This window comes from Eleutherodactylus coqui, chromosome 2, assembly GCF_035609145.1.
Source record: "Eleutherodactylus coqui strain aEleCoq1 chromosome 2, aEleCoq1.hap1, whole genome shotgun sequence".
Classification (NCBI taxonomy): Eukaryota; Metazoa; Chordata; class Amphibia; order Anura; family Eleutherodactylidae; genus Eleutherodactylus; species Eleutherodactylus coqui.
The window spans coordinates 208,890,805-209,022,612 of NC_089838.1; the positions used below are offsets into that span (position 1 = coordinate 208,890,805).

Sequence of the window (131,808 nt, forward strand, 5' to 3'; positions counted from 1 at the left end):
TTTTATTAGGTCTGTTTCTTATAAATAGGTTGTAGCCTTCAAGCCTTGTGTATCATCCCACCAAGTTTCTGTGATGCCTATGACATCATATTTCTCTTCCTGTGTTAGGAGCTCCCATTCTCTTTGTTTGTTTCCCATGCTCTGGTCATTTGTGTAGAAACATTTTAGTTTGTGATCGGTGTCTCTTACTCCTCTACTTTCCTTCTGAATTTTTTGTCTTTGATCTTTATTTCCACTTCTAATAGCGAGGTTCTCAAATGTATTTATTACCTATATTTTTGTCTGCCCTTTCACTTCCCTTCCCACTGTTATGTCCATGCAGGTCTCATTCACTTTGTCTGCACGATTGTAATATTTTGATTGCTAAAGGAAAGAATATACACTCACAATCAGACACGGTTCATACCAAACATAAACCAAATGTCCTATCACCTAAGGATGTGAGGGGTTAAACCAAACATAAACCAAACGTGCAGACAAGGGAAAACAGGAAGATCAAATCCTACACCATACCAGATGGCCAAATACGTACCAATGTACTAACAAAACAAGGTAGATGAAAGTATGAGGTATTGGTTAAAATTTTGGCCACAAGAGCTTTGTGAAGTATATGACCTACCCGCATCACACTTTTTACCATATGCACAAATAAAGGGTTTTCTAAGAGCTAGACTTGGGGATGTCTCAAAAGAGGTAAAACCAAATTCAATTGACATGCTCCTGCAAGGGTCATCACAAAGACATTCTATATCTGATCTATACTATCGATTCAGGGAGGGGGGGGGGGGCCGAAACAGATAGTACACCTCTGTTTAAAAAGTGGGAACGGGAACTACAAGACCCAGAACTATCTCAAAAACTGGTAGATGGCTGGATCTCTATAAGAAAGGCTATAACCAATGAGAAATGGAGGGAAACTTATTTTAAAATCATACATGGAGCGATTTATGGTTTCAACATACCCCCACACCCCTGGAGCCCAGCTAGACTGCAAGCGTGCCCTAGATGCTCACAACCAAAAACAGATTTTCTGCATGGAATCTGGCATTGCCCCCAAATCCAAACACTCTGGACAGAAATTAAATCATTGGTATATGAACTTGCAGGAATTACTCTACCATTGAGCCCAGAAGCTTATGTATTTCACTCTCTCCCTAGCCATATAAAAAACGCTAATTTGATACACACTATTCTCATAATAGGCAAGAGGAGCATGTTAGCAAAATGGTTGCAGGCCAGTCCCCCGGGAATGTCAGATATCATACAGCAACTAAAACATTTTCTAAAAATGGAGAGACTGGAGACGGAAAAACGGGCGGAATCCCAAGTATCAAAATTTTTTAAGAAATGGCGAGTTTTCATAGAAAGATTCATGGACCCGGATGAGATCTTAGAATGCATGCGCCCATTTAGTAACACATCCTGGTATCACACTCAAGCAGGAGCGGATAGATTAGGAAGATTAAAAATAACATAAAGTAATGTTAGTAAATCATATAGGAGATGAGAAGACAATATTCTCAGGCAATAAACAGAAATTTTTGTATATTGATAAGCCATAGCATATAGTAAATTAATAAAAAGGAAAAACAAAGAAACACAAAGCTGTACTCTTAAAATCCACTGTTAAATGTTTGTTGATTTATTTTATTTGTTCTATGTAGACAATTAAAGCTAATGTGCTATATATATCATTATTAACCACTGCGATGCAATTACTCAACATGTACATGTGTCAAAGATGTTAATGTGATTTAACTATGCAATTCTTTTTTCTCTTGTATCATAATGTGAGTTGCTATGTTTTGTTTTTGATTATGAAAAATTGTAATAAAAAAGAGTTTTGAAAAAAAAATTTTTTGGCCACAATACATACGTTTACAAGCAGGGGCGTAACTAGAGGCTCATGGGCCCAGGTGCAAAAGTTCAGCTTGGGTCCCCATCCCCATGCCCTTAGGCTAGTTTTACATGGGCGATTGCAAAATCGCGGCAATATTTCAATTTTTCTTATGGAGATGTCTGAGCGTCAGCGACGCTGTTTTTCACAAAAACATCGCTACCACTTGCAGTTTTCTTACAAGAAAGACAATAGAACTTTCTAATGTTAGAAAAAGTATTGCACGAAAATCACAAGTACGTATGATGTGATAAAACGAAGGCTCCATAGGGAAACATGGGCGAAAAAAGAGCAGAATGCAGAAAGATAGGGCATGCATCGATTTTTTCATTTTTCCATGCAACATCACGAGTGAAAACATCACAAATGTGAAGGAAACCATTGAAAAGCATGAGCTTCATAATTCTGTGAAACTGTTCTTAGTCTGTGTACTGGAAAACAGCTCTTGTTTGCATCGGACAATCCGTACAAAATTTCGCATCAAAACTACAAAAGAAAATTGGAAGGGTGAAGTCTGCTGCGGATTTTTTCCGAAGTGGTTTTGATGCGGAGCTTGGTGCGAATTGTATTCTGAGCACAATCTGCACCATTTTACGAACTTGGGAACATACCCTTAGGCCACTCTCACAAACAACGCTTTTTTGAAGCGTTTATAGCGGTGTTTCAAACACTACGGTAAACGCTGTAGAATGCCTCCATTGATTTCAATGGGGCTTTGCAGACTAGTGTTCGGATGAAGCGTTTATAATACCGCCATTTTCGAGAGCTGTCTGCTCTGTTTTCATGTGTTTAAGCACTTTTTAACACACCACATTGCCCATTATAATGATGGGGTGCATTAAACACACCGTGTAGAACTGTGCAAGGTGCTTTACAAAACAGTTCAAAATCACGGTAGAACGCTCCATTTGAAACACAGCAGTTTACTGATGGTATGTGTGACAGTGGCTTTAGGCCACTCTCACACAGGCACTTGGCAAAATGCTGTTATTTCAATTGCTGTGTTTTGCCGCGATTTGACTTTATGCCATCATTGATGAGGTGCGCTAAAACCGACAACATAGAGCAAACAGCGCTCGAAATCGAGTGCATGTCTGCGAGGCTCCATTGAAAACAATGTGTTCAAAGCGCCGCGGTAATCAGCGCCTATGTGAGAGTGGGCTTATGGCTCTCTCCCATCACACAGAATACCCTAGCATCGTCCACCCCCTTCATGGCGGTCTCTCTCCCCTTCTGACACAGGATGCCCCTACCGGATCCCCCTCCCCCACTGAGACAGACACATGTCAGTACTTACACTTTCTGTCAGGTTGCTGCCACTCCACATCCATTCTCCTGCACTGGCTGAGGATGTGACTGCAGGAGCCAGGGAACGAGCCACGATGTAAAGCCATTGGTCTGCCTGCTGACTGACTTCCTCTAGGTCCTCTGCGCACTGCGGGGAGCTTCTCCTGCACGCTAGCGCTTCCACCCGGACCTCCGCTCAGACTCCTTCTCTCTGGTGATCATGGAGGAGAACAAGACAGGGGAGGAGAGTAAGCGGCGGTCCGGGAGGAAGCGCTAGCGTACAGGAGAGGCTGCCTGCGGTGCACAGAGCTCCTAGTGAAAGCAGCTCTGCAGTCAGTCACCGTGTGGGCCCTCCTGGCTTAGGGGCCTGGTCGCAATTGCGACCCCAGCAACCCCTATATGTATGCCAATGCTTACAAGCATACACTAACAAGATAGCAAAACCACAGAATAGGGACAGCCCCACACTGGAACCTAGGGAACACTTATCTTGCCCTAGATGGGAATAGGCATGAACACTAGACAAGGACAGAGCAAATCAGATGAGGACATAAGAAACAGCAGGTGTTGCACACCTACAGATGCATGGTAATTGCAACATACTACAAACCAGGAGTCTGCACTCCTACAAGCACTGAACAAGACATTGGTCACACCAAGTGTCTGTGCACCTACAGATACAGGGGAATCCCACCCATATCCTCATGCATACATACATACACCGAAACAGGGCATAGTTTAAATGTCCAAACCCACACACATAAGACGCAGAGCATCAGACATCACCAATCTGATGGAGAAGGGACAAGAGGTCAGACATAACCCATCTGATGGAGAAGGGACAAGGTGTCAGACATCACCCATCTGACAGCATTAAAGGGGTTGTCCCGCGATAGCAAGTGGGGTTATACACTTCTGTATGGCCATATTAATGCACTTTGTAATATACATCGTGCATTAAATATGAGCCATACAGAAGTTATTCACTTACCTGCTCCGTTGCTGGCGTCCCCGTTGCCATGGTGCCGTCTAACTTCAGCGTCTAATCGCCCGATTAGACGCACTTGCGCAGATGGGTCTTTTCCCTTCGGCTCGGCTCGGTAGCAGCGGCGTTCTGGCTCCGCCCCCTTGTGCGCGTCAACGCGTAGCTCCGCCCCCGTCACATGTGCCGATTCCAGCCTCCTGATTGGCTGGAATCGGCACATGTGACGGGGGTGGAGCTACGCGATGACGCGTACAAGGGGGCGGAGCCAGAACGCCGCTGCTACCAAGCCGAAGGGAAAAGACCCATCTGTGCAAGCGCGTCTAATCGGCAGGCTGGAGAGATCCACGCACCGCCAGCCAAATCAACCAAACCTGCAGCACTGTGCTCCTGGAAGTACATAGAACTACAGGTTCCAGGAGCACAATATGACACAAGCTAAACCTACCAACCGTTGTGCTCACAGCGACTCTTCATGTTTCCCAGAATGCAGTGGAATTATGCAAATTATCTTCCAGGAGCTCCAAACCATGGTCTGGCGATGTCCTCCAAGCAGCTAGACCTGGCTATAAAAAATGGTGGACAAACCCTTTAAAATAATTTCAAGATCCAAGTTTCAGTAAAGTAGTGTTTACTTGGTAAAGCCTTTTTATTTGCAGCGTCATATTTCGCACCTGTCACCTGTTTCATAAGCAATTGTCATGAAAAAGATATGCACCAGTCAGCATATTCCCCAACTGTCCCATATGCAGCTGAACAGCCCCAGTTTTTAATGAATGTACAGCTGTCCTGGGTAGTCTGCTGAAAAGTCCTGGGATCTGATCCTCCCTTGTCAACAAGCAAAAAGTGCTTCCTTCAGCACTCCAACCGTATAGGTATAAAACTTGACTTTCATTGGAAATGCATTGAAAGTATGTCATAAAGAGCAGAAGATAAAAATATAAGCAGGAACGCTTTTACATGTTTCAAGCCCCTCTCACCGAGCTCTTACTCATAACATGGTTTCCAGGTTGTTGCTCCACAATTTAAAAGCAGCAACCACCCCTACACATGTGTTCAATAATTAACTCTCTACAAACATAGTTAAACAGACATTAAATCTGTTCTATAATTAAGACCTTTGGGATAACGGCTGTCAAAGAGCATAATCCAAAAAGCCTCTCTATTGCGGCCTGTGAGTCCTGCGAGGGTGCACTGATTATCTATGTATAACACACAGTGCTCAGTGTGTTCATGCCATACTTTTTGCTGTTGTACAGATATAATCTCTTCGTCTTGTGTCTTGCGAGCTGCAGCTGTACAGACTTGATACTTCTCTGCTCGCCTGCAACTCCTCATCCTCCCGTTGCAGTCATCCAGTTAACCAGCAGCATCTCTCCATGCTGCACTGACTGACCCATTCCTGGGTTGGGGAGAAGAGCTTCAGCTTGAGTATTCAAGGTAGAGTAGTTCTACACAGAACTAGGTAAAAATGGTCCAACTTGTGTCCTTTCAAGGTCCATAAATAAAGCTATCAAATGAAAGGTCTTTGTCTTGCTGCAGGCCCAGCCCATTACTACAACTTCCAGCATGCCCTAGGCCTGCAATTGTCATGGCATGCTAAGAGTTGTAATTCTATCAAAATCTGGGGTCCATACCACAGGGACCAATAACCCATTGGTACCTTTGCTGTGATCCTTTATCTGTTGAGATTTTGATAGAACTGCAACTCCTATCATGAACTGTCAGTTGCAGATCTTCAGGGCATTCTGGGAGTTGTAATTTTACCAAACTCTTGTGAGACTATTAAAATTACCCTCCAGCCATGCTCTTCTGCAGGCGTAGAGAGGGGTGGCTGCATATTGGGTGTTTGCTATGGACACGAAACAATGCCTGCTGAATATCATGTTTAAATTTAGGGATGTTCACCGTATAGCATGTCTAATGTGTTAATTTTATTCTATGGACCTGCATGATTACAGAGTTTTTATACTGCCACATTCCAAGAGTCAAAGCTTATTTATTTTTCCATCAATCTGAAGTAAATATGTTATTGATTATTTTTGTTGATTAGACTAAAGATCAGCAGCTAGAATCTACTCATGCTGGAGCAAGCTAGCTGTGATTTGGAGTGGTTGGGCAAGAACTTGCCATATTAGCATATTAAAAAATTGCCACGGCACACGTAGCACGACCGTCTCTCCATTCCCGTGAAGTCTGGAGGTATGAAAGTGACCAGCCTATTGTGTTTTTCTGTCCTGCAGCTGTGGGGTATGTATGAAGGGAGATTGTGGGGTGAAAAAACCTTTTGCCATATGTAGTGGCCCAGGATGTATATTCCTGGCCCCTCCATAAATGTCATGCATTTCGTGTCTTTTGTAGATGCACTGTGCAAAGTTGTCTACTAATCTTGTTATGTGTATTGCACAGCTGCAGCAAATGGGAGGTTAATGTTTGCATGAGACTGGGAGATGCCTGCAAATGTATCAATTTATGTCCTGTCATGTGGTATGTGAGAGATTATGAGTGTCTGAGAGCTGGAAGAGAGTTGAGTTCTTATTCTGGGTTCCTGAGTGAGAGTGCCAGCCACATGGGGGTACCTTCCACCTTCATGTGGTGAAGAATGGAAAAAAAAGAGAGGTTTCCTGAGTACCGCAATGCCAGGAGCCAACAGTGAGTGAGGACATGTAAAAGAGAGATTGAGAGTGAGCAAGAAAAGATGGCCAAGATCACCATGTAGAGGTACTGTTCTGTGAGAGTGTCTGTGAAGTGAGCTTACCCCCATCCTCCTCTAGAGAGTTCCCCTTCCAGGAGTGGTTCCTAGCAGATAACTGCGACTGCAGGACCGGTTTTATCCTGAGTTTCCTCCCTGACCTCTAATCTTCTGTTTACCTGCACCAGTGTATTCTTGAGTGTATCCTGATAAAGTTCCCAAGTGAAGTTTTGCCAGGCCCTGGCCGTTCCCTGAGGTATATTACACAGTCTGCGGCTCCTTTATTTACCACCGAGGGTCATTCCGGTGGGTAATGGAACGGTGGTGTCACCCGTGACAATGTTATCTCCTGTTCTTATTTTTATTAACCATCCCTCTCCTAGGGGTGTCCAGGAAAGGGTTAGCGCTGCTTTGGCCAAGGCTACGTGTGTCCCTCCTATGACAAGTGACCACTCTACCCTCGCAGCTCCTCAACATATGCCCTGTGTCCGGAATCACCCTACGGGACGCTGCACTTATTTATAATAAAATAATCTAAATAATAAAACAAAAATACAGATTTCATATTGCTATGTCTGTAAAGGCATGATCCATCAAATTAATGCATTATTTACCCCGCACGATAAACGTCATCAGACAAAAAAAGAACACCAGAAATGCGCTTTTTGGTCACCCTGTCTCCAAGAAAAATCTGCAATAAAAAGCCATCAAAAAAGTCATAAGTATTCCAAAATGGTACCAACGCAAAGTATGGGACGTCCTGCAAAAAATGAGCCTTCGCACAACTATGTCCACGGAAAATTAAAAAAGCAATTGCGCGCAGGAAATGGTGGCAGAAAATAATTTAAAACAATTAAATATCTTTGAAAAAATACTAGTACAGCAAAAACTATATAAGTTTAGTATCATAGTAATCGTACTGACCCATAGAATTAAGTTATCATGTCATTTCTGTTGCAGAAAAACAAATCCCACCAAAAAATGGCGGAATTTCGTGTTTTTTTTTTTTCATTTTACTCATCTTACAATTTTTCAGTACATTGTATGGTACATTAAATAATACCATTGAAAAATACAAGGGTGGCACTCTCTTTGTAAGACAGCAGATATCTTTCTCTAACCCTGGAGAACCCCTTAAACATCAGAGCAGATTTTTTACTCTACACACCATTAAATGGATGCCAGGGAAGTTTAATGTAATTGCTGATTAGTCAGTTATGCCCCTTTCAATACTAGCCAAAAGTGTGCCAAGACCAATTTGTAGGCTCTGCAAAGGAAATAACCTGGCGGCATCTCATAGTTATGGGGAAAACTAGCTGGCTGACACTGGGACATTGGTGGAACTGTGACTGGCAATGTTATGGTCACAATATGGCTGGTTGGTACTGTTACAACTGTTAAAGGGGTTGTCCCGCGCCGAAACGGGTTTTTTTTTTTTTCAACCCCCCCCCCGTTCGGCGCGAGACAACCCCGATGCAGGGAGGTAAAGAAAGCTCACCGGAGCGCTTACCTTAATCCCCGCGCTCCGGTGACTTCTCTACTCACCGCTGAAGATGGCCTCTTCCTCCGTGGACCGCAGCTCTTCTGTGCGGTCCACTGCCGATTCCAGCCTCCTGATTGGCTGGAATCGGCACGTGACGGGGCGGAGCTACACGGAGCTACACGGAGCCCCATAGAAGACTGCAGAAGACCCGGACTGCGCAAGCGCGGCTAATTTGGCCATCGGAGGCCAAAAATTAGTCGGCTCCATGGAGACGAGGACGCTAGCAACGGAGCAGGTAAGTATAAAACTTTTTATAACTTCTGTATGGCTCATAATTAATGCACAATGTACATTACAAAGTGCATTATTATGGCCATACAGAAGTGTATAGACCCACTTGCTGCCTCGGGACATCTCCTTTAAGGTATAGTCCTTTTCAAATTTACCCCGATTAGGATCACATACTACGGTTGTTGAGGGTACAAATCTGGAGTTGCATATTCGTATTTGCTTGGGGCCACCTTCTTCTGTATGTCCTTCACTGTTATACTGAAGTTTTTTGGCAAATACTGCCCTTCCGCACGCTGTCACTGTATCCCATAACTTTAAAGACTTCCAGACAGAAATATTAGCCTTGAAACAAGCAGGAACTGAAACAACGATAATGCAAATCTCATGAAACAGATAAGGTTCTGTGGAAGGAGGACAATGAGCAGTGAGTGGGAAGCTACTGCTTGGCTCATGATTTTTGATGTGAGAGTGTAAAAGGTTGATATCACCAAAGCTAATGTATAATTTTGTTCTTCAAAAAGAAATCTGTCTATAGAAGTTTCCTATTAATCTTCACAGAAAGTTAAAGGGAGGGGTATTCCCAAAAATCACTTCTATCACCTATCATCTCATCTCAGGTACAGTATAGTGCAATAAATATTTTTAATATATTGTATTTTTACTGGCAGCCTATTAAACCATGCCATAGGCAAGAGTCTCTGAAGCTTCATGTTCCTTGCTAGACAGTTAACCATGGAAGTGTCAGAGTACCAATGATTTTTGCTATTTTGCTAAAGATTGAGAGAACCAGGAGAACTGTGAGTGTTCAAGAATGGTATGAAAGGGGTGAGAGGCCATGGAGGCAGGAAAGGCCTCACTGTGATTAACCCTTTCATGACCAAGGGTCATTGATGCGCCTTTGTCCAGGTCGCATTCTGCAACTCTGGTGGTCCCGCTTTCAAAAAACCATAACCTTTTCAATTTTTTTGGTGACATGTCTACATGAAGACTTGTTTTTTGCAGTTGTATTTTTCAGTGGCACCATTTAACATACCGTATGACGTTTTGGAAAACTTGAAAAAATTTCTCAGTGTGGCAAAATGGGAAAAAATGCAATTACACCATTTGGAGGGGGAAACGGCGGTCAAGGCGCAGTAAAAATGTAAAATAACTTTATTCTGTGGGTCAGTAAGATTACAGTGATATGACATTTATATAGGATTTTTAAAAATTGCTTTCTGCTGCCATCTTTTGACCCCCATAGCTTTTTTATTTATCCATCGATGGGGTTGTGTGAGGGTTCTTCTTTTTACAAGGCAAACTAGATTTTATTGGTACTATTTTGTGGTACATATGACTTTTTGATGGCTTTTAATTCAATTTTTTTCTTGGAGATGGGGTGACGAAAGAAGCGCAATTGTGGTATCTCAGACTTTTTTCTGACAGTGTTCACCACACAGTATACATTTTTAAAAATAATTTCAATGGAACAGCTGGTAAAAGGTTTTTTTTTAACGTTAATTTTTTTTGTAATAATTAAAAAGTCTTTATTTTCCTTTTTTAAATCCCCATAAGGAAATTGAACTTGTGGTTGTTTGATCACTCATACTATGGTATTGCATTATACTGTATAAAGCCATATGGCTGTTGGGAAGTGGTTAAAGGGGTTGTTCCAAGATTGCAAGTTCTCCCCTCTCTGCAGGATAGAGGATAACTTGTTGATGGGAGGGGGGTTCTCTCCTGTTTCTCCAACTCCTACCCCTGTCTTCCTCGGTATGGAGTTACTGCAGCCCTTGCAGTGAGGAGGAGACTGAATGGAGCACTGGTGGCACAAGCGCACCAGCCCTCCTTTCACTTTCAAAGCGGCAGCGGAGATACCCATGCTGAATCAGCTCTGGTAATTTCGTCAGCCCTATTGAAATGAACGAAGCGCTGATACTTTTAATCACACATTTGTGTGATTTGTAACAATATTACCGTGTGTGCTGTAGATTTACCAATGAGCAGAACAGCAGAGGACTTATTTTATCTCTGTAACCATTTTGTCTGCCTAATGTTTTTATTTGAGAATGTTTACTGCATTTTTGCATTTCTTTGCTAATTCTATATTGTAGTGTTAATTGTAACTTAAAGGAGATGTCCCGCGCCGAAACGGGTTTTTTTTTTTTTAACCCCCCCCCCCGTTCGGCGCGAGACAACCCCGATGCAGGGGTTAAAAAAACCACCCGCACAGCGCTTACCTGAATCCCGGCGGTCCAGCGTCTTCATACTCACCTGCTGAAGATGGCCGCCGGGATCCTCCGTCTTCGTGGACCGCAGCTCTTCTGTGCGGTCCACTGCCGATTCCAGCCTCCTGATTGGCTGGAATCGGCACGTGACGGGGCGGAGCTACACGGAGCCGCTCTCTGGCACGAGCGGCTCCATAGAAGACTGCTGAAGACCCGGACTGCGCAAGCGCGGCTAATTTGGCCATCGGAGGCCAAAAATTAGTCGGCACCATGGAGACGAGGACGCTAGCAACGGAGCAGGTAAGTAAAAAACTTTTTATAACTTCTGTATGGCTCATAATTAATGCACAATGTACATTACAAAGTGCATTATTATGGCCATACAGAAGTGTATAGACCCACTTGCTGCCTCGGGACATCTCCTTTAACTGCCTATGACCACTAGGTGGCATAAATATTGAGTACACTGGATCTTTTCGGAACATAAACTCCTCCTTAGCAATGCTAGTTTTGGCCCGGTGACCATAATAATATTCCCTTTCCTTCCTTACTTTCAACAGACATATCATTTTTTATTTCTTAATTTTTGTACATTATAGTTTTTTCTTTTATGTTGGTATTGTACAGGCTTCAATAACAGATATAACTATTCATCATAAGTTAGGAAATGACTAAAGAAATGGTCTTTGTTACACTCATTCCACAGTCATCATTTTTTTCCTTTACAGTGTCTTCCAGAAACAAGGTATATAATTATGGTGCACTAAAGTGTATAGAACTTTTGACCAAACATTCCAGTAACTGCTGCTGTATCCATTTACAACCTCGCCTTAGGGTATATTCACTGAGTTGGGGGTGTGCTGTGGTTTTTGCCACAGGGCCAAGAACCATATTGTGTGAATAAACCCTAAGGTCTATTATATTGGCCAATTATCATGATTATACACCTATTTATCAAGTGATTGTAATAATTGTTTAGTATGAAGGAAAGAAGAGATCAACAATGGGGGTAGGGTATCACTAGTGGTCAGTCTGGTCACTAGTGGTTTAAAGACCCCTTTGTTATTTGATTGTTGATTGATGGCCGCACAGTACTCACAAAATCATACAGCCATTATCCTTTTAAAGGGGTTTTGCAGGAGGAAAACTCTTGGTGACCTATCTTTAGTATAGGCCACAATAGCCGATCAGATGATCACATACTGCCACAAATGGCTGAAACAGTCAAAGCACCATTCGAAGTGTAGTGGTTCAGTTTCGTATTGTAGGTTCAGTGCCAATCTAGGACACTGCACTACAGATAGCGCTTTGACACATTTCTGCTATCCATAGCAGCATGTAATCTGCTATTAGTGACTTATGCTGAGGATAGATCACCAATAGTTTTGCTACTTGGAAACCCCTTTAACAATTAATTAACAATGACATTTTAAACAGTAAATTTTAAAATTGCAGAAACGTGCACGTCTGCATGGTTTTCGGACACTATGTGAACCCTACCCTGAAACCATTATTTATAATTGATCAATGATCTTCATTAATGTTGCCACAAGTAAGCACCATTGTAGTAGCCTGGGTGGAAGCGTGAGCACATGGGTGGATGAATGAGAACATAGGTAGGTGCTTAGCAGAGTGAGTTAGCAAAAGGGTGGGTGCCAAGTTCTATTACCAAGTCCTGAATGTCTCAGTGAGTTAAAAAAGTTCCTTGTCCTTAGCAAATGAGGCAGGTTCTCCACCGTGTTTAAACGATAAAGCATCTGTCCCTGGTTAATGAGTTAGTGCTTGGGTGGGAATTTGGGCAGGTGAGTAACCCCAAAGGTCTAGGAGATGTGTCGGTGGTAGTGGTGGTAAAGGTGGGAGAGGATGTGCCAAGTTGGTACTTCAAGGGGCTGCTACTGAGGCAACAACTCCACGTTCTACAGGTGGTGAGGCAAGCCCACTGCCATTCGTTAGAATTGGTTCTGCCCATGCGCTACATCTGTAGAAAGAACAGATCTTAGAGTGGAAGACAAAGCATGCCTCAAGTACCACCACCTCTTCTTCCTCCCAGTCGCAGGTACACAGCAGTCAGTCTTGCACCAGTCAGCCATGAGCAATCCCCCATGCCAAATCACCCGTTCCCCTCCTGAAGCAGGCCACATGGATCACTCTGAGAAGCTGTTTGATCATTCAGTGTCATGCGGATGTGGAAATGGAGGTGCTGCTCCCGGTGCTCGCTGTAACAAAGAGTGCACTCAGCAGCAGAAGGATGATGAAGAGGAAAGGGAGGTAATAATAATAATAATCTTTATTTGTATAGCGCCAACTTATTCCGCAGCGCTTTCAGGCATGGATAAATGCAAAACAATACAACAATTACAACAATTGCAACAATTACAATGTGAGATACATTGGGTTAGACACAAATGGGTTGAGGGTGGTACAGGAGGTGCAGGGGGTGGGGAAACAGGCAGTAGGAAATTTTATGTACAGATCATTTATCAGAAGGCAAACAGGGTGGAGCACCATAGGGAGGGGCGAGGGACTATGTCAGGAGATTTGGTATGCTTCCCTGAAGAGGTGCGTTTTTAAGGCACGTCTGAAATTTCGTGCATCGGGAATTGTCCGGATGCCTTGGGGTAGAGCATTCCAGAGGATGGGTGCTGCTCTAGTGAAGTCCTGTAGGCGGGCATGAGAGGTTCGTATTACAGGGGTGTTTAGTCTGAGGGTGTTAGTCGATCGAAGTGAGCGCGCTGGGTGGTATACTGACAATAGGGAGGCGATGTATGGTGGCGCAGCGCCATGTAGAGCTTTGTGAGTGAGGTATAGCAGTTTAAATTTAGTTCTGCAGTGGATGGGCAGCCAATGCAGCGACTGGCATAATGCAGAGGCGTCTGAATAACGACTGGGTAGAAAAATGAGTCTAGCTGCTGCATTTAGTATGGATTGGAGTGGAGCGAGTCTAGTGCGGGGGAGGCCAATGAGTAGCAAGTTGCAGTAGTCAAGCCGGGAGTGGATGAGCGCAACCACGAGCGTCTTTAGCGTGTCCGTGGTTCGGAACGGACGTATTTTAGCAATATTTCTGAGGTGCATGTGGCATGTTTGGGCCAGAGATTGGATATGGGGGGCAAAGGAGAGGTCAGAGTCCAGTGTGACCCCAAGGCATCGGGCATACTGTCTGGTAGAAAAGGATAAAGTATTTGATCTATCATAGAGAGGCAGAGAGAGTCATAGCAGCTTGCAGAGGGAGCATGAAGAGGCGGACGTTGCAAGGCAGCTAGTGGAGTGTTTCAGAAAAACAAAGGGGCCATACCACCACGTTCAACTACTACTAGTCGCAGCAGCAACATAAGGCCTACAGCTAAGTCTGCTCATAGGACTTGTGCAGCCTGTGCATTCCTTGAAACTACATGTGATGACAGAAAAGTGGTCATCTGTAAGATCTGCGGTAAGCATTTCAAACACAGCAAGTAACTAAACAACCTCAATACAACATGTATGAACAGAGACATGAACTCCCATGACTCTCTGTCTTAGAGAGCCCACCTGGGCCAGAGAGCAAGGAGTTAGTCTTATCCTACTCCCTCTTCCAATGCTTCCTCCATCTCCCTCCCTGTTCATGCAGTAGCCTCTGAGCACAGAGAGGCAGTTTTGTGTAGGGGCAGCAACACCTACTTCAGGCCTCTCCTCCGCAATTGATGATCAGGCTGCAGTCTTCAGAGCCAGGAGTGGGAAATGGAGAGCAAAAGTTGAGTTGCCACCATCACTTTAACTGACATTGACATCTACCCTATATTCCTGCATATCCTAGGTCAGCAGCCAGCCCGCCATCCACCAGCTATGGGAACGTAAAATAAAAATACCAACCCCAACAATCCACAAGCACAGAGCCTGAACACAAGCATTGCCTAGCTGCTTGCAATGGAAATGCTGTCCTTCAGGCTAGTGGACATAGACACCTTCAGCAACATGATGCTCTGTGTTAACCCACAGTACCAAATGTCCAGCCTCCATGTCTTTGCCCAAAAAGCTGTCCCTGCCCTGTACTGCCATCTGAGTGATAATGTGTCCCTAGTGTTGAAGAATGTTGTGAGTGGCAGAGTGCACCTGACCATGGACACATGGTCCAGCAAGCATGGCCAGGGGCATTACAGATCCTTAACAACACACTGGGTTAATGTCCTGCAGGTGGGACATGAAGACAAAACTGGTATCCCCAAGAGTTGTGAGACATTCATTCTTGTCTGTTCCCTCCTCTTTCCTCTCTTCTTCCACCTCTTCATACTACCTTTCAACACCCTCCACATTGGCACAGATATCAATATCTGACAAAATCTGACATCCATACAGAGGTGTACATGGTAAATACCAGAATGCTGTCCTAAAACTCATATGTATAGGGGAGTGCATCCACACGGTCGAAGAGCTGTTGATGGATCTGCAGGCCCAGGTTGACATGTGGCTAAGCCAGCAGCAGAGAGCAATCATGGAGTATCAGATAGTGTATGCCATTAGCAGATGCCGTATGGAGGTCAGGCACTTGACGCCTGTGGAATGGCTGCAGATCAAAGATATATGTGCCGTTTTAGCCTGCTTTGAGGAAGTGACCAAAAGTGGTCAGTCGTAAGGATGCTCTGATCAGTACAACCATCTCTGTTCTCTGCCTGCTGGAACAAACTCTACAGGGCCTCAGAGACAATCACATGTTGTTGCTACAGGAGGAGGAGGAAGAGATACTAATCTCCCAACTGTCTGGCTAGTTCGCCATTACTCAACACCGCAGGGTGGCTTTGGGTAATAAAGTGGGTGGTGTCTTCTCTGACATGTTTCTTCACCCATGGAAGAAGTATAGAGGAGGAAGATAAGGGGAATAATGTAGGTCCATAGGCAGGACAGGGGGCTATGCAATGTTCCTTATATCCATCACTAACCCCAGCCATTCTATGTGAATGGCAGGACCAGGACACTCTTAGGCCTGACCCTGAGAAATGTGGACCATCACTCCAATGGACTTTGAGGCATACGAGTGCTTTTGTGCTGCAGTGCTTGCAGAAGGAGCGCAGCATAGCCTACATCAAAACATCAGATCATTACTGGGTGGCCACTCCCTGATCTCTGCTACAAGGTCAAAATGACGAATCTCATTCCAGCAATGGAGAGAAACTACAAAATGCAACACTATCAGGACAGATTTAAGCAGCTTGAGCACAGCATTTCTCCATAGCCACAAGGTAGGGAAAGTCTAACACAGGTGTGGCATAGTTTTTTCAGCACATTGAAGCCTGCAGCAAAAGCACAGGATAGGACTGACAGCCACAGGCAACTCTTATCTATGATGTCAGCTGCCACATAGATGTACTCAGACATGACGTTGGCCCCTTTCACTTCTGGGTGTCTAACCTGGAGGAGAGGCCAGACCTTGCACAACATGCTTTAGAGGTGCTTGCTTGGCCTGCGACCAGTGTGCTGTCAGAAAGGATGTTCAGTGCCGCTGAGGATATGATAACTGACAGATGCATCTGCCTATTCACAAACAATGCGGATCGCATGACATTTATAAAAATGGCCCATTTTACTCCCATTGACTTTAATCGGAGTCGGAATCGATCATTCCAATTCCCAATGATTTTCATGAAATCACCTTGATACTAACCTGAACCAATTATTCCACTAATTGTTCATCACTAGAGATGAGTGAACGTGCTCGTTTAGGACAATTACTCGATAGAGCATTGCTTTTTTCGAGTAACTGCCTAATCGTGCGAAAACATTCGGGGGGCACCGGGGGTGAGCGGGGGGTTGTGGTGGGGAGTGGAGGGGAAAGAGAGAAAGAGCTCCCCCCTGTTCCCCCCTGCTACCCCACGCTCCAACCTGGCACCCCTGAATCTTTTCGCCCGGGTAGGCAGTTACTCGAAAAAAGCGATGCTCGATCGAGCAATTTTCCTAAACGGGCACATTTGCTCATCTCTACTGATCACTACTCCCAGACAACATTTTGCCCAGGGGCCTAAAGCCCAAAATATCCACATTATTGAACAGGTCAATACAGTGCAATATTCTACTGTGTATACTGAAGGTATTTACTAGGCACAGGCAGATAAAGATTATTGAGTGATCAGAATAGGAGTGCTAGAAATACTTAAATCAGAATTGTTTCCTACTTCAACAGAAATTTGATCCTCACCTAAGTGAAATAATAAAATATTTAATACCAATCGAGAAGCTTATAAACAAAAAATTGTCCTTGTACACAAAGAGGAACGCATATAGATGTAGGAAGCTAAACGTTCAAGGTAAAACAGCTGAGGATCTCTTGAGATTAACATTCCCTTGAATGTATTTTGGTATTGTTGAATTTGTCTTGTAACAATTGTTTGTTGTGACTCTTGGGAGATAGTATGGCGCCATAGCCTTAAAGGAGTTGTATCTATCAGTATGAGTGCTTGGAAAAAACTCACTTAACCTACAAGTAATGATAGATATTTAAATGGTCACAGCAATTTATAGCAATCGGCAACTCACACTGCAACTCCATTGCAAAAAGTACAATTATTTACTGAAAATTATATTATTGTGCTGAAAAAGCCATCTAAAGTAATAGTTCCATGTAAAAGCACGTTAACAAAGATGTGCTGCTACTAATGGTTATTTATTGTCTTGCAGCTACTGAAATCACAGTTACATTGCTCAGTACTTCTGTATAATGTCCTTCATGATCCTGCAATTTCACTGTGTATGCTTCAGAGAGATAGGGAGCATAATCTGTTAGAATCTGCTGTTTTCTCCATGTATATATACTGTATAGATGTACTGAAGTCTATGTGGAGTGCTTAATATACCGATGCATTCATATGTGATCTGTGTGTCACTTGTAATGCATTCATATGTCATCAGAATGCCTGTCAGTATAATGAATCTGCAATATGGATGCAATACTGTTGACTTGCTGATTGCTATAATATATGTATATTGCGATCCTTGTTGCGAATCCATATCATGGGTGTTTAAAACTACATGTGTGAAGGTGACTTTTAGAATAATTACTCTGAGGCAGCAGTGATGTGTGAGACGTGTATCAGGTGGCACTTTGTGCTGTATGGCAGATTGGAATTTATTAATGCACTTACATCAGAATTCTGCTGGCAAAAAGTTACAATTTTAGCGCAAGTGCCATTTTGCACCCAAAATTGCAACTTTTTGCATTTTCACACCTGCCTCGACAGTGGGTGGGGCTTGGCGGCCGTGGCGTGATCTCTGCAGCCTATCGCATTTCATATAATTTATGCCAGAAAGCTCATGTAAATTTCTGCTCAAATCTAAACCAGCTCATAACTGGTGCAAGGGCGACCTAAGATGTGATATACATGTCTCAATATATTGGGTATATATTTCAACAGCAGAACTGCTTACTAAGACCAGCATTTAAAAGAACAGTTTTAATTAATCAGCCCCTCAGTGTCCTGTATGTTTTGGTCGCTGGTAGATTTAATAGTTTTCTGAGTTCTACAACATTAGTGGCAGTGGGAGGGATGAGTCATATATTTAAAAAAAGAAACCAATACTCACCTCCTCACTGTCATACTGCTCACTCGCTACTGCTACTATCGAACTCTAGTCTTTTTTGACTCTGGCTGTAGCAGTCATGTGGTTGTTTACCCATAGGACCACTGCAAGCAATAGGAGGCCTGACAGAAACATCATCAGTGAAGTCCCATGAATCTGTCAGTGACTTCTGCATTAGAAGTCCACGTGACAGGATTATTGGATGTCACCAAGCCAGAAGACCCAGTGACATCATTTGTCAGATGCCTTGGCACAAGAGTGCCGAAACAGCACTTAGGTGCCATGGTGAATATCTTGTTTTTTATGTAGTTTGGCCACAGAATGCTTGAAACCATATACAAATATTAAGTCGGGGGAATGCATGGCTTTGACATGGTGGTGTAAGCCAGCAAAAGGAAGGAGTTCCGGGCCTACAGTACCAAAAACCAGACAGGCCACCCAGTGATCCTTTTATTTATACAAGATCCCATCATGGTGAAAGCACACAGAAAGAAGGGGAATGGACCGAAGGGACAGCAGTCCCTTCTTCATGGCCCTCTGCCATCATGGTGCCAGAAGACCACAAGGTGCCACCTAAAATGACACAGCAAGCCTCCCTGCTACTCCCACGGCGGAGGTAGAGAAGCTGCTCCTCATATACAGGATGGACAAGCGGGGCTTACTGACGACAATGCAAGCTCCCTTGCGGAGCCGGCTGAAGATATGACTCCGCATCCGGGGCTCTCTCCAAGTCAGGTGCTGATTCATTCTCTCACTCCAGTGGATCAGCACTGTCCCCCAGCGGTCTTCTCCTCCTCAGCTGCTTGCTTTCCGGAGGTGCAGCAGAGTGGAGCAGGAGGTAGAGAGGCACATACACGGTGGCCACCTCGCAGATAAAGCATCTTGAAAGGCAGTCTTTCCCATATAGAGGGCCTTCTGATATGGTGCACATTGCCCTCATGCTCCCCTCTGCAGGAGGACGCCACCTAGCTGCAGTTCAGCCTCCAAAAAGGCACTACAGGTCCCAGAAGAACCTCCTTCAAGAAAAATGCTATATCACCCCAGGTGGGAGACTCACGCCTCTGGGCAAACAAGGGAACTTGGAACCAAGGCCAATGTAGCTACCTCCTCAAGTGATTCCTCGCTGAATGGGCTCACAGGAAATAATGGTACTACCTTAACCGCCACAAACCCCTCATTGTACCCAGCTGCCCCATTTCTCTCTCAAGAAACAGCTTCCTCCTTCCAACTAGACCTACAACAATCATCTGTCTCACCTCACTATACTCCTTCAGGCTTAATCCATACCTTACAAGAGCAATGGAAGATGGTCAGTGCTTCGCCTACTAAAACGGACTTATCTAAGAAAAACACCCCACAGCTATTCAAGGTATTAATCAGTTGGTCCAATCCCTAACAGCATGGGTCCTGACCTTGGAGCAAACATCTAGAACAACCTCCTTGGACCTACAACATTTAGTCCATTCCATTAACTGCCACAGCTCCCAGATGAGATACTTTGCATCGCACCTTGACGACGTCAAAAACAGTGGTCCCTGCAACAGTTTAAAGCTAATAGGCCTCTCTGAAGATATCCCATCAGATGCCCTCCATGACCATGTGGTCTCTATCTTTATCAAACTCTTGAATAGACCAGCTGACAGTCATCAAACTGGATAGAGTCCACCGTCTGGTGGGATCACAGGGAGAAAACCTGACCTATCCTAGGGATGTGATCTGTAGAATTCATCTTTACAGACAAAAAGAAGATATACTATGCTGCGCTTGGGAACAATGTTGGCTCACATACAAAGATTCAGAGATCACCTTCCTTCCAGATGTCTCCAAACTTACCCTACAGAAGTGTAGGGTCGTCAGAGTCTCTATTGGAGGCCACATGAGCAGCTAACATTACATACAGATGGGGCCATCAATTTCACATTATCCTCAGGAGGAATGGCTGCACCTTTACAGTCAGATTGCCCACCAACCTAGAGGGAGCATTCCTGTTTCTGGAGGTTTAAGCCGTTCCTGTCCCAAATTGGACTCTACCACCAGCTTTCAACCAGTCCACAGAGGAAGAACTTGCTTTTAGACCCAGCTCGGCTAGGTGAATGTCCTGAAGATCCACCCAAATTCAGTCTTAAACTGGACATCGGGAGACCCCTCCATCTCAAGGAGTGCGGTCTACTCATCTTGACGGAAAAGGGAGCAAGAATGTGCTTTTGCCCTCCTTCCTGCCTTCACACTTACATTTATCTTCTTAACTACCTCTCCTTTTACACTTTACCTTTCCAATTGTGGGTCCTGGGGCTACTTACCTTTAAGTATCTGATTGATCTTCTACTTATTTGTGTCCCGCCGTTCCACTTACCCACATAGGGTTTTGAAATGTGCCCCCTGCCCCTCGTTAGATGGGGTTGCATTTCTTGTTGCAGGTGTTGCAAAGATTAGATACCTTGGCTTTTGCCTAGTGCCCAGGGCAGTTCATTCTCGAACCTGTACTGTCCAGCAGGTTTCTGTAATCTCCTCCCTCTACCACATGGGGATGGGGCATAACATGATGACATGGATTTCTAGACTATACTCTTTCACCTCTGCTTCAGTAAAAGCAAATAGTCAGTTCTCCTCCCCCTTTTTTAATTTCTAACGGTACAAGACAGGGCTGCCCTCTTTCCCCTTTGTTTTTAATCCTGCACCTGGAGCCCCTCCTTGGTCATATTTGTTCCAAACACCAACATCAGGATTGTCCAGATGGGGGATTCCATGCACAAGGTGGCCACATATACGAATGACCTGTTGTTCTTTTAATTGTCCCTGCGTATCTCCTCTCTTTCTCCTCCCCCTATACCTTCATGTGCCCGATAACTCCTCTTCTTCCACATCTATTCCTGTCTCTCCTCCCTCCCTCTCTCTCGCCCTTTCTTTGCCCTCTGGTTCATGCCGACCAACAGTCAACTTTTAGTATAAAGGAATTCCAGGCCAACCATCCCTGTTGGCGCATGGGTTCTTAACCCATTCAACCCCCTACAACGATCGATCTCTATTGTATCCTTGTCTACTGTTAACGATAGGGACAAGAAACATGAAAATATGTAAACCTGTACAACACGATTGTATTTGACAATGTTATATTTTAATTATATTGAAAAACAAATAATTTTTTTTTAAATTCTTTAAGTCAGATAAAACCTTTAACAAGCTGTTATGCACAGCAATGCTACTCTGTGACCTTTGGTCACATGACCCCCAAGGCAGCCACAGTTACTGTGTATGTAGGCCTAGCCTTACACCTGGAATCAAGGATTTATAATTACAAGTTATTTCTATTTCGTGTATGGACAAATGTTCTTCACTCCACTTTCATACGGAAGTCTTCTGGTCAGTATATTTTTTCAGATTTTGTAAGCCAAAACCAGGAAAAAGAACCTACAGAAAGTATAATGGAAAGCTTTGTACCTCTTCTGTGTTTGTCACACACTTCTGGTTTTAGTTCTAAAACACTGGTGTAAAATGAAGGTCAGCATTCTGCCATGTGAGCGTGACTTTAATGTAGAACACAGCGAACAATTAAAAATGATAGGGATAGAAATAAGTTCATTTTTCCCCGCTTCCTTTCTTGCTAATATCCGTATCACATAGGCTTCCATTGTTAGTGGTATTTATTCTGTGTACTGAACAGGAACCTTTGGTCTTGGTTATAGATGTGTTGAAACGTGCTGCTCACACCTGCGATCTAACAGTCTTGCATGCTTCATGTATGCTATGTGATACACATACTTATATGGAGCTACTGCAGCTGCTATGACGTGCATAAAGATGGGACAATGGACAATGTAGAAAAGTCTGCACTTACAATGTGAATAAGAGGATTGTTAATAAAGCTGAATTTAATTCTTGTTCTATTCCATCTGGCTCATCAGACATTCTTCCACTTCCTTCAACAATTCATTGAAAAGGACAAAATGCACAAAACACACTGAAAAAGGGCCATACTTACCAATAAAAGGGTACAAGGGCAAGTACATAGATCAGTTCCCAGCAGCATGCAGAGAAAAATGCCATATGGGGGAGATAGCAGGTGCAAAATACTGATGAACCACCACTCACACATCCATGACGTACTGGATGGGTGATCACTTACTATTATATTTGCACACGAACAAAGCTTATATAGGGTGCCACTGCCACAAGTACGTGTAGTGCATCGCACAAAGTGCTGACACCCTGGGGCTCACCCAGCAACTAATGGTGCTGTAAGCCTGCATGGTGCACTACATGTACTTGTGGCAATGACACCCTGTATAAGCCTGGTTGTTTATCAATATTTTGCACCTGCTATCTCCCCCATATGGCATTACCCTCCTGCATGCTGCTGGGAACTGGTCTGTGTACCTGCTCTTGTACACTAATATCAGTACGTATAGTCATTTTTCAGTGGCTTTAATGTAGAATATGTCTTACGTTTCGAAATCAGGGTGCTACGCTTAATTCGAACATGAAAACTATTAATGATAGATACATGAATGATATTGCATCAATATAGCATTTAACAAAGCATGTTTCAGATACTTGTTGACCTTGCGGTAACATCATCAGCTGATGAAATCATAGCACAAAATGAGCGCACCGATGCACATTAATTTTGTCTAGCTCCAGCTTCCGTTGTGCGAGCATGATGTTTGAGGTGTCATTTTTTTCTTTTTGTGCGTTATAAAATAGGTGTGATGTCCCCTTCATATGTGGACTCGTGAGCTACAAATGGGACTTGTGAGCAGACATAACACAATGACTGGCAAACACCCACTTATCTAGCATACCTGCACGCATAAACAGATGGAATTGCTATGGTACAAGGTATTGGTTCATATTTTGGCCAATGTACTTAAGCCCACGAGCCTGCGACAAGGATCCTCGTTGTCTTGTGGTCCCTACTCTAATAAGACAATTACCTCATGAGTCCAGGCTGCAAGCGGGGCAATCATCCCAAAAGGGATGGCCCCACGCTGGAACCTAAAGACCAGGCTAGCCGTAGATGGAAAACAGATAATTAAATGTGTGAACAGCACCTTGTGTGTCGCAGTTCAATTGTGTATCTCTATAACACATAGAAAGATATATATGCACTCACCTGGTGTGTGGTGGGATCACCCAGGTTTATGGGGAACCCACCAGCACTTAGAGTCCAGGTTCGCATATCAAATAGAATCCCCTTCCATGATCCAGAGGTTCTGGAGAGACGTCTTGGAGAGAAAAATGCTGACCGTTGCCAGGGAGCTTTGTATAATCCAATAGGTATAAATGTAAAAAATCCACGGGTCGGAGGGAAATTAAATTTATCCCAAAATATCTGATGGTTATTAAACTATACTTTATTTGAAATGACTGCAACGTGTTCAGCGCCTTTTTCAAGCATAAAGTATCATTACATTAGGCAAGTATATATAACAACGTGAACACACTTACTGCAGGTTGTCCGCCCTGGACGCCAGGCTGATTTGCTGTGACGTCTTCTAGAGGAGGAGTTTACCCTTTGAATGGTAACGTATCTCACACGGACACGTGGAACGCAACGTGCATTTCATATTTTACTATTACTATAAAGGTGGGGTCATTGCAATTCGTTGATAAAAACAGCAATTAATTGAAAAGATTTTTAAATTCCCGCATTAATTTTCATTGCACACCTGTGGAAGTGTTCTCTTCGAAACCCATAGGACTACAGGTCCCAGGAGCACAACCCAACAATAGGTTCTAAATAAAACTTCAATATTTAATACTTATCTACATGTATTCGAATACATCTATTTGTGTTTTCCAAATTTCAAAGTGTGGAAATTTGCAAAAGTTAAAAAATGTCCAAATATATGCATAATAACACACCAGAAAAATTATAGAAAATGTCAACAGGAAGAAAGATCAAGAGATAGGGAATCCAAGAAGATCTGGATGTCCGATGCTGAGCGCCAATGGGCTCGGTGGGAGAGCCTCAAAGTTGTGACATCGTGCTGCAAGGTGAACAAGTACCCAATATGAATGCGGCAAATACTTTCACTACTCAGTTCAACACAAATAGCATTTGTGATGACATAAACGTTTCATTACCGAGTGATAGAAATCAAGCCATGGAGGTCGATAATGAGCTACAACCATCAACAATAAGTGCACTGAATGTGATAAATGTGCAGAGCGATACATATGCGAGAATTTGGGACAATGCTAATAGATATTTTTGTTCTGTATTCATAAACAATGGATATTCGTGTAATCTTTGTGATACACTTTAGTTTAAGACGGACTTGAAGCAGACATGGAACACTAGCGTGATATCATTGCTCCATCACGAGTTTCCTCAGTCCAATGTGAATGATTTCATGCTGTGTAGTCATTGGAGAACAACTTAATCAAGAAACAAAATACCACCATTATCAAAATCTAATGGCTTTCAATATCCCCTGAAGCCAGATTTGCCACCACTTGATGTGATTACAGAGCAGCTTAGATCACCGTGACTACCATTCATGCAACGGCAGCGTTTGCGTTATGAAGAATAAGCAATTGTGGGACAAGTTATAAAAGTCGATGTGCAGACCATAATAACATCATTACTGTACAATTTGAGTGATGAGCAATATTCAATCTAAACATAAAGATAAATTTAATTCATAAATCAACATACTTCTATGGCACGGTGACGAAAAGTTTGAGCAAATGTTGGCTTCAATTCAATACAAAACCAACCGTTGTATAGATTATATAATATACAGATTGATTGGAGAAAAGTTGATGGGCGCTATGCAGATGATCACGCAGTGCCATCTACTTCACGAGCAGTTCAGCCATTACCACAGTGACAAGACATAGAGGATTATAATCCTGATTCAGAAGTTCTCACCACAAGGCAACACACTACTATGGGATGAAAAGTAGTATCTCAACATCACCCTTGGTCAAAAATGAACTTCAATGAATTTAATAGATGATATGCATGCTGAGGAATTATCCTTCCCACCAATCTACTACTGTGTGCTGCAAGCGTTTAAACCAAGTGTCAATATCACTCAATATATGAAGGCTACTAGTGTGGCTTTCAGGCACTAGGTTGGAGTCTTTGGTGGTAGCCAGCAAGGGCAGGCAATGTGGTCAGGCAAGCCAGGGGTCGGTACACGGTGAGACAATCTTCTTTTAAGGGAGCGGGTATAGAAGGAGCAGGTTTACAGGCTGAGGGCTCAGAGCACAATAAACATGCAAGAAATGAGGGAACAGGGCCAAGTTTATATAGAGCGCTAATTGGGAAAGGAACAAGACATGGAGTGGACTTACGCAGAAAAACAAGGGATGAGGAACAAGGTATCAGGACTCTGGGAAGCTGTTCTGCATGCTAAATAGCTCAATCAGCAGGGGGATCACCTGGAGCACAAGAGGTTATAGGTTCAAGTCCTGATAACTAGTGAGATTAGAAGAAAGGGTCGTCATGGATATATGGTGATGAAGATTATGCGTTTCCAAAGGTATCCATCATGCATTTAAATGTGTTCCAACCACTGAAAATATCACACGCAAATAAATAGAAGACCATCAAGAGGAATTCTGCGTTTCACAGATCATGGCTCAATGGTGTATAGGTATAGGCAGTGTTAAGAAAATTGTAGATCAATGTATCAGTTAATTATTCTATATTGCATTGTAGACTAGGAATATATAGCAGTGAAGGGGTTAAACGAAACTCTTCTATAGGCCTGCATGTCTTCTGAGGAAGAAAGATTAGGAGATAAGACAGTCTATTAAATCACTCATGTATGTTTATAGTATAACATACACAGGGAGAAGTGACTAGACTGTATGGTGCCTTCCCAGGCCTTCCTTCTCCCTGAATTTATGACGGTCTTATTGTATGTAATAGATACACTTAAGGAGGTGTAACTTATGTTAATCACTTATATTTTAAGCCTATCATATATCCTTATTCACCTTGGAGGTATAAACTTTTGCTGTGATGTCATTTATAATATATAATCTTTGACCACCTTAAAATTAAAGCAGAAATCATCTGATATAGCTCAGGCTGATTGATGTGTTTCTCCTGGGCCCAGACTTCTGCACGGGATCTGGGACCGTCTTCTCTTTGATAAACACATAAATTCTCCTTACATTTTTGGTCCTTCGAGCCGGAATCACTCACTGCAGAGGGAGAGGAAAGCCTGGCTGTGAAAAGGTGGGTCTGAAGTACTCTCCGATCATTAAAAGACCTCCGTCTTGCTTAGACGTAATTAGAGGCCAGTCGGGCATCCTATCTGAAACAGTGACGTTTTTCCGAACTAGCCGGAGAATTTGGAAGCCTCCCAGATAACGTGTAGTAAGTATAGCAATGGTTAAACTTCTCTTCTCTCTTCTTCTTCTTCTGTATACTTTAGTGTTAGTAGAATTTACAATGTGTATTGTAAATGAGAGGCAATCATAGACGAAGGGACAATAGCAGTAGTCTATGTGAAATGTGTAAGGTAAATGAGAAGTATAGACGAATGGGTTGCCAAAGGGGCAATAGCAGTAGTCTATGTGAGACCATAGCCATTGTGAGAAGGCTACAGGAAAGAATTAACTCCGTGCGACACGTAAAAAGTGGTTAGATGACGTCATGGGACACAGGGGTGTCCAGGAACTTTACTTCTTATCTTTCTATTACTTTCTCTTTGATATTGTGTTATAGAGTAACTAAGAATATGAAGAGGGCGGCCGCCTACTAATATAATGTACTATTTGTATTGCTGTCTTATATTGCATGAAGCGAATGTGTGAGTGATTGAGATGAGTGGAATAAATAAATAAATTAAAAGTCCTAGTTGTAAAGAATTATGTGATAAAATACGGACAAAATCAGCTAAAAGATCAGCAGAAATACGGATTATCCGCTGCTGAAGTCTGGTTAAAAGAAGCCCCAAACTGTCACGCCCATATAAAAAAGAGACGCCCGACAGTTTGATGAACTTCTGGCTGCAGTTGACCGGATCCAGTGAGATGGGCTGTACATCTCCGTTAAAAAAAAAAAAAAAGCTATCTTACCTAAATCGTTCTTCAGATGTGCAGCAGTTTTGAGCCATGGCCTGTGTCATGTCTCAACAGGGGGGATGGTGGCACTCATATGGACAGTGTTCACAGCCTAGGGGTTTACAAACTACTCTAAAAAAAAAATTTTTTGTCTTGTATTATTTGTGCTAAACAATGCCGAAGGGAGTATAAGACCAGGAGGGGGCGCCGTCCTACACATGGGGGATGCTGGGAGAGCTCTGAGTGTAACTTCTATAGAAGGGGTGACGAGCGCCATACTGGTAGATCTGCTCCCTGACCTACTGACTGCAATCCCTGCTAGCCGTCATAAACCGCTCCTGCAGTCACACAGTTTCTGCCGTCACACGGCTAAATGTCTGACCATTGTCTGTGTATAGCATCCCTCACTCTTCACTTCGCCATACCGTGCACATCTCCACCCCGCCATACTGTGCACATCTCCACCCCGCCATACTGTGCACATCTCCAGGCCCTTTACCTTCTGTATCACCCCATTACTTGTAGTATGTAAGCTCGTTGGAGCCGGACCCTCACCCCTATTGTTCGCATTGCCTGATTACTATGTAACCGTGGTTCTGTAATGTTTGTCCTTCTGTCTTTCTGTATCCCCCCTGTCTATGTAAGCGCTGTGGGATATGTTGGCGCTATACACAAAGATTATTATAGTTGTGTGTCAGATGAGGGACTTGTTGGCATTGCACACAAAGGGGTAAGGCGTGGCTAGTGCTTGCCTGGCTTGATAGTACTCCTAGTCAGGCCACGTCCCTGGTGGCCATCTTAGTGCTAGTCATGGCCTGCGGCCATTTTAGTACCTGCTGTAATACCTTCGGCCGCCGCCCAGACGCCATCTTGGCTCCTTACATCCCATAGCTGTACCTTCTACCTGGCATCCCAATGCTTGCACTTGTAGTACACAACACCAGTGATTAGTGCCTTCTCTGAACTGCATAGGAATAGTCAGAACCCTCCATCATTGTCCTCTGTGTGTTGATGATATGTTGTCTACCTGAGGTGTGTGCTATAAGATGGGGTCAGCTCACAAATGGTTAAATCGTCTGTTACATGGGAATGCTTGTTTCACCCCCACCTTTTAGCTTTAGAGTTCAGTGAGAAAAAGGGAGGGGGGGGGAGTGTGACTGACTCTAGCCATGCTCTGCTTGCTTGAAATGAATAGACCTGTAATGAAGATGATCAGGAATGAAGTTTAGTATAAACCTGTGTGAACAGGGAACGTCCATTCTTGCTGTTATTTGTGTACATGTCAGTTCTGTGATTGGTTTGCAGTGATTTTGATTGTTAAATGGTGTTTTCAATGTGATAATGTCATGTAAGATATAATAATAATGAAGTTGTTGATAATGTGAGAGCTGAGTGTCCCTATTAATGGAAGGATAGCACAAGGATGCTGCAGTTAGCTGTAGGAGGCAGACACAGCTAAAGCTCTGTTTATCTTACTCCATCACCTCTCCTTGATAAGAGAAATTCCTGAGGGGGGGGGGGGTTAACGTTGGAGGATCAAGCGACTGCAGATGATTGGAGTAGTAGTACTTGTGTGAATCTTAATGTTATGCAGTAAATATTGTGTATAGATAATGTTAATAATTATATGAGGTAGAAAGACTTGACCCCACGATAGATAAAAGTTAATGACAAGTCCTCACGCTGTGATGAACGTAAAATGTGTGATTAAGCTTCTTAACTGTACCTACCCCCCACAGATAAGTGATCCATGTTATACATTGAGTTTGCTGTTTCCACCTGTGAGCAGGGACCAAATGCCTGCTGTTGCCTCTGATCCTGGGGTTATACTTGCTTCGCGCTACCTGGTAATGGGACCAAGGCAGACTACGGGAGACTGCCTGAGGGATGCTGTGCGGAGAGGAGAACCGTAAGGGCACGCTGTCTCTGGGATATGGCCTGAGCTACAGAGAGCACGCACAGATGTGTGATGGTTGTGTGGTGACCGGGCCTAGAACAGGTGCCAGGTACAGCCCCTAACGGGATTGTGCTTGGTACAACTGATAATGCCTATATACCTCATGACCTCCGAGGGTAACAGCAAGGGCCGTGTCCGGAGAACTAGGGACACCTCTCCCAAAGGTTCCTCGGACCCATCGGGGTCCCAAGGGGGGTACCGGACGAGTATGGGACGAGAAATCGGATGGCTGCAGGGGGTTTGAGTCTCTTCTTGCATGGTGGGTAACAGTGAATAAAAATGTAGACTGGATTATATATATATTATAACCAACAGAGATTTGTTAATTATACAAGAGATGCAATCAAGGGCCTAGCGGAACAACTAGGACACACCTTACACTTATTGCATGGCAAAATAGAATGGCTCTTGATATGTTACTAGCAGAAAAAGGAGGAGTTTGTAAAATGATTGGAGGATATTGTTGTACTTTCATTCCTAATAACACAGCACCTGATGGTAGTGTTACTCGAGCACTGGAAGGGTTAAATGCATAATAAAATGAACTAGCTGATAACTCTGGCATAGACGATCCATTCACAGACTGGTTGGAAAACTTGTTCGGACACTGGTCACAAGTCATATACTCCACATTAGTCTCTATGTCAGTATTTGCCTCCATTCTAGTACTTTGCGGTTGTTGTTGTATTCCATGTATTCGAGGACTGTTACAAAACCTTATTAACACTTCCATCACCAAAACTATGTTTCAAAATATACAAGATGACGAAGAACAAGATGGCTTACTGGGTCAGGTGACCACCTCTGTATGACAAGTGATGGTTAAAAGTTCTACGAAGAAAGCGCCATTTTACTTTGATGATTTTGAAGTGTGACATTTTGATTCCAGTGTGTTCTGATTGTACCGGAGGATCGCTCTAATAACTGATGGACACTTCGATAAGTAAGATTTTATATCATGATGGACAATCATTTATATATGAAGAAAGGAGCATCAATCTCATAATAAATCAAGGCCAAGCTTCTCTTGGGGGGCGGGCCTAATTTTGGGTACAATTAGTGGAATGACTTCACATATATATATATGCATCAATGAAATATTTTTTTATGAAATAATTATATACTTAGTATTGGTGTGAACCCAGGCGTCCTGGTAATAAAGCTTCGGGCCGTAGCCAGGGGGTCTGTGGTAGGTAGAGTCATTATATATGTGTATTTACTGTGTTGACATATTGATCTAAAGTGGGGAATGTTAAGAAAATTGTAGATCAATGTATCAGTTAATTATTCTATATTGCATTGTAGACTAGGAATATATAGCAGTGAAGGGGTTAAACGAAACTCTTCTATAGGCCTGCATGTCTTCTGAGGAAGAAAGATTAGGAGATAAGACAGTCTATTAAATCACTCATGTATGTTTATAGTATAACATACACAGGGAGAAGTGACTAGACTGTATGGTGCCTTCCCAGGCCTTCCTTCTCCCTGAATTTATGACGGTCTTATTGTATGTAATAGATACACTTAAGGAGGTGTAACTTATGTTAATCACTTATATTTTAAGCCTATCATATATCCTTATTCACCTTGGAGGTATAAACTTTTGCTGTGATGTCATTTATAATATATAATCTTTGACCACCTTAAAATTAAAGCAGAAATCATCTGATATAGCTCAGGCTGATTGATGTGTTTCTCCTGGGCCCAGACTTCTGCACGGGATCTGGGACCGTCTTCTCTTTGATAAACACATAAATTCTCCTTACAGGCAGAACAATCGCTTTACCTCCATCAACTCGGCAAGCCCACTATGTTCTTAACAATGAGTGCTAATGAAATAAAATGGCCAGAGCTGCTTCAATCATTATACAGATGTTAGCGATGTGAACATCATGAATGCTATGGATAAATTAAATAGACGTATGTGTTGACATTTAGTTTTCCGCATATACTTTCGCAAGCTAGTTGATACCATTATGTGTATGTTAAAGAGTACATGCAGATACAATCCATTTGGCAAGTATTAGGTAGTGGATTACTTTCCAGAGGTCACCCACATTCCCACATCTTGCCATGGCTTGGTAATGATCCTAAAGATAGAGTCACAGAGAATATGATTTATGGCACGTTGCAATTGATTTATGCGCCGTGAGTAGAAACGATCTAGACAATGATAATAAAATTAATAATCAGATCCATTGTCACCTTCACTTGCACCAAACAAGGCAAGGAGAGCTGTCACTTCAACATCCCATAATGGCCATTGAACGAAACCAAAATTCTTCTTCAATCGCTAAAGATGATGATTGTAAACAATTATACAAGAAGAAAACCGTTCAATTAAGAAAGATGTAGGAGGAGCACAACCTTGCTACCATCAACCTGTGTGAAAATGGTTTAATTACGATAATTATTTGAACATCATCAGAGCATCACTGCGCTGATCGAGTGTGATCTTCAAGCGAGACATGACACAAATTTACACAAATACGTTCCACTCATGGTTAGCACTGATATTCAACTCCAATATGGACCTACAATTCGTCTTAGAGGAATACTCATGTGCACAATCTTTAGTTGAGCATGTTAATAAATCCAATCATGGCAACAGTCATCTTCATCGAGAGATCTAAACTTGCACAATGAGAATCCAAACACTGATTACATTGACTTGATGAAGAAATTAAGTTTAAAACTACTCAACACCATTGAGTTGAGTGCACAATAGGCTGTGTGGTATCTACTTCGTCAGCCGATGAGCCACAGTAGTAGACTAGTAGTTTAAATTCCAACCATTTGTCCAGAAGAGAGACACAAAGCTAATAAAAGACGTGCAATGATGGATAAAGAAGGCTTAGAGGAAAATTCTACAGACATTTGGACTAAATCTATAATTCAAAAATATGAGGAGAGACCAGCACAATTAGATAACCTATGTTGTTTATCTGATTTCAATGGATGGTATAGACTGGTAGTAAATAGATTTAACAACAGAGATGAAGATGGTGATGCTGCTTAATATTAACAGAATGATAATGAAAATGATGGAGCCGATTACATATTAAGTTCAAACACCAATAGATATAAACACAGAAATGTGGCCAGACTGATTACAATGTTTCCCTGAAAATAAGACCCTGTCTTGTATTAATTTTTGCCCCAAAAGAGATGCTAGTTCCTATTTCGGGGAATGCTTATTTATACTTATCTACCAGGCTCGGTTATCTCCGGAGCTTCAGCGTGCTTGCTGCAGTCCTCTGCCACCCACAGAAGATCGCTTCCTGGTTACAGGATTCATAAATCCCACCTTCGGGTAGCAATGGCTGTGATTGCTTTTTCTTTTTTAATGTAAGGCAGCTAGGGCTTATATTTTGAGCCTCTCCAAAAATCCTGAAAAATCAGGGTAGGTCTTATTTTTGGGGTAAGTCTTATTTTGGGGGAAATAGGGTAGATACCGTCATTATAGCATCAATGACACTATAAATTGCAAGCATGAAATGGTTACATTGTTCTATCCATTTTGCAATGAAGTTGTAGATATGTTAGATGTACACAAGTTCATCCAAGTGTATGATGCAACCAAGGAGATAATTATGGCCAAGAGAATAGAATACAAAAGCAAGATAAATATAGATGCATTGACGGCAAAACTTAGACAACTGTGTGAGAACGACGATGACATTACAAACAACTTGCAAGGACAACAGAAAAGGGTCGGTGGATTGACTTGTGAGGTGCTACAATAATATCATCATCAATTTGTTTCTGTGAAGTGTGCTATAATCAATGAGATAAATGTGATTGGTTCAGACTTGTACAAAATGAACCATCATCTGCAGGAGATCACTTGTGTGTACGATTGGTTGTTCACATGTGAGCGCTAGACCGATCTATAAAGGTAGTGGAGAAGAGATCAGTGGCAATGCATTATGACAATCTCTGCACTACTACAAATTGCCACGAGTGATGCGCCAGAGTGATGATACCTGCTCAACTACACTGACCAAGATCAGCAATCGTGAAATATTGCTTCCTCAAGAGAAAGAATTGATTGAAAGTCGACTTAGAAGTGAATAATGGTGCATGGAGAATTTGCCCAATGTAGTTAGATTGTTTCATCGCAGCAACAGTGTTGATGCTCGCAACAAGATTGCTATCTTGAGTTGCTGAAGATAACATTACTGGCCACAGAAGTGAATTGGTTACAGCAGGAACTAAACTACACAAGATGAGCACTGTCGAAGTGGGAGGCTTTCCATACGCTACACACTTTACTATCAACTCACTGTACATGTTGACAGTGAACATCGGTGTGGAAGATAGACTCATCAGTATAGTCAGACACATAGAATACACAGACAACACCAACTTTGATCTTGATGATGAACTACAACAAGAAATGCCCCATGTGTAACATGTGAACAATGATGGTGAAGTAGATTATGGTTATTCATCTGATGAGTTCAGACAGAATAAAAATGTAGTGTCCCAGAACAACATCCTGGACCCCTCCATAATTGTCATATATGTATTGTCTTATGTGGATGCACTGTGCAAAACTGTCATGTCAATTTTCTGTATGTATGTTGCACAGCTGCAGAGTCTGAAGGGTTAACTCCCATAAAATTATTGCCTGTCAGCTCTGCTGCTGAATGTACCTTTCCTACTGTGTCATGTGGTACAAGTGAGGTTATACAAGTGAATGTCTGAGAGTGGGAAAATGGCTGTTATCTTCTTCAATCTGTGTTAGGGTGCAGGCAGACGAGCGTAGGCGTATTTACGTTCGCACGAGCGCAACGTATAATCGCCCGAGCGATCGTTTTTCACCGATCACGACCAGAGCTAGAAAGCGTATTTTCGTTTGTTCCTACTTTGCAAACGGTCTTTTCGGCGATCGAATATGCGTTGGCGCGTATTTCGGTCGCATATCTTCCGTTTTTTTTCTAATTGCCGTTTTTACGCGCCGTAAAATCGCCCATCTGAACGAATACATTCGAAACCATTGCCTCAGATGGTCACGTATATACGTTTGGTCGCAAAAACGCGCCGTTTATGCGCTCGTCTGCCCGCACCCTAAGAGTAGGGTTCCATCTTACCTGCTATAGGGTGCTAACACAGCCACATGGAAGCACCTTTAGCGAAGGAAGAGGAACGACTACCCGTAGCATCTGGAGAATGGATGTGATAGGAGTGAGTCCCTACCAGAGAGAGAGAGAGTGCATTTCCCTAGTCCACTAATACAGGTACCCGTTCACACTACAGGCATCATTTTTCCTGTGTGGCTGTTCGCAATAAGGATCACTACACAGAGGTATGTAATTATGACACCCACGTGGATGATGTGCAGGGTACATCTAGGCTAAGCCTTTCCTTCAATAATTGTCTGCCAGAGTGTATGTGGAGAGACCCCTACCTTCCAGGACCGGTGACATATAGATAACATGGACTATAGGGCCGTATTGTTCCTGTGTTTCCTCCCAACCTCTGAGCTTCTGCCTGTAACTTTATGCAAGTGAATGATACCTGCAATTGCCTGTTATTTCAACTTTATTTCAAGTATAGTTTTACTGGGCGTCAACAGTTCCTGAGGACCCGAGGGACGATACACAAGTCTCTGTGTTTACTACTCCACCGTATAGAATAATGGTGTGTGGGAACAGTGGCGTCATGTCATGATACAGGATCTTTTAACCCAATTCAAAACTATAACTAAGCGGCACCGTCCCTTTCCCCTCTCCCTGCCGGTTGCAAAACGAGTGAACAATATCTACAATAACAACATCAATAGCAACAATACATCTGTTGCTTATGGTTGTAGTTACCAAATGAAGAAATGGGGAAGATGACACAAATCAAATGTAAGACATTTGTGATTTCAAAGATAACATACATAGTGCTTTGAAATAGACACTAATCAGTAGACGTGCAGCAAACATCAATCTCGGCGGCACGATCAAATGTAAACATGCACAGTTCCCATTGGTGCCAGCCACTGCGATCCTGGTGAATAAATCACAAGGTGCTACATTTGATTGTTTCATCTAGGATTATAGAGATCAGGGACGAGTACCCCAGATTGGAATCGCACAGGCTGCCAATGGTCACGAAGCGTTTACAAAATTTCATCTCGAGAAACAAGAATAATGCTAACATCAACAGTGATGATGATTCAATTGAGCAAAAAAACATTTCAAATGTTTTAGCTACCAATCTCAATGCTCAGAGTTTAGTTGCACGTGCACAAGGCACTGAAGCATATTCTGTACCCATTCAATCTGATTACTTGGCAATGAGAGAGACTTGGATGAATCCAGATGAACTTGTACATATCGAAGGATCCGAATTGATGACACAAATGAAGGAGTCTGGTTGCGTTAAATCCGATTCACTCACCAAATGTGGTGTTATAATATATAGACGAGCAGGCGGTGTTGCGTTCTTTAGAAATATAGACTGTTCAACGAATGCGAACCTGTAGTGATAGACTGGTCAAACTATGGACGATTGATTGACACTGATATCGGTGATATTGCTATGGTTAAAGTGTTGTACAATAGTGTAGTGAGATTTTTACTATGCAGTGCTTACATTCATCCTAATGAGTGGATACCTGATATGGAAGTAGTGTTGTTCAGGGCGATGATAAAATATTCACCAACAACTAGACTGATCAGTGACAACATGGGGGTGGATGCTGATGTGCCAATTATAATATTTGGTGACTTTAATGTAGACGCTAGATTAAATTTACACGCCCTTAGCTTTATGAAGCAATACTTTAATTTAGATTATGAACCCATCGAATCCCCTACTATATTGGGTGACACTACTTTAGATTTGATCTTTGTGCAACATATTGATTCTACTCTCTTGGCATTTGCGTCATACTTCTCTTATTATTGACCAGTGGTTTATAAATTGAGAATGCCTTGTAATTAATTCATTTAAGGTTTTGTGAAAAATAATGTCGGTACATACTTTGTCATTTAATTCCTAAATATAGCAGAACAAAATGTTAGAATAGTAGATAAGTACTTGTCATTTAAGATATAATGGTACTTATGAAATGTTGCAACAGTGTTCATTGGAATGAACATTTGATGTTTGAAATTTAAATTCTTTAAACTGTGTTGTACAAAACCATTTCCTATTCGCCATTAATGTATTCAAGGCTTGAATACTAGAGACCGTGTCCCGACACAGCCCTGTCCGGCATTTTTTTTCCCCCCATGGAAAAGAATGGGAGGTAGCACCCAAAAAATAGAACATGCTGTGAACAGCATTGCTACGGGAAAAAAAAAATCGCACATGTAAGTATAAACATTACAAATAGTGGGTTCTATTTCTGTGCGAGTTTTGTGCGCCTTGCAATGCACAAAACTCGCACAATAAAATCGGCCTGAGAGAAATATATTAAGCCCTTACAATTACACCGATGTCTGGATAGTGGATAGTGGTGTCACATCGGCCTTTCAATGGTGTACACATCAGAAAGGATATCACAGGTATATGAATAAATGCAAAATAGGAATTCTACATCTCAACAGCGTAGTCCCTTCTATAGGTATTGATATATCTGGATACAAAGTATCCATACTGTAAAGCAGGACTAATATTAAACCCAGTACTGCTATAGTAAAGTCACATATGGCATAAACATTGATAAAGTGGAAATAAAATATGTAGTGCTGCAAAACGAAAGAGAAATATTTTTTTAGGATTGTCAAGGAAATATTAGTGCTAGGCTTGCAAGTATCAAACCCAAGTCCCAATGCTCCAAAGCAGTGATTCACACAACAATGCCATTGTTACCCACAGCATTATCCCACACAAGTGCAAACAACTGCTTCTATTTTGCAAGCTAGATACAATTCCTGACAAAATACATCTTGCATTCTGATGCTTCCTGAAGATATAGAAAGAAAATAAAATAATTATATGATTCCACAGGGAGCGGCTGAGTCATATAAGAAGCAGGTTCCTACTTTACTACAGGTCTTGCCATCTTAAGGCCTCATGTCCACCGGCCCACACAGTTTTCCCATGCAAAATCCTGCAGCGGGTCCCTCCTTTCCCCCAGTCATGAGGCCAAAAAATACATTATACTCACCTGTCCAGACGCTGCAGGGCTCTCCTCTGTGGCAGCCGGATCTTCTTTCTTCTGCCCAGCGGATGTGCTCGGGACGCCGGCAGCGTGCCAGGCACATGTGTCGTGCCTTCTTTTTTTTTTTTTTTTAAACTCCTGCTTTCCTGGGGTCCCGCGGCATGGACGCAGTGTCAGCTGCGACTGTGTCACGAGGCGGATTGCTTCCATTCACTTCAATAGAAGCCATGGAAGCCATCCGTGCCAGAAAACTGCACAAAATGGAGCATGCTGTGGGTGTTTTCCTGCGCGTGTGATCCACGCACCGGGGAAAAATGGCATCCGCATGTATTTAGCTACCTGCGGGTGCCCAATGATTCCCAATGGGTGCGGATCACGTGTGCAGGAGACCCACAAGGTTTTTAAAATTCTATTTTCCCTGTGCACATTGGGCCTAAAGCTCCAGTCCATCTGACAGATGGGGGATGTCACAGCCTATCAAATTACATAGAGTAATCTCAGAGGCCAACGACCATTTGAGATTAAAGCAGAGCTGATCAGAAGTTGGCGAATCTGTGGATAAATTACTCAAAAGGAGGCCACCACTTAATTGTATTATACATTCCCCAGATTATGTTAAATTGTTATGTAAAATAGGAAGGTAGATGTTAACCCTTTCCAATCCAATTTCCCTGCCACCCTCACACTCCCTGACTCTTATTTATTTTGGGTGAGAAAGCGCTTTGTGGATTCCTTGGAATTACTCAACCACAACACATAAAAATGACCTGCCATGAAGATTTTGTAAGCACTTTTTAAAAATATATATATTACAGTATGCAGGAGAGAGGTCGAATGTCAGACATGGGAGCTATGCAGGAAAATCTTGATGCTGGACAAGGTCTGACACTGGATTGGAAAGGGTTAAATGGGACCTGTCAACTATTATAAGCACCATAAACTAAGTTTTGAGGAGTCCGGGGAGTGGTGCCTCATACCCTCTAGGTCACCTGTTTCTGCACTTTTCCCTGACACAGTCAGTGCACGCAGAGCCTTCTGAAAAGAGTTACAATGGTGTATGCACTGAGTATGAGACACGGCTCGCTAGATGCCCCGTCATCTAAAGGGAATCTGTCAGCAACTATAAGCACCATAACTTAGTTTATGGTGCTTACAGTTTCTGACAGATTCCCTTTAAATACAAGACATGCTTATTACAAATGATTTTCCCAATTTGAAGCTCTCAAAACTTACATTTAATGACACTCAGATTCATAAATATTATATCAATGGAAACAGAAACTCAAAAATTTTCACTCATCCGGTTGTCAGTAGTGTAGTTCCCTTGTGAAGTCCAGGACAGCCCACCGGGCTTTATCATTTGGGGTCTCATTAATAGGTTTTAAGCCTGCATGGTGTACTAGACGAACCAGTGGGACTAGGCATCCTTTGTATGCCTAAAGGCCCATTTACACGAAGCGATGATCGCTCAAAAATCGCTCAAAAGCGATCTTTTGCGCGATAATTGTTGCGTCTAAACACGGGGCCATCATGCACTTTTTTTGCACACTGCTAGTTCATCGTAAATTCAAGTCTGCTTAAAAAACGTTGTGCGGTCTTATCAGGACCGCACGCTGAGTTCTCTGTGGTTAGTGCTAATAACATTGTTTCAGCTATTTAACCCATCGGAAAACAAAGGAGCTGAATGCAGATAAGAGCCCTCTGGCTATTAACTGCATTCAGCTAAATGCTTTATTTGCATGGTAATAAGCTATTAAGTAGCTGAGGAGCTACTTAATAGTTTATGCAAAATGATCGCTCAAAGCTGTCACTCAAACTGTCGTTTCAGCGATTTTTGAGCGTTCATCGGCCCGTGTAAATGGGCCTTTAGCTATGTGTAAGTATAATACTTAACCTTCCCGTTAGCCCCCCCCTCCTCAATGGTAGGTATGTGTGTGGCTGCTTATCAGTAAACCTGTGCAAGTTTCTCTATATGGAGAAAATTTGGTGATTTCGAGCAGCATTTTCTGATTGATGTGTGTGAACAGCCTAAGTACTAAAGACGCTTGCTATTAAGTGGTTGAATAATTCTGAAACTGGAGTAGTCGTTAAAAGTAGAATTTTGTGTTGAATTTGTAGAAACAACTTATTATATTAGTTGTGTTGAGCTATTTAAAGTATACCTGTTTGTTTTTCTTCTGCAAATAATGTAAAGTTTGTAAATTTGGCAATTTTAAACCTAATTTGCAATAAGGGTTGAATAATTTTGATTGCAACTGTGTATATTTTAATTTCCATAGATGTGAATTGAAAAATCTAGTTGACTACACTTTTCAATGACATTAAAGGCGTTTTCTGAGATTAAAAATAAAATTGAATAGTCAGGGAAAGGGCGAAAATAAAAAATAAACCACATTCTCTGGTTAGAAGCCCTCCCCCCCCCCCAACTTTGGTCTTGGAAGAAACTGCAGCAATCACATGTGATTCATTATATATGTGATCACTCAGCCAATCACTGCCTTCAGCAGTTATATAGCATTCATGAAAGTATCACCGCTGAAGCTTGTGATTGTCTGAGCAGCCTAAAGATTCAGGTCAAGAAGGTCCTCGGTGACCTCATCTGTGATGACCTAGCATTGGGTGTGTTATTCCTTATAACTTGATGACTTCATGGGTTTATACAGTAATAGTATGACATATACCAATTAAACTGGTTGGACTTTTGCTCTTTGTTTCTGTTTATATTGGTGCCACTTTGTGTTTTCATTTCCAGCTCTATCTTGTTGTAAAGCTGTGTGAAACACACATGAGTCCCTATGAATAAAGGATGTTATTGTAATTGCATTATCAGCTTTGTCATGTTTTTATTACATGTGTTTATTTGGATAGGAATTTTGCGTATCTGTAGTTTAAAAAATCTGTCTTCTTTCCTGGTTCACATAGGATTGATATGAGAATCGGTTCATCTTCAGAAGGTAGAGGCTATAATTTGGTCAAAACTGTAATTAGAAATTAACGCTCTTAAATCTGCTGACTATTCAGCAAACATTGTGGTTTCAGAGACCGAATATAGCATACAGAAGATGCAGCAATCTAGAGTTCAGTGTCTGTCTTCTCTACTATAACCCTGTCAATTCCACACCAACATTAAGATGACTCGTCAATTGCAAAAATAGCAACGGTCGGGAAGCAGCCTCCCCATTCTCTGCTTTCTGCAACATTTTTTGATACAGAGATAGTGCAGGGACTGAAGTGTTCATGTTATCACTCCATAGGCTAATGGAGTAAATGTCCTTGTGGGCAGGAGCGATGGTAGATGACATTCTGCAACAGAACAAAATTGCCTTTGTTCCAAGTTTATAAGAGCAAATTATCATAGCTACATATAATGCACTTTTATTGCAACATGTTGCTTTATTCCTAAACACAAGGATTAAGAATACATATTTAATTTTATTGATATCCAAATTTGCACCACTGTTTTTCAAAAACAAGCCTTGTTTTGGGTATACAACCCTTTGTCAGGCATAAATGGTCCAAGAAGTTAATTTGTAACCTGATTTAGATACAAAAGAAAGTCAACAGAAAGCCGTCTTCACATGCGGTGCACATGGTGCGATGCGAGGTCTCCCCATTGAAAACAATAGGAGACACTGGCTACTTCCCCAAAGTGTTGCAAGGTGGTTTTGATATAAAAACGCCTTGCATCTGCCGGGAAATCACATGTTGGCAAGTGCGATATTAGGCCGTGATTCACGGCTCAATACCGCACTCAGCTGTGTGAAGTTAGCCTTATAGATTGGGACCCTAAACCCTGAACAGGATTAAAAGAAAGCAAAAGATTATTGGACAAATTGATGTGGGTTTTTTTCCGTATCTTGCATGTTTAGAGTACTGCTAAGTGGTGTAAATAGTAATTACTGGTGCCATAGCAATAAAAGCTGTCAGCAGGAGAGCAATTGTAACCAAGCCAGTCACAATGGATACTGTATATAGTTTTTCTAAATGTAGAGCATATTTATTGTGGTAAACTCTGTTGTCCAGTGTACAGGAAAAAAGATTAGCTGTGTAAGTTAATACCACTTAAAGAGTAACTGCACTTTAAACTTTTTTTTACAAAAATGTACAGAATAGGCGATTACAAGCATTTATGTAATGGCTTTTATCAGATTATTTTGTACATTTCTGGTAGAAAACCCCTCTTCTGCACTGCAGTTAGGTGAAGGTGGGATGAGAAATCCATCTTCACAAAATGAATAGCAGAAGAGGGTGCTCCAGCTGTGTCTGCACTGTTCTCTCCAGTGAAGCTGCTGGCACAGCTGTTTCCATGTAATACTTTATTATTAAAGCCTGCTTTATATATTTATATTGAGTCCTACAAAATATTACTTGCTCCTGCGCCATGATCTGTCTCCAGCACTATGTTGATTAAACTCTTGGCTCCACTGCTCTTCCCCCAGCAGCGCGCTGTCTATAGAGAAGCCATTCTGTGCTGCAGGTGGCTTGTTCCCTTCACAGTGTCACGTTGTGCTCCTGGGACGTGTAGTACTATGGGTTGCCAAGAGCTTCTGCAGGTGTGGTTGATTTAGCTGCTGATGATGTGGATTTCTCCAGACAGCAATTGCCATGTGTCTGTGTATACGTACCTGGCCCTCTTGTTAGAGGGTGCTGGTCATTACCCATTCCCCATCCTTCCCTTTTAAGACCTCTGGTGTTTGGAGTCATGCATGCTGTAAGACTGGTTTGAGTCATTCTCCCACTCACTCCCTGAAGATGGTTTGGACACCCAATTTCCCTGTTCGCAAAACCCCTGCTACCCTACCCTTATTTCAGCTGTTCTAGACATCGGATATCTTTAAACTGTCAGATGGGTGATGTCTGACACCTTGTCCCTTTTCTGTCGGATGGCTGTGGAGGTTTAAACTATGTCTGTTTCAGTGTATATGTGCATGCATGAGGTTCTGGGTGGGATTATTCCCCTGTGTCTGCAGGTGTGCCGACACCTGGTGTGAACAGTGTCTTGTTCCGTGTCTGTTAGTTTGTGTGCTGACACCTGGTGTGAACAGTGACTTGTTCCGTGTCTGTTAGTTTGTGTGCTGACACCTGGTGTGAACAGTGACTTGTTCAGTGTTGCTCTGTTGGTGTGCAGATGTCTGGTGTGTATTACGCTGAAAACACACTGCCATATGCGCAACTACGCACAGCAGTATGGAGCCTAGCTGTGCCTAAACAAGGGAGATTTTCTCTCCCTCCCCGGAAGTTTAAACTCTGCGTCAGAGAGCAGGAGTTTGAAAAAAGAGGCAAGAAGATAGCGGCTGCCCAATCTTCCTCGCATGATGTACTCACTACGTACGGAGAAGATAGGGTAGGTCCTATATTTTCTCGGCCATAGTATTCACGGTTGAGAAATCCCAGCAGTGAAAACAAAACCACTGAACTCCTATTGAGATCAGTAATTTTGTTTTGTCCCATTATACGGCCCTGATTATTATAACAATATAAGGGGAGAAAAACTCGCTCATGCATGTAAGTATTTTGTGAGCCAAAACTAGGTAAAGATCCAAAATATGGAAGAAATGCAAATCTTTCCATTATACTTTCTCTCTGTATGTTCCATTCTGGAATTTGGCTCACAAAATACTGATGAAAAATACGCCCGTGTGAAGGAGCTCTCATGTTGTATGTTGGAATTCCCTGTCTCTGTAGGTGTTCTGATGTCTGGTGTGTATTGTGCCCTATGTTGGTGTTCCCCTGCATCTGTAGGTGTGCAGACGCCTACTGTATGCTAAGTTGTCATCTGGTGTTCCTGCCTATTCCTATCTAGGTCAAGACAGGTGGTTCCTAGGATCCAGCGTGTGGCCGTCCTTATTGGGATGCTTGTAGGCTTGTGAGCTAAGGTACTTTGGCCAAAATACTAATATATTAGTACTATATAATAAATTTATATTCCCATCTGTCTTGTTGTGCTAGTAAATTGGTAAGTATTTGGACGCATGATGTTGGTGGACAGTCTGATGTCCCTACACATTCGGTTTATGTTTGGTATGAATTGGTCCAATCGTGTGTCCATATCTTTCGCTCCAACTTTAACTACATTGTATTCATGTAGGCTAGGGGATTAAGTCCTGCATTCGAACGTAACGCAGTGTTCATTCCCCGCCAGACCTGATGCACTGTCAGGTTCTCAATGCATCAGGTGCACATTACTATGTGTTTCCCTAAGGGCTCAGTCACACAGGCGCTGATCTGCCCGTGTTTCAGGACAGGAAGATGGCCACACCGCGTGTTTGACGAATCTCTGCATGACCATCCCCATTGCCAGCCATATGTTCTTTTTCTGGCAGGTGCAGAGATTCGTCCGCACTGCCGTCTTCCCAGTGCAATGCAGAAGAATCTCTGCACCTGGGAAGACGGTATATGTGGAGGGATTTGCCTCCATTTCTCGAAGAAAGCTTCAGATAATGATGCTGGGGATGATGAGCATGTTGGATGTGCAAGGATACAGCATTCTAGTTCGACCCAGCAGACGTTCTGTTCCTCAAACCAAGCCTCAATTCTACATGCTCTATGACCTGGTGCTTGGTCATGTTGGTAGAGACATGGTGCTATACCAAAGTATTGCCACAGGGTAGGTAATGCCGCTGTTATCGGACCACACCGGTACCGATCTGATGACTCGTTGCCAGGTGCCAAATTGGTAGATACGGAAGCCCGTGATGAGAAGATTTGCTAGCAATTATTTATCATAGCATGAAATCACTCCATGTTATGTCAAGACACTTCTCCATGAGAACTCAATGAATTCTATTTTATTATTATGAACATTGCCAACTCTTATACAGGAAGAAGACGGCGTATCCAAATGTTGCTTGGTACAAAGATTCGTGTTACATAGTTTACTGTTACAAAGGTGACAAAGCTTATTGATCATAAGGCTTATTGACATCTACCAAATAGTCTCAAAGCTCTTAAGGCCCGTCTCAGACATAGAAATTACTTCAGTCAGGATATTGCTGTTGCATTAGACACTATTTCTGCTATAGCTGTGTGTCTTCTCTGTTAACATAGCTTAGCCTTATTTAATTTGTCTGTTGACTTCTTATCTTAAAATCCTAGTTATTGGCACTACAAAGCATAGGTTTTAGTCTTCCATTTAAGGGTCAATAGTCCAATACAAGGTAAGAAACATACACTTATGGCATTCTGAAACGTAACACTTTATATTCCATGACACCACATTGTCCAAAATATCTCTGTACCCATTGGTGTTGAGGATGGACTTTACTATAACCCATAGCCCTAGTAATTCCCAGCAGAAACACCTCCACTCCATAACAAAATCTAATCCAAACTTTACTGTCAGGATGATGCATTCATGTAGAAACCGCTCTCCAGGCTACCGCTATACCCAAATGCAGCCATCCAGTGAGAAGATGGTTAACTGTAGTTCGGCTGTCCACATCACTTGCTTCCACTCATTTATAGTCCAAGAATGACTCTCCAAGCACCATCGCAGACTCCTCTGTGTATTCACTGCTGTGATGTTGGGCTTGTGTGCAGCCGGTCGGCCATGGTAACCCTTCACATACAGTTACCTACATATGGTTCTGGTGCTAATGGATGCTCCAATGACCTGTGAGACCTCCTGAGCGAGTGTATCGGCAAACAATGTGTATGATGCATTCACAGCTCGTACAAGCCTTCAGGTTGCCCACATTCTGTCAGTTTACGAAGTCTCCGCAAAACTGGTTGTACTACACACACACCAGATGTTTTCTATTTTTAAGTAACATTGCCAGCAGTGGACTTAGGAAGGTCCAAAAGTGCTGCGATATCCCATTCTGGTTGGTTGCTCAGGTGACATCCCACCACCATACCCTGTTGGAAGTTTGTCAACCTCACACCTCGTGGCATTCTGATGGTTTCTGTATTGGGATATGCCTGTGTGATACTCTGATTTATACCTAATGCTCACATATCTGATTTGCATATCCCTTTTGCCTGACAGCACAAAGCCCTCTCTGCTTACATGTGATGACAGCTGCTCAGCACAGTAGTCATTACTGGCCAGGGTGCCGCGGCTCCCTGGCTAGTAATCACTCAGCAGCACTGATCTCCGACACACACTCTGACGTCAGTGTGTGCACATGGGATCCTCCTCCCCTGACCTCTCCTCCTTAGTTTCGCAGGAGAGGAGAAGGAAGGAAGCGCTCCAGGTGCACACACTGCTGTCAGAGTGTACACCCAGGATCAGCGCTGAGAAGAGGAGCGGCGCTGACTACAAGAAGAAGGTAAGTGTATGGGTTGGGGGGTTTTTACTACTGGGGCTACTGTGGGGTTAATATTACTGCTGGGGCTACTGAGGGGATCAATATTACTACTGGGGCTACTGTGGGGTTATTATTATTACTGGGGCTATTGTAGGGTTACTATTACTACTGGGGCTATTGTGGGGCTACTATTACTACTGGGGCTACTGTGGGGTTAATATTACTATTGGGGCTACTGTGGGGTTAATATTGCTACTGAGGTTACTGAGGGGGTATTATTACTACTGGGGATATTGTTAATATTGTTACTGAGGGGGGTTAATATCACTACTGGGGCTACTGTGGGGTTAATATTCCTACTGGGACTACTGAGAGTGTTAAATAAATAAAAAAAATAAAATAAATCTTGTTATTTGTATAGCGCCAACTTATTCTGCAGCGCTTTCAGGTAATTTATTTATTACCCCCCACCAAGCTTAGTACTCATTTTACAGACGTCTGTGTGTGCATACGGGATCCTCCTCCCCTGACCTCTCCTCCTTAGTTCCACAGAAGAGGAGAAGGGAGGAAGCTTTCTGAGTGAACACATTGTAATCAGAGTCTGCACCCGGGATCAGCACTAAGAGGAGGAGGAGCTGTGCTTACTACATGAAGGAGGTAAGTGTATGGGTTGGGGGGCTATTACTACTGGGGCTACTGTGGGGTTAATATTACTTCTAGGGCTACTGTGAGGTTAATATTACTACTGGGGCTACTGTGGGGTTAATATTGCTGCTGGGGCTACTAAGGGGGTTAATATTACTACTGGGGCAACTGTGGGGTTATAATTATTACTGGGACTACTGAGGGGGATAATATTACTACTGGTGCTACTGTGGGATTATTATTATTACTGGGGCTATTGTGGGGTTAATATTACTACTGGGGCTACTGAGGGGTTTAATATTACTACTGCAGCTACTGTGGGGTTAATATTACTACTGGGGCTACTGTGGGATTAATATTACTACTGGGGTTACCGAGAGGGTTAATATTACTACTAGAGCTACTGAGGGGGTTATTATTACTACTGGGACTATAGTGAGGTTAATATTGCTACTGAGGGGGTTAATATTACTACTGGGGCTACTGTGGGTTAATATTACTACTAGAGCTACTGAGGAGCTTAATATTACTATGGGGGCAACTAAGGGAGTTAATATTACTACTGGGGCTACTGTGGGGTTAATATTACTACTGCAGCTACTGTGGGGTTAATATTACTACTGGGACTACTGTGGGGTTAATATTACTACTGGGGCTACTGTGGGGTCAGTATTACTATTTATCAAAATTTGCCTAGAAATCAACCACATATCCGCAGCTGATTTCATACTATGCGGCGCTCCCCTCGCCTTTTTTGTAGGCTTTCTGCCGTCGTCGCCCCCTGGCTTCCGGTTTCCAGCGGCCTGGTCAGGTGCAGTGCCACTGGTCAGGTGATGCCATTACTGGCCGCAGGGAACCAGAAGCCGGGGAGTGCTGACAGCGGGATGCTGTCGGAGGAGGTGAGGGGGAACGAATATGCAACTGATTTCCAGTCAAAATCCGCACCAATGGTATTCCAGTGCTCCAGTTGGGGAAAAAGCACACAGCATTCCTCCCTGTCTATTTTGAAGCGGCCCTGTCCTTTTTATAACGACGGAGGTAAAAATCATATGCTGTGATAAGCCCCGCCCACTGACGTGTTGGCACTTTGCAATAAGAAAATGAGTTTTTTTTATCTGTATGGAAACCGGTGTTGGAAAAAAAAATTATAAACCAGCTAATACTTCTTTCTGCTCCCTGCAAATCCCCCATCTGCAACTCCAGGTCTCCTCTGTGACTTATTGTTTATAGGCTGCAGCCAATGCCAGAGCTCAGCATTCTTTTTCTTTTTTTGCCATGGTGGAGCTGTTTAAATACAAATTAAATAACTTGGACTCTTAAAGTTTTTGAGTAAAAAGTGACATAAAAATTAAATGCACATGTGGCATCTTCTGCTCTTCATTTAAACAAGCTATCATATCCCCATTTCTTAAGAAACCGACCCTTGACTCATCCTATGCTGCCAACTACTGACCCATCTCAAACCTCCCTTTCATCTAAAAACTATTAGAACGCCTGGTTTGCTCCCATCTTATAACCTATATCTCCGAAAATTCTCTTTTTAACCCCCTACAGTCCGGCTTCCGCCCTCTACACTCAACAGAAACCGCCCTGACTAAAGTGTCAAACGACCTCCTGACTGCCAAATTGAGAGGAGATTACTCCCTACTGATCCTCCTCAACCTCTCTGCAGCGTTTGAACTGTTGACCACAAACTCTTTCTTAATATGCTTCGCTCTATTGACCCAAAATACACTATTCTCTCCAGGTTCTCCTCCTACCTATCTGATCTTATTCAGTGTATCCTTTGCTGGCTCTACCTCCCCTCCTCTTTCACTTGCTGTTGGGGTCCCCCAGAGCTCGGTCCTCAGCTCCCTCCTCTTCTCCATCTATACAGCCCCTATTGGACAAACCATCAGCAGATTTGTCTTTCAGTACCATTTCTATGCTGACAACACCCAGTTAACACTTCTTTCCGTGACTCTAACACTATGTCCTCTCACTACCTAAAATTGAACCTCCCAAAAACTGACCTACTGGTGTTTCCAGCCTCTGCTACCCAACCTCATCCTGACATCTCCATCTCAGTGTGTGGTGCCACCATAACTAGAAATCTAGACATGCACCTCTTTGGGGAGGCATACCATATCTTCTAAACCAAACCCCTCTGTACTCCCCCTGATAACATGCTCCCTGTCCTACTTATTGCAATCCCTGCTAGCTGCAATAAACTGCCCCCTGCAGTCCTACAGATTCAGCCGCCACAGCTGCTCAATTTGTCCATTGTCTATGTATATAGCATCCCACACTCTCCACCTTTTACGTGCACATCTCCAGCCCCTTTACCTTCTGTATGACCCCATTATCTGTAGTATGTAAGCTCACTGGAGCCCCTCACCCCTACTGTTTCCATCAATTGAATATTACATGTAACCATGGTTTTGTTCCTGTTCCCTCTTTCTTGTAAGCGCTGCAGAATATGTTGGCTCTATATAAATAAATATTTTTATTATCTGTGCAAGTGGCTCTTGTATAACTCTATGGAAGAAAAAAAAGTGTGACTTTTATTATCTGGCAGAAAAAAAGCTAATCAACTAGTTAAAGAGTAATTTTTAATCAGTTTACTAGATTGGGGGGAAGATGTGATAATACTCGGGCATGTGCCCCAGGTCCTGGATGTCAGAGGAGGGTGCCAACAAGTTGCTTTGCCTTGGCCATGGGTATTTAGATAAAGGGTTAGGGCAGAAAACTGAATCATTGTTCCAGGTGAAGGAAAGCTTAGCTACAAGTCTGACGTCTGTTTCATTTTGCTGAGAGACCATGAAGAATTGACCTCTAAACAGTTCCACAAATAGAATGTTACTGACTGGAGGTTGAAAAATTGTTGACACAGAATTATGACAAAGAAGGAAAGGGGAACAGTAGATGTTTTGTGCTATGACAGCGTGGGCAGATCATGTGTCATGGTCATCACATCAACATTTTTAGTGCTCAGCAGTTCCTTTTTCCTTCACTTCCAGCTACACAGTACATACAGTATTCTATGGCCTATAGGGATAAAACAACTTGGATGATAAGCATGATACATAAACCCTATTCAGATATATTTATATTAGTTAGTATAATGTGTACAATTAATTGAACATTGTGGCAAATATATGTGACCTTCATGTTGTTTCTTAAATCATAAATGAGGGTCAAATCAACTGTGAATTGCTATTTTTGCTATCAGAACAGACCCCACTAGAAGTCTGCTATGCCTCCTAAGTATTTTTTACTGTCCGATGGTGCTGTATGGAGGCACTATATGGCAACAAAGTGCCTACAGCTCTGTAGTACGGGACAACGGAACTCTTTGCCTCTATACAGGCTACATCAGCATGGCTCTGCCTTTTGCATGATGTGTATTTCTTCCAGTGTAATGGTTGCAAAATGTAATGTGAACATGTAAATGCACTTACTCCTCCAGTCTGTAATATACATCCAGACACACTATAATATGTTAGTGAAGTTCAGTAAGCATGCAAAAGTTTTTTTTTCATTTTGTAAAAATATAGATAAAAGAAACATAGTTGCAAAATAAGTATTTATATCAACGGTGCAAAATTTATTCGGGTTCAAGGGCCACATCATACTGAACCACTCCCAATGGACACAAATAAAAACTTAAAAGGTTAGTACCATCTGAGACTGTCACGCATCAATTAATCTGAGCGCTCTCACCGCTGCAACCACTTGTCACGGCAGAACCTCGATCAATCACTCTAGTAGAATTGCAAGCAGGGAGTCATTAGAATCCAGGTGGATTTGTACATATCTTTCCCAGGCTTCTGTACGTATGCTGAGCAAAAGCTCAAATCTCCCCCTGATCCGGTAAAATGCTTCCAACACTCAATATCCACACACAGTCACTGCCACCACCAATGTTGTTTCCCAGGTAAACTGGAACCCAGACTTCTAATTTTTAACACAATCTTCTTAGTTATGGTTCATTTTAAAACAGACAAGTTTTGATTAATAAATAGCAGATTTATTCTAAAAAAAACTAGCAGTGCTAAATATTTATATATATACAAAAATACACAGAAAGAGATGTTGCAGTGGAAATAAGGTTTACAGATATACACAACAGACAGTACTTAAAAAAAACATGGAGGAAATAAAGAAGATACCAGATTTGAGATGTTTGGCCCAAGGTTTTGATTTTGCATAGTCACTGGAAACAAACAGTAAAAATCCATATGCCATAGCGCACCTCTGAAGGTCTAACACCAGGTCCCTCTGCACCCCTAGTTTTTAAAATTTCCCCAAAACACACCTCCTCCTGCCCAATTTGAGGTCAATCAAAGAGAGGTGGGGTAAATGCATTCGCACCTGTGAAAAAACATAATTCTCCATTTCAGCCATATCTCTCCAGGAAATACTCTGATCAGGAATATATGACTGGTATACTTCGGTCATAATTTTATCTACTCAGTGATACCAAACGTGACATGTAAATTATAACCTGGTACGTGGATACGCAGTTTGGGGGTGTTCTGGGGCTCGCATCTCAATGAGTTTAAATGCGTTTTATTCAGTTGACCCACCCAATTCTGAAAATATAGTACATATCGGGTTAGGACCTTCACACAACCAGCTATCCCTATTCTAAGGTTTTCCCCTAATTTGAATGCCGGAGCCACAGCATCTGTGAGAACCCAGCTTCTAGTGGGATAATTTTCTTTAGACTTCATTAACAAATAAATGATCACACAATGTGTTTTCCTCATGTTAATTCTCAACTAAACAGACAAGTGGAATCAGGAGGGCAAGAACAATAGAAGGGGTGTATTCACTCTGGTCCAAGGTAAAGGCCCATTTAGACACAACGATTATCGCTCAAAATTCACTCAAAAGCCGTCTTTTGAGCGATAATCGTTGTGTGTAACTGCACTGACATCGTACAGTTTTCATTAAGCCGTCGCTCATCGTTGTCTTTCAGCCTGCTGAAAGACAAAGATGAGCCTTATCAGGGATTCACAGCGGGATACAGCTGATACTATTGTTTCAGCTGTATCCCACTCCCTGATAACAGGCTTGTATGAAGAACAGAGCGGCCCAGCTCTGTTCTTCATACCCGGCACGGAGAGCTCGGCTATATAACAGCTGGGCGCTCCATGCAGAAAACAGCTGGATGCAGAAGGCAAGCAGGGACACCTCACTTGTCTATTGCAACCTCCACTCGGAGCGCTCGGCTGTATAACAGCCAGCGCTCTGTGCAGAAAACAGCTGGATGCAGAAGCCAAGTGGGGACACCCCGCTTGTCTTCTGTATTCTCCACTACGAGCTCCCAGCTGTATAACAGCTGGGCGCTCGGAGCAGGTAACAGCTGGATACACAAGGCAAACGGGGACACCCCGCTTGTCTTCTGCATCCTCCGCTCTGAACGCCCGGCTGTATAACAGCCGGGTACTTGGAATGGGGAACAGCTGGATGCAGAAGAGAAGCGGGGACACTCCGCTTGTCTTCTGCATCTTCCGCTGGCAGCACAAGGTGATCACTCTTCTTAAGCGATCATCTTGTGCTGCAAATGGCACAACGATTATCGCTCAAAAGTCGCTTGAGCAACATCTTTTGAGTGATAATAGTTGTGTCCAAATGGGCCTTTAGGCCAGAAAAATTGCTTTTCTAAATGCGAATATTCAAAAGGCAGTGTGAATGAGAAATTTTACAAAATGGATGACAATATAGCTAGGCCTAACACACACTGCCAAAAAAAACTCATGGCCTAGCAGTCTCTATATCAGAGACATTTATGATATATCAAAAATATATAAAAGTCTCATAGGTGCAGGTTCTACTTCCAGGACTATTGGAGAATGATGGTTCTCTTCTCCCACAATCAGCACTCCCGAGAGGAGGCGACCATACATGCATACGCAAGGTTGTCTGTGTTGTAGATCATGAGTGTTTTCTCTAATGTGTAAACTACATGGGAACAGTCACACAGACAAGCATTTCTATGTCCAGATGGTTACGGTCTGCAATAGAATGTGAACCTAAGCCCCAGGTTGTGCACCCCTGCCTTAAATGTAGTCTTTGTAGCTGGAATGAAATATCCATTGTTTCCAATCGAAAAATATAGAGCTCACTCACACTTGTAATGATGTTCAACCTTGTAATGCACGTAGTGCAATGGACAGCTGCCGGAAATCAGCTCAGAAGCATATGCACAAGAAAGGAAAGTCCAGCACGTCCATGAATAAAATCAATTCTTATTTATTATTCCATTACCAAAATACAGGATAAAAGTCCATAATACTAACGCATTTTCAGCCACATAATGGCACTTATTCATAGCATGCTAAGCACAAAATCCATTATGTGGCTGGAAATGCGTAAGCATTACGGACTTTTATCCTGTATTTTAGTAACGGAATAATAAATAAGAATTGATTTTATTCGTGGATGTGCTGGACTTTCCCTTCTTGCCATATCCATTGTTTCCGGCATTTAAAGAACTGGATAATAATAGTTCAAAATCAGAAGAAAGTTTATCCAGCAAAGTAACTTCTTAACCCTTTCCAATCCACTGTCTGACGTCTTAAGACATTATGATTTAAGGTTGTACAGCTCCGATGTTGGAAGACGTCCGTCGGGGTTCTCTCACTGTATATTGCCAGCCTCTCTGCTGTCGGAGCCTATCCAATGTGTCACCTCATGCAGTACTGGCTTTAGCCAGCATATAGCGCCATTGCATAATGGCAGAAAAAGAGTAAGCCCCCTAGGAAAACCAGAATAGGAACTGAATTGGAAAGGGTTAATATCCTTACTCAAAAGCTTTAGGGCTTGTTTTCACTAGGGCTAGAGATTTCCATTCCTCTGTTCCGTTTTTTTGAGCATAGAAGTGCCAATCAAATGGATTAAAAGTTGTTCTGTATTGATGGGTTTTTATTTCCAAAAATGGAAATATTTCTGTTTAATTCTGTTCTGTTTCATTTCTGTTTTTCAAATGGAACAAGAGGCGCAACTGACTGCACTTTGAAAAACATAAGTGAAAGGGGATGGAAATAAATAGAAATATTTCCATTTTTGTAAATTAAAACAAAAAAAAACCCATTGAAATCAGTAGGGAATAGAGATGAGCGAATATACTCGTTTCGAGTAATTACTCGATCGAGCACCGCAATTTTCGAGTACTTCCGTACTCAGGTGAAAAGATTCGGGGGGCGCCGGGGGGCGGCGTGGCCAAGCGGGGGGTAGCAGCAGGGAACAGGGGGGAGCCCTCTCTCCCTCTTCCCCCCACTCCCCACTGCAACCCCCCACTCACCCACGGCGCCCCCCGAATCTTTTCACCCGAGTACGGAAGTACTCGAAAATCGCGGCGCTCGGGCGAAAAAGGGGCGTGGCCGAGTAGGTTCGCTCATCTCTAGTAGAGAACGATTCTCATTTGCCCAAACAACGAGCTGGTGACGTCATCATCAGCTCCCTCGCACTTTGACAGCCTGTTTAAACTGCACAATTCTCAACATTTTCGTGGACTAATCGTTCAGTGTTTCAAATTCCTATGCACTGAATGATCAGTGTTCAAACGGCACGATAAGTGCACGAGCCGGCGCTGGCTTTTATCCTGGCTAAAATTGAAGGATGAGCGAGAACCTTACGATTCTCGTTTGTGGTTTAGTTGTCGGCCCGCGTCCAACCTGAACGATCCATTCACTCATTTGAACGATTTTCTGAATGATAATTGTGGGTTCAATTATGGGGCAAAAGAGCATTCAGGTCAACGTTCTTACTCAATCATTAGGACATGTAAAAGGCACTTAACATACTATCCATATATTGTAAGTGTAGCAAAACAAATCTTAAAGGGAATGTAACATTAGAGAATAACATTATTTAAATTAGGTTTTATTATAAAAATATATTTTAAAAAATCCAGTTTTAGACTGCAGCATTCACAATAGGCTAACATATCCTGCTTTCTGTAGCTCACTTGCCAGCTTAGTCATATAGACCGAAACAGTCATCTCATTGTCATTAAAGGAAAGGGACATTTAACAACAACTTTATTGTACAGCCAGGCAAGATCATTATGCCCTTTGTTACTTCCTCTTCTCTGGAGGGAGGGGTACTACTAAATCACTGTTGACTGTAATGATATTTCTTTGTCAGTGAACTCAGCTCCCATTAAGCACACACACCCTGCATTATGGAAAATGCCGGAAGAAAGTGATTGTAATATAAACAAATACATTATTTCTCATTTACAGACTTAAGGTCCATTTGCACGCAAAGATGATCGCTCAAAATTTGTCAGAAACTGACAGTTTTGAGCGATCATTTTGCATTAGGTTGCATTAGGTACTAATATGCTAATCAGCCCATTAGTAACTAACTAGTTTCATTTGTATATATTTAGAGAACAGCAGGTGGTCTGTTCTCTAAATACATTGCTTTTGTTCTGCCACAGAGTGCCTACCGCATACAAGGCTATCAGCACTGCCCGTGGAGAACACAGCATGCGGTCCCTCTTATCAGGGATGACAGCTTTTATGCTGAGCTGAACTTAGTGATGGACAAAGAGTGCAGGTAAGTGTACGATGGGCACACATGTACACGCAACGGCTATCGCACGAAAGCCGTCGTTTGGATGAATTTTGAGCGATAATCATTGTGTGTAAATCAGCCTTTAAATCTAAATCTAGTTTACAAATATAAAAAAGAACACAAAGGTCTATTATAATTTAAAAAAAATCACAGTTATTTGATTTGTCTCCTGATGGCTTCACAGCAAAAGTATAAAGTGCAAAAAAAGCAGTATAGGATTGGCCACCGTGAAAGGTTCTCTGCTGGTCATTACATTTTAGGGCTCCTTTAAAAGGGCATAATTTTTATCAGTATTTTGTGAGCCAAAACCAGGAGCAGTCCAAAATATGGAAGAAATGCACATGTTTCCATTATACTTTCTCCCTGTACATTCCACTTCTGGTTTTGGCTCCAGATCAGGAAGGTCACTGTAATAAAATCATTGTGCCGGCACCACAGTGGCAGATTTCCTCCCATATTTCCCAGATTCTGACCTACTAAAAAAGTATATCTTTAAGATAGGGTAATATGATGGGGGAGGAAGTAATTATACTTTCTCTAGTGCTACGGAATGTATTGGCGCTGTAAGGGTCTGCTACACAGACATATCCATGCAGCACTATAACAAGCAGGAAGAAAGTAATATCTACCATTAGAGGCATAATTTGAAGCTTCTGGGTCCCAATGCAAAATCTGTATGAGGGCCCCCAAACTATAATGCTCTAGGCATGGTACTGGGATCCCTATATGTACAAGAGAGGCCTTATGGGCCCCCTAATCCTCTTGGGCTCGGATGCAATTGCATCCTCTGCATCCCCTATAGTTACGCCCCTGTCTTTAATTCTACACGCAACTCCCAGTTACCATTTTGCTGAAAATCTTAGGATACTATGTCATGTATGAACAGCGTCATTATTACCATATGTTGGTGAACTGCATGGTCGGCTTAACAATTAATGAGATGCACAATGCAATTGATCTTTTGATCATACATATCTTTGTAGCTGGCATAGCTGCTATAGAAACGTTACCTCTCATACACCATTTTATGCATACTGGAGAAGCACATTAAGTCTGCCAATTAATATACTAAAGCAGCACAGTTTGTAGAGGTAAGTTAGTGAACTAAAAGTATTTCTAGTTCTTCTGTAAATATGGTTTTAAAAATTGATACCGTATTTTCAGTGGTATCAAGGCTAGTTCTCATTACCAACATTTCTTATATGACCCCTTATCTATGGAAAAGAATCCATGTAGCCCATATGTTGTTATGCATCATGGAAGAACAAAGCTAAAAATTGGAAATTGTCGATCAGTGATGACCTACAGTACATTCGGAAACATTAGCAAAGTGTTCAAGATATTGGGATGTATCAAATTAATATCAGTAATTGCACAGTGAATACCAAAAACCAGATGCACTTTGTAGCAGAGTTTGATTCTGAGACACCATTTTCTGCCTTCATTTCCCTTGCTGTGCATTTGAATTCTCTATGGTCTGTGGCTACATTGATCCTCAGCTTACAGATTTCATTACTGGGGTTACATGTTCCAGCTTCCATGTTATCCTTCATCGAGATGTAGTTGGCACGATTTGACAGTGTTGGACATGTCAAAAAATACTCGTTATAGACTATGTCATTAGTGGCTGTATCTCCTATTCGGTACTCTGTTGTTGCTTCTACAAAAGAAGAAAAATACAGGAGATCTGTATTTAATTAACATATTCATTTTTCTGCCAAGTATTTACAATATTCCAAATGTAATTTGGGTTTTATGTTACCGGTATCACATATTTGTTTTTGAAGCTATTTGAAATTAATTTAGCAAACTGCTACACACAAAACACACAGATCCTCACAGTTCTAAACTAATGTAATGGAGAAAGGGGCAATGTTAAGGCTGTGTTGTCTCTGGCTCAGAGGTGGTTTGCTGGAGTAGAAGCCTTTCCCCCACTCCTGTCTGCAGAGATATGAAAGAGGGGAATGTGCTGCCCCACTTCTCCCTTACAAAAGAAGAGTGGTCTAGCTACCAAGTGACGTCACCATGTTAAGACCCACCCCAAATGCCAAGAGTCATCCCGAACCTACTAGGCGCCCCAGGCACCATATAAAAGGCACAGTGCTGTGGCACAGTGTGTGGCAGAGCTGAGAGAGTGCAGGGCTGCTCAACAAAAGATAAAAGCCCAGGAGGACATAGCAGAATTTGTGGCTGACAAATCGTAACTGAGGCTGGCCCCAATAAGTGTGTGCTCACTTAAAGGGAGAGTTGTAGCAGGTCTGCTAGTGGGGATCGTGCCAATAACACAGCCACTGAACTTATTTCAAGTTTTGAAGACTCAGATTGAGTTGAGAGAACCCTTGGTTGAGTATTCTGTGTGCGACTTTTCATAAGAGGATAATTAGGACATTTACCACAATAGGGGCTATCCTACAGTGCCTTCTGTCATCCTTAGTTCTTCCAAATGGCAACAATAAACATCAAGAGCAACCATCGCCAACCATTCACTAGCATGGTTATTTTGCTTTGAGACTAACACGGTGTTACATTTGTCAAAAGCAACTGCAAGTTAGTTTACTCATTTTCGTCATTGACCATTTATATTATAACTGAAGTATTGATAGTTCTAAGGCCTCATGTCCACGGGCAAGTCGGATTCCGCATGCAGGAGCCCGAAGTGGAATCCGACCCTGTCTGCGGCTGAGGACAGTGCTTACCTGTCTGGGTCTTCACTGCAGATGTGTGCGGAAGCGCCGACTGGCACACTGCAACACATACGCAGTAGAGATTTTTTTTTTAATCTTCTGCTTTCCCACAAAATCTGCGGCCCGTCCACAATTAAATTGTGGATGGGCCACAGATCAGACTGATTCCATTGACTTCAATGGAAGCCGTCCGTGTGGGAACTGCCTATGGGCGGCTTAAACTGCGGATTCCACAATTCAAATTTGTCATTATCACAGGATCTTCTGACATTCCTCTGTTTGAAAATCACCATTGTGCATGTTTGTAACTTCATCTGCATCGTATTCTAAATCGGAGTTGTGATACCACCACCCACAACCGAGAAATCAGATCAGATTAGCTAATCCCCAGTCCATAAATACACCTGGCCTCTTCAGCTATTCACCAACTGAACCTGGAAGGCACCAAAAGGAGATTACAGTATCTGCTTTGTCTGACAGATTTCTGCAAGGCAGCTTGTTTTTTCAGCTTTGCAAAAAACTTCACTGGTGCATCAGTCCAGATTGCTCTTCTCTGCTATACCCCACCACCTGCGCTGCCGACCCCATTCACTCACACCTCCTCCGGTCTCTCTTCCCAGTGGTTATTTACCACCTCACCCCTATATTTAACCTCTGTCTGACCTCTGGCATTTTCCCCTCCTCATTCAAACATGCTACCATATCCCCACTGCTAGAGAAACTGACTCTTGACCTCTTGACTCGACCGATGCTGCCAACTACCAACCCATCTCAAATCTCCCCTTCATCTCCAAACTATTAGAGCGCCTGGTTAACTCACACCTTATATGCAATCTATCAGGAAACTCTCTTCTTGACCCGTTACAGTCAGACATCCACCCTCTACACTTGACAAAAACTGCCCTTACAAAAGTGTCAAACCACTTCCTGACGGCCAAATCAAGGGGCAACCACTCCCTACTGATTCTCCTCGACCTCTCCGCAGCATTCGACACTGTTGACCACAAACTCCTCCTCAGTATGCTTTGCTCCATTGGACTAAAGGACACGGTTCTCTCCTGGTCCTCCTCCCACCTATCTGACCACTCATTCAGTGTCCCCTTTGCTGGCTCTACCTCCCCACGTTCCCTTCTTCCCCTTCTTGTTGCGGTCCCCCAGGGCTCAGTCCTCGGCCCCCTCCTCTTCTACATCTACACAGCCACTATTAGACAAACCATCAGGAGTTTTGGGTTTCAGTACCATCTCTATGCTGACGACACCCAGTTATAACCTCCTCCCATGACATCACAGCAACATTGCTCCAGACCACCACCTACTGTCTGTCCGCTGTCTCTAACACTATGTCTTCTCTCTACCTAAAACTGAACCTCTCAATAACTGATCCACTGGTGTTTCTGCCCTCTACTAACTGATCTCATCCTGACATCTCCATCTCATTGTGTGGCACCATAACTCCCAGACAGCGCGCCCGCTGCCTTGGGGTTATATTCAACCTCGATCTCTCCTTTACCCCCTATATTCAATCTCTCGCCCGAACATGTCAGCTACACCGCAAGAACATCGCAAGAATCTGCCCCTTTCTCACCGTCGACACGCTAAAGACACTCACATTTTCCCCCATCCACTCTTGGCTCGATTATTGCAACTCGCTGCTGATCGATCTCCCCTGCACCAGACTCTGCCCCCTCCAATCCATCCTGAATACGGCAGCCAGGCTCATCTTCCTGTCCAGCCGCTACTCGGACACCTCTGCCCTGTGCCAGTCACTGCACTGGCTGCCCGTCAAATATAGAATTCGATTTAAACTCACTACTGTCATCCATAAAGCTCTCCATAACCCTGCGCTGCCCTACATTGCCTCCCTCATCTCAATCCACCACCCAGCCCGCGCCCTCTGCTCCGCTAATGAAATCAGATTGAGTGCTGCTTTAATTCAAACCTCTCTTTCCGACTTCCAAGACTTCTCCAGAGCAGCACCAGCCTTCTGGAACGCGCTACCCAAAACTATCTGGGCAATCCCTGACACACAATATTTCAGGTGTTCTCTAAAAACGCACCTCTTCAGGGAGGCATACCAGATCTCCCAGAACAAACCCCTCTTCACTCCGCCTGATAACATGCTTCAATCCCTGCTAGCCGTAATCAACTGCTCCTGCAGTCACACCGATTTTGCCGTCACATGGCTAAATGTCTGACCATTGTTTATGTGTATAGCATCCCTCACTCTCCACCTCACCATACCGCGCATATCTCCAGCCCCTTTACCTTCTGTATCACCCCACTATTGGTAGTATGTAAGCTCGTTGGAGCAGGACCCGCACCCCTATTGTTTCCATCAACTGATTACTACATGTAACCGTGGTTTTTGTGTTTGTTTTTTGTATCTGTTCTCCCCCGTTTTGTAAGCACTGCGGAATATGTTGGCACTATATAAATAAAGATTATTATTTTAGTATCCATATTACATGCGCAACAGCCAAACCTCAAGCTCAAAATGAACTGAACTTAGATCACCATATTATAGGAGTGTAAAAATCTAAAATCTGCAAATGTGATAACACATAAAAAAGAAACACTATTCACCTATGTCCATCCCATTGATTCAGTGCTGATGATCTGGAGGCCCTCCTGGCCTTTGTTTACAAGTGAGCTACCACTCAGTGATGGTAGCCATGATGCCAAGAGTATGGCATGCGAGCACATGCAGCGGGCACGAGCAGTGCAAAACATCATTGCTGCCAACTTAAACTCGTAAAGAGTGACCAGCAGAGTGTCAGCACTAGATCACCAGGGAGGAGAATAGGTGAGTAGTGTTTATTTTTATGCTTTATCACATTTGCAGGGATTTTTAGTTTTTTTCATGAGTTGGATAGCCTCTTTTAAGGTTCATTCACATGAGTCAATTTTTCAAACCACCAAGAAATGTAGTGAGAATCTGGTTAGGGCCGTCCACAAGGAACATCTAATCAGTCTTTCTACAAATTCTAGGGTCAACGATACTTAATTAAAAAATGCTATAGATAGTAATGAAGTTAAATTAGTTCCATTTTGGTCTACCATGGCTGAGATATGAATACTCCTCAGTAGACCATAGCCAGAGTGTCCGGGAGTTCGGAAAAGGTCAAATATGCTGCATTAATTCTCACAGAATTGAATGGGAGTTGTGGGAACGGCATAGCACAGTGAGCTACACTGTTTCCGTAACTTGGGTGCTGCAGTAACAGCATAGTTTGCTGTGTTATTTTTTTTCCACAACTCCCATTCACTTGTATGGGAGATACGGAAACAGCACAGGACAGCACACTGGGCAGCCTCTGTAACTACCAACACCCCTGGCCACCATGTATGGCCAGTCTGCGTGTATTCAGGCTCAGAACTTGACACAGGTGAGTCCTAGAGGTGGGATTCACATCTGTTGGACTTTCAAGGCAAATCCTGTGGATATGTCTCCGTGATGGGAATATGCCTTTAAGTGTCATTTTGCATAATGAATACTCACTTTTTTCATCTATGCATGTGGCATTCTGCTTCAGATCCTGATGCACCATAATTCTGTTAAGAGGAAATGAATATATAAGTGTAGAGAATTAACCTTTGGCTTAGACTTGTCATAAAAGAAGCAATTTTTTCTTTGCAGTATAATGGAAGAATGTTTATTTGGCCATGTTCCAGTAAGTATGACTCCACTATATATATATGCAGTGGCCTCTCCATTTAACCCTTTTGTTCATCACATACTGTAGACCACAGTCAATCATTTGACATTTTAGCTAAACTTTAACAGCATGAGCGCCTGTCTTGGGTGTCACTATTGTGGATATATGGTAAATGCTTCTGTGTAATAAAAGCACTTCACAGATATAGATAAAAATAATAAGCTTTATTCATAATTAATTAAAAACATGGGCTAGTGTAAAGACATTGACAGACATACAACATAAGACAACAGAACACAGTCGAAGCATCAACCCTCAATTACACTGGTCAATACTCTCGGGGACTCAAATATAACGAAGTGAGACTCCGAAGTAATGATAGTCAGCAGTGTATTATTTTCACTTATAGTATACTGGATGCTCCACTTATAATGTACTGGATGCTCACTTGTAACATACTAGATGTTCTAGGTACTCTAGATGCTCACTTATAATGTACTAGATGTTCTAGGTGCTCAATGCGTTTCCCTGTCCTCATCTGGGACAGTTCGTCAGGAGCAGGCCACTGATTGCCCAAGAAGTGTGTTCTATGACGATTGAACAAGTGGTTGTGGATACCAATCTCTAATAGCTGAGCTTGAGACTTGGGACATACACTTTTCCAGAAGAGCCCAATTAATGCCCAATAACGGGTATTCTGTAGCTTGGTCTTGTTAGAATAACATCTCCTAATATTCAAATAGCAAAGAGAAGATAAAGATGGATAGCGCTCCAAGAAATGGATAAGACGTGGTTGTCAGAGAATATACGTAAATAAATATGGGGCAATCGTGTGCAGAAGGTAACTCACCCCGTGACGCCGGGCCCGTCTGTGGGGTGCCCGTGCGTCAATATCCAAGATGGCGTGTCAATCCAGAAAGAAATTCCTCACACCGGTCTCATGAGACATCCTGAGGAGAGCGTCTTGGTTGCTCCCGGCGATGAAAAAACCACCACGGGATAGGGATAGATCAATGTGAAAAACAGAAAATTCCAAAGCACCGGAGCGCTGGTTAATTTTCTGTTTTTCACATTAATATTCAAATAGCACTACTCAAGTTAAAGATTTAGGTGGTGCCTTATTGTTACGCTGTCTATACACCACACAGTCTTGCGTGTGGTGGGAGAGCTGTGTATTCCTGTGTGGCAGTTGTATTGCTTAATAAGGGCGGTTGTGCCAGTAGTAGCATATAGTTGCCAAACCAAATTTGCCGGCTGCTCACCATTAGAGCCGCAGGCACTACCTTTCCTCTCCTATATGCTGTCTTTCCTTCAGTCAGGGGGTACTTTTATGAGCCATTAGCTAGAAGCAAGGCTGCTCTGGGCATTATCACTTCTTAGAACAGCAACTTATATAGAAATCTCCTGAATGACTTTGCATTCTTAGAATAGCTATCGAGCATCAAGTTCTTCTTGAGGAGTTAGCAAAACTGCAATTCGTTGCTTTGTCTCTATGTGTGAATTAGTGCTTTGACACTCAGCACTCTCACCTAGGGAGACTGCTGACATCAGCTACCTCCGGAGCACCAACCAACGTGCTCCAACATCGCACATGACCGCGCATCTTGTAGAGGTGTACGCGATAGACACCTCCCATATAGTGCATTCCACGGAAGCGAGACTAAATACCCTCCGTAGGTGCATTCTGGTCACCTTCTTTAACCTACGAACAGCCTCTATCTATGCCCATAGTACTCACAGTACTTTGGGGATACCGAACCCCCACACTGTAGATGTATCTAACCATCGACATCTGGGGTTAAACTTTGTAATTCCTAGTTTGGCAACTATATGCTACTACTGGCACAACTGCCCTTATTAAGCAATACAACTGCCACACAGGAATACACAGCTCTCCCACCACACGCAAGACTGTGTGGTGTATAGACAGCGTAACAATAAGGCACCACCTGACTAAATCTTTAAGTTGAGTGGTGCTATTTGAATATTAGGAGATGTTATTCTAACAAGACCAAGCTACAGAATACTCGTTATTGGGCATTAACCTCTTCTGGAAAAGTGTATATCCCAAGTCTCAAGCTCAGCTATTAGAGATTGGTATCCACAACCACTTGTTCAATCATCATAGAACACACTTCTTGGGCAATCAGTGGCCCCGCTCCTGACGAACTGTCCCAAATGAGGACAGGGAAACGCATTGAGCACCTAGAACATCTAGTACATTATAAGTGAGCATCTAGAGTACCTAGAACATCTAGTACGTTACAAGTGAGCATCCAGTACATTATAAGTGGAGCATCCAGTATACTATAAGTGAAAATAATACACTGCTGACTATCATTACTTCGGAGTCTCACTTCGTTATATTTGAGTCCCCGAGAGTATTGACCAGTGTGGATTACCACTACACTTGAGCATCTTGATCCTAGTCCTCGATCAATTTCGGAGGATTAGAGACTAAAAGCGGCCCTAACTTGAGGGTTGACGCTTTGAGTGTGTTCTGTTGTCTTAGGTTGTATGTCTGTCAATGTCTTTACATTAGCCCATGTTTTTAATTAATTATGAATAAAGCTTATTATTTTTATCTATATGTGTGAAGGGCCTTCCACATAAAATATATAGATTCTACATACCACTGTGATTCCCCTGTGTAATAAAAGCAACACTATATGGACATCACAGGGCTTGTACACTAATAAGCAGAGGTGTTAAAATGTGTGAGAACATGCAGTAAACACATTTATGCTTGCTGTAGTAATTAGCCTACAAGAAGCTGTAACAAGTTAATTATTAACATGTAGTGGTCATATCACAACAGAGCCGCAATATGTCCATGACTTGTGAATACACCATAATGATCCAAACCAAATTAGTATTGTTAACGATAATTACTTTGCCTTGAGCCAAGACAACGGGTCTTGACCGATGGAAATCTGCTCCATTGGTCTGATCACTTGCATTACTGCTTCATTGTTCTTGGCCAATAATGGTAAAAACTACAAGTATACGACTAGGTTATCAGACAACATAAGGCTGGGTTCCCGTATACCTGGCCATCCAAACGTTTTCTCTCCAGCATTGTAGAGAAACGGCAGAGGGAAACTAGTGCTAGAACTGACCCCATACAAAGAAAAAATCCAGCAAATCAGGAATCATGTTGAAAAGCTTTAGGCCGGGTTCACACGGGCGACAAAATTGTGCAATTTTCTTGCAATGCCACAGTGCTACAAATCGCATGTATGTAAAGCCCATGCTTTCTAATGGGTTCCTTCACATTAGCAATGTTTTGGAGCTTGCTACATTGCGAGAGAAAAAAATTGTGGGTTGCGGAATATTGCTGCGATTTACAAGGTTTTGTAGCCCATGTTTCCCTATGGAGCCTTTCTCTCTGTTGCATTGCATCGATGCAACTTTTATAGTCCTACTGTAAAAGCCCTAAAATAAGCCCTAGCTGCATTAAAATAAAAAAAACAAAAACAAATATATCATCTAACAGCCGCTGTCAGGTCTGCCGCATGTCTCATCTTCAGCTCTGGCAGACTTGCTTGTAGTTTTCAGCTAGTGCTTCCTGGTTTGGAGGTTCAAAATCTCTGCCTCCAGGAAGTGCTGGCTGTGATTGGCTGAGCCACGGCACTCGAGAACCAATCACTGCAGCACTTTATGAACCAATCACAGCCAGCGCTTCCTGGAGGCTTGGATTTTGAACCTCCAAACCAGAAAGTGCTTGCTGAAAACTACAAGCAAGTCTGCCGGAGCTGAGAAGGAGACGTGCGGCGGACCTGACAGCAACTGTTTGGAAATGTTTTCTTTTTTATTAATTTTCTCGCGACAATATCGCTGTCACCCGTGTGAAAAAGGCCTTATTCTTCAAGACAACAGGAGTAAAAATCCATGCATAGGTATTCAAAAGTTGGCTACACATTTCAGGCAATGGCTTTTATCCATGACATGATGTGTTCAAAGCAGCTTTAGATGCCAGACTGATGCAAAAAGTCTACCTAAATGGTATCAGTAGTGTCCAATTTCGGTATGAAAATACTGGCCAGACCGAACCAATGAATGGGAATCCAGCCTAAATGGATGCTGCTTCCCACAATATTAGCGGGAAGATTTGCTTGTGTTGTAAGATATATCTTATCCTGTATTTTCCTCTGAATTTAGTCTTTAGTAAGCTTTAACAAGAATCTGCATGGGTGCTTTTAGAGGAAGTTGCAAAATAGAAACAGTTCCTGAGTAACATTTTATAAAAAGATGATAAGCTGAATTTAAAGGTGTCAAAAAGCTTGTGATCTTATCTACAGTGTAGGGAAGTAGCTACAGGGGGTGCAGAGATAGCAGCACACCTTCTAGAATATAAGGCCAGAAGCAGTGCATCAGCTGCAGGATACAGGGGGTGATGTAGGCATACAATTCTGAAATCTGTCAATTTATATTTCAATTAGAGCCTATGGAAAGCTGGTTTATTGAAACTACAATGGCTGCCCTTCAAAACTGGCATCTATCAAACAATTAGTGCTTCATTTCGTTGTCTGACTCCGTGTTCATAAGGATTAACAATAGGGTGTTAAGTATATTAAATGAGTGAAGTAGGGTTTATTCTATCACATACCTGTCACTGTTTAGGATTGATTCACATTTCCCATCAATCCACCCACAGAAGGGGTCCCTGGACTGGATGCAGTCTGTGCAGCTGTTGTTGTAGGCAGCACAGTCATCCAGAGAGAATCTGGCAATTTCACGAGTAGTTCCCATATACACGACATGCTACACAAAAAGTACAAAGATGTGAGCAACCGAACAAGCATTTCACAGACCAGACACCTCTCCTACTTGAATGTATCACATTCCATCAGACTAAATGAATCATTGTTCTACTGTAAAGAAAGAAAAGCCCACGTCTGCTGGCACATCAATAGACAAAGGGAGCGCGTGAAACTACACAAGTTAGTGGTGAGTTGTGATGAGTCACAACTAATCATATCCTACTGTACACTGACATCAATACTGTAAGTAAGGCTTGGGTGATGAAACAATGTCTCTACACTGAATGGCCACATTATAGAGACACCCTTTCATGATTGGAGCTTCCCTGTATGGAAACTAGATAAGTAACCATGGACTGCGGCATAATATCAAGTGAGCACCTTTTCTGAGGATCAGTTTCGGTGTGAATTGACATTAGAATGGGAAAATCGACCTATCTTGAATGGGTCATGGTAATAGGTACTAGACTAGCAACACTGTCAAGAGTATACCGAGAATAGTATGATTGAGGAAAAGCATCCAGTGAAAGGTGATCAAATGGACTTCAACAACTCACTGATAAAAGGAGTCAGAAAAGGATGTCTTGAGTCATTCTGATGAACAGGCAGTGCAAAGTAAAGCAAACTGCTGCTCCAACTAATATATCCAAATGCACTAGTTATACCTTAGCACGGACTATAAGAGCAGAGCAACAGTTAGAGTGCCAGTGCTGTCTAAGGCCGAATGCCCACAGATAGATTATCGCTGCAGAATTCGCGGTCAAGCACCCGTCGCAAATTCTGCAGCAATGTCCGTCCATAGACATGCTATGGTAAATGATTCTCCCCCGCCCCCGAGCGGAAATCAACAGCGATTTTCCGCTCGCACTATGTTCTATTCTGTGCGGAAAATCACGTGGACGGCTTCCATTGCAGTCAATGGAAGCTGCCCGTTCCATAATATTCCGTGCAGTGGGGACTGCAAAGTATCGCTAGATTCCGCGTCACAGCTCGGCATCGGCTCGCCGGGTGAGACATTCATGGCAAATCCAGAGAGGTGAGTATGGGGTCTCTGGGGGGCGCTGGGTCTGATTCCTCTGCGATCTTTCGCAAGCGGAATCCGACCCAGCCAAGGGCATGAGGTCTAAGAGAAACAAAGAAAAGACTCCAGTGGGAAAAAATTGCAAAAATTGGACCATTGAGCAGTGGAAAAACATCACCTGGTCAGATGAATCCAGATTTTTGTTTAACCCAGTTAATGGAAGGGTCAGAATTTCACACAAGTAGCATGAATCAATGAACCCTTCTTATCAGCCATCTGTTTAGAGCATGGCAGTACCTCCATCTAATTTGCAGTGACTTTCCACATGGGGCCAATATTCCTGCAGAACAATTTCAGCATCTAGTGGAATATATGCCACAATGAACTGCTGTGGTTCTGAAGGCCAAATGAGGTCCAACGTGCTACTAGGTGGGTGTCTCTAATAAAGTTGCCATTCAGGTGTATATGATATGTCTTATCTATAGCTCACTAGGAACCAGTCAATATAGTATGTATGATAGGTAAGACACGACATCATCATCCATTATAATCTCGAAGAGAAATTTGCTACCGTGTTAGTTGAAATCAGACACATAAATCCTACCAATACCTAATAATTCCATGTGTCATATGAGCCATTGTTTCTGTAACACCTCTGCCTATGTAACATCTAGCATTTGCTGAACTGCTCACCTGATTTGGTTCCAGTTTCATAAACTGTAGTTTTCCTTCTTGTTTAAAGGGGATCACTTCAAGAATGTTAATAGCTCCATCCTCCAGCTCTACAACCTTGTGAGCAGTTCCATTATCTTGTACAATAAGATTAAAGGATAAGTTAATTGGCTTTTATGTGCCCAGTGCTCAAGCAAACTAAATATTACCACAAATATATGCAATATACATCTGCAACGTGTGCATCTTCTAATATACCTTTGGCTAATATGAGGACCCTATAGGTTTTCTGATTCACTGCAGTAATCTCATCAACCACTACTTTCCTGTAATGGTCTACATGTTGGAAAACAGTTCTATTTTGTGATGGCCACAACCATTCTGTAAGTTCTGGATGGCTAAATGCCTCTTCTGAAGTCTCTTCAGGGGTGAGTTCACGTGATGGAAGGCACTGAATGTGGAGGGTAGAATGATGTAAAGATGAACACACAAGCTATATGTACAGTAGGCTAGTAAAGATAGCAAAACATGGATAGGAAAGCAGAGCAAAACTATAATATTACATTACTACTAGACATATTTATTAACCAAGTGAAATGCTTTGCTTGTATATTGACTGTCATTTGATACTTTTCTACTGATTTTATATAGTATTCGTCAAACATAAAAATGTATGGAAGTGGTTGTTTAATCAATATTCATGAAACCTGCAGGCACTATAAGCAGAAATATGTAACTGTTTATGAAGAAGCATCATATAGGGACTTCCACTGTAAAACCTATAAATATCAAAAATACATTTTAAAGATAAGCATGGCCACTTATTCTTTGAATTTAAAAGCGAATAGATCAGCACTAGAGATGAGCGAGTTCCAAAATGCTCGGGTGCTCGTTATTCGAGTCGAGCTTTTCGTAATATTTGAGAGTAACGAACCCCATTGAAGTCAATGGGGTACTCGAGCATTTTTGTATTGGACCCGCCGGGTGGCTGTCTCTCTCTCTCTCTCGCTCTCCCCCTCCTCCCCCCCAGCAAGCCACATACTGCTGTGGACGTACGCATACTGCTGTGGACGTACGCACGCTCGCACGCCACAGCAGGAAATGGTAATGCGGTGAGGGGTCAAGACGGGGAGGGGGTCGAACTTGGCGTGGTACTCGCTCCAGTAACAAACACCATCGAGTATGCGAATACTCGAACGAGCATCTAGTTTGGACAAGCATGTTCGCTCAACTCTAATCAGCACCTGATGAATAAAATCCAAAAATTCTGAGACTTCATATAATACGGAGACTGATTTTGCAGAACCCCAGTACAATTTGCACTACTGCTACACATTTCAAGCTTATTGGCTCTTCTACACAGCAAACTACATGTAACTTAGGGGGGTACTTAAACATATAGGACCAATATGATAGTTGCACACAAAGAAGTAATTCAACAACATGAAAAAGATACCACATATCTCAAAGCCAACAGCTGTATTGTTCAATAGATACAAAATAGATCATTTCTTAAATTAAGACTATGGCGACTGTTAGTATTCAGATATAAGATCCAAAAGTCTTCCCTGTTGAGCCGACGGCACTGCCAATCCCCTCCCCTCAATCAGCATTTAAACCTTTCATTGTTTTAAAGCCTAAAGTTACTAACATTTCCTTGTTGTTGGTCTATAAAATGACGTCCAGCCCCAGAATGATATAACTTTTGATTAGTGTATGAAAGGTGTTTATTAATATTTCCACAAAGTATGCCTCACATATGAAAGATGACAGGCAACACACCACATCATATAGACTACAGAGTAACATAGTATGTTAGGCCAAAAGAAAAGAGATATGTCCATCCTGTCCTGCTTATTTCCCACCAATGTTGATCCAGAGGAAGTTAAAAAAAAAAGCCTGAATGAAGTAGAAGTCAATTTTCCCCATGATCTGATTTACAATTTATAAGGCTATTTATGTTAGAAGTTATACTTGTTTTCCCCAAGAAAATGTCCTCGCCTTATTAATTTCATATGAACAAGCCCCACAGAGATTCTTAGTACATCTATATAAAGCCACAATCATATAAAGAATCGCAGCTCAGATCTTTATTCTTTAGTAAAGTAGGAGAAAGGAAATGGCCTAGAGTCCAACCTTTCCTTGTAACACATCAACAGCCTGCAGAGCCTGACAACACACTCAGTTTGTATACTTAGTACATGCTTCTACAGTTACTTTTTTGGATATTACCCTGTCTGGTAACTCTGTCAACAGAACCATTTTGCCTAGCTTATCTCGAAAAGCAGCTGCGGGCAATACAAGCCTGCATGCCTCCTCGTGTCCTCCCCCACATATATAAGTCTATACCTATGGGGGAGTACATAAGAACTAAGAGACCTTTTTAATTACTTCTGGCTAAGACTCCTAGTTTTATGACTGTGGCTTTTATAAATGTACTAAGAATCACTATGGGGCTTGTGTATATGCAATAAATAAGGTTAAGAAATGTCCTTATAAATTGTGACCTAGATCATGCAGTCTATATGATCTGGCATGTTGCCTGTAGCCTTTCATATACTTTGTAAAAATTGAGAATACATATTAATAAACACCTCTCATATAATAATAAAACGTTGTATCATTCTGGGGCTGAACACCATTTTATAGACCAACACCAAAGAATTGTTAGTAACTTGAAGTTGTATGGCATTAAAAGGGTTAAACACCCATTTAGAGGAGGGGAATGGTCTGTTCAACCGGGAAGTGCTTTTGATCTTACATCTGAATACTGAAAGTCCTTCTGGTCTTAAATGAAGTAATGATCTGCTATATATCGACAGTATTAAGGAATAGACCTGTGGACTTTGTAAAATGTGCAGTTTTTTTCATGTTGTATGATTACTTTTGTGTCACTATCCTATTGGTTCTTTATAGTAACTAGAGATGAGCGAGTATACTTGCTAAGGCACATTACTCGAGCGAGTAGTGCCATAGCCGAGTATCTCCCCGCTCGTCTCTAAAGATTCGGGGGCCAGCGGGGGGCAAGGAGTGGCGGGGGAGAGCGGGGAGGAACGGAGGGGAGATCTCTCTCTCCCTCTCTTCCCCCACTCCCCGTCGCAACTCACCTGTCACCCGCGCCAGCCCCCAAATCTTTAGAGACGAGCGGGGAGATAATCGGCTATGGCACTACTCGCTCGAGTAATGTGCCTTAGCGAGTATACTCGCTCATCTCTAATAGTAACACATTAAGGCTGAAAAAAGACATATGCCCATCCAGTTCAGCCTATTATCCTGCAATGTTGATCCGGAGGAAAACAAAAAACACTATGAAGTAGAAAACAATTTTCCTCACTTTAAGGAAAAAATTCCTTCCCAACTCCAAATCTGGCAATCATGTTTTTAAATACTCTCCCAATATTCGGGTCGTTTTAGATGAGTTGTTTGAATGATTTTTTTGGATGATAATCGTTCAGTCTAAAAGCACTTTGCACTTAGTATGCTGTGAAGAAGAGCCAACCGCATAGTGGTATTACTGGGTGGTTGGACTGGGGGTGCGCAGAATCTGCCTCAGTATTTTATGAAGTCTCAACAAAATTTTTTGCTATTTTTCAGCAGGTTCGGATCTATTTGCGTTTACATTGAATTTTTCACCATCAGAACCAATGTTTTTTTCCAGCTCTGCCTTATTGGAATTAGAATCCAAGATTTTCAAATAAGCACAGGAACACACAGTGAGCGTTTTTTTTGATTATGCAATTATTCTTTGGTATTGCCTTCTTACTGATAAATGCAAACAATGTATATGAAATGAGACCATTCTGCAATGCATCTCGAAAAGAAAACCTGCCTTTGTTCTGATGCAGCTGTGATCTCTTCACACAGTGGAAGAAAGCTTTATCTCGGTTAGAATCAAACTTTTTTTTACCTCCGTGCCCCTCATAGCTTTCTTCAGATGCTAATCTCTCATATAAAACATACTCCTTATGGTACAGTAAGTATTTAGAAAATAACAACAATAAGCAAGAATAAAATATTACCGTCCCCGGACGAATCTTTAGGTCTTTTTTAGAAGAATCCATCAAGCTTGAAGTGTTGAAAAGAAGCTCAATATCCTCAACGTTATAGGAGCAGACAGCACTGTGGTTCCTGAAGCAGAAATATAATGAGGGATGACATGTGACAGAAGAAAAGAAAGCGGTGGTGTTACCTGTAGTGATAAATCAGCTTCCAGATATCATTTTCCTTAATTACATTGGTAAGTTACTGATTGGTAGTAATGTACTACTATTTGATTTTTAGGTTGAGCGATTTCTAGTTCTCCGTACATGATTTAACTTTCTCATCACAGAAAATGATGGCATATCGCTAGAATATCCTGTCACTTTGAGTTGGGTCTGACTGTTGAGAAACCCACAGATCCTGAAAATCAAGGGGCCACAATGCTGCTTTAACTCTGTGGCCTGGTCATAGTTTATCCCTGCATAACGGCACTGATAACCAAAGAGCTGTAGCAGAGCTTATGTCACAACTTCTGGCGCGGGACTGGAGTCTCTTGTTGTAGCCACTACAGGAGGGTAGCGTTGTCAAGGAGTAGGCGGGGTCTCGTACACAAGATGTGGGTGCAGCACATAGGGTTCAAGCAGGAGAATAGTCAGGGGATAGCCAAGGTCTGGTACACAAAGGACAATATTCTTTTGTAGAGAGCAGGTATAGTAAGGAGCAGGTTTAAAGGCTGAGGCTCAGAGCACAATAAACATGCAATGAGGGGAGGACACGGACTAGGTTTAAATAGAAAGTCCAATCAGTGCAGGGTGGAGCTAGTCAGGAGCTGGATTGCAAGAACAAGAAATTGGGCCAGGTTAAGCAGGGGAGCTATCCAGCAGGCTGAATAGCTAACTAGAGAGAGACGCCGTCCGGAGCACAGGAGTTCCCAGGTTTGAGTGCTGACAGCCTATTTATGCTGTAGCCCTTTCATTCTCAAGATCGGTGGGGATCTTAGCAGTAGATTCCCATTGATCAACATGTGATAGCATGTCCTAGCAATATGCCATCACTTTTTGTGTTCGGAATACTCCTTTAATAAAATCTATTTAAAATATTAAACAAATATTACATTTCACAATAGAAATGTTTCTACTTCTATGCCCAGCATATAGCAGTCGTTCTGTATACTATGTAGTGCAACAAAAAAAGGTGCAATTGCCCACTAATCAGAATCCAGGTTGGTCATTGCAGGATACTGAATGAAGGGAGTGATCTGCTTATGTGACCATGTTCTGGCTATGCTAGTTGTTATACTTAAGAGGTGTACAGTATACGTGTCTAAAGCTATATTCAGGAATCTCACCAGGAATTTTTGAAAAGTCCATAAATCACATTCCCTGTTTTTCCTTGCAGAAAGTAGATGTCTTGTAGGTGTGGATAATATTGCTCAGTTAAATGGTTTCCACAGATCATACGGGATTTCAGTGCAGTACTAAATATATTGCGAGTATTAGCTTTGGCTGATCCTGCCTCATTCTGAGGAAGCAAAATGGAGATAAAAATAGTGTTGTAGTGGCTTTACCAAAAACAAATGTGGAAGAGGAAGTAAAATGTTAAAAAAAAGAAAAGAGAATTGTAAAATAAATGAAGTTTCAGTGCATAAACAAATAATGAAGAAACCCAAAGAAATACTGTACTTGCCAGAGGTGCAAAACACTTCTGTTCATGTAATTATCTTTACTTTCATTAAGACCGCCTGCACACGAACGAATTTGAATTGCGGAATGCGCCTCCACGTGAACGATCCGCTGTAATATTCGCCTATTGAAAGGCATTAATTTCCGCAGATTCAAGCAGACATGCAGATGTAATTTGCAATTTTTTTCCAGCAGGAAAAAAAACCCGCAGCATACTCTATTTTAGGGTGGCCTCTATTGATGTCTATCGGAGCGTTCAGATCGTGCGGATTTGCAGGCGGATAGTTCGCAGGTTGCTAGAGACCACATAACAAAATGAATAAACAGAAGCAGGAATGCAGGGAAATGGGTTTTTCCAGGGGATTGGGCAACTTTCTGATGTAATCACATGTTCGCGTTATTTTTTCTGTGCGGACGATATGCTGTACGTCCGTGTACAAGCGCATGGAAAAAGCATTGCATCCGTGATCGTCCACAAACACTCGCAATTCATTTCCGAAAATGAATTGCAGGGCTTCCGCGGTGGAAATCCACTTGCAGAATCTGACCCATTCGGGTGCAGGCAGCCTAACGGGAAGTTGTAATCAGAAAATGACCTATTATATGAATCCCATTTCTGTGTTAGACATATTTTTAAGAATTTTTGATGCCTTTATTTTTTTATTTTGGAGTCACAATCTAGATTTTTCAAAATTCCTAAAATCCTGCATTTTTCACACTGACCACAAAGTGTAATACTAGTCTGTCACTTCCTGATCTGTAGAGAAAGCTTTGCAGGAGTCATCCCACTAACATCACAGATATACTGAGAGGTAGACACCTATATGTAGATAACACAGGATCCACCATTCACAATAGGCGGTCAACTGTGACTATTGACTCCACTCCCTGCACAATGACCTCTGCACAGGCCACAGGGCGTGTCTAGAACAGTCTCCATACAAGTCAGTGGGTCCCCTCCTGTCCATTGTGTGAATAGCCCATGAGGCTGCTGTAAAGAATATCTCTAAATGCTGTAAAATGTAGCTGAGGAAAGATGGCTGCCCACATAGTCATATATAGACAACAGAATTGAAAAAAAAATACAATCAAAAAATAAAAACAGATCAGAAAAATGGAAAATGTTTCTCTATCTGATTTTAAGAAGTAAAAAAATATAGGTGATATATTCCCTTTAAGAGTGAAATGATACATAAAATCTTTTTTATACTGGCCCACAGTGTGACTCCTGCGCCACTAGCTTTCCGCCAGTATGGTATGCACAGATTGATCAATGTGTCAGCTAAAGTTGGTGAAGTTTTCTGCTCCAAGTAGAAATGTGGCAGAAGATGATAATTGAGTCAAGTCCGGTAGGACTCTGAAGCCCAATCCCTTTCTCTGACAGATGTCATGTGACATACTTGTCAGAAAATATAGTGTAGGGGCTTCATGAGTACAGAAATCATTGGAACTCACCGGCAGATTGAATAAAACGATGATGGTTGGCTTTTTTAAACCCAATATAACAACATCACACAGTACTTCTCTAGTCTATTAAGAGTTACTCGTTTATCATCTTTTGCAAATGAAGTAAGATGATTTACCAATTTATGCTTATGTCTTCTTCTGAACATTAGCAAGTCCCACATTGTTAACCATCTCACCTTACAAAGCTGAGCCACCATAGGCAGCCTCTTCTCTACTGTTCTGCTTTCAATATTATCCTCAGTGAAGAAGAGAAGAATCTTACTTTGTACTTTGTCTTCTTTCTCCACAACCAGAGACTTCACAAACTCTGGGTCTAATATAAAACACACAAAATAATAGTTAATATTCTATGGAATATTAGATTATTCAGCTAACAACCTCATCATATAACATGTCATAAACATGCATATCAGAAAATTATGTTCAATTTAGAATTTGTCTCTCACGCCATAGGGAAGTGCCAAAGAATCATAGCTGCAGCCCCCGTGTCAAGGAACAAGGAACTTCCCTAATCTGACCTTTTTTGGCTGGATTTTCCCTTCATAGAGCTTTTTTGCCCAATAAACCATTGATACACAAATGTACGGTAATTAGAGATGAGCGAATATACTCGTTTCGAGTAATTACTCGATTGAGCACCGCGATTTTCGAGTACTTCCTTACTCGGGTGAAAAGATTCGGGGGGGGGGGCGGGGGGAGGCGTGGCGGAGCGGGGAGTAGCAGCGGGGAACAGGGGGGAGCCCTCTCCCTCTCCCCCCACTCCCCGCTGCAACCCCCCACTCACCCACGGTGCCCCCCGAATCTTTTCACCCGAGTACGGAAGTACTCGAAAATCGCGGCGCTCAGGAGAAAAAGGGGCGTGGCCGAGTAGGTTCGCTCATCTCTAACGGTAATACATAGTGATACATAATGTATAATAGTCATTTTTCCACTCGCAGGGGTGAAGGAAGGCAAGCACTGCAAACCTTTTGGTACAGATTGTATAGCTTGAAGTTTATACATATTTAATCAGCACTTACGTCTCAAGAATTTATCCCCTGTGTACAGCAATGGATCGCTGCCAGAGATTTTGCGGAATAAGGTTTTCATCACACTCACAGCATTGTTGGATTTTCGGGGCAACGTAGAGTATACTTGATCCCCTGAAAGTGATATATTTTCACATAAAAATATACTGTACATGTACAGAGAGCGACAGACAAGCAGCAAAATTGAGGAAAGGGTTCAAGAATAGCAGAAAGCAGTGCACTATAGAAGAAAACAAAACAAATAGCAGTAATGTAGGCAGCACAAATAGGGTGAAAGAAAGTGGCACATCTTTTTAAAGATGGGGTTGCAAGGGATAAAAAAGGGTCTACTTTGTTCTAAAAACAGCCCTACCCTCCTCCACAGACTGTACTTTATATTATTGGTCCTATGCACCACTTATAGTTCTGGATGCTGAACTCAGTGTGATCTTTCCACTGGCTCACCTTAGGGTTACATGAACAGATCTGTATGCTATCCAATGTGCTGAACACCGCACACCGACATGTGCTATTCTTGAAAATCAGCTAAAAATACGACATGCTGCCATCTTTTTTAAAATATTTTTGCTCAGATTATCAGTTTGAGTAAAAAAAGCTTGCGTGGATACACCCATTTAAATGAATGGGTGCTATTTCCATCTGATTTTCGGACTGAAAATTTGCTGGAATACACATTTGTGTGCATGCACCCTTAACACATAATAGGCAAAACCCAAGGCATAGTATCCATATAAAACACACCATTCATTTATCAAAAAAAGGTTACAGACTGCAAAGTTTGGCCTCATAAGGGCTTTATCAAGGCTCATAGAACACAAATTCTATATATGGATACTCATCCTCATCCATTTCCCTGGGATTGAGTTGTAATACAACACGCAGCCCATGAGCAAAGCTATTTTTTTTTTATCTCACCCAAGCACTTTGTGATAATGGTAGCTGACATACGGTAATATTAGATGCAATACAACAGAACAAAAGGCACGATTACATAAGCAATATGTATGGATCCCAACCATCAGCAGTGCTATAAGGCTGACCATACACTATTTCATCTATGTAAAACTTTAGGAAGATTTGGTTTCGTCAACTAAAATTGAAGAGCCAATAAACTTTTCATTGGCTGATATTATTTGTGATTTGTTGATAGTTTGGGCTTTTTTCAGTAACCGGTATATTTTTAGATATTAATTGGCCACAATGGAGTAGTTATCTACAGAACGTGTACAGTAGAGCATCTAAACCTTTGGTCAAAACAACTTTCTATTATCTATTACTTCTATCAATGAGCAATGGATGTTTCCACCCCTGTGGGTACTATATACCTGTATCACAACGTCTTTTAATTTCATGAAGAATTGTACAGTGTATGGGCAGTCTTATACTTAATGGAAAATAAGGTTGACACATGCAAGAAGGAAAAACTGAAGAGGCTGAATAGATGGTAACTGAAGTAATTGGCATTAACTAAAATTAGGACCTGTAATTAAAATGTTATAATTGGTCCCTGGAGTGCGAGGAGCCAGTTGTTCAGTCCAAGTATGTGTAAGTTTCGGAAAGTTGTCACCATCCTGAAATACAGACCAGAGTATGAATATTTCCAGGGTTCATCTCTCTACTTTTCAGAATCGATATATAAAAATCAAAATGAACAGGTTACATCTAAATGAACATTTCTTGATTCAATGCCAAATCATAGTAGAATTACAACCTCTGATACTACTTCACTAGGAAACATTGAAGGTGTTGTCCCACAAGAACAACTTATCATATATACATAGAATAAGTGTCTGATCAGTAGGGTCTGAAAGATGGAAACTCACCAAAAGTGGGGACTCATGTCTCCCAATATGAATAGAGCAGCAATTACTCATGTGCACCTCTCCATTCATTACTATGGGACTGACTGAGATAGCTGAACACTTGTAGTCTGCTGTCTCTGGCAGTCCCACAGAGATGAATAGAGCAATGATACTCAGTATTCCCGGTTATTGCCCTGTTAGAGTACATGTACACGGGCATTAAAATTGTTGATTCCGAGATTCTTGGGCACAATTTAAATCAGACAGCCCATATGTTGTCCAACATGCTAAACACAACACAAGAAGTGGGCAAAAGTAGGATATGCTGCAATAAGCCCATGGGAATACATCAAGTCAGATGAATGGGTGCTATTTCTGTTCGATTTTCACCTATACTATGGACAAGTAACATGTTTTTTTCGAGTGACAACCCCTTTAAGGACATAAAATGAATCTGTACATTTTTATATACTAACACTATTTAATGGTAATGGTAATAAACAAGTGTGGCAATTTTGGCTACAGGCTGGACATTATCAGTGCGCTTTAATAGCAAAGCTATACAGTACATCTCCAAAACAATGTAGCCCTATAGTACAACTAAATCATACTGCCTTAATGTACACATAAAAATGTTGTCATACTGTACAATTCAAAGACGGTATCATATGGTATACCTAAAAATGACAATAGAATGCAGATACGTAATACTCACATAAAGTGTCCAAATAATAGTGGCAAGCATTGTTGAAATTAATCATGTAGCCAAAGTAAGGCTGGACTAAGGCTGCCTGACCACGGCCGTGACGGAATATCACTAGTGATATTCTGCCAAGAGGTAGGAGGGGGGAGCACAAATCACAGCATGCCACGATTTCAATCCCGCGGGCAGAGAATCGCTATGATTCTGCGCTTGTGGACATCGGGCTGCGCTTTCCATAGTTAGCCTATAGAAAGCATTCACTGTGTTACCCGCGGCCAGATTATCGCCGTGGATAACAGTGACATATCGCCCGTGGACTGGCAGCCTTACATGGCCATAAGGAGCTGAGTCGTGCCCGTGTCTCTCTTGCGCAAGCATGCAGCAAGTACACAATGATATGCGTACTTGCTGCGTGACACCAACCTCCATACACTATCTTGGTGTGTATGCATGCGTAATACGCTCCAAGATAGGACATGACAAGATTTTTTTGCGTGAGTATTTTGTGCGCATCATGTGAGCGGCACAATGATAGTCTATGGGATATTAGTACTTTTGTTAATCTGTAGGTTTGGTGTAGAGTTTATTAGCTGAGTAAACAAAAGAGAATGTTGAGAATATTAATCTGGTAAAAAGCCACAAAAACACTGAAAAAAACTGAGGACAAACTACAGTAGCATCAAACTTGCTTCTACTACTGTACTGCTTAGTAGGTCAAGAAAACTGCAGCTGTTACCTACCATGGTCCAGCAGCCAGGACTGTATGCGTTAGTACCGCAGACAGTGAGCCGTCCTAATAGTTGACCGACAAAGGTTACATAATTTTTGCAATGAGGCTGAAAAGAAAAGAACATCACTTTAACTTATTGGGATTTGTAAGGTAAATAAAAAGATAATTGTTGTATGCAAAGGGACGCTCTACACTTAGGGTCCAATGTTAATGGGCGGACTTTTGCTGCAGAATCCGGAGCGTGCGTTCTGCTCCGGATTCCGCAACAATAACCTTCCATAGCATGCACAGATGGCTTCCATTGAAGTCAATGGAAGCCTTTCCGATCCGCGGCCCACCTGTAATGTCAATTACGGATTCCGCGGGAAAGCAGGGGTTTAAAAAAAGAGCTGCACTGCGCACTTCCACAGTACAGAAGAATGAAGACAAGGATAGGTACGCAGGGTTGCTGGCGAATTCCATGTAGGATTCCCCATACAGAATCCATGCGTGCCCATGGACATGAAGCCTGAGGATCACAACTATGCCCCAAACTAGGAAAGAAAAAACTATTTGCTAGAAACATGATGTTCAGTTAAAGGGAAGGTTATCACCTAGATTTGTTCACTAATGGAAACTAGATACTAAAACATTGTTTTTAGTTAATCTGCTTTTATTTTCACAATGTGTATTCATTATCCTATTTTCTGTATAGGATTATGTGGGCAGCTGTCCTGCATTGGACGAAAAGGAAAGCTCAGCCAGAGGATGACCTAAGATATCTATGGGGGAATGTTGTGGGAAAGCTCTGTGACTGGTGTGGTGGTCACTAGCCAGGGGGGAGAAGGAAGTGAGCTGTCTCCATCATGTATTGTCTGTGGTCTGATCCTGTGTCATCTACCTCCAGATTATAGCAGAAGTGTAGTCCTGCCTATGACGATAATGAGAAGACTGGAGAGAAGTGTTCTCTACAGAACAGAAAGTCATAGCCTATTGAGAGGCTCAGCGGCCAGTGTGCAAAATCTTTGAAAGTTTTCTTAATATAAATGATGATATGGAAAAAAAATAAGCGCTAAAAAGTATTTTTAAAGTTTAAAAAGGGTACAGCAGACATTGCCTTAAATCCTTATGAACCCAGTACTTCAGCCAAAGGCCCAGATTTACTGACAGTTTGCGTGTCCCTATAGTTGGTCCTGGGGAGGCGAATTTACTAAGAGCAGGCATACATGGCATGAAGTGTGGTCTGCTTGATTGACAAAGGTCCCCGACAATCTGTGCCTACAAGCTCCTGAGATTCAGTACTGCTCCATATCTAATATTCCTTCCTGTCTATATATTTCTATCTATATCTAAACTAATGTTAGCAACTAATAACACACAATCTAAGGCTGGGTTCACACAGGGCGGAATTGCTGCGAAAATTCCATCCAGAATTTCTGTGCGGCAAATCCGCCTGTGGTCGCTAATCCCGGGATTAGTCGGCCAGGTGGACGAGATTTATCAAAAATCTTGTCCACACAGGACGGCCATTCCGTCTCGGCAAAGCCGGCTCTGCGGCATGTATTTCTCAGCCGCAGCATGTCAATTTTTTTTTATGATGCAGCTGCACTCTCTTCTATGGGAGTACGAAGCCACAAGTAAAAAGCGTGCAGCCAAGCCGCTCCAAAACCCAAGGCTACGCGCTGCGGGTTTTGAAGTAGCGCTTTCCCGGAGGAAATCTCAAGTTTTTTCGCTGTGGCCAATGCGCAAGATTTTTGCCGGGAATACGTCCCGTGTCACCCCAGCCTAAGGGTACCTTTACATGGGCCAACTATTGGTGAACAAATTGCTCAAGCAATCGATTGTAAGCAATACTTGTCCCATGTAGATGCAGGACCTAACTGTACTGAGCGAGAATTGTTCACTGAAACGATCGAAGGGTGTCTTTCTGAATTTCACACATTTTCTCTCTTTCCTTGAACACTTGAGGTCTGAGGCTGACAACCTGCAGAGTTCATGCTGGTAGTACATCTTCTGGGGTAGAAAGAATAGAAGATTCTATGTATGATTATGGGAAGACTAGTAACATACCTTTCCTTGACAATAATTAGGTTCAGCTTTAATCTAGGAAAACAATGGAGATGAATAAGCCTTTAGGTTAATGGATACGCAGTTTCTATATATCTAGTATTATTTAACAGTAAGAAGAGAGGCATACCATGTAATTCCGGTAATTCATTCCCTCAAAATTAAAGTGATACAAAATCTCTTCTCCTCCAACGTACAAAGAATCTTTGTCTGATAGGTGGAAGACAAGATTTGCCTCCTCTTTATGCAGGGAAAAAGAATAATTACCTATTGGGAAAATGAAGACTATTCAGAAACAAGACAACTTTTAAGAACTAGTAAATTGACAGAAGTGCTGAGAGAGAAGCATGAATGATCAACAAATGCAACAAACTGCATCTACAGGACAGAGACCCAGATACTATTTTCTCTATTTTCTCCAGATATTTAGTCTTAGCAAAAGGAACATATACAGTAAATGTAAATGGAAATCAAAGCAATGACCAGCGATGATTAATGGTTTGAAAACTCTTTCTTAAGGACCGGATACTTATTTCCATGCTAATGACAGTGAGACATTGAATAGTGAGACCGTTTTTAGCCTTTTAACCCCTTAGTGACCGGGCTTTTTTGCTTTTTTCCATTTTTGTTTTTTCCTACTCCCTTTTAAAAAATCGTAGCTCCTTTATTTATCCATCGACGTCGCTGTATGAGGGCTTATTTTTTGCGGGACGAATTGTATTTTTCAATGGCACTATTTATTGTACCATATAATGTACTGAAAAACTTTTTAAAAATTCTTAGCGGAGAGAAATGAAAAAAAAAACGACATTCCACTATCTTTCGGTGCGTCCTGTTTCTACGGCGCACAAACAGCAACAAAAACGACCTGATATTTTTATTCTATGGGTCAGTATGATTACTACGATACCAAACTTGTATAGTATTTTTTTTTTGCTGTAGTACTTGTATTTTTTTTTAAAGATATTTAATTTTTTTCAATTATTTTCTACGGTCATTTTGTGCGCGCGATAACTTTTTTATTTTTCCGTCGACGTAGTTGAGCAAGGGCTCATTTTTTGTGGGATGTCCTGTAGTTTCCGATAGTATCAATTTGGAATACATACGAATTTTTGATCGCTTTTTATTGCGTTTTTTCTGGGAGACAGGGTAACTAAAAAAATGCATTTCTGGCGTTCTTTATTTTTTTTTTCGGACAACGTTCACCATGCAGAAAAAATAATGCACTACTTTGATAGATCGGACGTTTACGGACGCAGCGATATCAAATACATATTTTTATTTTATGATTTAGATTTTTTAATAATAGATATGGCAAAAGGGGGGTGATTTAAACTTTTATAACTTTTTTTTTTTTACAATTTAAAAAACTTTATTGATCTTTTTTTTACTTTACTTTGAAGTCCCCCTGGGGGGACTTTAACATGCGATGCTTTGATCGCTCCTGCAGTATGACGTAATGCTATAGCATTACGTCATACTGCTTTTTTACAGGCAGTCTATGAAGCCACCCTGTGTGGATAGCTTGATAGGCAGTCTGCTAAGGCAGCCCTTGGGCCATTCATTAGGCTCCTGGCTGCCATGACACCTGCACGGCTCCCCCGATCTCACCGCGATGGGGGCCGTGCGGGACCCCCAAACAGCGTTCGGGGGATTTAAATGCCGCTGTCAGAATTGACAGCGGCATTTAAAGGGTTAATAGCCACGAACAGCCGAGCGCGGCTATTGCCTGCGGGTGTCAGCTGTAATAAACAGCTGACGTTCGCGCTGTATGGAGGGAGATAGCGGCGCTACCTCCCTCCATACACGTCCTGCAGCTGCAGGACGTAAAAACACTATATGGTGGTCACTAAGGGGTTTACAATCGTGCAGGCCCACATATGGTGAGTAATGCAGGAGGATATCCTACTGCAGGGTGTATATAGACTATAAAAAGGAAGTATTGCTTTGAATAGTGAGACAGTTTTTAGCCTTTTAAGGTTGAATCATCGTTCAGTTAGTATGGTATCGCTATAGTGTCATAGTACCACTATGCTTCCCAATGACAGCCTTGTGACTCGCTCCCAATCCCAGAATACAGGCCTGCTGGCAACGGAACCTTTTGCATCATCAACAGCGATATCATTGCTAGGATTGTATCATAATATCTGACTCATAAAAGAAAACGATACCATCGATACATACAAGTTTAGGCACTGGGCATACTGCATATACAGGCTGCGTGAAACTCCCCATTACCAGCATACTAGCTCCCAGGTGACTGACTTTTTCTTTTTTTAAACAGATTTTTATTGAGCGAAATATCAATGTACAATCCAATATGCAGTAAAATAAAAGAAGGTTTACACAACCATAGTACAAGGAATGATATGTGAATCCTAAATCGCTCATTTTTCAAAATTTTCGGAAACAAAAAAAAACTAATAAAAACCATGCAGCTTGCAGGTGGATCACAGTACAAAATTTGCTCACGTAAACAAAAAGTTGATCTAAGATAAGTTTACAAGGTCTGATTATAAAACAAGGATTTGATCCATTTTTCCCAAACCACCAAATATTTTTTGTAATTCCCATGAATGCTTGCTAATTCAGTTATTGCTTAGAATTATTATTTATACAGGATATTACTTAACTTAGCGTGAGAACTAGAGTATACTCGCTAAAGGCAATTGCTCGAGCGAGCATTGCCCTTAGCGAGTATCTCCCCGCTCGAGACGAAAGGTTCGGGTGCCGGCGGCGGGCAGGGAGCTGCGGTGGAGAGCGGGGCAGAACGGAGGGGAGATCTTTCTCTCCCTCTCCCCCCCCCCCCCCCAGCTCCCTCCTGCTGACTACTCACCGCTCCCCCGCGCCGGAACCCAAACCTTTCGTCTCGAGCGGGTAGGTACTCGATAAAGGCAATGCTCGCTCGAGTAATTGCCTTTAGCGAGTATACTCGCTCATCTCTAGTGAGAACCTAATTTTTTTCCAGTTTTTTGACAATTCTAAATGAGAAGTACATTTGGATAGTGAAGAGGCTAAAGTGAATGATTTATGCAATTGGTTTTCACTGATCGAAATATTTAAATCTTGTTCCCAATGATCTAGGCAAGATAGTTTCTCTACTGAAAACTTATTACAAATAGCTGAATAAATTCGAGAGACTCCTTTAGTAGAGTTGTTGAGATTAGAAAATGTGATTTTGAAAATAGATTTAGGTGTGCCGCTGGAATTAGGAAGTTGAGCAAGGCTGCTTTCACACCTCCATTACGGCTCAGCTCAGGGTTTCTGTCTCTCTGCTCCCTTGTTGGGGAAAAAACTTAAATAAAACTCAAAAAAATGAATCCGTTTTTTTCTTTATTGATTTCAATGGTGTTTTAAAAAAACGGAAAGGAAACGGAAAAATGCAGACTGTGCAATTTTTCCATCCCAAAAAAACGTAATCCTGATAGCCTTGATTGCCTGTGAGGTAGGCTAAAAGGCTATCTCGGGATTCCTCCATAACCTGAACATTCCCTCTCTATCACTGGCCCAAAATGTGTCCCTAAGTGAGCCAATATCAACCGCAGAAAGAAGCCCTTCCCTTTCTTTGAAACTCCATTGAAATCAATGGGGGAAAAAAATGATCATTTTTTTTCAGTTTGATTTCAGATTCTCTCCTGTAAAAACAGAGAAGAGAGATGAAAATCCTGAGCTGAGATGGGTGTGAAAGCAGCCTAAGGCCTTTCTCACACAGGCGTTTCTTTTTACAGCGTTTAGTGGGCGTTTTTAATGCCCTCTAAAAACACTGCACTAATTCTCCAATTATTTCAATGAGGACTTTTAGACAAGAGTATTAGCTCAGCGTTTTTAGTGTGTGCAAAAATGAACACTGTATGTTCTATTTTTTATCGTTGCAGTGCGTTTTTGACGCCGTGTATCGCCCATTGAAATAAAAGGGGTGCGTTAAAAACGCTGTGTAAAACACTCCCAAACCTCCTTTATTGGTAGGATGCTGTGGTGTCCTAGCCGAGCATCGGAATGGCCACTTAGTCCGGAGCTCCGCAACCTGGGCTCTCAGCAGTGACTCCTCAGCAGGCCGAGCGACACAGAATCGGAGGCCCCAGCTTCACCAGCTTCAATGCCGGGAGGGGTTGAGGAATCCCCGAACTCCTGCTCATCACCACGGGTCCTGGCAGTCTCCCACGGGAAGGCTATCAAGGTGAGTACCCTAAGAGATCTCCCTCCCCACCAGCAGTGCCCATAAAACCCTCCAGGGAGCCACAGCACTTAAACAAAATGGCGCCAGCCCTCCAGTCTCAGAGGCAGCCACATGATTCACCTTCCACTAGCCCTCTCAAGCAGCGCCCCAGGTTGCAAGTGGAGCAAGATGCAGGGCCATATGTGCCTCCTGTAACTGACTCCATCTCCTCTATGCCTTTATCAGAACATCCTGCAACAGAAACATTTATAAAGGAGATGGTGGTCGCCTTAAAGGACTCCCTCCAGGCCAATTTTGCCTCTCTGTCCTCTACTTAGATGACTTCGGTGAGAAGCTTGAACACACTGAAAACAAAATGGGAGAAATATGTAACTCATTCGCATAACAAGATAATATGCTTAAAGCTAAATTGGCGGACATCGAATACAGAAACAGATGTAACAGTGTCAAATTCAAGAGGATACCGGAATCTATTCCTGCGACAGAAATCACCAAATATCTCTAGCAACTTATGAAAGCCATGATGCATTCCCTCTGGACTTAACAATCGACAAATTCATCTCCGAAACAGTCCCCAGAGATGTGATAGCTCGCATACATTTTTTCCATACTAATGAAGCTTTAATGCAAAAGGCTCGCAAACTAAATAAGCTGCCAGCACCTTATGCAGGCATACGCCTTAATATGGATTTATCGCAAGTCACTATGCGGGCGAGAAGAATATTCTCAGGAATCACAAGCGCTTTCCGCTGGGCGGGAGTTTCCTACAAATAGGGTTTTCCTCCAAAGCTTATAATCCAGAGACAGCGTGATCCAAACGATCATGAAACCCAACGATGCAGCTCCTCTTTTGAAGACATGGGGCATTCACCCAGTCGACGTATCCTCTCTACTTTCGACCAGAAGACCCAGAGCCCCGGAGAATTATTCTGCTGGCTATCAGGTCCACTGAAGCCATAAAAGTCTATCCACAAGATGAGAGCCTAAACTTTGCTTCTATACAGATGAACTTTCCACGCCCACCTAAACAAGCCCACACTCTGCTAGGACTTGTCGCCCTATTTGTTATCTAGAAAGGGTGCCTGGGCCCGGGGGCCCAGGGTTCTTTGTCCCAGGATTTTTTTACCCCCAATGTTTTGAGAAGATGTCTGATAGATTCCACACTATGTTTTAGCAAAATTTATGTTTCATGTGGCTGTTAAACTTCTTTCTGAACGCTGATGGGCTGAATTCCCCATTTAAACACTCATCCAACAATACAGACATCTTGTGTGTACAGGAGATCCAGTTCACTGCCTTCGCATGCCAACATGAAAAATTCCCTAACACTTACTTGGCCTGCGCTCCCAATAAGAAAGCAGGTGTCTTGATTGCCTTCAGAAAGACTATTCAACTCGGAGTGTTCTACCAAATATTAGATTATAAAGGCAGATATATTATCCTTTTAGGGACATAAAATTTCATCCCCTTCATGATGCTAAATGTCAATGCTCCTAATTCTGCTTAAATGTGATTCTTAAACAAAACTATCAAGAAGTTCCAGAGGCGTGAAATGGGTAGACGGATTGTATGCGGGGACTTTAGCCTTATCCTGGATAGACTCATGGATTCCTCAGGCCACCTTGAGGCTAGAAATGCCCCCTTTGTCTTCCCTAGGATCCAGAAGGAGGCATTATATGTCAGGACTCCAGCCCTGACACATGCCGCCCTTAGCGGCGCCGGGACACTGAGCTGTTTGCCGGGCGCTTCCCCTGCTGCTGGCGTCAGCGGTTGTGCTTCGGCTGCTGGAAAGCCACATGGGGTGGGGGGGGGGGGTAACATTACACTCTCTGTCCCCCGACCCTGTCGCCTCCCTGCATCAGCCGGCAGCACCAGATACTTTTAGTGGGCTTGCAGGACCTAGTTTCCAGCCTGCTCTCCAGCCAATCAGGAACAGGGGGCGTCACTCCCTGTCAATCTTGATGCCACCAGGACGTCCTGGTGGCGTCAAGATACACTAATACCGGAGAGGTCGGCCCAGATCAATGAAACACTTTTACAAATTACAAGTACTGAGTTGTTGCTTTGCGACTCTCCCTTGAATGACACTCATGAAAGGTTATTTCATTTGAGGCAAAAGCTGCGGACCCTCTTTATTGAGAATTTCGACAGAGCAATGAAAACCTCACTAACCAACTATTATGCCTCTGTTAATAATCCATCCTGCATGATGGCAAACCTAGTTAGGGGGAAAATAGTTAAAAGCAAAAATTCTCTACATGTCCCACCCGGATGGCAGGGGTGGTAGGATCTTCCATCCTAAACAGTTTGCCGAGATCTTTCGCCAATATTCTAAAAAATTATACAATCCCAAAGACGATGGCTCCACCCCTCAGCCGACCTCACAGGCAATCTTGGCATTCCTCCGTAACCTGAACCTTCCCTTTCTATCACTGGCCCAAAATGAATCCCTAAGTGAACCAATATCAACCGCAGAAATCCAAGACACAATTAAAATATTAAAATCTCAAAAGTCTCCAGAACCAGACGGTTTTTCAAATGAATATTATAAGTTATTCGCACCCAGCCTTGCCCCACATATGGCCCTTGCATTCAACCAAGGTATAACACATAGCAAGCTCCCTGAGGAAATGCTTGAGGCCATGATAGTCACTATTCCTAAACCTGGCAAAGATCCTTCCTCCCTGGCTAAAGCCCCATTTACATGCAATGGTTATCACTCAAAATTCGTTCAAACGATGAATTTTGAACAATAATTGCTGCATGTACATGCTTCCATCTTTCACTCTTTGGTTGAGCGATGATTTTTAAGTGAGCATAAAATCCATCATTTAGCCGGAGAGAGATAGCAGGGACTGCACAATGTGTTCTCCACAGGAGCAGCGGATTACATTGTATTCGGCAGTCAGCAATGAAGCAGCAGCATCAATGGTATCGTAAAATAGAAAAAAGATTTATTGCTCCATAAAAATGGCGACGTTTCGACTAGGTGAGTCTTTATCAAGCCTTGATAAAGACTCACCTAGTCGGAATGTCGCCATTTTTATGGAGCAATAAATCTTTTTTCTATTTTACTACACCATTGATGCTGCTACTTCATTGCTGACTGCTGGATTAGTTTGTGACTGGATATCCGTGGTCCCACAGGTGGCTTTGCATTTCCCTTTGCTGGAACCTCTGCATATGACTTGCATTATGAAGGTGTGCTGCAGGACCTTTCACTTGCTACATTGTATTCAGCTGACAGGGCACCCCCTGCGATGATAATGCAGCTGAGTGCAAAGTCCAGACCACATGCTGGGATTTGCAAACAGCTGCTGGAGGCTCATTTCCATGTAAATGACGCTGATAAAGTGATAATGGGCATTAGTGCCCATTAGTTCTTTATGCAAAATGATCACTAGAGCTATCAATCTTTCAATCGTTTGAAAGATTGTCTTTGCGTGTAAATGAGCCTTAACTTCCACCCAATTTCCCTGTTGAACTGTGACACCAAAGTTTACACAAAGCACAAAGACAGCATTGTCCACTCAGATCAAGTTGGTTTCACCAAGGGAAGGCAAGCCCCTGATGGCACAAGGAGAGTCTTGAACCTCTTAGCAAAGATAGACGCCTCTCTCTCCTTCTCCACTTTATAAGCCCTAGCCGCTGAAAAGGCTTTTGATAGGCTACACTGGGGCTTTGCCTTCTTGGTTTTTGAGAAGTTTCGGTTTGCAGGTAATTTCCTCAAAGCAATCTGGGCCCTATACACGTCTCCTTCGGTCAGAGTCCTAATACATGGTACTCTATCTGAACCCTTTCACATCACAAATGACACTCACCAAGGCTATCTACTTTCTCTATTGCTATTCACTTTAGTAATAGAGTCTATATCGGAATAAACCCCCACATTCACGTAGTACACGCAGGCCTTTGACAGCATAATATAAGTATTTTTGCAGAAAACATATTGTTAACCCTAACTAATCCCATGATCTCCCTCTGAGCAACATATGAAACCCTCTCAATGTGCAGGTGTCTGCTACTACAGACTGAACGTTTCCAAATCTCAAATCCTGGGCATACATAAGAGAGAGGAAAAAAAAAATAGAACAAGAACTCCCATTTCAATGGCAAAACAAAAGAATCCCTTATCTAGGAATCCAACTCTGCCGCCCCCTTAAAGATTTGGTCTACATAAACTAACTTAACCCACTAAATGCCCTGCAAAGCGAACTGAACAAATTCAAAAAACAATAGGTAACCTGGATTGGCCATATGGCTCTGTATAAAATGATGATCCTTCTAAAACTAATATACTACTTCCGAACCCTCCCAATACCTGTCCCCCAGGCAATAATGTCAAAGTTTCAAAAGCAATTGGCCCACTATGTCTGGACAGAAAAACACCCTATTCTTCTCAATCCTAGTCCTCCATAGGTCCCAAGGGAGAGTCGTCCTTCTCAATCTTAAAGCATACCAATGTTCCATCACCCTAAACCGATCCCTATCATGGTTTCTATCATCCCTGACTGTTCGATTCCAGCCTAGGCCAGCTGGCATGATTGAGACCAAACCGCCTTGATATATGTGAGTGTCCTCACCACAGCCACCCCTTCCTTACACTTGCTATTACATATTCCCTCTCTTTCTCTACCTATGCAAGCAACAATTGAAGTGTGGAAGAGGTTAGTACAAACTTCAGACAAACCTATGTCCTATAGACCGAAAAACATGCCTATTGAAACCTTGGAATATTTTATTTCAGAACTCCAGATAATCCCCTGGTCAAAGAAAGGTGTAAAATATATCTCAAATCTATTTAATGATGTCATCCTCAAAACATTTAGTTCCTTAGACACCAAATTTGGTGTCCCTAATGCAGATGTGTTTAAATACTTTCAAATGTAGTCATTCTTGCAAGCAACCCAACTGCAAAATATTTTTTGCGTATAAATGCGCTGTCATCGTGCACTTTTCGTGCACGATTCGTTCATCAATGATTTTTAGCAAGCTGATAGCATTCTTTCCGCTGGTATCCCGCTCGGACTTCTCAGCAGGATACCAGCTGAAAGCTCACAGAACAAAGCAGCTGTTTGCATATACAAAACAGCTGCTGTTCTCGGAGCTGTCAGCAGTGTCCCGCTCCGCCTTCATTTAACTCGTAAGTAGCTAATTAGCTACATAAGAGTTTGTGCAAAGACGATCGCTTAAAACTGTTACTCAAACTGTCGTTTGAGCGATTTTTGAGTGATCATCTTTCAGTGTAAATGGGGCTTTGATCTCTGTCTGACCGATGGAGAGGGTCCCAGGTGGGAAATCAGGAGGATTCACCTGGCTGCTTGGTGAAGAGGAGGATGAAGACCCCTGAGGGGAGGCTGGAGAAGGTGTCTACTGTTCACCATTGCTGCACTTGGCCACGCCATTTTGAGACTGTGTGGAGGAGAAGAACTCTGTGAGCCTGACATAGCTCACCCTTTTCTTGGATTTCCCCGTTCTTGCGCAACTACACTTGGTAGCGGGGAGAGTAGTTGTGCATATGGCCGTCTGTTTTTGCCCTCAAAAATAAAATAATACTTACTAGTAGATACTCTAAACACACAACTAAACATGCCCATACACTTAAGTGCAAAGTCAATCTAAATTAGCTAGTAATGGGGTAGGGGCACCTTAATTCATTTATTTACAGTTGCTTATACAGCACTAATATATTCAACAGCACTGCACAGAGATTGTCTTCGCTCACAGAAACTAATCTAAAACCTCTGGTTTACGGTTCCTTTAGATTGCAAGATTCGCACATAATTACAAGCATTCATTTCCCATACATTTCAACATTGTTGGCAGTACATTACCCGTTCACACAAGATGCCCAGCTGATAGCAATGATTTTTTTCAGTTGCACAAACGATGTGATCTGCTGATAAATGAGCATTTGCTTGTTCGTCATCTGATCGGATGCAGCTTCACACAGCCCAATGATCGGGAAAACAAACTTTGTTGTGAACATTCTAGCCCGATTGGACTGTGAAAAAAGAGCCTGTAACCCCCTATTATTTTCAGTTTTTCCTCCCAAGTTTTAAGAAAATCATAACTCTTTTATTTATCCATCAATGTAACTGTATGAGGGCTTGTTTTTGTGGAAAAAGTTGTGTTTTTCAATGGTGCTATTTAATGTACCATATAATGTACTGAAAAACTTTTAAAAAATTCTAAGTGGAGTGAAATTGAAAAAAAACCACAATTCTGCCATTTGGGGGTGGAGTGTCTTGTTTCTACAACCAAAATACTGCAGCAAAAAATGAAATAAGATTATAATATGCAATCACAGAAAACGGCCATACTGAGTAAGGAGTGCATATAGATGCATCCTCTCACCATGCAGGTAGCTGACTACCAAATGAGGGAGCAAATTCTCTATATTTCCCCTTCTGTGATGTATTTATATTAGTGTAGGGACCCACTACAACGCAAGGAACCGTGAAGTGGTTAGTGGGCTCATGTATCTTGGCCAAAATCCAACGAATGCGATGCATTTATTATGTATCATTCACATGCAGTGTGGCTTTAAGACTCCAGGGGGAGCCCAGGGTGGCAGTACCAATGTGGTTGACTGACGGAAGTGCAGGGCAACCCGCCGAATTATCATGGCGTCATTAATAGGTTGCTGGTCTGCATGGTGAACTACATATATCAGAATGGTCTGGCACTTTTTATCCACTATGTGTGGGAGTATACGCCAAGCAGCCACTGCTCTCTATATCAAGAGGCAGTGTGAGTGGCTGTCTCATTGGTGTCCTGCGCAGGTGTAATTTGTTCCCTCATTTTCATAAGTGATATGAACTTGGTGCCCACTGGGATGATATTTTGACAGTATTGGCATCACATACTGCAGCACCAGAGAGTAGTGATGCTGGAACAGAACAAAGTTAACTATATTACGTTTTTGTTACTTATTTGACTTTTTTGCCTTTGGCTGCGATCCCTCACTTTACTCAGCCTCATAGAGGGTTCTCCCTACTCTTCGTTGTGACTGGCAGTTTTCTGCCAACTTTATAAGTTCACTCAACTTTTCAATAGCCTATATAAAACCAATCATATACTGCAAGAGAGTGTTTCAAAGCATCAGATACAAATTGTGCAATTTTAACCAATGAAAATTGCCCGTTCTGAAATTACCCTTGCAACCGCAAAAATTGAGTTATGAAAAAATGTTATATGGAGATATAGTTATACAGTATATATGACAGTGTCATATTTTGGGACGTGAAAGCAAATGCAAATATAATATGCAAATATGTTGTATGTAGATATTACTTGTGACACCTCAGTGAATATCATATAAACCAATTTAGAAAGTTCTATAATAAAACCTTAAGTTTCATAGAATATTTCCATATGACTAAAAAGGGCAAAAAGTCCCACTAACAGAAACTGTAAAAAATGTGAAGAGACATATTAGTAAACAGTAAAGCACTATAAAAATTGTAAGCGAGTCTTACAAAAACAGCCAACCATTGCACTGCTCATCAATTATTATGTGCTTTTCTGGTTAATTTAGGGGAATCACACTGTAAATGTTCCAATGATTTATTGAAAATAAGTGAAAAGAAGGTCCCATTTGCTTCCTGTGCACATGGTTTGGTTTCCTGTATTAGATACAGTGAAGGGTAGAAATTTTTACTACATATGTTCTTCATCTTTGTAACGAAGTACAGTATGGCCACAAATTAACAAGAATCAGCTACGACAGTCATTTAAATAGGATAATATGCCTTCGTAAATATGTTGCGCTAATCCTGTACGAGATTACTATATTACAACCATCTGGTCTCTGTGCACCCACACTGTACAATGCATTCAAGGTAATCCTTTTAAGACATGAATATATCAGCAAAGGAATACAGAGTATTATTACACTTTCTGCACACTGCAGAGGTACACATTAATACAATTCACTAAAAATGTGAAGAAACCTTTATTATTCATGTCATTTTATCTTATACAGCTGCCACCGTATTGTATCCAGCCCTGCAATGTATTTCTATTGAGTGTGCCAGCCCCAGCTTCATAATAAATAGAAACTGCAGCTGTGAGATCTATAGACTCCACTCACCTTTCAGGAGGTAGGTTAACCTTGGATCCATCCCTTTGTTAGCATGGCTCATAGAAAGCAGAGTAGAGAGGCTGAGGAGTAGAAGAATACACAGCTTCATGGTCTAGTAGTAAATGAATGAATGAGGAAGGACCAAGTGCTGTAATTCTGGATAAAGATGGATCAATACCTCTGCAGCACCATCTATTGGAAGATAGCATTCCTGCAAGTCAATGTTAGACTTTTTATACAAGTCTTATAACAATGACTGGGAATTTAAAATTAAACAAGAATCCATGCACAGACAGCTGTTTCAGGGTGTTTGCCCCTCATCAGTGTACAGCAGGTTTATGGCTTGGCTAGTGAGAGGTCTATAGACATGGGTCAGGGGAAGGGTATCATTCCTCCTAAGGAGAGCACCTAGAAAGTGAGTGAGGAGACATATAAGGCCATTCACGCTCCTCTGGAAAATATTCTGGTCACTAAAGATATATTGCTTATATCTTTATCCTCTGTTGGTCACTGAAGATATACTGCTTATGTTTCAGTTTTTAATCCGTTCTCATAGTAGCCCTTTTTCTGATTCATTTTCCATTTCCACCTTAATGATAACTTTTATTTTTTCATCAACATAGCTATGTAAGGACTTGCTTTTGGAGGACAAGTTTTTTTTTCCAATAATGTGAAATAATATGCCCTTTAATCTTTTGAAAAAGTGGAATGAAATGAAAAATTTGTTTTTTTTTGGGGGGGGGGGTGAGGATTGTTTTAACATTTTAACAAGAAAAATTACATTATTAGTATTAGTGTAGTATGTCTCCACCAGTAGTATGGGTTGGCCAGGCTGACCTACAGGTAATGCCCAGGTCACACCCAAAAGTGACAAAAGCTCCGAAGTGGAGACATACTGCACTAAAGGGCCTTTTGCACTGGACGAATGTCGTTCCTGCATGTCCTCGCTGCTGTGCTTCTGCACAGGAGCGAGTATTGCTGGCTCACTCAGTAGGGATGAGGGGCGGCTGGAGATTTCTCTCTTCGCTTTCCCCGCCCCTCTCCATTCACTTAACACAGTGGTCGTTCAGTACTGAACAGTTGCTGCTAAACTGAATGGAGAGGGATGGGGGATGAGCAAGCAGAGAAATCTCCTCCAGCTGTCCCTCCTCCCTGCTGGCCATTCTGTTAATGACCCAGACAGTGATACTGTAGTATGTCTCCACCGGGGTGTAAAACTGGGCATGACCTGGGCACTACCTGTAAGTCAGCCTGGCCAACCCATACTTCCGGATGGAGACATACTACACTAATACTGACATTATCTTCATTTTGTGGTTAAGTACAATTATGGTGATACAAAATGTCTATATTTTTATACGATGTACTGTTTAAATAAAATACTTTCTTTATATATTTTTACAAAAATTGCTTTGTGTTGCCATAACCTTTTTATTTTTTTTACCCATCAGTGGGTGTGAGGGCTTGTCTTTTACCGGCAGCTCTCCTTGCGATGATGCAGCCACTGTTGCCGTGGATGCTTCTGACCAGACGATGCTCTGGTGCATAGCGCGGTGGGTCCTGTGGCTGCGTAAAAAGGTAGGATAGAGCCCTGTTTAGGGCTCACTTTAACAGCTTCCTCCATTGAGACGACTCTGTAGAATCTCCACTTTCATTTGCTACTTGCTCAAGCTGCTGCATGGAGGGACTTATCAGTAGAAGCTGCAGCAGCTTGGATCATTGTGGAGCACTCAGCCTGCACTCACAGTGACAATATAGGGGAGACTATTACCCCTTATCTACCCTCTTATCCTCTCTCAGTGTCTACTGCCCAGTACAGGCCCCCTGAAGCTCCTAATCCACATCCTTCACTGAACCTAGATAGAAATGCAGGGTAGGACTGGAAAGCCCACAAACGTGCATTGGCCACAATAGTAGAATTTGATGGTCTTTTCCAGAGGTTGGAAGCCTCACACAAAAAGAACATGTTTGCTTTACAACATGATTTGCAGCACGTGGGGCAGAGAATAGTGACAATGGAGAAAACGCAGGAAAAGATATTGACTCTTACAGATGAGCTATACAACAGTAAACGCTTCAAAACTCTGACTTATATATGCATCTGGATCAATCTATATCTATTAGAGGGCTCAGTGAAGCCATTAAGGCATCACAGCTGCAATCTTGGGCTCAAAAAATTTTTAAGTAACCTCCTGCAGACACCCCCTGACCGACCAATACACTTGATAGGATCCATCGTTCCCTGGGTCCTAAATCTACTGCTCCTACTCACCCTACTTTCTACAAGGATAAAGAAATGATTCTGAGAAAGCTCAGAGAAGCAGATGGTATATCTTTTCAGGGATCCCATATTCCTATTCTCCCCAATCTAACTAATCGCACCATGTAAATACGCAAAGCTTTGAAACCTATACCTTCAGATCTGTGGGAAAAGGGTGTGCAGTACTATTGGGGGGTACCCCTTCCAGCTGCAGTCTTGTAAAGGGGGTAAATCTGCTGTGTTTACATTCCTTTGCGACCTTCCAAAGTTCTTGGGAACTTTTGACCTTCCATTGATCACCTTACAAGACTGGCCTTCTTACACCTCTGGCTCCTTTCCAATTTCTACCCCAGAGCGACATGGCATATGGTGGGTGGAAAACCCCAGTGTCAGCCCCACAGATCACAGTTGGAACATACTTGAGGGCCTATACCCCATATATACCTGCACATATTGTTTTCTTGCTTTATGCATGTTGTAATATGTTTAACTTTGACCATCTATTTCCATAGGTTGGTTGCTTGCTATGGCACTTTCTCCGCAGGTTTTCTTTATCGGATAGTCTCAGAGTTGTGTCTCTACATTCACTTAATGTTTTAGATGTTCTTGATGTGGTGGAGATGATTAGGGAAGCTCCCGCTACTGTTGGCTTTCTCTGTCCCCCCATTTGCGGTACAATTTTATATGTTGACCTGAATTTACTGTTAATGTTGCAGGCATTAGACCCCTGGTCTAGTTTTTGTTATGCATTCCCTTCCCTTTTTTTTCCCACTCCTCCTTTTCCTGTATCGGATTGGATATTTGGTTGCAAGACTGTTACTTATGATTTTAGTGCCTTTTTCTTAGATTGTCATGTCTACTGTGACCTTTCAAAGTTACAATGCTAACGGCCTCAACACCCCAGAGAGAAGCCATATTCTATATCACTTGCACAAAAATAGGATCATGGTGGCCTTATTTCAGGAGGCTCACTTTAAGGCAAACCATATCCTCAGGTGTCCTACAAAAAATGTTATATCTCTTGCAACATGAGGAAATGCGAGCTGATGAGGAAAGATGACCCTTCTAATTTCTTTGTCAGTTGCCTGTATCTTTGTGTCCATTTTCCCGACATGATGTACAATTTCCCATTTCAAGATGTATTTCTTAATGGATTACATCACAGTTTCTTGTTGCACATTTTATTGACCTTATGTACTGCAATTGCCTAATAAAATCCTTTTGAACATAATGTGATATTTTCTTAAATCTGACTTTTATGTATGTATCAATGCCAAGTATCTACATTTTATTTGGAAAAGGGCTTTTTATTTTTTGTAATAATTAAAAAAATCTTCATTAAAAGGGAAATGGTAATGTATTTTAGGCCCAATGTCCATGGGCGAATTTTAATTATAAAATCCGCACATGTCTCCCGCGCAGGAGATCTGCATCTCTAGAAGCCCATAGGGATGCATTAGCATCTACAGGGCAATTTAAAGTATGCGGATTTGATTTTTTTCCCCGGCGTGCGGATTGCAGTCGCAGGAAGAAATTGTAGCATGCTCCATTTTGTCTGCGGATCCTGCGGGACGGCTTCCATTGAAGTCAATGGAAGCCATCAGATCCGCGGCATAGCTGTCATTGTTGCTGTGCCACAGATCCGCGGGAAAGCAGGACATTAACCCCTTAATGACGCAGCCCTTTTTCTTTTTCCATTTTCGTTTTTTCCTCCCCCCTTTAAAAAAATCGTAACTCCTTTATTTATCCATCGACATCGCTGTATGAGGGCTTGTTTTTTGTGGAACAAGTTGTGTTTTTTTAAAATGAAAAAAAAACCGACATTTCGCCATTTTTCAGTGCGTCTTGTTTCTACGGTGCACAAATGGCAACAAAAACGACCTGATAACTTTATTCTATGGGTCGGTACGATTGCTACGATACCAAACTTGTATAGGTTTTTTCTTACTATAATCCTTTTTTTTTTTCAAAGACATTAAATTTTTTCAATTATTTTCTGCCGTCAATTTGTGCTCACGATAACTTTTTTATTTTTCCGTCGACGTAGTTGAGCGAGGGCTCATTTCTTGCGTAATGTCCTGTAGTTTCTTATAGTACCAATTTGGAATATATACGACTTTTTGGTCGCTTTTTATTGCATTTTTTCTGGGAGACAGGGTAGCTAAAAAAGTGCATTTCTGGCGTTAATTTTTTTTTCGGACGACGTTCACCATGCGGGAAAAATAATGCGCTACTTTGATAGTTCGGACTTTTACAGACGCGGCGATACCAAATACATATTTTTAATTTATTATTTCGATTTTTTAATAATAGATGTGGCAAAAGGAGGGTGATTTAAACTTTTACAATTTTTTTTTTCAATTAAAAAAAACTTTGATTTTTTCTTACATTACTTTGATACTTTGATCGCTCCTGCAGTATGACGTAATGCTATAGCATTACGTCATACTGCTTTTTGACAGGCAGTCTATCAAGCCACCCCATGGGGATAGCTTGATAGGCAGTCTGTTAAGGCAGCCCTGGGGCCTTTCATTAGGCCCCCGCCTTCCATGACACCTGCACGGCTCCGCCGATCTCACCGCGCGGGGGGGGGGGGGGGCTGTGCGGGACCCCCGAACTACGTTCGGGGGATTTAAATGCCGCTGTCAATTCTGACAGCGGCATTTAAATGGTTAATAGCCGTGATCGGCCGCGCGCGGCTATTGCCGCGGGTGTCAGCTGCTATGAACAGCTGACGCCCGCACTGTATGAAGAGAGATTGCCATGCAACCTCTCTTTATACATACCCCGACGCTCCATGACGTACCGGTACGTCATTGGTCGTGAAGGGGTTAAAAAAAAAACTCAATAAAAATTGCACTGTACATGTGTCCGGCGCATCCAGACGCATTCCACCGTGCTAAAGAAAGAAGATCCGTCCGGCACGGAGGAGATCAGCGCTGGAGCCGGAGAGGTAAGAAAACCTTTTTTTTCTCCCCATGTCCACGGGCACGGCTGGATTCTGCAGTGTTATCCGTGCGTGAAAGAAGACATTGGGCCTTCTGCTGTCCTCATTGAGAGACACGCGGATTTCAGCAGTTGGTCACTTATGGTCTAATATGCAGCGACTTTTAAAAAACTTACAGCTTGTTACTGCATGTCTCTGTAGCTTCCAGCAAGAAATGCACAAATCTTGCACAAATATGAACCCATACACCAGTGAATTTTTTCCTGCTTCTTATCGCACCACAACACATGAAAAAAATTGCGGCATGTCCTATCTTTGGGCGTGTCCTCACATCGCATTTTTCAATGGGTTCAATGAAGCAATGCACTGCATGCCAAGTGTGATGCAAGGTTTCATCACTGAAAACAATGGGAAATACTTTGCAATCCTCTGCCGCGACTGACAGCTGTGGTGGAGGATCCCTACTTCTTCGTAGTGATGCGAGTTGTTTTAGATACAAAAACAATTCGGATTCGTGGGAAAATTGAACGTTGGCGAGTGCAATATCGGGCTGTGAAAGACTTTCACAGCCCAATATCACACTTGCCCCAGTAAAATTAGAATAAGTGTTAGCTGAAATCCGAATGCCCTCAGTGAGGATAGCATAAAGGACATTTCTGATTCCCTTTAAATTTACTTTCACAGATTTTTTTTTTTTGGTCTTCACAGCTGACTTGAACCTGCAATCGTCTGATCTATTTGTATAATATACTGCAATACTTCAGTATTGCAGCCTATGGTACATATAATATTGTCCTACTAAGCTTTGCCCCAAGCCATGTAGATGCAAAAATAAAGTTATGGCTCTTTGAACGCAATGATGAAAAAAATGGGGAAAAAAAAACATCTGCTTTGTCATTTGCACCCACACAAAAATGTATACAAGGTCCAACCTCGCGTACATTTTTGGCATAACTTACACCAGTTTCTGGTGTAAATTATACATAAAATGGTTGGTCCAGGGCGGCCAAACACCCTCCTGATAAGCGATGCCCTCTTTTTAGGAAAGTGGCAAGGGCAGCATAAAAAGAAAAAAGGAGGAAATTCTGGTATAGAAGCCATGATAAATTCCCCCCATTGTTCCTTCCTTCAGGTCAGGCTGACAGGAACAAATAATGTGGTGTTAGGCCTTTAGGTCAGGCTCAGCCTAGAACACCACTAACGTTTTAACATTTTTTTAACCCCTTAGTGCCCCCTTTTTTCCATTTTTGTTTTTTCCTACTCCCTTTTAAAAAAATCGTAGCTCCTTTATTTATCCATCGACGTCGCTGTATGAGGGCTTGTTTTTTGCAGGATGAGTTGTATTCTTCAATGGCACTATTTATTGTACCATATAATTTACTGAAAAACGTTAAAAAAATTTTTAGCGGAGAGAAATGGAAAAAAAAACCGACATTCCACCATCTTCCGGTGCGTCCTGTTTCTACGGCGCATAAAACTGCAACAAAAATGACCTGATATTTTTATTCTATGGGTCAGTACGATTACTACGATACCAAACTTGTATAGTTTTTTTTTTTTGCTGTAGTACTTGTATTTTTTTTTTAAGATATTTAATTTTTTTCAATTATTTTCTGTGGTCATTTTGTGCGCGCTATAACTTTATTTTTCTGTCGACGTAGTTGAGCAAGGCCTCATTTTATGCAGGATATCCTGTAGTTTCTGATAGTATCAATTTGGAATACATACAACTTTTTGATCGCTTTTTATTGCATTTTTTTCTGGAAGACAGGGTAACTAAAAAAGTGTATTTCTGGCATTCTTTATTTTTTTTTCAGACGACGTTCACCGTGCAGGAAAAATAATGCACTACTTTGATAAATCGGACTTTTACGGACGCGGCGATACCAAAAAAATATTTTTATTTTATGTTTTAGATTTTTTAATAATTGATATGGCAAAAGGGGGGTGATTTAAACTTTTATAACTTTTTTTTTTTTTAGAATTTAAAAAACTTTATTGATCTTTTTTCTTACTTTACTTTGAAGTCCCCCTGGGGGACTTTAACATGCGATGCTTTGATCGCTCCTGCAGTATGACGTAATGCTATAGCATTACGTCATACTGCTTTTTTACAGGCAGTCTTTCAAGCCACCCTGTGTGGATGGCTTGATAGGCAGTCTGCTAAGGCAGCCCTGGGGCCATTCATTAGGCCCCCGGCTGCCATGACACCTGCACGGCTTCCCCGATCTCACCGCGGGGGGGGGGGGCCGTGCGGGACCCCCAAACAGCGTTCGGGGGATTTAAATGCCGCTGTCAGAATTGACAGCGGCATTTAAAGGGTTAATAGCCGCGATCGGCCGAACGTGGCTATTGCCCGCGGGTGTCAGCTGTAATAAACAGCTGACGCCCGCGCTGTATGGAGGGAGATAGCGGCGCTACCTCCCTCCATACACGTCCTGCAACAGCAGGACGTAGTTTTACGATAGCGCCGTCACTAAGGGGTTAAAACCTGACTGCAAAAGTGTTTGATCACTTCCATAATAGACTGTAATACTTTTCTATTACACTGTATTATCCCTACCAGTGTAACATGCCCGATAGGCTGACATACATGACAGAACTGGGCTCCTTCATTACCCCTTAGTTGCCATGGTAGGCGATAAATATTAAACTGGTAGGAGTCTGGCCTCTGGGATCCCTGCTGAATCAACCCAGCATGGTGTACTTTAAATGCAGGGATGTAAAAGGCAAGCATTTGAGCAGAAAAAGCCAAGAGCTTTGATTGGTGGGGAAACTGAGACCCAGGGTTAGACCTGCACCAAATAAACAATTATCATCCATCCAGTGGATAAGTAATAAATGTGTGGCTGGAATACCACTTTAAGAACCTGTCAGAGTAAGGATGCTTTAAAATGTGATCTTGCGCTAACACTCCTTTACAGTAAATGTATGTACAATGACAGGTCACTGATTTGTTGCATATTTTAGTGCACAGTATGTAAGTACTCCAGAGGCCATAAGGGAAATGTATTACTGTAATTATGTCAGTGGTCTACAGTAAATCCATTAGGAAGAAGGGTAATCTAATCAAAAGCAGTTTGCCTGAAGGCTTGCTAGCATCTTTACCAACACAACAATCAATCCAAATGACCTGTGGCTTCTCAGTCCCACCAAGTACAACTGGCACTGTTCGGTACCCTGCACCATAGTCCCCCAATTGCTGTGCTGCTTGTTAGGAGATCTTCACAATTTGCCAGTCTAAAATCTTCACAAGCGTAAAGCAAGTGCAACCATAGTAACATAGTATGTAAGGCCGAATGAAGACAATGTCCATCTAGTCCAGCCTGTTTATCCTCCTGTGTTGTTGATGTAGAGGAAGGCAAAAAAAAACCAAGAGGAGGAGCCAATTAGCCCTTTTGGGGTGAAAATTCCTTCCCGACTCCCTAATGGCAATCAGACTGTTCCCTGGATCAACCCCTCATAGTTCCTACCTGCCTGTATACCCGGATTAACAATTAACCTAGGATTTATATCCTGTAATATCCTTCCGCTCCAGAAAGACATCCAGTCCCCTTTTAAACTCCTCTATGGATTTTGCCATCACTACGTCCTCAGGCAGAGAGTTCCACAGTCTAACTGCTCTTACAGTAAAGAACCCCTTTCTGTGTTGGTGGTGAAACCTGCTTTCCTCTAGATGTAGCGGATGCCCTCTCGTTACCGTCGCAGTCCTGGGTATAAACAGATCATGGGAGAGATCCTTGTATTGTCCCCTCATGTATTTATACATAGTTATTTGATCACCCCTTAGCCGTCTTTTTTCCAGGGTAAATAGTCCCAATTTTGATAGCCTCTCGGGATATTCCAGTCCCCCCATTCCGTGTATTAGTTTAGTTGCCCTTCTTTGAACCCTCTCAAGCGCTGTAACATCTTTCCTGAGCACCAGTGACCAGAACTGTGCGCAGTATTCCATGTGAGGCCTGACAAGTGCCTTATACAGTGGAAGAGTAAAGTTCTCATCCCTCGCCCTTAGGGTGCCTACCCACTTGCGATTTTTTTTCCTGTGGTGTTTTGCGTTTTTTCTCAAGAGCAATTAGTATAGAATGTGTTCTTGTCCATCTGGGGTTTTTTTTTCGTTTCGTGGGGTTTTTTCACATAGGAACTGTCAGTTGCATATGTCTCCTTATTTTTCTCTTAATGCACCCATGATTGTCAATGGAGGGCTGCAAAAAACGCCGCGGAAAACGCCGCATTTTTCACGCGTGAAAATCGGCAACGCAAGTGGGTAGGCGCCCTTATAACTCTTTTAATGCACCCCAAGACTTTATTGGCTTTTGCAACAGCTGACTGGCATTGCTTACTCCAGTTCAGTCTACAATCCACTAATACCCCAGGTCTTTTTCCATCTCACTTTTCCCTAGCAGTACCCCATTTAGTGTATATTGGTGACATCCGTTTCTCCTGTCCATATGCATAACCTTACATAGCTTCTTCAAGAGTGCAATTTAACTTTCTCAGGTATTTGACATTTAGTGTACTCTTCCTAATTTAGGCTTAGAGGTTTTTATATGGAATGCATGTGATTAGGAATAGTGATGAGCGAGCATACTCGCTAAGGGCAATTGCTCGAGCGAGCATTGTCCTTAGCGAGTACCTGCCCGCTCGAGAGAAAAGGTTCGGCTGCCGGCGGCAGGCAGGGAGCGGCGGAGGAGAGCGGGAAGGAACGGAGAGGAGATCTCTCTCTCCCTCTCTGCCGCAACTCACCTGTCACCCGCGCCGGCACCCGAACCTTCTCTGCTGAGCAGGGAGATACGTGCTAAGGACAATGCTCGATGGAGCAATTGTCCTTAGCGAGTATGCTCGCTCATCTCTAATTAGGAACTATTATTGTGGCCTGAATTGCAATTATACATTCCTGTGTGAAGTTCGCAGTACATTTATTGCAGGTTTTCAAATGGTTCTGCAGAAACTTTGCTGGCGACTTATTGAGGGCTGTCGTTTAGAACACTTGTCTTCAGAAGGTGATCATATTTACACTGAATTAAAATAGAACTAGACAGAAACAAGCCAAAGCCCTCCGGATATTGTTTCAGAGCGGTAAATAGAAATTGCTGTAGTCAAAACATCATGCAGGCCCCCATGTGGAAATCTTTTAGTTGCCAAATCTTTCTGCATAGTCTGATGGCCGAGAAGTTTTATATAGTTAAAGAGGATCTCTCATGGTATAAAATTAATAGGGCTGGTGACCTAGCTCTGCAACCGCAGCTCCGCTAACTTTATGCCCCTTTTTTTTTCTATACCCACTTCTGTTCAGCTTTTTTTTGGTCCACTGTCACGTGGGTAGCTCCTACTGCTCACTGTCAATGGTTGCCGTCGCCCATGACAGTGAGTGGTAGGGACTGCCTACTTGACAAATTCACACCACCAGAGGAATTGGAGCGAAGAAGAGTCTATCCAAGCGAACAGAGTCAAGTATGAAAAAAGGGTATAGAATCAGCGGGGCCACAACTGCAGAGCTAGACAGGTAGCTCAGACCTTACACTATGATAGGAGCTTACTTGGCGTACTCGTTAAATGTACGTCATGTGATATGAACCTGGCCTAGGGATTGTGTGCAGCAGCTTAAATGAAAACCTATTTCATGAAGCTCCCGCCGCACAGTTCTTGCGCTGATGTCACTTCCAGAGCCAGTTTCCAATGTATAGTAAGGTATGCAATAGGTGACCATTACTCATCAGGTTGTTCAAAGTTCAACGCCATGCTGCGTCAGTTTGTGTGATGACAAATTGACTTTTGATAAAGGTGGAAACCTATGACCATGTCACATTCCAAGTCCTATTATATTCCAATGTTAGTCTATGGAAATTGCATGGCTATATGCTTGATTATATTTTTAGCCCCGCTCTTGCAGCCATGGGCCGCCACTTGTGCAAACCAGAAAGTAGCAATTTAATCCCAGTGATCAGTGGGGAGAAATCCTCCTACTATCACTACAATTTTATATGTTCTACCTAATAGTCACAAATTATGTAAGGCCGAAAAAAAAGACATATGTCCATCCAGTTCAGCCTATTAAACTGCAATGTTGATCCAGAGGAAGGAAAAAAAAAATGCCAATGATGTAGAAGCCAATTTTCACCATTTAAGGGAAATAATTTCTTCCTGACTCTAATCTGGCAATCGGAATAATCCCTAGATCAACAACGCTTTTGAAGTTATTAATGATTATAACATATAATATTGTATCGCTCAAGAGAGACGTCCAGGCCCCTCTTGGACTCTTTTATAGAATTTGCCATTACCACGTCCTCAGACAGAGTTCCATAGTCTCACTGCTCTTACAGTAAAGACCCCTTTCTATGTCGGTGTAGAAACCTTCTTTCCTCTAGACGTAGAGGATGCCCCCTTGTTAGTCACAGTCCTGGGTATAAATAGATGATGGGAGAGATCTCTGTATTGTCTTACTTACTATTCTATAACAATGAAGTTATCTAAGTGAAGTGATGCTTGTGTTATTTTTCTGAAGTAAAGCAAGTACAATGTTAACTCTTAATAAGACAAACATTTTCACCTTTCACAGAAAAGTGTTTGCACGCCAAGAGTTGAAGATAAACATGCCGATGCTAGACTGCACACTTGATGGTTACCAGACTGAGTATTTTTTATATATACTATGCGCAAGTAGAATTAATAGACACCAATCTGTTTAAAAAAAATGTTCAATAAACTTCATATAGCACAATACTGATATATACATGCAAAGGAGTAAACTTATTACAAACCACTGTATTCGGCCAAGTGGTGCAATAAATACGCCACCAAGTTTACGACTCAAATGGATAATTTGCAGTAAATTCCATCCATTTTGAAACAGTCATAGAGGAATGGAAAATTAAGATGAAGCAATGTTGCTTGCAAATACAAAATAAAAATGTAATTACAGAGCACCCCCAGCAAAGATAAGTTCCAGAGCAGCCTGAATGTCTCCCCCAGTGGCTTGTAACGCCCGCAGACTGAGTTCCTCATCACGGATGCCCATATCCCGCAACTGTTGTAGCTGAGGCTGCCACTGATTCTAGAAGGCAAGAGAGCAAGATAAATCAAGAAAGTTGAAGTTACAGTATATTGAAATGACATGAACTAGATCATTCTTTACACCTTCTGGGGCATCGACTTAATCTAGGACCTTAAATGGATTATCTCACAATCCAACATTTTTGTCAAAAGCCCAATATCTTCTTAGCATTATTAAACAGAATGTCACATGGCCAAATGCACTTACTCTGTGCCTTCCTCCTATGTATTTTGACTCTGTTACTTTTGCTGGTGAAGTTTTTCTCACTGAGTAAACAGGGCGGTCCTTCTGCTTAGTCACATGACCAGCATTTTCTAGTTTCAACAGGTTTTTATTGAGTACTTTTACAAAAATAGCAAATAATATCCTAAACTCCCCTCGCAGGGGCCAATTATTGCTTCTTTAGAATACTGTAGATTTTAATAAAATATAGTGCTCAAATATATAGGGGGGTAACAAAAACACAAAACAAGAGTTCGTCAAGGGTACCCATCTGCTCTCCATAAGATCCATAATAGATAGCCAAAGCTGCTCATTGGTGGGATGGTTAGGTAGACAATATATTGTAGTGTAGTCATGGGACTTCTAGGCAGTCAATCCAGGGTTGCCACGTATTTAGGAAATTGGGCAGGGAATCTGTTCTAATTGCATGAATTCTTTCGTAGAGCATAGTTGAGGATACTCTTTTAGTAACCTCCGAGAAGGAGAGAGTCCTGGATTTCGACCAGCATTTTCTAATTGGGAAACTACAGTTCCCAGAAGCACTGGCATCACCTCCCGGCTGCTGGAAGCCCCAGCCTTTATGTATTTAGCAGTAATACCACTCTGCCTGTGCACTGAAAAGGTTAATCAGATTAGATTAACCCTTTTCCCTCCACCTGGGCTTTATTTACAAAGTGTGAAAAGGTGAGGGGGCTGGAGCTCTGCAAAACTCATCTCTCACAGCCCTGATAAGACCAAATAAACTGTACCGGTACGCATGAAATGGTTAACCTTTTGTCAGAGGCGGGGGAGCTGAGCTTACAGAATGCAGGGGAAGGGAGCAAAGGCACAACCTGTTCTGCACATGCTCACCCTGTGTGCTAAAGACAGGGCCAGAGAAATGACATAGAAGTGAAAGCAGTGATCTGAGTATGCTTGACCAGAGTGAAGAACTAAAGGAAGACGTATCCAGGAGCATCCAAAGGTAAACAGAGTGAAGACTAGATGTTTATGGGGTATGAAGTAAGGACTGGTGCATTTTCATAAAATGGGTGTATCTGAAAAGTTTGAATGCATAAAATTCCAGCACTTCCTTAAAAATATAGCTTTTATTTCTTAATCCATGAAAACATTCCATAGAGAGTATAACATAGCAATTGTTAGTTTTTATAAACTTATTTGTAAATGTTCCTTCTCATGCTAAGCACACTGTATTGCCTAAAAAACCTAAGTGGAAGCTTCACATGTCTTGATTTCATCTTGTGCGTTTATTAGATCGAGCATCCTGCACTTTTCACATTCACCTTTCCCATTTTAGAACTGTCTAGGTGAAATCACAGGACTTCATCATAGGAAATTCAATGCACCCAATAATTAGGAAGAAAGGCAAGTTGTATTTTGGATACCTGATGGTTAGGTGACTGTCTCCTCATGCTTCAGGATTTGCAAAATATCAAGTAGCAGCAAAATGAAGTTTAATGCACTATTATTTACAGTTACATAACATATAACTCACCTGTTGTGTCGTTTGGCTGGAAGCTTGCAGTGCATGTTGTAAAGCCTGGCTAAACAAGTCGTTAGTGATTGGTGTTCCCGACTGGACGCTAGAGGACATGGGGGACGTCCCTGAGGAATGGCCCTACAGAGTACACAACCAATAGATTTCAGTTTCCTTAGTAAGACAATATGTAGAATTATTTCATTTGAATAAGACTAAATGATTGCTAAGATAAAAGATCGGTGACTTTACTACCTGTGTCCCAGGTGTTGGTGTGTGAGAGCTGCTCTCCGGGGTACTTGCAAGAGCCAGGGCTGTAGCCAATTCACTTTGAGTGATAGGACGTGGACCTGAGGCTCCAGTATATCCAAGAGAAGCTGGGCGCGGACCAGATGTGCTACTGGAGGATCCTGAGCGAGAAGTCTAACAAATGGGAGCGAAAGAGAAAAATCATTTTAAAAAGTAAAACCCCCCTTTTTTCTGGAAATGTTCATTACGTACATTAATACATATCTGCTTGTCTCACCTGTGGATATTCATCCTCTTCATCCGACAGCCCATCAAATAGGAACCCACCTAACAGAAGGCAAAAGATTGTCAGCATAAGAAAAACTTACGCCAGTAATACATAATACACAGTACACGTATAGTCTGGAGAGAAAGAAGATACGGAATGTATACAATTTGGGTCAGCAAGGTGAAGAATGACCTTTAAGGGGATGATCTGGTTACAGCAAATAAAGTTTTTTTCCTTGTATAATGAACAATCATTTAATTTTCTAATATACTTCTGTATCAACTAATTACGGTTTTTAAGACTTCTATTTAGGAGTCATTCAATGGGAACCCACTATTGCTTACTTCCAGATGATGAAAATCTGTCCTGGTCTTGTGATGATCACACAGTCAGCGCAAGTTCAGATATGGCGGGCTCGAGGTGTGAATTCTACACCATAGACCCACAGAATGTAGAAGGGCATATGGATGGGGTTTTGAAAGAGCCATAAACAAAAAAGTGAACAAATTCAAAAAGATGAAAGATTTTCAGATCATCAGCATGATTGTTGTATTGTTCAAATGCTGCCAATTTTCACCCCTTCAATAAGGATGAAAGTCGCAGCACAATCCGCACGCTGTGAAATTTGCAGGGATTTGCGTCAGATCTGGTGCGAATTCCGCAATGTGCCCATACCCTTACAGTACAGTTATTAAAGGCGTCTTGTAATGAGAAGCGCATCTGTGTGTCTATCAGATGACAAGGACAGCCTGCAAGTAGAGGTCTTGAAAACCACAATGAAGTAAACAAAACAAATTCACATAAGGACAAGCTGAATAATGCGGTAATAACCTGGCATATGTAGGGTTGCAGGAGGAACTGTGTGAGCGGCGCCATCTGTTGGTGGGAGTGAAGAACTTCCAGTCACTGAATGTAAGATTAGTATTATAGCATTTACAAGAGCAGGGTGAGAGGACCCCAACCTGGAAGAATTTAGAAAAAAATTGGTGTTTTAGAACAAACTACTGACGTAAGTGAAGAAAGCGGTCTGTTTGTGTCTAAAATGTATAATATTCAAAAGTAAAACTAACACAGACTATTAGTTATTTTCTTCTGTATTCAATATTGCACATCAAGGCTGAGCTCACACGGCCATAAGCGTAAAACACTGCGGGTGTCCCACAGCATTTATAGCTGTGGAGCCAGGTGTGACCATGCATACTGCCGCGTATGGCAGTGAAATTGTACTGTGCATGACAGCATGCCCACACCATCACTTAGCGATGACATGTATTCCCACCACCCATAGAGAACAATAGGATCCATCTCCTGTATGCATGTGGCAAGATAGAACATGCTGCATCCTTTTTTACACTCGCGTATTAAGCAATTTCATTATTTGTATTTTACCCAGAGGAGCGTAAATGGTCTTTTAAGTCTCCTCACTCACCATCTAGATGCTCTCCCTAAGGAAAAAAGATAGCATTTCTGACTTACGCAATTCCAACACGCTACTGTAAGTGGAACTGCTTAAGGCAATGTAAGAGCCCATGTAATACATGGTAAACATACGATCATGAGAATTAGCCCTAAACTTCATAACCAACAGAACACTTAGCTAACTTAAATGAATTCAAGTCTCAAGGTCCAGAGGAATTACATCCTAGGATACTGGAGGAAGATGCAGAGGTAATTGCTGAACCACTAGCCATAATCTTTGAAAATTCCTGTAGAACAGGAGATGCCCTAGAAGATTGGAAAAGGGCAAATGGTGTGCCTTTCTTCAAAAAAAGGGAAGAAGGTGGATCCAGTAAACTACAGGCCTGTGGGCCTGACTTCTATACCGGGAAAGATCTTTGAAAAAATATAAACAGTATGTATGCAAGTACTTGGATGAGAATGGAGTAATTAACCAGAGCCAGCATAAGTTTGTAACAAACAAGTCATGCCAGACGAATCTAATTTCCTTCTATGACAGTATCACTGACTGGGTTATTCAGGAAAATTCGTTACATATATTTATCTTGACTTTAGTAAAGCATTTGACAAAGTATCTCATACCATACTTATTGAAAAAATGACCAAATATGGGATTGGCAAGGCAACTGTTATGTGGATTCACAACTGGCTGAATGATGGTACTCAAAGAGTGGTCGTAAATGGCTGCATATCCAATTTTGTCCATAGGGAATCATTGGCCATCCGCAGTCAATTAAATTAAATTTTGCACCCGCGGATGGCATTTTAATTGATTTGCGTTTTTCACGGCGGAAAAAAAATGCGACATGCTCCATTTTAGTACAGATTCCGCGCGGATCGGCCACATTACTATCACAGTGCCATCTATAGGTGCGGATATTCGCATGAAAAAAAACCCCACCATTTAAAGCAAATTTGCGCGGAATCTGATGCGGAAATCCGCAGCAGATTCTGCGCGGATTGTATTTTTCTAATGGACATGAGGCCTTAGGCAGACTTCATCTGGAATACTGTGTTCAGTTCTTGGCACCCCGATTTAAAAAAAGACATAGGCAAAGTGGAGCAAGTTCAGAGAAGAGATACCAGGCTGGTGAGCGGTCTACAAACCATGTACTATGGAGAACTTTTAAAGGATCTGGGAATGTTTAGTTTGCAAAAAAAGAAGGCTGAGAGGAGACTTAATAGTGGTCTACAAATATTTGAAGGGCTGTCACAGTGTAGAGGAATCAGCACTATTCTCATTTGCACAAGGAAAGACTAGAAGCAATGGGATGAAACTGAGAGGGAGGAAACACAAGTTAGAGATTAGAAAAAAACTTTCTGATTGAGGGTGATCAATGAGTGGAACAGGTTACCATGGGAGGTGGTGTGTTCTCATTCAATGGAAGTGTTCAAACAGAGGCTGGACAAATATTTGTCCGGGATGATTCAGTGGTGCTGCATTGAGCAGGGAGTTGGATCTGAAGGCCCTGGAGGTCCCTTCCAACTCTATGAATTTATAAGTCCACTTCTTATAAGTTTTAGCTTCTTCCAATATTCTGTAGGTTAAGTTAAAGCTTGCAAATTCCTTGAAATTTGTACTCTCACAAGTGTCATTACAACCTCAATAAATATGAAAAAGAGGCTGGCCAGGCCTCACAGACGTATTAAAAAATGCTGTGCGATGTACAAAATTTGGCCATGAGTTAAAAAAATAAACTGAACATACTCGCCTATCTTCGACCCCCAGGACATAGCTGAGTGGCTTTCTCCGGAGGTCAGGTGACCGCTGTGACCAATCAGAAGCTGCAGTGTCACTGTCCTGAACTCCTGACATCATGGCATCCAGGATGTGAGCACTGATGCCAGAAGTTCGGGACAGTGACGCTGGACCACCAGAGGAGACAGAGGAGTATGCCCTCGTTTTTAGTTTTAACCCATGGCCAGCCATTAAAAATTATTTTAATTCTTTTAATTACAATTAGATGATCTTTAAGATCATCAGACCTTTACAAGCTGACGTTTTATTCAGCTGATGGTCACTAAAGCCAATCAGTGGCCATAGCAGTCCTATCATCATAGATCCCATTGCTAATCGGTGATATCACTATTAAGGGCATCACTGTGGGAAGCGAGCACTGGATCTCCAGAGCAGAAAACGGGTCAGTACTGTTTCTAGTTTTGTTTTATCACATTTGCAGCTATTTTTTTTTGTTTTTAACTGGTTAACTCTTAATTTTCTGCTGCACACGATCCATTTTATGTTCAGGATGTTAAATGCATCACAACCTAAAATGAGAATTCTCTAAGCCTTGTGAGAGATATTAACACTTACGTGTCCAACATGCTGGGATCAGTGAATACTGTGAATAAATCTTTATCCTGCAGGACTCCTGTAAAGATGGTAGAAAGATTTGATCATTTATTTTAACATACAGTTTCATACATCAGTGCCACTACCTACTATGTTCTTAGCTGTATCCAAATCTGATATCTCCATAAAACAGTCCAGATCTGTCCGAAGAGCAGGCAAACACTGAATAATGAACTCACCCATGGCTACAGGATCGGAACTAAGGCCAGGAGTTGCCACAACAATCTGCTCCAAGGACTCCCGACTACCAAGCAGCTTGAACACCTGGATGACAATGACAAGAGTTAGTGCTTACAGTTACTGAGAGGCAAGATAAAGCAGGACATAGAATTATAGTCAACTGATACAGTTGGAATGCGCAGAATCAACCGACAATATAAGGTCTATGAAGTATGGCAGATGGCCCTCATACAGTATCAGCTGCCAGGGACAACCAAGATCCAAGAGGATGGATTTGTAGCCACCAGTTCATGTTTCCTGTTTAACAGATATTTATCCTCCCTCTGTATTGATATAATGTAGAGTACTGCGCAAACATTATAGGCAGGTGTGGAAATAATGCTGCAAAGTAAGATGGTTTTAAAATAAAATCCAAGCGTTAGCAGCTTATTTTTGTCAGATAACAAAATGCAAAGTGAATAAACAAAAGAAAAATCAAATTCAAATCAGTAATTGGTGCGCTTTCACAAAGTCAGGGATTTTGTAGGATTATAGTCAGGTGTAGGATTAACCAATTATACCAAACAGGGAATAATGACCATCATTTTCATATATATGCATCACAGAAGGGGAAATCAAGAATTAAAAACAATCACAGACAATGTCCGTTGCTTACTGACTAAGGAGTGCATATAGATGCATCCTCCTCTCACCATGCAGGTAGCTGACTACCAAATGGAGGAGCCAATAACACCTGTGCAGGACACCGATGAGACAACCACTCACACTGCCTCTTGATAATGAGGGGGGTGGCTGCTTGGTGTAAACTCCCACACATAGTGGATACAGGGTGCCAGACCATTCTGATATATGTACCGTATATACCGGCGTATAAGACGACTTTTGAACCCCGAAAAATCGGGTCTGAAGTCGGGGGTCGTCTTATGCGCCGGTAATACAAAAAAAAAAAAAGTGTAAAAAAAAAAAAATTATTACTCACCTCCCCCGGCGTTCTGTCGCGCTCCGGCAGGATGTCGCTCGCTCCAGCAGGCTGTCGCTCGCTCCTCGTCCCCGGCGCAGCATGGCAGCATAGCTTTCTGAATGCGGGGCTTGAAATCCCCGCTTCCAGAAAGCTAATACACACGCCGGTAGCCATGACAGCATTGAATGGCTGTGATTGGCTGAAGGCGCACGTGTTAGCAATCACACCCATTCAATGATGTCATTGAATAATGTGATTGGCTGAAGCCACGTGCGCCTTAGCCAATCACAGCCATTCAATGATGTCATGGCTGCCGGCGTGTGTATTAGCTTTCTGGAAGCGGGGATCTCAAGCCCCGCATTCAGAAAGCTATGCTGCGCCGGGGACGAGGAGCGAGCGACAGCCTGCCGGAGCGAGCGACATCCTGCCGGAGCGCGACAGAACGCCGTGGGAGGTGAGTAATGAATTTATTTTTTTTTCTCCACTGAATACCGGCGTATAAGGTGACAGTTGGGGGGTCGTCTTATACGCCCCGTCGCCTTATACGCCGGTATATACGGTAGTTCACTATGCACTCCCCAGTCAGTAAGTAACAGCCATTTTTCTGTGATTGTCATTTTCATATATAGGTTGAAATAGTCATTAACTGAAACAGCTATGTAGGAGGTTTAAAACTGGGTGAGGAACAGGCAAACTCTGCACAAAGGTGAGGTTGTGGAAGACAGTTTCCTGTTACAGGTCATACATTATGGCAAGACTGAGCACAGCAAGAAGACACAAGGTGTTATTATGCATCAGCAAGATCTCTCCCAGGCAAAGATTCCAAAGCAGACTGGATTTTCAAGTGCTTTTGAAAAAGCACAAAGAAACGAACAATATTGAGGACTGTAGATGAAGTGGCCAGCCAAGGAAACAGCACAGCAGTTGAAAGACTCATCATGCTTACTTCCCTTCTAAAATCAGAAATGATCCAGTAAAGCAATCCCCTCAGAACTGTCAGAAACCAGTTGGTCCCAGGTACATCCATCTACTGTTTGGAGAAGTGTGGCAAGAAGTGGTCTTCATGGAAGAATTACGCTCAAAAAGGCATTCCTTTGAGGCAGAAATAAGGCCTGTTTCACATGGGCTACAAAATCATCGCTACAAGACGCATGTATGTGCAGCCCATGGTTTCCAATGGGTTCTTTGACACGAGATGTTTTGTAACCTGAAAGAACCCATGGGCTTCACAGACATGCGTTTTGTAGCGATGATTCTGTAGCAAGATATTGTAGCCCGTGTGATAGAGGCCTAAGGCCCAGTGACTCAACTATGCACAAAAACATAGAAACTGGGGTGTAGAAAAATGGCAGCAGGTGGTCTGGGCTGAGGGGTCAACATTTGGGATATGTGGCTGTAGGAGAAGGCCGTTTGTTCACCGAAGGCCTGGAGAGCCGTACAATGATGTGTCTGCAGGCAACAGTGAGGCATGGTGGAGGATCCCTGCAAGTTTGAGGCTGCATTTCAGTAAATGGAGTTGGTGATTTGGTCAATATTAGAGGTGTCTTCAATGTGCAAGTATGTCTAGAGGAATTGCTGCGGTTTTAAAGGACAAAGGGTGGTCACACCAAAAATTGATTTGATTTACATTTCCCTTTTGTTCATTCACTTTGCATTTTGTTAATTTAAAAAATAAAATATTAACACTTCTATATCTGCAGCGTTTCTTCCACACCTGCCAAAAATATTTGCACAGTACTGTACATGTTCTGCACATGCTGCCATTATAACCTGGACATTTTTACTGCTATTGGAAGCAAATAGATTTGTATTGTTTAAACATATTTCTAGGTCTGCTGATAGTGAAGGTGTCTTTTTAAAATAAGCTATACTTTTGTGATTAATGGGGCCCCACTCTGTGAGCCCCAGTGATCAGCATAACAGGGTGCTAGCACTGCAGCCCCATACTGACCTACTAATGGATGTCGCTGTGTCAGGTACTGCACAAAAGGAACCACATGGCAGCCTCCCTGCTCTGCTGATCGCTATGGGTCCTGGGGAAGGGGACCCTCATGATCACGAACTAGAGGCTTGTCCTAAGGACAGATCATTGATGAAAAGTCATGGAAAAGTCCTCTAAACCAGTAGATGCTTGTAGGTAATATAATATAAAAGGAAATCAAAATGGTTTCCATTCCTCATTCTCTCCTGAGTCTGTGACTGATGAGCAAGGTCAGGTAGAATTTGGACTTCAAAGTTTTACTACCAACATAATTTTTTTAAAACTTTTTTTGCCCCACCCAATTTTTAGTATCTGTCATGTAATCCGGAATGACCGGGAATGTCCATAAATGATTACACATTAAATAGCACATATGTTATCAATATACTGCTTAGAAAAGCCAACTGAAATTAACTGCCTGTTTACCAAGGAGCTGCAATTATGCAGGGTTAATCTAAAAGTAGATATTTTCAACATTTTATTGGAAACAATACATTATTGGTATAGCCAGAATACCTGCATGGTTGCAGTATAGGTCTTTAGGTTTGTATGTCTAAGTTACAAGTGTTCTACATGGGAGCCTTTTCACAAACTCGATCCACTTGCTCCTCCGCTACAAATGATCTCCCAGAACTTCTCCCTATGCATAAGGGCTCATTCACACGGGCGTAATTACGCCATGTATTTATTTTATAAGTGTAATACGCAGTGCATAAAATGTGTAAAAAAGTATGCAGTATGTCCAATTTTGGTGCATATTACGCATCAAAGTAGGCCATTGAAGCAAATGGGGCTGCCCATATACGTAGTGAATATGCATGATACATGTGTATTCACTACGCATTTGCAGAAGAAATGAATGGCCTTTCTTGTATTTTTTGGACAGCTGTATACAAAGTGCGGCAACATTCCACTTTCTGCAGTTACCCAGTTTGTAGTCTTCTCTGCTATTGTAGTATACTGATACTTACGGCATCGCGATAGGTAGAACTAGTATGCAGCGCTGTGTGCAGAGCGCGGAACTCACGGCTGGCAGCAATTTTATCTACAGGTTCTAAGATGAAAAACAGAATAGCAGAATTTTTTGTTATACGAACAGACACCAGAGTTAGCTGTAAGAGTTTGATAAATGCATCATTGGTGCTTTGTAGAGATTTGGGGACAATCCCCCCAAGCCTTGTGATCACTATTTGCCTTCATTAGGTTTAGGTAGAGGAACAGCAGAAAAAGCTGAAAAGACCTCAGAAAAACCTGCTTGTTAAGGGTGCATTCAGACGACCGTATATCGGCTGGGTTTTCACGCCGAGCCGATATACGGCGTCTCTCTCTGCAGGGGGAGGAGGCTGGAAGAGCTGGGAGCAGTGCTCTGAGCTCCTGCCCTCTCTCTGCCTCCTCTCCACCCCCCTGCACTATTTTTAATGAGGAGAGGCGGGACGGGGCGGAGCTAATTCCCAGAACTTGGCCCCACCCCCATTCTGCCTCCTATCATTGCAAATAGTGCAGAGGGGCGGAGAGGAGGGAGCGGGAACTCAGAGCACTGCTCCCGGCTCTTCCAGCCTCCTCCCCCTGCAGAGAGAGACGCTGTATATCGGCTGGCCGTGAAAACCCAGCCGATATATGGTCGTCTGAATGCAGCCTTAGACACATAGCTTAGGAGCAATCAGGAGCAAAAGTTTCACTGAAGTAGGAAATTAAATACTTGTATGGAAGACCAAGGCTGGAGCTGCTGCCAGATTTATCTGACATTTTTTGTTTTGGTTTACTTACCACTCTCTGTAGCCAGGCTTCCAGCGATTAGTGCTGCTTGCCTGAATATAGATAGGGATAATAGGCTAGGTTTATTTGCTGTTACCCCTGGGTTTAAGAGGGAACGTAAACCTTCAGATATTAGGGTTAGGAAGTTGTCAACTTTCTTCTCGTTCAGACACATTGTGTTCTGGGACCGTTCATAGCCGTGATCTCGGCACTGGCAGATCATATCCAACTGATGAAAGATTGCCTGCGGATGTGTATCCCATTTGTATTTCATCAATTGTATAGATGATCAGATGATTTCTACATTACATAGCGCTATTCACTCAAATTTTATTGGGGAAGTACGAAACGCTTGTAATTTATCTCTATACACTCAATACGCTTAATTTAAATTTATGCTGCAATTGGGCATAAATAATTGAGTGTACGATCCTTGACAATTATCGGTTTCTATCTGTAAGATACTTTTGCTCCTGATGAATCTCGTAAGCGAGGAAACGCGTTGAGCCTGACAGACGAGAGCTCGATGTATAACGGAATCGATATGGATTCCTTCTATATTGTCTGATACTAAATGGGACAACAAGGATCATAGTTACCAGAATATCACTATTGTGATAACTATAGCAGTCCACCACTACTATACCTGTGTGACTGCTTGAGAAGAAACGTATAAGTAAATACATCATCTGAACACATATTCAGTTTTCTTTTATGAAGCCTTCACCTTTCCTTGTAGGATTTTATAATAAAATTAAATAAAAGTTATATTTTATTTTAGGATTTCAGTCTGTGAATTGTATGGAAAACTACAACCAAGGCGCTGAAAGTAAAACCCGCAATCACAATGCTTGCAGTAAATTTCTCTTGTTTTCTTTTCCATTGAAGAAAGTAGGAAAAATGTGAAAAAAATGCAAGGAATAGGGAATGCTGAAGATTGCAGTAAACCCTGTTCACTGCAAGAATACACCTAGTAGCATCCACAGCACAAAAGTGTGGTAAATATACAGGGCGTGGTCCTCGGCTTTAAGGCCTATTTACAAGGAGCGATGATTGCTTTTATTAAAAAAAAAAAAAGAAAGGCTATTGTTTTAGCGATAATCGTTGCGTCTAAATGCACGGCTATCATGCACCTTTCAGGCACTGCTGGGTGATCGTTAAATTCAGTCCAACCTAAAAATCGCCATTCAGCCTTATCAGCAGTTCTCCACAGGGAGCGCTGATAGCATTGTTTCCTGCTTTAGAACAAGGGATCTGAATGCAGATTAACTGATAGATTCGGGCTATTAACTGCTTTCAGCCAAGGCTTGATTTGCACACTTAATTGCTCTTATGTAGCTGAGTAGCTACTTAATATTTATGCAAAATGATCGCTCAAAGCGGTCACTCAAACTGTTGTTTGAGCGATCATCAGCCCGTGTATATGGGCCTTTAATCCTGGCCAATAGCATAAATACGGTGCAGGATTAAAGTCCTGCAAACAAACAGAAGCAAGTTGTGGTCTTCGGCTGTCAGACATAGCTGAGGACCTGGAGAAGGAAGCGGTGTTTTTAACAGCTTCTGCCTTCTCCTTCATAGGCGTCATAGCTCTCAATGAGCGCCATGTACTAAAGAGTGAAACTGAAACTTTAACTATGTGGACTTGGCAATCACGTGACCACTGGGTGCCCCCCATTCCTAGCAGACCCTGATCAGCTCTGCAAGTGACTATGGTCCCTACAGGGGGATGTTTTCCCCTGTAACTGGGGCTCCTATGGATGCTGCAGCTACAGTGGAAAAGTATGACTACACTGTGAATGACCTCGAGAGGTCTTATATGACATCATGGGGAATATAGATGGTAAAAAAAATGTTTTTACCAGTATAAACTAAAAATATATACATAAAAATATCCCACTGCCGATGCCAACCAAAACCGTCGCCATATGCCAACCAAAACCGTCGCCATATGCCACCCTGCAATCCCAAACTATACAAATTATATATCAAAACATCCAAAACAAAATGAGGAAATCGTTCCCGTACTTTATTTTCTAGTAAATACACCAAATTGGAATAAACTTTTTTTTTAGCTTTTTACCCCTAATAAAACTAAAAAAAATGAAGAAAAAAACCCTGTTTAAAAAATGTTGGTAGATGAAAGAAAAAAAAATATGGGGCAGTAGAGCCACCACATGGATAAAAATCACTAAATAGTATCTGGTCCTTTAGGACCAAAACACCCTGGTGCTTAATGAGGTTAAAAGGAAAGATTATTCTTCAAATGAGCAATGAGTGAACCATAATTGGCTTGTCTTAAAGGACCCTTACCCTCCTCATAAGAACACGTCCCTTATTGCATTCCGGCTTTAATCGTGAACAGAAAAAAATGCCACCCAAACATCCAGCTGCCGGCCTTCCATATGATCCGCACCCGGACTGCTTGCTGTTGTGGACATCCACAGTGCAGCCATTACAAACTGGTGCTAGTCCATGACAAGTAGCAAAAGACTGAATATTATACCTGCTTGTTCCATCCATGTCTACAATTCACCAAGGAAAATGTGACCATTTCCCAGCAGTCTGTCACTCACCGGGACGAGGTGGGGGTTCCGGCCACGCTCTACGCAGAATATGGACAGTGCTCCCCGACTGCACCCCATAAAACTCCAGGGTCTGATCATCTCGGAGACGCCGCCCGCAGTGGACCAGGTCTGTGCAGAAACAGGAGGACGGCAATAGCTTTAAAAAGTGGCTAAAAATAAAGTTCATAGGTCATTCCACCAGGTGTGACAATAAGGCCGGGCTCACACGTGCAGGCGAGATATACGTGCGACACGCAGCCATACGCAATAACGTGGTGCACTTGCTGCGTGCCGTCCATAGCCATGTACTATCCTGGCGTGTATACGTGCATAATACACCCTAAGGCCTCCTTCCCACGAGCGTGACGGGCTCCGCCGCGTAATATTCCGCAGTGAAGCCCGTCACGGCGCCCCCCAGAGACCCCATACTTACCAGCGGAAGATCGCGTGAAGACGCTTCCCCGCCCACCGCCGTCGCGTCATGTGACACGCCCACCGCGTCACATGACGCGGCCGGCCGTGTCACGTGACGCGCCGGCCGCGTCATATGACGCGCGGCGGTAGGCGGGGAAGCGTTTTTTCACGCTATCTTCCGCTGGTTGCAGCGGGAGATAGCGTGAATGGACAGCTTCCATTGACTGCAATGGAAGCCGTCAGCGCGTACAGCCCGTCCTCACCCGCAGCAAATAGAGCATGCTGCGGGTGAGGACGGGAGAAATCGCGGTGCGTAATTCCGCGGTGGAATTACGCATCGTGAGCATTGTGCTATTAGGTTCAATAGAACCTAATAGCATGGTGCAACGCAGTGGATTTTTGCCGTGGATTTACGCGGCGTAAATCCGTTCGCGGGAAGGAGGCCTAAGACTTATCTTGCATGTGTATTTTGCGCAAGTTGTGTGAGCGGCAACATGGCCACCTATGGCAGATTGGTACGGCATATTCTATGTGCAGAATACACCGTACCAATACGCTCGTGTGAGCCGGCCTAAATGTACGCTGCTCACCTATCAGCTCTGGGTCAGGAAGGGACTCTGGCAACGTGGCGGTTATTAGTTGCTTGACAACGGATACCCGGTGGCCACAAGAAGAGTCGCCATCACCAGTGGAATGTACTGGGAGGTGCACGATGGACTTAGGAGAGAGCGGCTGATCCGCCAGCTGGACGCATATGTGGAGCTCAGACATGATGGAACCGCAGCCGAATCCGGAATTGGAGCCTGATGGGAAAAAGAAAAATCACTGAGTACAACACAAGTCCATTAAATTCGGTTTCACATCTGTGTTGGGACCTCCAGTCGGAAGTTCTGCCGCAGATCCGGCTCAAAATGCCGGAAGAAAACGCAGCATGCGGCACTTTTCCTTCTGTCTTAAAGCTGGGGGGGGGGGGGGGGGGTGAGCGGTAACTGAACAGACCCCATTATAGTCAATGAGGTCTATTTGGCGCTGTTTGGTTCCGTCCTGAGACGGTGCCGCTCGGATTCCCTTTTTCTGCGCCCCGAACAGCGCGGAGCCCAGGGCGCACGTGGGAAACCGCCCTCACTCATCCCCGCTGGTCAGACATCCCAATCTACAACACAACATAAAAGGTCCAAGCAGGTTTATCGCCTCACCCCGCTGTTACTTCAGCTACTTCCACTATTAATAACGACTATACACACATTTGGCGCAACGCCTTGAACATCGAACACGAAGAGAACTCAGCTGATCGCGGCAGCGCTATTGGAGGTTTGGGATTGGCCACCTGTGGCTGACATCGCTCGTGCCCATCATGTGACCGCAGGAGAGGCGCTGGCTATCCGCTCACGGCGGAGGGATACAATGTCGCCACTGCCGGCTGCGTTCCCTTCATGAGACAGACCATAATAGTATAGAAATGTATAGGAGCTCATTAATAACGCATCCATGGGCGGTGACTTCACTAGTCCTTAACTAACATTCATCCAGAAGCTCCTCAGACGCTGCTTTATGGTCCCCCCGTCCATACTGTGGCCTTGCACTGCCAGAGAGGCTTTATCAGCTGCTTCCCTCCATAGCTGCGTGTGTACATGCCTCCCCACACCTCACATGCATAGACTAGAAGAAAGGCAGCTAGGGCACCACGAGCCCATAGAAACCCGCTGCGACCACCGACCGTACAGCAACATACCTGAAGATATCTCCTTTGTTTACAATCCACTGGGAAGTGACCGAGTAAAAACAGAAAAGACTACATATCCCATCATTCCACGGGCGGGCGCGAAGCAATGACGTAACTGTTGTGGAAAAACAAAACTTACCACTAGAGGCGCTGCGGTTGTAGTTATGATGGGATGGAATGCAATGAAATATATCATTGTTACTGAAAAAATGGCGACGATAGTATTGAGAGGATGAGGGGGGCGGGCTGATAGTGCTGTCATATACATATAAAGGCGCCGGGCGGCTGATGGCTGCTCACGTATACATACAGAGCCTCGGCTTCCAGCACTCCCCTACATACCTGCCATGCGGGGACGAGTTCCAGCAGCCCTTTAGTCCTGAGTGGCAGATCTGCCACATTATGCAGTGGTGTGGTCACAGTAGTAGCAGCCATAATGGTCGTCGGTCCCACAGAATAGATGGGACCGAAGATTTTCTATTTTTGTTCTTTCCCCTCAGGCTGCCTTCACTCGGGCGAGCGCCACATTGGGTGAAGAAACCCGCCCGCTGTCACACTTGTCAACGTGGGTACGAGGTGTTTCTTATGCCAAGCGATCCTCCCGCGCTTCTTTTACAGAAGTCGGAGGGTCGGCAGGTGTTTGCTATTGATTCCAATGGGAAACCGCGTTCACAACACACGGCGTGCGATCTGTTTGATTGTCCATTAAAAACAATAGGCGATGCGTGCCGTGGGACGCGAAAAAATAGGACATGCAGCGAATTTTTTCCTCGCAGCATTGCTCACGTGTAAGACTATTCAAAGAATAGAGTTCATATTAATGCGAGTTTTGTGCGTCTTGTAATGTACAAAACTGGCACAAGTTTCATGCCCGTGGGCACGCAGCCTAAATATTCTTTTTTTTTTTTTAAAGGGGTGCTTTCACAGGCAGCGTTTTTCGGAACATCAACGTATTTAGTGAAGCTTTTCCTGATGGTTTTTCTAAGGTTAAAAATGCTGCAGGCCGATGTTAGCTGCGAGCTTCATATGGCGTTTAACCCCGTCACGTAATATAACGGCCTCCTGCTGCAAAGGTGGGGGTGCATGAGGACAGCGACTCCCACTGTTAACCCCCTCCGTGACGTCATCGGACCCCCACAATGTAATCATGGAAGGCTGATGGGTTGCCATAGCAACAGGTCACCAGATACAGGCGTCCTGCTTTGCCATTGCCTATGATCACTATTACAAGCGATTAGGCATTGCAGTACAGAAGTCCTGCGAGGCTTCATCATAGCTGCTATGGATCAGGTCCCCATCAGGGACATAAACAGTGTAAAAAAAAAAACTAAAGAAATAGTGTTTAAATAAAAAAAACATTAAAAAAAAACCTTTTTTGCTCATTTTCCCCTATTTGTATGAGAAAAATAAAAAAACTTAAGAAAACCCCCACGTGTGGTAGCATCGTGTCCGTAACGACCTGTACTATAATTTGAGCAGACTAATTAGCCTGCGCAGCAAAAATCGTAAAAAAAAAACAAAGGCAGAATGTTTTTTTTCCTCTATTTTGCCTCCCAAAAACCACAATAAAAACGATCAAAAAGCCATATGTACCCCCAAAATGGTGGAAATAAAAACTACAGCTCATGATGCAAAAAACAAGCCCTCACAGAGCTCCGTCCATAGAAAAATAAAAAGTTATGCGACTTTGAATGCAACAATGGAAAAATAATTATAATTTTCCCCAAAAAGGGGCTTTATAGTGCAAAAGTGAAAAAACCTGAAAAAATTATAATGTTTTTGGTATTGTTGTAATCGTACCGACCCGCAGAGAAAATGTATTGTGTCATTTATGCTGCATGATTGACGCTGTAAAAAATTGTTAAAAAATGGCAGCATTAATGTGTTTTCTCTCCCTGCTCTCAAAAAAAAGTTTTACAAAACTTTATATGCACCCAAAAATGGTACCAATAAAATATATAGTTCGCCACACAAAAAACAAGCCCTTATACGGCCGTGTCGACGGAAAAATAAAAAAGTTATGGCTCTTGAAAAGGGGAAATGAAAATCCCCCCAAAACTCGTTGCGTCCTCAACGCCAAAATATGCCATGGCATGAAGGGGTTAAACATTGATTGTTCAGTGTGTCACATAGGAACGTGACACACTGAACGAGAAGTTCATGATTCCCAACGGTGATTTGCCTGTCTAAACAGGCTGCACAAGTGCAAACGAGCTGATGATGACATCACTGGCTCATTCGGACAAACAAGAATTGTGAGGTTCTTGTTTGGCCTAAAATGGCCCTAAGCCTATGTTCACGTCCGCGATGGGACCTCGGCCACAGGTCCTGCTGCAGATCCAGGACAAGATGCTGACAGAAATAGTCCTGCACATAGAACTTTTTTTGTCCGTTAAAATGCCGGATAGCTGAACAGAGACGAAACAAACACCATTATAGTTAATCGCGTCCATTCGGCGCCCTTTGGTTTCATCATAATACAGATCAGTTCGGCCATGGAATTCCCAAACACAGCAGGAAAAAAATCGAACCCCTGAACACAGATGTGAACATAGCCTAAAATAAAGCATGCTACAAACAATGCATTTTTGGTGTGGTGCTTGATTGGGTTCATGTTGGTGAATGTGCAGGCCATACCATTTGTAGGAACTTTCCAGAATACTCCTTAAACAAATTCTGGACAACTTGGGCCTGATGACACGGTGATTTATCCCGTTAGAATATCCCATTGTTGTAAGGGTACATGAAGTCCACGAAGGACTAAAAATTGTCACCAGACAGTAAAATGTAGAGTGCACCAAAAATGGTGTGTTTAGGCAGAGCAGTAGACCCAACCCATGCCAGGAGAACACCCCCCCCCCCCCCCACACACACACACACACACCAGTATGGAACCACTACAGCTTGCCCAGTGCCTTGTTGACAACTAGGGTCCATGACTTCATGGGGTCTGCGCTACACATGAACCCTGGAAAAATTGGTATCATGACTCATTGGACAATCCCATGTTACCAGTCATCTAGGGTCTAGTTAGCAACCTTGTGAACCTAGGTGAAGCGCTGTGTCCAGTGTCACGGTGCTAACAGAGGCGCTCTGGTAGATGATCTGTGTCCATATCCCATTGAAGCTAAAGAACGCTGCACTGACCTTCAGGATATCCACTTAGGGGCCTCCTGCATCAAATGTGGATGTGATTTCTGCCAGAATCGCTTCTCTGTTTGCACGGACAATGCTAGTCAGACGCCACCACTCGGGATCATTTAGCGCTAGTGGGTAGTAATGCCTTCTATGACGTATTCTTTTTTTCAACCTGTAAGGACCCTGCATACTAGTGTATTTTGGGCCATGTGCTGTCCGTGTTAATCCCCATTCCCTGATTAATTTTCCCATAGCTTTCTTCATATATACTTCTCCAGTACAGACTTACACGTCTCCATGGCTTCCACAGACAATCCCTCTGAAGTCTGATCCTGCTATTATTCTCGATATTGCGCTCACCTGTGTAAATACGGCCTAAAATTTTCTCTTCTCTACCTTGTCTAGGTATCATCTCCCACTTGTAGGATATCATCTAGCCGCAGTCTCCCCAGAGGGATCATCTACCTCCCCTCCAACAGGTTTAATCCCCCTTAGGCCGCTTTCACATGGCTGTAAATCTCACCTAAAAATCCATCTTTTGAATGGATTCATATACACAATGTTTTCCCGTAGTGCGGGAAAAAATTACGGCGTGTCCTACCTCTTCGCGTTCCTCGGAACGCATTGATCATTGATTTCAATGGGACCTTTAATGCTTTGCATGGCACTTGCCGAGTTCAACTGCAAAGGTCGTTAGCACTTGTGCAGAGCATTTAAACTAAAGGACTTGTCTCCGGCTCGCTGGCTTCTTGTCCGCTTTTCATTCAGCGCTTCACCTCCTATGGGAAGCACTGAGAGGGGAGCATTTACACAGGATGAGAAGCCAGCGAACCGACCAGGTTTTTTTAAGTCTGCTTGAACAACGAGCGTTTTTTTTCGCATTCACACTGAATTATTATCGCTCAAATTTGTTTATTTACAATAAAGTAAAGTATAGGAATGGGTTCCTCATCTTGCCTCGGACATTCAGATATATAATGGCACATATGGCGATGGTTTTGGTTGGCATCGGCAGTGGGTCATTTTCTTTTTTAAGACTAGATTTTTTATTTTATTCTATACATCTTTTAAACTAATTTTTGTATGCATGTTTTTAATCATCTACATTTCACAGGATGTCATATAAGACCTCTGGGCGACATTCATATACATATTTTTTTTTCATACTTTTCCTCTATAGCTTGAAAAGAGAAGGCAAAACTGCTTCTCCCTTCTCCTCTTGGTCCTCGGCTGCGTCTGACAGCTGAGGACCTGACCTGCACCTGCTTGATTGTAGGAGCAGAGACTATAATCCCGTGCAGTATTTCTGCTACCGGACAGAATAAAAGCCCCAGACCAAGCACCGTATATTTACAGTGCTTCGTCCTTAAGGGGTTAAACAAATATACATGATGTTAATTTATGCTGAGGATGTTCAACAGATTTCATCCTTCCCAATGCCCTAAAGGTGAAATTTGTGAAAAATCTGCAGAATTTCCACAGCAAAAGCGACGACAACTGTCATTTGGTGCAGTTTTTGCCACTGTGGATTTACAGCAGGAAAACCTGTAGTAGAGGTAGCTGATGAGAACATATCCTTAAATTGTGCTTTATAGAACTTCAGCCAACTGTTGGCATTGGGCATACAAATCTCAGGCTTCTGTGCTCAACCTCAACCAAGCAAGCAAAATCCGTAACGGACAACAGTTCTTGTGCAGCGTTACTTCCAGAAGCCATTTAGAGCTTTCTGTATGAGTGTACCAGCAGAGGCAGGCGATTCCTGTGTGCCGGGCACTTCAGCACATATTGGTCTGGGAGCTTAGGCTCTGTTCACATCTCTGCCTGTTAAAACACCACTGTTCGTGTCCTTGATGTGCCGGATGCAGCACTTTCGTCATCGCCCCCCTGACGTAGCAGAACAACAAAAAAGCCATTTACTGCTTTGTGGATGCTTTTGTTCCCAGATGTGTCCAAAATAATAGCTGACAGTGCCATCTCTAGCAAGGCAGAAAATCGACAGGCTGACTTGTAGGAAAAGTGTCATCCTAATCTAGTGGCACTTTGTCACAGAGCACTTCATTAGGCGTTTGTCTACTGAGATAGTTGCAAAGTATTCAAGCACACAACTGTGCTACCATTGTTATGTTAATAAAGAACGATCATTAACATTTCAACACGCTGTCATCCAGATAGGTCTTGTCCTTTCATGCCTGATCGCTGTCTTTTGGCAGTTCTCCTCATTGTGGGGGAAATGTGGCTATCCAGGGCACATAAAAAAATCATCTACTTAAAATATATATGACTACATGCAGCCAGCCACGCAACACACCAGGGTCCTTGTCTGACCAGAAGTACTCAGCAAGTGTCATCCACATGTTGATGCTAGTGGTTCAGGGGTCATCTGAGGACAAGTTTTTGGATTGTGTATTCTAATGCTGCAGATTTCAGAACACTTGAGCGGTGTCCCACAATGTACAGAAATTAGAAATTTATAAAGTTGGCCAGCATTAATTAGTTGGCTTCAATAGAAGAACGAAGGGGGAAGATTGCCGAGCCAAGAACCCAAGCTCCTTCCAGTTATAGGCTGTAGAGTTTCTTATTTTCAGGGCAGATTGAAGTCAAGCGACAGAAGTTGCCCAACTCAGAGCCACACTTCAGTCTTGAATTTTGTGGCTAAGTTTTCAGGTAGAATTGATGCGAGCCACACAGTTGCATTATATTCCCCAAAACTGACCAAAGAAATATTAAAAAATGGCCTCCATTTTCATTCACCTTGATCTTATTATGCTCAGCCCTCCAGTGGTATCTTTTGACTATCCTCTACTGCTGGTCCCCACCGCCCCAATCACAAGGATTCTGTACGTTTTTCCAGGGGATTTTATCCTTTTTGTCTGCCATACAAAAGATTCTAGGACAGAATTTATTTTAGGGACTTTATACTTATATGTAGGATTTTTGACACGACTGTGCACTTGATGAGTGCAGCTAAAAGGGATTTCCTCTACCCTAAAACGTGCACTTAATAATGGCAGCATTTATGGAACTTTTCAGTAACTACAACATGCCTCCCAAAGGCTTGAGAAGGCATCATGGTTCCCATTTTTGAAGAATCCATGGTGGGCAGATATGTCAGAACTTAATTTTTATTTCCCCTTTTGCACTTTTTCTTTCCTTTTTAGGCCTTTAAGATTCTTAATATCCTTATTAAATGTCATAATTTACAAATTATTAGGCAATGTAAAGACTCCATAGCATTTGTTGGAAGGCAACTGAAGCAAGTTATAAGGTTCTCTTTGAAGTAAACACTTATGTGCTTTTGTTCTGTCTGTTGTGTCAATCTAGTTCTGCAGATTGTTTATGGTTTGGTATTTTAGCAGCTAAAAAGCTTTTAAAGAGCCTTAAAGGGGTTGTCCCGTGCCGAAACGTTTTTTTTTTCTTTTCAACCCCCCCCCCCCCCCCCGTTCAGCGCGAGACAACCCCGATGCAGGGACTTAAAAAAAAAAACCGCACAGCGCTTACCTGAATCCCCGCGCTCCGGTGACTTCTTACTTACCGGTTGAAGATGGCCGCCGGATTCTTCTCCCTCGGTGGACCGCAGGGCTTCTGTGCGGTCCATTGCCGATTACAGCCTCCTGATTGGCTGTAATCGGCACGTGACGGGGCGGAGCTACACGGAGCAACACGGAGCCCCATTGAGAAAAGAAGAAGACCCGGACTGCGCAAGCGCGGCTAATTTGTCCATTAGACGCCGAAAATTAGTCGGCTCCATGGAAACGAGGACGCCAGCAACGGAGCAGGTAAGTGAAAAACTTCTTATAACTTCTGTATGGCTCATAATTAATGCACAATGTACATTACAAAGTGCATTAATATGGCCATACAGAAGTGTATAGACCCACTTGCTGCCGCGGGACAACCCCTTTAAGACGTCTTAAAGTCACACGGCCGATTCATCCGTTAGCATGAAGTGACTAAAAATGACTACGTTTAAATGCATCCTACAAAACATAATCATTTGGATACGGAAGCGCTTCAACAGCAATGCTTGTCATACAAATTATTAAATGAGCTTATTATACATACTCATTTATTAGTCATGCAATATGCTAGTGTAGCCAACCTGTAAGAAGACTCCTTGAGCCTTTTAGAATATTATGTTTCATGGCTGAGGAGGGGTTATCATGTTACTGGATTTTCAACCTCAAAAAAAATTTACACTAGCCAACTGTCATAATGAATAGTTCATTTCTTAATGTTTGTAACGATAATTGTCAAATGTGAATGAAGAAAACCTCACCTGGAAGTACTAAAACAATAATTTCTCATGGACGGCTCACTATAGTTGGCAGATTCTATGCTGCTTGTAGCAATAAATTAGACATCGAATGCATTGTCATGTTTTAACAGTTTGGAATTTCATATATGTGATAAAACAATTGGGGTATTATGGTTTACATCTTTAATATGATAAAATGGGAAAGGGTTTGATTTTATCCTTTTTTTTCCTTCTTACTCTCACTAGGAGACTTGGCCATGTGATCACTAGTACAATACAGAGTCATCCAATTATAGCAGAAAAGGGGTACTGAATGACAGCGGGTACCTCCTCTAACTGCTCAGATGCCGGGATCACTATTGACAATGGCATCTGAGAGGTTAAATGGCCGGGATCAGAGTTATCGTGACCATTGCAGATGGACAGCAGGCATATAGCATGGTTTGCACCCACACAGTGTATGGAGCAGAATAAACTCCATATCCTCCTTACACAAGTGATGTGTATGTCCCACGTTGCTAAGTGGTTAAGTACAGTTTTACATTGGGTTGTAAAATCACATAAAATCATATCTTTTAAATTGGAAGAGTTTTAAAAGAATGCCTGTGCCCACATGTTCCTGTTAAGGCACCCTTGGTGTTCTTTTGATTCTCCATCAGAGCATCCACCTAATGTGTCCAATGCTGGTGGTCGCACACGATCAGCAGCTCAATCCCAACATTCGGATTCTCTTGTATACAAGTAATGGAGGGATTCCTGTTACGGTGTGGACCAGTGAATAAGAATCAGTGCAGTAGAAGCAGCAGCTCCTTACTGGCACTGGACACATTAGGTGGATGTTCTGAGAGAGAATCAAATGAACACCAGGGGGCACCATAGCCAGCATACCCCTGCAACATCAAAACAGGGGCATTTTTTTAACCCCTCAATGGCGTATCCCCACCCCCTTCCCCCATTTTCAGTTCTTCCTCCCCACTTTCAAAAAATCATAACTCTTATTTTTCCATTCAAGTAGTTGTCTGAGGGCTTGTTTTTTGCAGGACAAGTTGTATTTTTAATGGTACTATTTCATGTAAAATTATAATGTCCTGAAAAACATTTAAAAGTGGAGTGAAATGAGAAAAAGAAATACAATTCCACATATTTTTTTGTGGGGGGAAAGTGATGGTTTTTGCGGCATACACACTGTAGCAAAAATGACACAATAGCTTTATTCTATGGGTCGAACAATTAGGACGATACCAAATTATCTAGCTTTTATGCTGGGGCACTTTTAAAAAATAAAATATCTTTGGAATCAAATTATTTTCTGCCACCATCTTCTGACAGACAAAACGTTTTAATTTTTCCATCACTATAGCTGTGTGAGGGCATGTTCTGCAGCTTCTATTGGTACCACCTTGGAGTTCATACGACTTTTTGATTGCTTTTTATTGCACTTTTTCTTAGAGATGGGGTGACCAAAAAAGCTAAATTCTGGCATTGTACTTTTTTTTTTTTGCTATCGTTCACCGTGCGGGATAAATAATGCATTACTTTGATAGAGCGGACTTTTATGGACTCAGCGATAGCAAATATGTTTTTTTTTAATTAAATATGGTAAAAGGGATGTTTTTTTTAACTTTTATTTTTTTCTATTAATTAATAAAACTTTTTTACATTTTTTATTAGTCCTTATAGAGGAATTGAATTTGCGATAATTTGATTGCTCATGCAATATAGTGCAATACCATAGTACTGCATTATGCCACATTTTGACAGGCAGTCTATGAAAACATGCCACAGGCATTCATTCAAGACAGCCCTTAGGGGCTTCAGAAAGCTCCAGACTGCCATGGCAACTGAACGGCTCCTTGTGAACTCATTGTGCAGTGAGGCAGGGCGTTCGGGACACACGTACACCGATCAAGGTTATTAAATGCCACTGCCAGACAGTAGTCGGCCTTGATAAATATGGTGCTCCCATTCCTTACCGGTAGTCACTTTCCGTAAGAGGTTGATGCAGAATAACCATCTCAGAAGCAGTTTTCAGCATGTAGATCAGAGTTTGGAGGAATGAGTGACAGGCTAGTTCCAGATTGTAACGTTTGTAATATGGATCCGTAGTACAGATTACAGTATAACCGTATGTCATCAGTATTTTAAGCACCATTTGCCTCTGTGTATTTTATTTCCTACTGTACAAATACTGATCAGTATGTACTCAATAGAGAATAATAACACTAGAGGCAAATACGCGAAAAACAGGTCATGCTGTGTTTAAAAAAACGCTATGAAAAACAGGACAATGTGAATAGATACATAGGTTTACATTAGCTCTGTATTACGGCCTGCAAAACATGAACCAAATATAGAGCTAGTCTACACTCATCTGAAAGCGGCCATGTGGACATTTAAAACCCATCATAACTTCCATGTACGTGATCTGAGAATCTATTTCTGTGATCCGAAAGCAACACATTGACATTTATGCAATATGCTAGTTATATCACACTTGAGGTAGATCTCTAGTGTGACTTGGAAGTCACATGGCAAATGCAGCTATGGGATCCATGCAACTCAATGTGATACCTAAAAACACAAAAATCGCATCTTGGTGCCACTTGAAGCTTACAACAGCTGAACTCAAAGGTGAACAGTAACCAAGACAGTTGCAGAACTTGTCCAATTCACTTCTACTGGAGTGTGATGCAAACAAAATAAAGTGATGGAACAGTGAAAAACTTAGTCACAGATTTTTATTTGTGGTGCCTTTCCTAGCTTGTAAAAAAACAAACAAAAAAAAACGCCATGAACTTCATGCTTTTTACAAGTGTCTTGTTTTGGGGGAGTTTTTTTTTTAACCCTATAGAGAAGAATATGAGAAAATGCTTGAAAAAAAAAAAAGTTTGCAGTATATCTCATAACTTCCTATTAACCTAGAGCTAACATCTGTCCATGCTGCTTTTTTATGCGAAAAAAAGATGAAACCACCCTAATAATGCCTTTAACCCTTTCCAATCCACCGTCTAACATCTAAAGACACTCTGATTGAAGGCTGTACAGCTCCGATGTCTGAAGACGTCCGGCAGGGTATTCTTACTGTACATTACTAGCCGCTCTGTTGTCGGGGGCCTCTCC

General features: G+C 42.4%; 2 protein-coding genes across 2 annotated transcripts; both read right to left on the bottom strand.

Moving 5' to 3' along the window:
• Window positions 1–53,668: 53,668 nt before the first annotated feature.
• Window positions 53,669–93,548, bottom strand: SEMA7A (semaphorin 7A (JohnMiltonHagen blood group)). Its single transcript, XM_066592368.1, has 14 exons — window positions 93,439–93,548; window positions 81,297–81,433; window positions 81,170–81,202; window positions 79,131–79,226; window positions 77,366–77,456; window positions 75,877–75,999; window positions 75,034–75,170; window positions 73,057–73,229; window positions 71,747–71,855; window positions 67,986–68,178; window positions 67,749–67,864; window positions 65,881–66,035; window positions 61,115–61,167; window positions 53,669–56,591 (listed from the first exon to the last, which is right to left on the bottom strand). The coding sequence occupies exons 1-14, from the start codon at window positions 93,536–93,538 to the stop codon at window positions 56,284–56,286; spliced, it is 1,824 nt and encodes a 607-aa protein (XP_066448465.1). The 5' UTR covers window positions 93,539–93,548; the 3' UTR covers window positions 53,669–56,283.
• Window positions 93,549–105,316: 11,768 nt separating this feature from the next.
• Window positions 105,317–121,390, bottom strand: UBL7 (ubiquitin like 7). Its single transcript, XM_066592369.1, has 11 exons — window positions 121,305–121,390; window positions 120,163–120,375; window positions 119,168–119,287; window positions 115,811–115,893; window positions 111,897–111,981; window positions 111,679–111,736; window positions 108,738–108,868; window positions 107,916–107,965; window positions 107,645–107,812; window positions 107,408–107,530; window positions 105,317–105,690 (listed from the first exon to the last, which is right to left on the bottom strand). The coding sequence occupies exons 2-11, from the start codon at window positions 120,341–120,343 to the stop codon at window positions 105,553–105,555; spliced, it is 1,137 nt and encodes a 378-aa protein (XP_066448466.1). The 5' UTR covers window positions 120,344–120,375; window positions 121,305–121,390; the 3' UTR covers window positions 105,317–105,552.
• Window positions 121,391–131,808: the final 10,418 nt, after the last annotated feature.

Bases quoted from the DNA above. Each gene is read 5' to 3' on its own strand.
- SEMA7A (XM_066592368.1), bottom strand. From the start codon at position 93,538: ATGAAGCTGTGTATTCTTCTACTCCTCAGCCTCTCTACTCTGCTTTCT. The intron at 81,434-93,438 runs GTGAGTGGAGTC...TTTTCCCAATAG, and splicing joins GTTAACCTACCTCCTGAAAG to GTAATTATTCTTTTTCCCTG. The intron at 66,036-67,748 runs GTGAGCAGTTCA...CTTTTTGTGTAG, and splicing joins TGAAACTGGAACCAAATCAG to CATGTCGTGTATATGGGAAC.
- UBL7 (XM_066592369.1), bottom strand. From the start codon at position 120,343: ATGTCTGAGCTCCACATATGCGTCCAGCTGGCGGATCAGCCGCTCTCT. The intron at 108,869-111,678 runs GTAAGTGTTAAT...AAATTCTTCCAG, and splicing joins GATCCCAGCATGTTGGACAC to GTTGGGGTCCTCTCACCCTG. The intron at 105,691-107,407 runs GTGAGTTATATG...CTTGCCTTCTAG, and splicing joins CCAGCCAAACGACACAACAG to AATCAGTGGCAGCCTCAGCT.